The 143,261-nt window shown below is 39.3% G+C and overlaps 10 protein-coding genes and 1 pseudogene across 12 annotated transcripts; 3 read left to right on the top strand and 8 right to left on the bottom strand.

Annotated features, from left to right (window-relative positions):
- Positions 1-52,111: 52,111 nt before the first annotated feature.
- enc1 (ectodermal-neural cortex 1) lies at positions 52,112-64,452 on the bottom strand. The gene is made up of 3 exons (XM_026355411.1): positions 64,140-64,452; positions 57,172-58,992; positions 52,112-54,667 (listed from the first exon to the last, which is right to left on the bottom strand). The coding sequence occupies exon 2, from the start codon at positions 58,984-58,986 to the stop codon at positions 57,211-57,213; it is 1,776 nt and encodes a 591-aa protein (XP_026211196.1). The 5' UTR covers positions 58,987-58,992; positions 64,140-64,452; the 3' UTR covers positions 52,112-54,667; positions 57,172-57,210.
- Positions 64,453-67,264: 2,812 nt separating this feature from the next.
- On the top strand, positions 67,265-73,624 carry hexb (hexosaminidase B (beta polypeptide)). Of its 2 annotated transcripts, none has more exons than XM_026355191.1 (14): positions 67,265-67,585; positions 67,722-67,870; positions 69,001-69,066; positions 69,458-69,504; positions 69,600-69,710; positions 69,803-69,904; positions 70,027-70,159; positions 70,265-70,445; positions 70,678-70,764; positions 70,959-71,031; positions 71,390-71,564; positions 72,962-73,052; positions 73,146-73,250; positions 73,342-73,624. In XM_026355191.1, the coding sequence occupies exons 1-14, from the start codon at positions 67,332-67,334 to the stop codon at positions 73,403-73,405; spliced, it is 1,638 nt and encodes a 545-aa protein (XP_026210976.1). In that variant the 5' UTR covers positions 67,265-67,331; the 3' UTR covers positions 73,406-73,624. The 2 variants fall into 2 exon arrangements, with proteins under 2 accessions (XP_026210976.1, XP_026210975.1); XM_026355190.1 differs by lacking the exon at positions 71,390-71,564 and adding an exon at positions 72,389-72,569.
- Positions 73,465-80,428, bottom strand: gfm2 (GTP dependent ribosome recycling factor mitochondrial 2). Its single transcript, XM_026355189.1, has 20 exons — positions 80,105-80,428; positions 79,936-80,020; positions 78,355-78,400; positions 78,181-78,278; positions 77,968-78,093; positions 77,785-77,873; positions 77,580-77,668; positions 77,418-77,478; positions 77,048-77,233; positions 76,876-76,956; positions 76,641-76,789; positions 76,363-76,503; positions 76,169-76,268; positions 75,903-76,089; positions 75,739-75,815; positions 75,512-75,650; positions 75,230-75,415; positions 74,693-74,808; positions 74,410-74,592; positions 73,465-73,910 (listed from the first exon to the last, which is right to left on the bottom strand). Exons 1-20 carry the CDS (start codon positions 80,144-80,146, stop codon positions 73,782-73,784), a joined length of 2,310 nt encoding a protein of 769 aa, XP_026210974.1. The 5' UTR covers positions 80,147-80,428; the 3' UTR covers positions 73,465-73,781.
- Positions 80,429-80,710: 282 nt separating this feature from the next.
- On the top strand, positions 80,711-83,682 carry nsa2 (NSA2 ribosome biogenesis homolog (S. cerevisiae)). Its single transcript, XM_026354139.1, has 6 exons — positions 80,711-80,866; positions 81,729-81,916; positions 82,038-82,188; positions 82,361-82,540; positions 82,676-82,868; positions 83,372-83,682. Exons 1-6 carry the CDS (start codon positions 80,864-80,866, stop codon positions 83,437-83,439), a joined length of 783 nt encoding a protein of 260 aa, XP_026209924.1. The 5' UTR covers positions 80,711-80,863; the 3' UTR covers positions 83,440-83,682.
- Positions 83,683-84,897: 1,215 nt separating this feature from the next.
- tor1 (torsin family 1) lies at positions 84,898-87,849 on the bottom strand. Of its 2 annotated transcripts, none has more exons than XM_026354134.1 (5): positions 87,651-87,849; positions 86,279-86,544; positions 85,997-86,172; positions 85,493-85,620; positions 84,898-85,386 (listed from the first exon to the last, which is right to left on the bottom strand). In XM_026354134.1, the coding sequence occupies exons 1-5, from the start codon at positions 87,847-87,849 to the stop codon at positions 85,142-85,144; spliced, it is 1,014 nt and encodes a 337-aa protein (XP_026209919.1). In that variant the 3' UTR covers positions 84,898-85,141. The 2 variants fall into 2 exon arrangements, with proteins under 2 accessions (XP_026209919.1, XP_026209920.1); XM_026354135.1 differs by lacking the exon at positions 87,651-87,849 and adding an exon at positions 87,058-87,383.
- A 481-nt stretch (positions 87,850-88,330) lies between these two features.
- LOC113158498 lies at positions 88,331-90,895 on the top strand (annotated as a pseudogene).
- Positions 90,896-91,716: 821 nt separating this feature from the next.
- LOC113158319 (torsin-1A-like) lies at positions 91,717-94,780 on the bottom strand. The gene is made up of 5 exons (XM_026354138.1): positions 94,484-94,780; positions 93,519-93,784; positions 93,237-93,412; positions 92,727-92,854; positions 91,717-92,619 (listed from the first exon to the last, which is right to left on the bottom strand). Exons 1-5 carry the CDS (start codon positions 94,614-94,616, stop codon positions 92,366-92,368), a joined length of 957 nt encoding a protein of 318 aa, XP_026209923.1. The 5' UTR covers positions 94,617-94,780; the 3' UTR covers positions 91,717-92,365.
- Positions 94,781-98,120: 3,340 nt separating this feature from the next.
- On the bottom strand, positions 98,121-100,766 carry LOC113158316 (torsin-1A-like). Its single transcript, XM_026354136.1, has 5 exons — positions 100,472-100,766; positions 99,651-99,916; positions 99,369-99,544; positions 98,865-98,992; positions 98,121-98,437 (listed from the first exon to the last, which is right to left on the bottom strand). The coding sequence occupies exons 1-5, from the start codon at positions 100,650-100,652 to the stop codon at positions 98,193-98,195; spliced, it is 996 nt and encodes a 331-aa protein (XP_026209921.1). The 5' UTR covers positions 100,653-100,766; the 3' UTR covers positions 98,121-98,192.
- A 386-nt stretch (positions 100,767-101,152) lies between these two features.
- On the bottom strand, positions 101,153-102,836 carry LOC113158499 (torsin-1A-like). The gene is made up of 5 exons (XM_026354426.1): positions 102,728-102,836; positions 102,350-102,615; positions 102,088-102,263; positions 101,743-101,861; positions 101,153-101,658 (listed from the first exon to the last, which is right to left on the bottom strand). Exons 1-5 carry the CDS (start codon positions 102,834-102,836, stop codon positions 101,450-101,452), a joined length of 879 nt encoding a protein of 292 aa, XP_026210211.1. The 3' UTR covers positions 101,153-101,449.
- A 465-nt stretch (positions 102,837-103,301) lies between these two features.
- On the bottom strand, positions 103,302-105,522 carry LOC113158317 (torsin-1A-like). The gene is made up of 5 exons (XM_026354137.1): positions 105,287-105,522; positions 104,891-105,156; positions 104,629-104,804; positions 104,312-104,439; positions 103,302-104,219 (listed from the first exon to the last, which is right to left on the bottom strand). The coding sequence occupies exons 1-5, from the start codon at positions 105,435-105,437 to the stop codon at positions 103,975-103,977; spliced, it is 966 nt and encodes a 321-aa protein (XP_026209922.1). The 5' UTR covers positions 105,438-105,522; the 3' UTR covers positions 103,302-103,974.
- Positions 105,523-106,046: 524 nt separating this feature from the next.
- Positions 106,047-114,407, bottom strand: ppp1r26 (protein phosphatase 1, regulatory subunit 26). The gene is made up of 5 exons (XM_026355886.1): positions 114,163-114,407; positions 108,899-112,226; positions 106,836-106,950; positions 106,615-106,700; positions 106,047-106,527 (listed from the first exon to the last, which is right to left on the bottom strand). Exons 2-5 carry the CDS (start codon positions 112,153-112,155, stop codon positions 106,488-106,490), a joined length of 3,498 nt encoding a protein of 1,165 aa, XP_026211671.1. The 5' UTR covers positions 112,156-112,226; positions 114,163-114,407; the 3' UTR covers positions 106,047-106,487.
- Between the last annotated feature and the right edge of the window lie 28,854 nt (positions 114,408-143,261).

The following is a 143,261-nucleotide window of genomic DNA, read 5'->3' on the forward strand; positions in this document are numbered from 1 at the left end:
CCGACTGTGCTCTGTGTAAAGAGGACAGACTGATGGTGCCTTTCATGTTGAGGTAATTACATTTTCCCACAAACACGCTATCATCTCATTTAATAATAAGTGATAGATGAAGTCACTGATGTCTGTTGACTGGGTTCAAATTAGTCTTTCATGAAGCCTCTAGCTGTGTTTGGGTTCACTGCATGTCTGTGTACAAAATTGTGTGCTTCAGAGATTTGAGCACACCTAATAAATTAATCTTCTGTATGAAAATTAAATGTTGATGTGAGATCCTATTGTAAAAATAACCTTGGCCCCCCTCTATGTATATGTTGTGTAATTTCTAATATCCTTAAAGAATCGTTTAATGTTTTTGAAAAATGCTTCTTTACTTTCTAATAGAATTACATGAGTTAGATTGATAACTGCTTTCTATTTGTCAAATATAAAGGTATGACCAGAGGTTTCTTAACTAAGCACAAATATACTTTCTCTGTCTGATGGTAACAAAAGCTGCCCATCAGCGCATTTGAAGAATTTGGAAACAACTGGACATAATGCTGGGCTTTGGAGTATCAAGTTAATGTTACCATATGCTATTGCATGTGCATATTTGTATTTTCCTGTAAACTGCATAACTATAACAGCTTATCTTTACTTTGTGGTCTCTTGGCACAACTTGAATAAGTGCTTCATTATGGAAGCCAGCAGCAGCAGTAGGTCCCTCAGTGTTACATACACTGTCCACCCAAGAGTCTAAATTACCTTGGCACATAGGGGAAAGCATTTAGGCAGTCTTTAATAGTGATTAATACACCTCCACCACAACACAAAATAGACCCCCATACACCATCATCCGTCACAAATATGAAACCCAATCCTCTGTAACACTTAAATTACATTTATTAGTGAAGCTCATAGGCACAGCAGCTACTGGGGAGGTAGTTAGACAATAAAACAAAATGAATTAGGGCTGGCGTTGGTTTTACCACAAATCTGCCACACAGTTTTAGAAAGCAGGAGATACGACACCATTACCCTTTCTGTACCAAAGACCCATGTGTAACGTATTTACTCTGAATCTAAAGATCTTTGAAGTTGCAAATGCATTAACATGTCATTGACCTCAAGCTTCTGTAATTAAGCAGCTTACAGCTTGGTGTAAGACGCTTTCTCTTGCAAATATTCTTGTGGCTGTATTTCAAAAAGTAAACTTGATGAACTTCTAGCACTGTTTCTGGCAGCATGGGTTAGGAGAGGAATGCAACCTGATTATAGGTGCATGTGTGCATGCACACGCAGTCCTGGAAAGAACGCTAAAAGCACAGTTTCACCCATCCATTTGTGTGTGTGTGTGTGTGTGTATGTGTGTGTGATAATAGCTGAGGTTGAGTCAGGAACCTATGTGTTGTGCTAACTATGCAGTGGAACTGGTACAAACCAAACCAAAGCAAAGATGTGTAGAAAAATGTGGTGAAAATACACGAGTGAAAACTAAAAAAATGTAAATTTAAAATCAAAAACAAAAATTATCAATTTCTTTTTCGATGGTACAAGTAAGGACAAGGGTGGAACCAAGAAAGGTATTTGTTAGAAAGTTCTTGGATTACTTCTAATCTTGGTTATCTCCAAATGAAATGCATTTTATTACACAAAATTTCCAGTAATGCCACCAGCTCCGTTTGAAGTCACCTTCTCATACGGTAGCTGTTACGGGAATCACTTTGTGCTGGTTTAACATAGCTTATCCAAATACCACACACAGGTTCTGAATTCCCTAAATTCACGCTAAAACAAGTTGGAGGCACTTGATAATGATGCAGTTCATGGCACCAACAGAACATACAAACTTGCACTTTTTACAGACTTGCTGAAGAAGCTATGAAGATCTCTGCCTTTGTTTTCTTCCTTCATCCTTTCTTGAGAATTCCCGGGAGTTGTATTGTTCGTTTGGCACATCAGCGTCACCATTATTAACCCTGGGTGGTTTGACACCTTCATCAAACACTGGCTACAATCCTCCACGTTTACTCTCTTCCTCTCTGTCTTCCCACGAGACTCACAAGCAAACGCACAAACACAGCTGAGATTTCTACAACGCCCGGGTAAACTCACCAGAAGAGATTCACTCAGTTAAAGGCACTTGTAAGAACGCGTATAAACATGTCTACACACTCTCTCACAGTTTGGTCCTCAGGAATGTCTCAGACCTGTGGGGTTGACACCTCTTCTCTACTTTTGCTTCAGTTTGTTCATGTCCAGTTGGTCAGCTCAGTCTGTCCTCCTTTACAGACAGAGTTATTAAGAGATGTTTTACCTTTTTAAAATCCCTACAACCATCTGTTTTGGATTGTTTTCAGGTAGCGCCAGTTCATTTTAAAAACGGAGCAGGCATACGCAAAATTGACTTTGGTCTGTTTGTTCTTTTTTTTTTTTTGTAACTCATTCAAGCTGTGGTGTGGTCAGTCCAACTAGTCAGGCATTTTTGCTTTGTGCCAGGAAACCATAAAGTATTTTCATGTATCATTTAATGCAGCTTTCTGTTACAGGCCTGTTGCAGTGGCCCATAAAGAGAGCAAACTGGCTTCCCTGTCATTACTGCAGACGTGTTATGTGTTGTTTCCCTGATGTAAACATGGGCGTATCTGTGTTGGAGTGATGAAAACTCTCATCATCTGACCACCAAGAAGGGCTGATGTTGCCATGGCAGCAAACATTTGTTTTGGGTAGCAGCCACAGAGCTTTGTCTTCCTCATTACTGTGGAAAATGCTAATCTAATGTAAATGTTATTAGTCAATAGACATAACAGTAAAAACAATTGAGCTAATGGGAGGGACGCATCTCTACACACAAGCAGAGATATACATCTGTCATGATATTTATCATCATTTGATGCTGTGGCACAGCATCTAGTTCAGCTGAATGTCCTGACCAGTCAGCAAAAATCCTGCACACAGTAAATATTGATTAAGAAACAAAATGGGGGAAGCATTACTGTGTTTGAATTGCAAATACCAAGCAAGATTTTATGACTCAATATGCAACATATAAACAAGAATCTCAATCGATCTGCTCTCTGTCGGTGTGCAAGTTACGCCCTACTACTTAAAGAGGGAAGTAGCTTGAAGGTGAATGTAGCTTTTAATAAGAGAATAAATTACAGGGTGCTGGGGCCAAGAAATAAACTTGATCCATAGTGTAAATAAGGTTGAGTACAAATTAAATTACAACAGTAGCTAGTCGGATGGCTTGGAGTATGTTGACGTAAATGCATAATCCTCTAAGTATTCCCGACAATAACGTCTGTATCAAGTTTTGTGATTACAAGAGATGCTGTTTGAAACCTGACTTTCTCAGTCACACAGTGGATCAAACCATAATAACTGTTTTTATTTAAAGTTGCAAGAAAAAGTATTGACACTGTTTAAAAAGTCACAGTTTTCTGCATAAATTGGTCGTGAAATGTGATCTTCATAACCAACTTATGCAGAAAACCAGTGCCATTACGTTTTTTTCCCCCTGTGACTGTATGTGTACCATTTCTATATTTGAACAGATATAACATGTTGTCTTTCTATTTTGATCTTTCAAGCCCACAAAGCTAGGGTCTTGCAAAAAGCTGGCACTGATTTATGATGGCCAATCCTCACAGGCACTATTTAAAATATCCCAATAGCTGCAACATTAAAAAGCCAGTTTTCTATCATATCTTTATGTTCACGCTGTCAGACTATCTCACATTTATCTACCGAGGGTCTCAGCGCAGTTGCACAGGAATTATTTTCTGCCTCGGTTGGCAGGAAGCATTTACAACCCTCAATAAAATCATAATTTAATGGTTGTGGAGGCCTGGAAAGATATGTCATTGGCAACATCTGTATTATGTTTTCAGCTATATAAAAACACAGAATAAGTGATCGGGAAGGGGCCAAAGACACGTCTGGCTGTGTCTGTCAAAACAGATTCAATTCCTGCCATGGGATTGATATTGTTGTGAATATGTCTTTTGGCATTTTACTTTGGGTGTTGAGCTTTAAAGATAAATCAGAAAGTCATGAAATGTAAGCAGATCCTTGTTCCATATTCATCCGCATTAGTGTGGACACGGCCTATGGGTTGATGCTCCTCTATCACAGGGAAAACAACATCCACAGGCTGAGGTAATCCCTCACAATAAACACAAAGCTGTGGTTAGTTTTTTCTATTTTTGCTCTCTTATTATTTCTTATTGTACCTGAACTGTTTTCATGTCACTGCACGCTAAAATGTTACGCTCTGCTTACTGTCAATCATCAGACGCCTAAAGGAAGAAATGGGGAAAATAATCCCTCATAACACCTGACAAACCAGCGAAAATATAGATAAAATAAATACAGATAACTAAAATTAGCTCATTATGAATGTCAGCTTAAGTAGTCACTCATTTTATTTTTTACATTTTCCTCACCGTAGTAGTTGTGGGAGGTACAGATAAGCTAAATCTTCACACCCACGTAAATATGTTCCTCTTCACTGAGTGGGAACTGGAAGTGGGAAAGATAACAAAATCATGGATCCTTTTCTGACCTCCCAAGTAGTGCAGGTCAGTGCTAGCAGCTGTTTATTGATGTGAGATTAGTGGTGGTGAAATCTGAGCCCATTTTTCCTCAATATAAATTAGAAGCATCATGGACATCCCATGTGGAACCAGTAGATGCTATGAGAAACATACATAGGTTTTGTCCTTATCCCACAGTACACATGAATTCTGTCCAAACGTAAAAGTGTCTGCGTATGTCTCTATTAGCTGGTGTTACACTGTTGATTGACATTTTTCGTATTACTTTTGGAAAAGCTGTCTGCGCGCTCTTCAGTTGAGTGCTGTGCCAGTTAAGTCTCTGCAAGTGTTTTCAAGGGATCAGTCAGGAAATCTGTCCCCGTCCATAATCTTTCTCAAAGCACCATGGAAATGAGCTCAGGTCCTGTCATTCCCTACTTTTATGTTTTTTTTTAAATGTGGTGTGACAGAAGACAAATAAATGACCTCACTACACATACAGTCTGTCCAAGTACCTCTCCGTGATGTTTCTCAGATGTTTTCTTTACTTCATCTTGATTCACAGGGAAAGTGTTTGAAACATCTGGGGTGTCTTGTAAGGGAAATACCGACGAGATTTGAAGACTGAAACGAAAACACTTACCCGCTGTTACAAAAACGTAAACTTTTCTGATATGAAATGTCCAGCAGCCCAACAAGTAGACGTTTTATGTTTAGAGCTAGTGAGGTGTTTATGTGAATAGCAAAAGCAATTATTTTGTAGATCGTACCTTTATGTATAGTATATTCCATAAATAAAATCCTATTATTTAGCAGCTGCAGTGGGTCAGCCTTGCTTGGTGATGCCTAAAAGGTAATTTAAATAAAAGTATGGATAAATCAGGGCAAACCTGATATTGAGGGACAACAAGATGCCAGGTTTGATATGTAAAGTATGTTTGAAGTGTATGCAGATAACGTGTATGTGTATATTATGTATATGAACATAATAGGACTGCGTTTCATCTGATCTGTACATCACTGAAACCTACTGTGTGGGATTGATCTCTAGAGAGTTTTCTCTAAATCAAAATACACAGAGCCTAAAAACACACACACACATTGTGTAGCAGTGAAACATCCTTTTACTGATCGTTCATTTTTCCTTTTTTATTAGGCATTTGGAAGCTGCTTACGGTTCATGCTGTTCCATCTGTCTGATCTGTCTTCTGAAGTCAACAGTTTTCAAACAACCACTCATCTTACATTGGCTTTCTTGTCTTTCTGATTGAAAGTTTTTTTATAACCTTCTAGTATCACTCTTTAGATAACATCTTTATAGAGTATATTTATCTGCAGGAATATAAAGAAGCATTGTCTCCTTAGACAAGTGCTGTACTTGATGCTCTGCACTGATTCACAAGGCTATAAATCTTGTCTTACAGTCTATATACAGGTGTGAACTAATACTGATATAATGTGCTCGCCACAGATTTGAATAATATGAGTTTTTGCAGCAGCATCGCACTTAAAATTTTTAAAACCAATGTTATGTTATTGTATTTTGACAGTAGTTAAACTCTGACAGTATATATGAGAATTAGACTGTAAATGGCCACATAAAATAATCTAATACAGTAAATGAAATGGCAAAGCTATAAAATATAACACTTTTTTAAAGCGCTTAAGTCCAACAATCAGGAACACTAGTGTGTAGTTGTTTGTATTTATTTGTTCAAATATGTTTGACCAACAAGTAGAAGATATTTTTTCTTGTGCTGAATACAGTATATTAAAAAAAAAGAAAGTAAAGATTAGACTCCAGGGTTTACTGGGTTCACACGGCTGGTCTTTTAAAAACACTTTGGGCCAGATCGGACTGTTGTTTATACCTTGTTGACCCTGGTTCAGATTTGTGCCGGATGTACCAAATAAAACTGCAGGTCAAGACGCTCCACTGCTGCATGCAAGTACAATTGGACAATTTCATCCTAATTAAAATGAAATCTTTAGAGCAGAACAGCGCACAACATCAGAGCAAATGAGAAAAAGGAAAGATCCTTCTCCCAACTGTAATAAATACTGCACCCCACAAAATACCATTTGGTATTATAAAGGGAACTGCTCAGGGATATGACTGCTTAATTATTAATTTATGTGAAATTTACATAGTAACTTTATATTAGATTTTAAAATCAGCCTAACATTTAAGATGCTGTTTTCTCTTTCTTTTTTTTGTCTCTCAACCTTTTGACAATTTCATGGTTTCACAGTTCTATATTTGTGTGTGCAAATTTAGAAACTCAGTACAACGCTTCTCTCTGCACACAGAGAGCTGCAGTTAATGGTGAGAGAGAAGTATTACTACTATTTCTTTTTCACAGGCGGTCTAAGAAAGACACTAATAACCACAGCATGCAGTCTCTCAGCTCCCACCACCATTTTATTTACTACAACAATTTCTGCTCCTTGTGAAAGCAGGTTTACTAAGCGTTGCACAGCATTATTTCATTTTTAATGGCTACCTTTGGGGTCAGGATTGAGTAGACTTCACATAATCATTCACGGGCATGTTTGTATTTATAGATTGTGTTGTTTTTTGTGTGTGTGTGTTTGTGTATGTCTGTTGTGACTCTGAGTTAATCTTACAGTAGCTGGGAGCCCACTGAGATCATCTCTGTATATATTGCATCTATTTAATACCTTTCTGAGAACTATTGATTGGCAAGAGCGCAATGGTTGCATCACTGGATCAATGCTGTCTTTGAACTGAGGCTCAGTACAAATGAGGCACTGAGATAGCTTAAGAAAAACTAATAAAACATGAAAACACATAAACCATTAAACAGTCACTGGAAAATTGAGTATACTATTAGTTTTTATAAAGTGGTCTTTCATTTTCAAGGTAGGAAGTGTACTCCAAATTCAATAAAAATCTAATTTGTTGTTTGCAAAAGCGCACAAAAAAGTGAGTTTGCAAATAAAGAGGCACAAATGTACCCTGCTTTAAAGTACATTGTCAATAGTGCATGGCAGATAATGGAAAGTATGGTTGCAGCAAACAGATTTGCAGCTTCATTCTAAACACCAACGTCCGTAGCACAACTTATTTCTTGTTTTGAGGATGTAAAAAGTTTCTCCTGCTGATACCATGGGCAGAGGTTTTTCATGATGTATGCTCACCATTACTGCACAAACCTGATGTGACAAAGACTATGCTGGTTTGTGCTCATAGAACCTTATACAGCACATTTACAGTATCCTACCAGACTTATTCCTGCTGTACAGTATCCTGCTCTTGCAGGAGCCTGGTGAGAACATTCCTGTGGGAACTAAATTAATTAAAAATATTAAAACCATAAATCCAAGCAACAAAAATGCATCTTTGAACAAAAGATGAAATAACTCTTCAAACAATGTTTTACCATAAACAGCTCCAGCAGAAATGTGTGGTCAGAGAGTTCAGTTATGCAGCAAAGTAGCTATCGTGCTCCTGTGTTTGCATTTCTCTGTCGGGCTTTGAAGTGGGTAATGTGATTTTGGTTGAAGCCCAAAGTCTTGATGGTAATTACCTTGCTCTCTCTGCCTCTCATAATTTCATGCCTCTGGGGGGGCATTACAGAAGCCTCTACATCTAATTCTGCTGAATTAAAGAAAGAAAAAAGAGAGAAATATGCTGGAAGCACTGCAGCTTATATTTAATGTCAGAAGAAGAAGTAAATGAAAGATTTGTTTTTGATTGCTCCAGAGGAAGATGCATTATGTGCATACGTTTCAAATGTATTTGCTAATTTATACTGTACAGTATATGAGTCTTATCCCAGTGGAGAAATGTATTTAAATATTAATGGAGCAATATTAATAGCATTTTAGCAACTTGTTGATTATTAAACAGAAGGTTAGGGTTAGATAAGATTTTGGGAAATATCTTATTTACAGGCGACACAGAGCAATCAGTATCCAATGGACAGTTAGCATAAAATGATACCTGGAAACTGAGTTTGTCTAAAATTCACAGATCTGCTCAGCAAAATATCAAAAGTGTTTTATTTAATGCATTATATCTTGTTTTTACACTAAAGTTTTGACTAACTAGTGTTTATGCTAAGCTAACCTTCTTAGCTTTTTCTATGTAGACTTTTATTTAATCATTTACTTTTATGAGAGTGAATAAGAATATTGACCAAAATACAGAATTGTTCCTACTTATTATCTTCATTACTACTTGTGTAGATGTTGATGAGCTGTGTCTTTAGGTAGATTTGAGATTTCCTGGAAAATAATTTTTGTGTCAGACTGATATTATAGTTGCTACAGTTCAATAATCAAATACTATATTAAAATAATTTTATAATCAGTCATCATCATCCAAATAGTCTGTTTATACTAATGCAAAATAAAGATTATCTAATGCACAACAAAGTACTTACATAGCAGTAATGCATCATTATTTAACAGTAAAATATGTTTTGATATCCTTAAATTTTCCACCTTCGGCACTTTAAAGTCACTGTTGCTTCCAGAAAAATGTTTTCCCAAGCAGACAGTTTATCAAGATGAGTGACAAGAGTTCATGTAGGAACTTGATCAATCAGCCAGGTGAGGAGGGCGTTAACGACATACCTCACTCAGTCAAGGCCAATTGCAAATTGCTAGTTTCCTTTGAAGTTGCTAAGTCAGACCACAGTGACAGAAGTGTTCACTGCAAGAGGAAATATTTATCATCTCACATGAGAGAAATGAGAAGATGCAGACGCTGCTTGTATGATTCAGTACATGCTGTTGTCAAACTCAAACAACTTGAAATGTGCTTTAAAATGAATTAAAGATATGAGACTGTTAAGTGTGAAGTTGTGAAATCACAGTGGTAAGGCAGTAAACAAAGAGATAGTTTAGTCTGTGGGGGAGAAAGAAAAGAAATGGATGAGGATGCTCACTCTCCGTTTCAGCAGTACTGACAGTCAGCAGGAAATTTTGTTTTCTAAATGCGGAGCCATTTGATACATCTACATAGATCATTCATCACTCTGGACAGAGTTTATTATCCATGGTATAACAGAAGGCAGAGAATGAATGCAAATACATAAATTATTTTACAGAAGAGTAGGGACTTCTTCACAACTCCCAAACTTTACCTCTCTGACCTCCTGCAGCATGACTCATAGTGAGTCATTAGTAGGACAGCTCATTGGTCAGACTGAGGATATATTGAGTCTGCTGAATATTATATCAGTCTGATAATATAATCTCTGATTACTCTCAGGTCTGCCCGACTTGGGCAGAACTGTGGCACAACTTTGATTGTGTCTATAATATCCTGCTCCCGTCAGAGAGTTTCATGTTGTGACTTGACATGTCTGTGACATTCTTTCCTCATGACGGAAGGGGAAATTTTGATACAGTCATATTTATAAGACTGAATGCCATGATAGTTGTTTGCGCTAACATTCGCATATCCTCCTATTAAATCAGACACCAGCAATTACTTAGCTAGGTGTTGATGTGCGTACCTGCGTGCACGCGTGTTTTTATATCAGTAAAGTGTTCTGACAGAAGGTCCGTGTCTGGATAGTACATTATCTTGAAATGTCAAGGCTGGCTTTATGTCTTCTAATACTTACTGTAATACACGATGCATATTCATAACCCCAGTAGTGACACGCACAAGAAATTTCATCCTATGAACCATGTTGTTCCTAAATGTTAATTTCCAGTCCTGTGCATGAAACTGCTCTTCATGATTGGATTACTGGTCTAAAACATATCCTGCAGCCCAGCTAACCAAACCAAGGAGGGCAGATTCTTGTGCACCAGTGTAGGCACCAGTGCAAAAGTACTCCTTATTGACTTCTATAGCATGGACAAGCTGCAGTATTCAATAAAAAAGCATTTAAGTATTCAATTGCAATATATTTTTTTTTGTCCAAGACCTATAAAAAAGCTAGCCTCCATCAAAGTATGTTTACATAAATGTTGTTTGTCCAAATAGTACATACTTCCTGTGTATAGATAAAACATTTTAACTTTAGATTTTTTAACTTCAGCTTTGTTTCAGTTTTAATTCTACCAAGTAATTTGCCAAATTGCGGTTAACTCTTTGTTGGTGGTGGTGTGATGTTTCATAGTGATAAGTTCTAAACTTTTTACATTTTGGTTATAAAAGAAATTCAGATTTAAACACTGTATACAGTACTATCTTTATAGATATTTTACAATGGTTAGAATCAGACACAGATTAACTGAGCCCAGTATGACAACATGCACAGTTTTTAATTAAATTCTAATTATGCTAAAAAAGTAATTTTGTATTTTAAGATGAATTTGTTGTTCATGAACAATATGGCACAGAGATGCTCAGTCATGAGGGAACTTTCACGCCAATAATAAATATGAACGGACAGAGTTTGGAGCATTCTGTCTGTATACATGGGAATAGCAACAGGGGCTCATTTAGTCTAAAATGAACAACCCTTGTCTGGTGAACATCAATTGAGGATCTAATGGTCTCCCTGGGTTTCTTTCTAGTGACAACTCTCTGATTGGTCTGACAACAGTATTCTCTAAAGACCTAATTAGCCTGACCATTAGGCCCAAACGATGATTGAAGGAGTTGAACAAACTGTGATGCAAATAATAGACATTTTGTGCAGTAGCTAGGGAGAAGATACTGTTCTGTTCATCTGTCAAAATAAATGAAGACGTGTTGTCTTTCTGATCCTCCATATGCACAGTGTATTCAGTTTGATTGGATCTTTACCGTGCTTTATTATGTTGCCTGTCCTAATAACCCCTCAGAATCCTCACCATAGGCCTGAAGTGCATTCAGAAAAGGAAATGTGCATGTGTGCCACGAGGTAGGGGTGAGTCGCTGCCGAATTCCATTGAGGCGAACAAGCAGGGGAATTCAGGAAAGGAAAAGAAAAGATGTAATCCCTGAAACACGCGAGTGCTTGACATAAACAAACATGCTGGGAGGATTTCAAAGGGATGGCTGCTCTTTGGGAACCCTCTCATGTGCAGATGGGAGATAAGGAACCAAATGTGGTGCAGAGGGGTATAAGCTCATACTGTCTGCCCACACACACAGTACCAGCGCAAGAACCTTCTCTTTCATGTGTTATCATACCATGGCTCAACTGTTTGTTTACTGTCAATTTCTTCTGTCACCGGCACACAAACTACATCCATATGGATGCCAAGGAATGCAACCATGTAACAGGGGAATTTCCCCAAGCTTTGCTGATAAACTCAAAGCTTGCTTCATCTTGCATTTGGAAAACATCTGTTGAATCCCTGAATCAGAACACAAGCATTGTTTACTTCAGTCATGGCAGGCTAACTGGCCTGCAGGTATCTGCAGATAGCTGTGTACACATCATCACCATAATACATAGGATGGACAAGATCACATGGGCACCTGACGCAATGCTTTACGTAATTCAACACAACTTTTGGTGTGGCCATAGCAGAGTGAATGAACGGCAAATTGTAAAGTGCTGTGTCCATTTAGGTAGAAAGATTTCTCCTAGTGCAGTCTATTCACTGTTGCCATTAACTTTTTATTGAGTTTTAAAGAGCACCTGTACATTATAATGCAATGCTATATTGACCACTGATTTGAGTGTAATTTGTTTCCCTGAACAATGCTACAAATTTCAATCTCATTACGAGTGTTTGTTGTTTGTTTGTTTTTGTTGTAGGGCTAACTTTTTAAATTGTGCTTCCTTACATTACAGGCATTAAACTCAACCACATGTTTGGCCACAGGAAAAAAAAAACACCATATTAACAACCATAAAGGGACAATCCCATAGAGAGACTAAAACTAACAATACATTGGATCTATTCACCACATATTGAAACACTGGTCAATCCAGGAGTCACTTCAGCTTATTCTTTTGTGCCATAGTGCACCGCATGAAAGTTTTCCAGATGCACACCAGTAGCAAACAATGAAAATACTCACCACATTTAAATTACCCAAAAGAATTGCTTGTTGAATTTCTAAACACTCAGCACTATCTGAGAGGCCAAGAAGAAGTAGAAATTGGACCATTTTACCCTGTCATGCAGTGACAATGATTTGGCTTACAGCTTGTTGTAGACCAGTGAAGCTAGCTGTCAAATGTTGATGTTATAGTTGATGTTATGGAAAAATCTCTTTCCTCTGTGATTTTGCAGTTGACTAAGAGGAAGTAGTACAGTATTTCTTTTATTTTGCAGAATTAACTTTGGGCATGTTTGAGTGATTCAGTGGAGTTGGTAGATAGTTTGTGGAAGAACTTTGATTGCATCACTGTTGTCAGGCCTTTTCTGTATCTTATGGACACCTTTTGGCTGACTGGAAGCATTTTCTGACAACCACAAAGCAACATACTGGTGCTGGTGTATACAGTGCTCTCTCAGTTAGGCCTCCTGTAAGCCTGAGACCTCCTGATGTTGGAATTCAGCCTTGGGCACACAGTGTTGACTGTTCCAGTTGTCCATTATTTACCACATCAGTGTGCACTGGAGAGGATGTGGAGGTAAATGCATACTCCAAAGAACTTTAATTCCCTGAAAAACACTGACAAAGTTGGCTGTTGAATGTCAAAGGCTTTGGAAACTTTTGTGGTTTTGAAACACCACAAAAATAATTCTCCTTTTGCCTCTGGCAATTCTTCTGCAGCTGACTTGGAAAAGTGGTTACTCTACAGTTCTTCTCACTATCTTGACAACACACATATGCCTATGGTTTGGACTCGGTTTATAACCACATTCTACCGACAGGTATTTGAACACATTCTTTTTGTAGAAGACTGACAAACCTTACTTGCATGACCATAAAGCTATTCCCTGAGAGCAGTGTGTGTAGGTGTGGTGCATGCTAGAGTAAACAGCTGCAAGTCAATCATGCAGCAAAATAGGAACTCTGCAGGGATTTAAAGCAATAAACTTAGAAGATAAGCTCTCTCCAAAAGTTCCAAATATAAAATAAATTGGGCACTTGGGCAATTCTTATAAAAAATAATAGCTATGACTATTAATCATGATAAATGTCTTCAAAGAAACGTTTAGGATCAAATAAACTGAACTTAGAGGGATTCAATTGTGTTCAGTTCAATTCAAATAAAGGAAGAGAAAAAGAAAATGATCAGTTGAGAACAAGAGACTGACAGATTAACAGCCATCAGGTCTGCACCTCTGTACCCAAATATGTTTCATACCTTCTGGCCCTATAGTCCACTTGATGCTCATATCAGGTGGGGGAAAATGTGATGTCTTGAATTGAAGAAAGTCTGGCTGCTTCTCTCTGTGAACTTTTGTACTCTGTAGGCACAGATGTTATGCTCCACATCATGGCTTGTTTCCAGCTTGCCTGGTATTTCAGATGTTAAGGAGATTTCCATTCTTTCTTCCCCAACCACAGTCATTTATCTTTCTCTTCCTGCCAGCTGATTTCTTCCTTCCATGGTCTCCCAACCTCTGCTTTTCCTTTGTGCTGTACAGTACATTTCACTGACGGTGCCTTCCTGAAAGCTGTAAATTGGCACCTATACCACAGGAATCTAATCATCTAAATTAAAATATTTCACATGCTAGACATGATCCTCTCATGAGTTTGGATCATCTGGGGTCTTGTACTTCATCTTTTAGCTACTTATACTCTTTACACGGTTCCTCAGTAAAAAAAACAAAACAAATGACTCTTAATCATTTACAAAAGCACCTTAAATATTGTTTAAACAAATCAAGTTAACTCTGCAAAGATACACGTATCAAATGCATTTGTGCATGAAACATCACATCATGGTTACCCAAGGCTATCCAGTCAGGCGATAACCAGAATGAGACAATAGCAGATGCAGATAATAATGGTATCTGAAAAATCAATTCCACAATTATCATTCGACCATTCATCTTCATTAAAGTAATTTTGTTGGTGGACTGATAATGTCATTTACGTTATTGGGAAGTAGACGCTAACGAATTGCCCCTGAATCATCCTCTTGAAACAGATAGATAAAGATGGAATTAACATGTCACTGTAATTGAAATAGAAGACAAATGTGGCAAATGGATACGGTAGCAAAACATCCATCATCAGTTGAATAGCAATTAACCAAAGGGCTGGAAGAATGTAAGAGCATGTGGCCAAATGTAAACCGGAGTGGTTTCACGCTGGAGTTGAGTCTCATATAGCATTTGCCTTTATGAGAGTTGGGATTCATTTCAGATAGGTGGTTGGTAGTTTAAGATAACTGAATATATGTTTGCCCTATAGCTTTGCCTTTATTTCTTCTTTCTATTTAAGCAGTGTATGGCGTCTGTCGTCCTGAAACAGAGCCACAGTGCTGATGTACAGTAGATGCATTACAAGAGGTGGGTGCAGTGTTCCAAGATGGCACCTTAATGTAAATGAAACAACACCCTATTACCAATTTAACGTATGGATGAGAATCTACTGTGATGCAGTTAAACTACAAATACACTTTCTGATGACTTCATATTCAGTAATCATAAACGACAGTATGTTGAGGTTTCTCGGTGTCATTAATCCTTGACATTTTAGTAAAGGAATGTTCCCCTTGCACTTGCTGACAAAGTGTCATACACAGTATTAACACGATGTGTAGGAAAAGTTGACTAATCCATAATCCAGGATTGCAGCCCTGAGGGAATGTAGAGCCCTGGAGAGATCAGTTCATCAGAGGGAGATATTTGTCCAAATCATGAGGAGACGAAAAACGTTTGCTTTCTTAATTACAACACTGTGTTACTGTTATTAAAGGGTTGGTTGAAATTTCCACTATTACATTTTTATTTAGCAAACAATCCACTTTACAAACACCCATACTGATAATCATTTAATGCAATTCATGCAATAACATTTTAATTTACATTTGAACCTTCTGACATACAAAAAGTACTTTTACATATCTCCCCTAAGCACATGCCCTGAACCGATTCATATCACATTCACTCCAATAAACGATGCTCCTGGAGGAAATTTCAATATACTACTACAAATTGTTTTTATCAGATTATATCTAAGATTTTTGATCCTCACATCCTTCTGTTTCTGTCTGTTACTGCTTTTCCCAAACTAACTCCTCAAATGAATGCACCCTCTGCAGAGGTCATTTTGATTGTCTCCTGCTGTGCTTTTTTGATCTGCCATTACTTTATATATCTTTTCTGATTATTGCTGTGCTTATCATACTTAACTCTACGCTTTGCCTCTTAAACTCCACTTGACGCGCCCGTCATTCTTCCCTAGTCAACATCTCCAGCTGGGTGTCTGCCCTCCACCTCTAGCTCAAGCTTGACTAGACTGCAGCAGTTCTTCTGTAGACAAGCATGCCCTCTGCTCTCCATCACTATTCACCACAATTGCCTCCTGTCAAGGCTAACAAGTGTCTGGAGAGAAATTAAGTTTGAAGAGGGTCTGGGGGGATGAAAAAAACAACAACAACAAAAAAACAGAGCCAGCAGTCTTTATTTGATCTGGGGCTGTGATGTTACCTTCACTCCTTTTTACTGAACAGGTAGATGTTCCTTTATTTTTACAAAAGGACTACAAATGTATTTGTGGTTTAAGGAAACATTGGAAAAATATAAATTAGCATAAAACTACAAACCAAGAGACAAGTAGTTATGTGTACTCAGTAATTTCATATGCAAGTTATTTTATAGTTCTGAGGTTAACAGTCTAAATGTGTTATTGGCTCAATGTGGTGTAGATTTGTAGTATTTTTGTTGAAAATTAACCAGTCTGCAGTAAAATTAGATAATTTTTCTTATTTTCTTAAGTATGAAGAGTTAAGAAATGATGAGACATTCTCAGTTGGGTTATGAAACATGTTCCTGCCACACATAGTTTGTTTCGTTTTAAGGATAACTGTTAATGTGGTAATTGTCTCAGGTGATGGAAATTACCCTCAGGTGTTGTGATTAGTTGTTAAGACACGCAGCTTTGGTAAAAAGATGTGTTGTTGCACAATGGGAATTTGCTGTTGGACAATTGTGGGCCATCATCCAAACATGGTGTCTTTAGTAAAGTCAGGGCGGAACTTGTACATTTGTTGTGTTTAAAATCCAATCAGGTGTCAGGTTTGCAGTTGGATGATTACACTGCTGTGCTACAGGGCTTTTGTGTAAATCATCTTTCAGCGCTTGATGCAAAAAAGGAAAGAGAGAAAGATTTTCATTCTTTTATGGCTCTTTTATATCTGCACAGCATACAGCTTATAATTCAGTTTACAAATGAAATAATCATATCTATTTTGTAGTTTGTAGTAGTGCTTCCTATGCATGCATATACTCTTGCACATAAATGTGCTTCTGTGTGTGTCGCCTCAATGTATGTAGAAGAACACACACCTTCCTGTATATGCGGTGGCGTGTTTTGATGTCCCATCAGACCTTGAACACTGACCCAATGTCCTGTATGTGAATTGGCCATTTCTCCAGGCTCTGACAGCTGGGGGCAAACGTATCGCTGCCTGCCTCGGCAGACAGCTGCTCCTTTCCCGCGTCCTGTCCTCTAACAGTGGAGCCTTGTGTGGTGTCCACCTCTCCTCAATATCAGCACTCATGTAACTACCTCACGCTCTCATCGCAGACTGTGTGCGTTTCTCTTCACCCCTGTCTCTCTGCCTGCTCTCCTTCTCCCAGAAGACCGGTCTGTTTATCCGCGGCACATTTGCACCTCTGCTTTGTTTATGTTTCCCATCATCTCTACTTTCTGCAAAAGTGCTGATAGGTTAGAAACTTCAGCAATGCAGAGTGAAAACTTTGCTATAGAGTAAACATCTTGCCACATATCCAGAGACATGAGTCATAATTCAACACCTATATCACTGTATACTTAAGTATCCCTCTCAGAAACCAACCACTGCATATAAATCATAACTAGCTCTTGTGGTGTTGGGTGGGTGTGATATTCTACCTCATATTTAGGAATGCAGCCTGTGTGTATTTTTGTTATGAAGGAAAATTATCTTGTGGGCGAAAATAAGCACCTTGGACATGGTTGAACTTGTGCTCAGAAGCATGACACCATGTCAAGTCCAGTCAAGGAATGCTGAGGAATGCTAATGCAGGAACCTCTTCAAGTAAGTTATGCTCCCAGATCAAGACGTGAAGGATGGGCTGATCGTGTCAGCTCATCTTCAGTGGAGGAGAATACCAGAGGATTAGTCACACTCTGCTTGCAACATGACTGATCTAAGAGGTCAGAGGGCAGGCAGCACTGTAAGGGAATAAAGCTGCATCAATGCAGCAGTGCTTACAAATGTAGTGATTTATTTTCAGCATATATATTAAACAGAAGCACAGTGAGAGAAAATGAAAATATCAATCAGACATAATAGAAACAAATGAATCCTGTCACACTCAAGGTATTTTTTCAATTATGGCAAATGATCAATTAACCTATAGCAAAGTCATTAAAAAATTCACAGCTTCAGAATCTTTGTAAATGATGTAAATAAGGTAGTATTTGAAAAGTCGAATCCAGTTTCAGGCACTGTTCTTCCTTTGAACAATACATACTAAAACCCAGACCTGTAATCTAAATTCCTTACACTCTCTGTTTCTCAACCAGTAAAACACATGCAGCATCATTTGCATTGCCCCTGCCTACACATACAGCAGAGTGTGAAAGAAATTATTAGAGAAGAATGGCCGCTCAGAATCTCAGAAATGCTTGTGTGTCAGGCTGTGTCTTTAACCCTTGTTGTCTTTGAAATGCAAATCCTCCCCAGAGGTCGTGTCTTTCACTCATGCGAGCGGCTGTTTCCGCAATTTAAGCTGCTTCGATTGCTTTGTGTAGCAGGTGTGTGTGAGTACGTGCGCTTAAATATGTGACTGCGACATATTATTTTGTGTGTGAATGTTTGATGATCTGTTTAGTGCCAATACCAACTGGTTGGTCCGGCTTTTTCAGATGTCCAGGAAGTGTCTTTATGTGAACGGTGGTTTCAGCATCTCCCACACTTCATTTATAGTCATGTTTTCTTTGGTAAGCAGCGCAGGTACTTTCTTTTCAAAGGCAGACAATGGTGCTTTAATCCTTTCAGTTCATTAAACTCTTCATGTGTATTTCTCTGCATTGGGGTGGGGAAAAAAGCACATAGGTCATAATTGTATGATTCGGATCATGACAGTGATTAATTGTGGCAACAATGTGCAGCACTGCCAGACTCTTTAATTTTGATTCTTGGCCTGTTTCTGTCTCTTACCCTGCATGACCTTTCCTCTCACATGTGGATTTGGATTGTAAACGATCACCCAGAGGGTCAAACGGAAAAGGTCACCCATTTTCATGCAATGCTCGATATGCAAATTTCAAAGCAAATACCACGATCTTGCAGCCAGCATGCATGCAAGTCAGTAACCTAGATTCCTCAGAGGCAGTGGTGGTGGAAAAAGATAATTAGACTTAATTTTTGAGAATAGAGCTTCTCACATACCAGAGCTAAGAGTTAATGAAGCACATGATGTGCATGCAACTGTAAAAACAGTTTTTGTCTCATAAGATCTGATTTCACCTATTTTATGGTACTGTAGCTGAAGGAGGAAATGGATTGTTTGCTTAGTATTTTCTGTCGTTTCTTCACGTGTTCCCTTGCTCAGTGTAAATCTGAGATACTGGTAGGTATGTGGTTGTGTGTGTGTTTATGGAGCTTCCTGCAGAGTAGATTGGGGTAATTACACATCTAAAGCCCCTCGTATAACAACACTCTCTTTGTCCGCCCGACAAGGTGCCAAGCAGGAAGATGGGATCAGGGAGTACACTCAGACAAGACAGTCCAATGACCCGACTGAAGTGTCTGTCAGTTCAATTCAAGGCACACAAACAGAAATACACAGGTGGAGGTGGACTTGCAGAAATGCCAGCACATTGTATTCTTTGTTCAGTTAGTAAAGAGAGAGATCTTCCACGAGGCAATACAGTTCTGACTTAAAAGGTGGCTGAATTCATTGCCGTCAATACACTGTAAACTTTTCAATAATGCATAAATCTTGTTGGTATTTTGCCCTGGAGGCATCAGTGGGTGGCATTCATAAGAGCAAATGTCAGAGATGGGGGTGTAATCAAAACAGAAAAGAGAAAACATTCAGAAACTCACTGCAGTCAATGATTGAAGTTAGCATAACCTGAAGACATTTTTAAATGGTCAGGCTAATACCGTACAGGACAGTTTTGACTTGGAGCATATGAATTTCTCCAGCTTTATAAAATGGTGGAAAAATAAACAATCCAACATTTTGACTTCTGCTAGCACGCACCACCTCCAAAGCAGAATCACGAATCCTTGGGAAATCACGACTCCCATGATAATTAGCCGTTGTAGAAATTCCTGAAAGCACAATAAATCTGTATTGTTCTACTAAAACCATTTAAATTAGGAGAGAAAACTCTATTCTCAGCTTGATATTACAAAGACAAAGAAACGTTTACTTTAAAACGCATCCAGGTTCCAGGCTATTTAAACAGGGCTTGCAGAATCACTTATCTGAACACACTGCTACAATCAGATGTACAAAACAGTTGCTCCATTAGCTCCAGTTGTTGTTGTAAGTTAGTTTCTTGCCTGTGTCTTTTCATTCTTTAGCTTTTAATTCATCCATAGCTTTATTTACAGAAGGCCATCTCTTAAAAGAGGCATAGGTTTAGCCAAGCAGTGATGCAAACTATTCTCTAAGGCAGAAATATCCAGTTTGCAGAGGGAGTGCCTGCATAAATGTGACTCCAGTTTTGGTGATTTTTTTTGTATTTTCACTTCAATCACACAACGTCATGCTTTTCTGTGGCTTGAGAAACCTCTACCACATCTGGTCTTATGAAATCGTTTGAAATCCCACTGGAAAAAATATGCTCGGTGGTCATGCTCATAACAAGAAATCTTTTCTACCTCCTTAAAAGTTGCAAATTTGTGATACGCACTATTCCAAGCTATTTGAATTCAGATCAAGGACATGTATGTATAGTAAAAGTGCACGTCTGATAGCTGCTGCTAGAACATATTTAGAGACAGAGAAGTTAAATATGAATTTATTATCATCAGTGAAAGGCTTATAGATACAGATATTAAAACAGTTGAGGATAGTTTGTTTAATTTTTGCATACATCCTGTTTCACCATGCTACCAGCTGGCCAAGACACACAGGTGGTTAAGACAAGAACAAGAGTCATTCCAGCTCTATATCGTCAAACTGCCTCTAATGGAAGCACAACATTGGTACTAGTCACCTAGTGCCATAAAAAGACTTATGACGAGTTAAGGGTAATTGGGTGACAATGATCAAGACTGTTTTACAAGAGAGTCTTATAAAAATCAGGAAAAATGAAAATTAAGAGCAGAGCAAAAGATATGAAAAAAGTAAATAGGGCAGTAGTGGTTGCTGATGTGGAAGGAGCGATCTTCATCCTCATTACCCCCCCCCACCCACACACACTTCTGGGCAGGTGGCTCTCACAATAAGACCTGCTGAGTGAAGTACTTGTGTGAGATTAATAGTTGCGATAAGGCTGTAATGAGAGACACTGGGGTCGGGGTGGGGGTATAGAGATGGGGGCAGAGAGAATATGGGAGAAAGAAGAGACATTGCAACAGAGAGGAGAGAAAATGGGCAGACATAGGGGAAAAAAATCCACCTGGCCGCCTGCCAGCGGGATGTCAGCGGTCCCTAGATTAGTGGCTATACATTACCCTGGCCTATTAAAATATTATGCACACTGATTGATGCTGACAGTCTGACCAGAGGGTGGTGAATGTGTGGGCAAATGTGTCTGTCTTCATTTAGACCCCGCTGCCTACAATCCTATTTCTATTGCCAAAGTCCTGCGAATGACATGACTGCGGATTTCTTGAGGGTTTCCGAAGCAGATGTTTACGAGGAGAACTCTTAAACTCAACAAAAGGAAAACAAATTGTTGTTGTGCTTCTATGCTTTACAAGTTTCCTTGTGCAAGTCAAACTATAAGCACAGGACCACTGCAGTGCAATGAACTGAAATACTGTAATGATACATAACTGCACTGGCTTGTAATGAATTAACCCTGTCTGCCAGATCATAAATAATTACAGGCAGGTAGTGTTGTAACTGGATGTATGGTGAATTGGGTTATGGTGATAGACATGTTCCCATTAACAAAATCCACTTATTGCAATTCTCCCAAGGGCATGCTATGTTCAAACAGAGTCTAATCCACCTAGAGAGCAGTTTGACACCCACACTGACAAAGTAAACCAAGAGATTTACAGTATCATTCAGTGTTTACAGCTGGAGCAGGCTGCGGCGTGTACGGCCATGCCTTGTTCTTGCTGTTTTATACTTTATACTACACATCGTCCACCGGGCAGCTGTCACCTGCTCCAGGAGCTTGTCGTGTGAAGTCATTTGTACATTCATACTAAGAGAGATTCCAGGCCAAGGGTGGCACTCCCTTGAAAACGGACAGCATCTTCAGGGCAGCCTTCCACTCAAAACACTCGGATGTGCGGCTGCGTGATGAGATGCGCTTGTTCAAACTTCTGACCTTGTCCTGGCATAACCGTTCCAGCTGAGTGACCCTGCCTGAGGCGGAATGATTCAAGGGAACCAGTTCAACACATACAGTAGATGGTCCTGTCACATCTGCTGTGAAGGGCGTCTCATTTGCTGCTTCGCTGTAGATTAAATTCTGGAGCCTGTCATGTACAATGGCTGTATTATAAGCTTGACAGAAAATTGATTAAACTCATGTGACCAGTGGAGAAGAAAGTCAGGCTTCATTAAAGGTCTAGAGAAAGTAGACAAAATCATGTTAATGCTTTGTGAAATGCTTTAAGTTATAAAATGGCTGCCTAATTGTAAAGTTTTAAAGTTGAACAAACAAGAGTGGTGGGTGTTACAGGTGTTTAAAGCACCAACTATAAGTCTCACTATCCCATTTGTTGCATGTCAGTTTTTTAGTTTTTCCTCTATTGTTCTTCTCAAATAAAGACTTATGAAGAATGATTAAAACAAAAATGTGTTCAGATGTTAAGTTAAGTTTCTTTCATGTATCCGATTATTGCTTTCAAGACCTCGTGCTGCTAATTGACATAAACTTAGTTTATTACAGTGTAATTATGTCACCACAGAATCAGTTTTCATTATACAGTACATCATTCAGTCAACACTGTATATTATCAGTAGTCAAACTTGGTTGACAGGTAGGTCTATATTGTACTGTATATACAACTGTAGTTGTTTATATGTATGTATATACTGTATATACACTATATATAGATACATGGATGGATGGATAGATAGTGTCTGTGTGCAGACTTCAATTCAAAACTGCCTGTGGCATCTGTCTGATACTGTATTCCAGCATGTGACAATGGTAACGTGAGTCTTTTGTCTCTGTGGAATCCATTACATGTGACAGCTTTAAACTCTTAAGCAGACAAAACAGTACATTAACATAACAAAAATAAAGAAATACAGTAATTAGATCAGATTATTTTTCACATTTTATTCACTCATGTTCACAGTAACAGTTACTCTAGTCAGTTTATATTACAGTTAGAAATTGGTGGACGGGGAAGGTTTCTGTACCTGATAATTTTTGCTTATCTTTGTATTTGTAGCTCTGCATGAAGTGTGTGTGTGTGTGTTTGTGTTTGTGTGTGTGTGTGTGTATAAGCCTGTTGAACAGATGCTGTTCTTTCAGACTGCCTTACGTGTCCTGTGGGAGTCCTTCATGTTTATTTCATCACTTCTAGTATTGCTGAAGTATAACCTCACTCAGTTCTTAGGACACCATGCAAGACTGTGCTTTTACAACGTTAAGCCCAGCAGTGAATGTTCTGTGTATACAGAGACACTTATGTATGTCAGTGAAATCTCAGCATGTAATTTAAGGGTCCTTTTACAGAAATTTCAAAAACCCTCTCTCAGCTTATGCTATGGTTTGATTTATGAGCATAGATTTTATGTCCGTCTCCTTCAGGCTCAAAGTCGTACAAACAACTTAGGAACAATGTCCACTCTCTGTACTTGTGTGTGCTGCTAGTGTAAGATATTATTCTTGGCATAAGTGATGGGAAAAATGCCTGCAGTATTTTTTAATGAGTGTCCTTGCTGAGATGCTTTTTCTATAGTCATTCAAGCTGTGAACCAGGTGGATCAGGAGGAAAAAAAGGCTCTAAACAAATACACAAATGAAACCTAAATTCCAAGCATAGATTCGTCATGTGAGCATGAGTCACGACAATGGGTGCGCAGACATGAAAGACTACAGCTGAATCCCTGCACACTATTCTAAGTATCCAAGCTTCCTGCACGACTTACAGAGAAAGAAGACAATTTGGAAACTCCAGCCTTTAAAGTAATCAGAGGAATTGTTTAATTCAGAAAAACATATTTTTTGTTGGCTTGAATTCTAACCTAACGACATTGTTGACATTTGAGCACAAATTAAATTCTATTATCAGGAAATCTGTTTTAAGCTGCACAACTGATGATTAAATCAACGCACAATACTGTTTAATTATCTATAAATACTGAATAAATGTGAAATTCCAGTGGAAATATAAACATCTTTTATTTATTTATTTATTTATTTTTTATATAATAGGCAGCACAGATTAAGCAAATATTCACACCAGACATACTGTTCGGTCACTATATGAAAGCCTGCCGAGCCACTGGCTGCTCTCTTACATGTGTCAAGTTGATATTAATGATCAAACTCTTAAAACTCAAAAATGCAGCCATGCACTGGAACTCTGAACATTATCCATTTAAGCTGCATGTGAAAATGCAAATGTCTGAGTCTGACGGCTCAGAGAATACCTAGAGTTTATCCTGCATGCCCCCAAACATATGGGGAAACAGCTAGCAATAGCTAACAACATTGTTCCTCTAAAGGTTGTTAAAGACGTCATATTATGCATTTTGTGGTTTGATGTGATGTAGGCCTGTTATCGTGAAGCTGGGAGTTTCACAAAAGTAGAATCAGAGGCCCAAAGCTTATGGTGAACAGGTTTTTGCATAGTGGCTGTTAGCAAAACGCCCAGATTCAATCCGGCCAATACGCTTCAATTTCGAGAGTTTATCAAAATATACACTTTGACGTCAGGCTGTGTCTGTTTTGGGGTCCTACACCTACAGCGTCCCTCCCACCTTCTCAGGTTTGCTGCCATGACCAGACTGATACAAGTCATTTCACTCTCATGGCCAGAGAAGCTGTTGCTTAAAGAGACATTTTAACATGTGTTTTTTTTATCTTGTATCAGTGAAGCCTCGGATTACAATATAAACCCTAAATTAAACCTTTTTGACCACTTCCAATATTAGGAAGATTTTCTGGTAACTGCTTACACAGATGTTGCAGCAATCAAATTTGATTCATAACCAAATTTCCAGTTTGACATCAAGATAACCTAATCCGTATCAGTTTCTCAGCATCTTTACATCAGCATGCTGATTTGTTTTCTGGGTTCTTGAGAACATTGTTCATGCATGCACAGTTTTTCTGCAGCTTGCTTTTCAAATCTCAGTTGTCAAAGTGTCCTTGTACACACCAACAAGGAAGGATTTTTAAAAGCCAAGCTTGGAACTGCACTAAGAAATAGGACAACAAAGTGACTGTGATGGATTACCTCAAGTAGAGCTCAAGGAACTGCAGTTAGATTTTCTGAAAATGCTCTGCAATTTCTACCGTGTATGCTCACTGTTTATTTAGTTACCTGTGATGTGATGTGATGTGATGTAGCACGATTACCTTGTGCAGTTTTCTTGAGAAACCTTTCCTTTATTCAGTCTTAGATTGTGAGATTATATTGCTTCAGCCTGGATTTACTTCAGTTATATTTCATGTTTGCGGTGCTTCTGTGAGGCCACTGTGCATCTGCTCTGTCTGTGTTTACCCACATAGAAAAGAGAAGTACTGTACAGTCAATCATCTGAGACATCTGCTCTATTTCCAGCTAACACAATCAGTGCAGAAAGAGTCTGTATGCCTTACCTCAGATAGCAAATCAACCTCTATTCTGCACTGTATCATACCTGGATAAAGATGAATCCAGTCTCTAATTGTTGGTTTTATCGCTGTGTGGCATGTGGTTGAACTAACTAGTAAGTGTGTTGCTACGTATGCTTTGTGTGACCAGAAAAGAGCATGAGTGGAGAGTTATAGAGAGAGACAGAGACAAGAAGAGCTGGATATAAGGAAGGAACAAAATTTGACAAAGATGGATGTGGGAAGCCTCCATTTACCTTTGATCCTTTAATCTACACATCAGCTTGAATACAAAACTGTAGAGAGATAAGAAGACACGATTTGCCTGTGTTTGAGAGAGGTAAACAAAAAACTACATTTAAACTTTTCTTTTTCTTGTCAGCATCTTATTTTTGCTTTGGTCATAAGTATTTTTTGCTGAATTGTCTCTGTGCCACATGACTATATGACTGTGTCACGTCACCAGAAACTAACTTTAAAAAACAAAAGTATTTCAGGTCTGTTTAAGCTCTTAAATTCACCAGGCAGTCTACAAACCCTCTGACTTTAATACTGCATCCTTCTCCCCCTAAATAGCTTATATCATCATTAGTTTAATCTTTAAAAATAAAGTCAAATAAAGCATGTGATAGCTGTAAAGTAGCAGTGTTAGTATTTGACAGCACAGGTGGATTGATTTGTAGTAACACAGTAATTAAGAACACATCACCGACATATGATCACTTGCTATTTCTGTCCATCCTCTTTAAATCTGTTTTGGTCTGAGGGAAATGTCTGACTCGACTAATCTACTAAGCTGCTAATATCTATTGGTGTCTGCTGTGTTCCAGTGCTGAACAGGCTGTGTACAGTGGGTTTATCTAGGCTTTTCTGTTCTAAATAACAACCTGCTGCCACCAGAGGCATTGGCAGTGGAGTTTAAGATGGTCAGGTTGTGGGCTGAAAAGCTGAACAGCTGAGGGTAGCTGCAGATTTCGGTGATAATTGTCTGTAGGCTTGTGACTATAAGCAGTCTTTGTATAATATAATATGCAATACACATTACATATGTCTGAAAGGGCATAGAAATAATTTATTGAACTAGTTGCTGAAATTCTAAATAACAGGCAGAAAACGTCAGCTCTGCTAAAATGTTTTCCTAAAGGTGAAGACTGTGGGACGCTGTTGCATAAATCTTTTTCTATACAGAGAACATTATTGTTTCTCCTTCCAGCTACCTTTGTTCTTTATTAGTATTCAGCCAACACCTGATGCTGGGAAGACCAAAGTGAGAGGATTATGTTAGAGCTTATTAGATTGAATCAGACTTAAAAGGTTGTGTTTTGCCACTGGCTTTGAAGACACAAAGCTTCCTCAAGCATTCCCCTGCACTGATAAGACAGATTTGCTATTTCAAATTTCAATAACCTTTCATATCCTTTTATATCTTATCTTCCAAAACTCATGTAGGTTTTTTTTTTTTTCAACAACAGATACTCTGCCTTTGACCTCACTCCACATTTCACACACCTTTCCCCACCTACTGCTTAGAGCCAAACAGACTCCCCATCAATAAGAAAGTATTTCTGTTGTTTCTTTTTTCTCTGCACTTCTGTGGGTGTATGAATATCTAGTGGTAATGGTATAGGACTGCTCTCCTCCCCATAAATGATATGAGGACTGCCTTCTACAGGAGGGGCAGATAAGAGCTTAATGCATTACCCTGCAGAGCAACGTCCAGCACTGGCCTCATAAATCACATCATGGTTGTACTCAAGTGTTGAGGTTGTGCTTGTGTGTTCCAGTGGTTGCAGTGGTGTGTGCATGTATGTGTGTGTTGGGAGATGGAGGATAACACACATGCACAACATATCGCAATCACATATAAGAGCGTCAAGAAGGAGCTCAAGCATTAATAGACGAAATAATCTTGTATATTAATGATGAAAGTCAGTCTATGACTGCTGATTTCTACTAAGAGAAACATTTATGCGGCCAACTGGCCACAGTTTCTATAAAAGACAGAGGCAAACATTGTGAATGGGACGTAGAGCATGGCCTGAATGGAGATGAGCTGTCTGACGCCAGGCGAGATGACAAGCATGGTATTTCTTTGTCTAAATATCTGTGAGGAAAAATGTCACTTTGACATGACATCTATTTATAATAAGGTGACACTCAATTTTAGCTTTGCATGAAAAACTCAACCCACGTATTTATTTGTATGACGCCAGTCAAGCGGTGCAGTGTAGGTGCCAACACAGAGGAACACCATTTTTCTGAATCTAATGTGAAAAGATGCTTTAGCTTATTAACTACATACAGTGTACGTGCACATCCCTGGTAGATACTTTGCACACTGTATTTACTGTTTATAACAAAAAATCAAACATGATTTTTAAGAATGATCATAGTCATATGTGATAAACAGTACAGGTATAAATTGCTGTACAGCTTTGTCTTGAATTTGAAGAAGAATGTTCCCATGAATGCAACAACTTCCATCTTAAATCTTTTAGTAAAGATCTAGTGATGAGTCCACGTGCGAACAGATCTCGATTTCCATTCCAATTCTACATGCTAAACCACTTTATGCTATCCGTGCGTGGTAAATTTTGCTTTGGTTCATGTGCATGTGCCAGTCAAATAGACCGGGTGTTTAATTTTGACACCGTTGGCTTCGTTGTTGTTGCACGTGATGTTTGACTTTGCCATCACAAGGTAGTTGTGACAGCAGTTATACCAGATCTATAACTCTGTAGTTGCTTACTATCCTCCTAGGTTGCTTTGCTTTCCTATTTCTTTAATGTACTATAACTGTTTTATTCCTTTGTGTTCATTCTCCTCAAATATTTTCCTGTTCCTGTTTATTACAACAATGAAATGAGTCTTGTCAAATCTGATCCAAAGTTATTGTAATTAATTTAAATTAAATATTCTCTCCACATTTTCATCTTCTCTATAAAAGCACACAAAGCCTACAGAGCAGTAGCCCCTGCAGATTCTGTGTAAATGCATGAATATGAAGAAGAACATCAAGGAAGGGAAAGAGTGACTCAGTCTACTTTCTCTAACTTTTGTTTTCTCTGGTTGTTGCTCTCAGGGAGTTGTGGACATGTCGTCCTACCTCTGTCCTGTCACATAAGAGGCCATGACACCCAATGATCCACTGAGGCAGACATCACTGTGCATGATTGTTTTAGTTCTGCCGTCTGTCGAACCACCCTGTGTTGCCGTCCAGTATGACTGGATGGCCTCACCACTTCATCATGTTGGATTAAGTCAAGTGTCTCCGCCCTGGCTACATGCCAACAGAGGTCAGCCTTGGCGGCCTGCCTATAAAAACACAACTGTCTCCACTCCTCTCTCAGTTACTCTAACAAGGGAGAGCACTACGGGGAGAGGAGAGTGTGTTTAAATAGAGAGTGCAGTTTTCACAGATAAGTATCTCTGAAAAAGACCCTACTCAACTCAAGTAGTATTGGCTTACCACTTCCATTCGTGTGTGTGAGCAGGACTGCATGCAGGCTTGCATGTGCTCATATGTGCGTGCATGTGTGTGAATTATTACCTACCAGAGACTTTCCACATTGTTCTAACCACATCAGTCTGGGTTAAATCCATTTACAATCCCTATCGCCAGCTCCACCCTGTCTTAAAGGAGTGATCTCACCTTCCAGACAGTTCATTGTTCTCACAGTTCCTGAGAGGGCCTCAGCCAACGGCCCACACACTTATATAAAGTTTGCACATAGTGTAGTTTGTATATTTACACTAATAATTTGACTTTTAATATTAGAATAAATCTGTAATCTAATTGTTTTATCTGTGTTAAAATAATGGAAGCATAACATAAATAGTTATTAGTCATTGTATTGATCTACATGTACAGTAAATAAATAGTCATCAACATTAATATGTGCATTAATCAAGTGGTTAGTGCAAAAACAATATTTCTATCCTGAAACTGAGCAAACATGAATTGATAAAAATTGCATAGTCTCACTTCCTCTAATTAAAGAAACACGATAAACATAAACATCTGGTTTCTTATGTCTCGTCTTTGCTAATAATGTTTTAAAATGTTTACACATTGCAGTTCTATGTTTTCTATCACTTTATTTAAGGAATTTTATCTGTTTATATTCTTTTTTTTTTTTTTTTTTTGAAAACAGGAAGTGGCACAAACTTTATCTCAAATCATCTTGACATTGTTCAAGTGAAGAGATATTCATCTTGAGCTTTTTATAGCAAAAAGAGATGTAAATCAAGGCGTGAACATCAGTTATCCGATTGTGATCGGCTTTCTTTGCTTTCCTCATACCTCTTATTCAGTCATAACCTTTCTCACGTTCCTTTGTTTCCTGTTTTAATTATGTTTTCATGCTGCCTCTTTAATTCCAATCACTGCATGAGCAGGAGTTCCCTTCATACAACAACTGTTCCATTCAAAGTATAATGTAAACACAACTTGCAATCTGCACTCAAAGATCTGTTTCCACAGTTGGAAACATGATGAGCACACAGTTGCCTGGCAGCCTTGTGATAAGGTGAATGTTTGTCTGGGTGGGAGAAGAAGTTCTTATCTGTCCATATTTCCTGTACAGGCAGGTGTTTGTGGAGAAAGTCAACAACAAAGTGATGTGTGTTAATGAAGAAGTCAGAAGAACTCATCAGTGATGCACAGGAGAGTCGACACATGTGCAGACACTCCCAACCGTCTCACATACTTAAACACACAAACAGCAATGTCTATTATCTGCCACATTCATTAAGTGGTTTTAGCTCTGCACACTTGTCACGCAGTCAATTTCTAATGAATTCTCCCTGTGAGGAATGGAGGCAATAAAGGGGAAGTAGATGAGAAGAGGACATTGTGCTGTGTGAAGTCAGAGGCATAATGAAAGCAGAGTTTTATATAATGTATATTCCCCTGGCTGTGGCCAAAGTCTCCACTCTGTATCATTTTTATGGCATGATCTTTCTTGGATGCCACTGCACAGCCAAAGGAGAATTTAACTCAGCAACACCCAGGCTGAGGGATTATGCGGGTTCACTTTCTCTTTCTCTCTCACCTCAAATTTCCATTTCTGCTCTCTCTGTCACCCTGCACCATGTTCACCCCCTCTTTTCACACAATCCCTCCTCTCTCACCTTGTCATCTCTCTTTTCCTCTCTCTGATTTAGCACATGTAATCCGTTCATTCATTTCTGTTGCAGCATTTCACAGCTTGAACAGGGGGAGTACAGGCAATGTGGGAAGAACATGCAAACATATTCTATTCAATATCCCTGTTTAGGAATATGCAACCTGAAGGCGAACTTTGAAGTTCACATAACAATTTCAGACTCATGCTTCTACAGTTTTTATTTTTCCTCTTCTGACAAACTAACAGGAGCATGAGAGGGGTTTTACTGAGCATTGCATCCCCTTTAGTAATGTGTGTAATGTGTCCAAGCCTTTCAAGATTTACACTTTCCCATCCACATCCATTTGCATCGTGGCAGATACACCACTTCAAATTCTTACTTATTGGCTCCCTGATTCAGACTGAAGTAACAGATTAAAAATTTCTTAGCATATGGAGCAGTCACAAGGTTTGACGTACTTGCTGTGCTTTGTTCATGTTGCAAATGTTATGATGGAGTATAGTAAAGAGTGATCATTTGATCTAATGCATACTATACAATTATCCTTACATCAAACAATATGATGAAAAATAATTAGTTCAATTAAAATAATTTCCGTAGGGATTTTTCCTTTTTTTGTTTGTTTGATGATGAAATTAACATTTCCTGGCCTGCTCATTATCTTTCCTTTGTTGTCTTGCCTCCTGACATTGTTCTCTCTACACATTTCATTTTACCGTTGCATTCAATGATGTGTTTTATTCATGTGCATCGTGACAGAAATGTTAATGTACTCCCGTGTGGTTTGTGAACTACGTGTTCTTCTTCTTTCTTCTCCCCATTCACAGTCTTCAGATGTGTTAACACAGTCTATATGAGCTGAGAGTTCGTCTGTAACTAATAAACAGGATCTGACTGATAATATCTTTGTAAAACCTGACCCACAGTGATACATTGAAAATAGGAAGCTCATATCTTATTAAATCTTACATTTGCTTTGTTGTATTAATGCATTTTATTAAATTTAGATAAGGAAAATGTCTGACACATAGGACGACTTAAAAACCTAAACTTAAAAACACATTATATAATGAAATTGCAACTGATAATATACCATTTCCTTTGGGTTCATACTGTGGAGAGCATTGTAAGTAGGGTAATAAAATGTTGACTGTCCTTTAAGATCTGTCTAGAGAAGAGTCTAAGCCTGAACCTATGTGATTTTCTGTCACAAGGATGTGGTTGATATATGAAGTGTCACCAGTAGGCCTCAGCCCCTCCAATCAATTTCCCAAAGCCCCAAGCACTGAGGAGACCTACTAAATCACCTGCGTGCCCTGACCTCAAACAAAAGAGTAGAAACAGCAGCAGTTTACCCAAAGAAATACAGGTAGTAGGTCTGTACATGTATGATGTAGAAAGATAGACTGACTTTTCCAAACTCATGAGGATGAGGATGTTGCTGCAGCAGATACAGAGTAGAGCCTCCAGGTTCCTGCAAAAAACAACTTAAAGTTTTGTCTTTAAAATATCCTAATTCAGATGTACTACATTATTATACATATTCTTATCTAAAGCCTTAGTTCTAAAAATCTTTTTAGTTCTTTGATATCACACAATGAAATCACATCTACTATGATTAGGTTTAGGCAACAAAGCCACTGCAGTTAACCTTAACCAAGCACTGTGAGAGTCTAAACATACCTATAAATACACTGCTCATGCTTGGATTCATTTATTTTTCACTTTTTTTTCATGCATGATATTGTGGGCAAAACAGAATACGTCAGTAACTCTTCTGCAGATGCATTCAGTTTTGCAACCTGCTACATACTTTCACTAAAATGTTTCCGAATCATATAAATAACAAGAAGAATTCAGGTGGTGTTTTTGTAAATATAAATTCAAGGAGACAGTGTTTAGATATACATAGTGTGTATGAACACAGTGGCCTGAATAAAGAGGAAACAACAACCAGCTTGAGTTAACATAACAACTATTTATTAGGAGCTTAAAACAAATACAATCCTACCAAGGGACAGTCGTACCATAGCCACCTAGTATAACTCAATCCCACCCAAAAACAACCTGAAAACTGAACCAATATTTACATTAACCTACATATAAATGTCAGTCAGTGCTTTGCCTGCACACAAATAAAACACCGGTAACACTGGGGTGCAAGCATAAATGTTATGTATTTCAGTGAAAACATGCCTTGTACCAGGTAATAAACCTGTTCAGCTGCCTAACCTATAAAGATTATTGTAGAACCACAAATGTAAACACAAATTTAAATTAGTATCTTTTGTATTGTATCTTTACCTTTATTAAAATACAAGTATTATTATTATTTATTACTATTACCCCTTGGTACACAGAGTCCTTATTTGCAATACACAACCTTGTACCTATTGAATTTTAGACACTGCATGATGTTTGATATGTGCTTGTGTGAATATACACAATTAAGTTATAACTTTTCTATCAGGGACAAAGACCCGGCACAGTTTCATCAACGTCTGAGGCAACAAACCACAGGAAACAGTTTCAAGCAGCATAACTTCCAAGTCTTTAACACTGTAATGTTTGAGAATGAAACCAAGCTGTTTGTGCTGGGGGAGTTTTGGCTTAAATGATGAATTAGCAATGCTTAATTGGAGTGTGTTATCTCAGAAAGGGCTTCATGAAATGAGAGTAAGCACAAGTTAAAACTTAATGGAGTGCCAAGAACTAAAAGCACCTTCTTTCTCTCTCCTCTATAAACAATAGAGACACACTTCCAAACATGCTCATTTGAATTGTGAAGTGCTGTGCTGGAGTTTTGTTTAGGTTTGTCATTTTCTTTCAATGCAACACTAACTCAGAGTTTTCCTCAGTTTGGCTTGAGGTGAATGTGTATTTGCATGTTGGCTGGTAGTTAAACACCCATTCTTCAGTCTGAGAGTTTTCTAAATGCTGCATCAAGCAGGGTCAAAGTCTATGACTAAAAAATGGACCTAACAGAAATATCTTAGTTTGAGCATCTTCTCCACCGTTACATTTCAGATCAGATTTCAGCTCAAACATATGATTGGATTTCAGAAGCTGCCTTTTCAAATGGCAACCACTATATTTCTGCACTAAAATCTACAGCTGGCTAAAGACGGGAGGTGTCAACAACCTCTGTTTCAGTCCACAGGAGGACTTGGTGTGGAAGTGGTCAAAGTTCGCAGCTCAGAAAAGCCTTTTTAGTCTCAAAGTCAGAGGTGCTGTTGCATAAAGAGGCATTTAAAGACGAATTTTCACTTTTTAAACTTGAAAATTGCATCATTTTGTATCAGTGGAGCCAGAGAATGATTTATAAACCATAAACTAAACTTAATATGAGCACTTTAAAACCTAACAAATGTTCCATAAAATATTTTATTGTAATAGTGTTTGAGTTTTGTTAGTTTAATAGGCTTAACCACAAAGGTTTTCCCTCCAAGGTTTCAGTTCATCAGGTGCAAATGATCACACACATTCCTGCTAATCCTGAGGAAAACACACTAACACAAAGCAAACACAAGTAAATCTGGGATTTACAAGAGGATATGATAAAAGTGTAGTTTTGCTCTACCAAAATCCAGGTAATGTGCTCATCACAGACAGAGGCCCCCATAGTGAAGAGCTGCAAATGTGCCTCACCTGCTGGAAGAAAAAATCTTCATCCATGATCCATCAGCTTCATTAAAACAAAATCAATGTTTGATTTATATAAATTTTCACATTTAATGGAATTATTTTCACTCTATCTATCACTAGGTGTTATAAATTCTGGTAGCAGCAAGTAGGCAAAACTGACTTGGAGACGCAGTAGAAGGTAAGATGTAGCTGGAGACGCTTAATAATATTCTCTGTTGTGCAGGAGCTGATGTCGACAGTATTGCATCTGCAGTGACTGTGGCATCATAATGTTGTGTTTGGAAAACATTACCATAATGGTCTCATTTGAAATGATGGATAGCATTTACCAAAGCCGCAGAAACTCTCAGCAAGTTGTACTGAGGTAGTTTGTAAACAAAAATGAGTCTTAAACTTCCAGCAGGTAACCTGCAGTGGTGAGGTTTTGACTTTTTATATAAGAAAATATTGTGTTCATTTGTTTTTTGAGGTTCTTGGATATTGTGGATACTCTTGCATATTGTAGCAGTATAAAACAATATGACATAAGGATACCTCTGGTACCTATTGCTGCTTAGAGATGAGTTTCAGGAGTTTCAGACCTGCTGCAGCTCACAGTATCTTTCCAGGTCATTTAGTGCACCAGTTGATTTAGCAATAGCGTACACTATAGTATAGTACATGGCTGAATCTGCCTCATAACATTTCTCCAGTCACGTATTTGTCAACTGGGGAGTGGACGGGCCGTTTTGAGCTCCAGGTGGGAGGATTTTCTCATCATCACACATCAAAACAAGACATCAGAGCAGAAATCAAGCAGAGTTTGTGTAATACTCTTATAGTTATTAGGTCATTGCTGCTCATCTACTCAAACATTTTGAGGCTGTGTTTGTGTTCTCTCTTTTTTACAAATGCACATCCATCGTGTGTCCTAACTTTGTGCTTGTGGCACTTTCATTTAGAGAGGTATGCAGCCTCATTCCTGAGCTGCCCTGATTAGCAATTTTAAGCCGAATGGGAAAACATTTGGGAAAAAAAACATCTGAACGAACATATATTTGTTGAAAACAGCCATCTACAGTTTTCGGCCTCATGCCCTGAGGTTACAGAAAAGGGCTTGTGAGAACTACTTTCCTCTGTGTGAGTGTGTTTTGTGCCTCCAATATGGAACAGTACGTGTTACAGTCTTGTAACACTCAGCGGTGTTACAAGACAAGTGGATCACAAGCCAACGTGTGAAGATGTCTGTGTGGAGGTAATGTGAAAAAATGGTTTTACACCTTTTGTGGTGGGAATTTTAATGATGCCATAAAAATCTGAGGATTTCAGGAAAGCTATACCACAATACATGAAAAGGGTAGTATCTCTTGTTGCGCACGATCTTATACAACTCTGTAAGTTGCATTAATGTTAACAAGGATAAAAGGAGAAAGAAGTTCACCCCTGTTTGGACTGATACTCTGAAGAAACCTAAACTGGGTTAGCAGACGAGAGCGGCCCTGGGTCACAACAGAGCACAATGGGAGTCGAGACGAAACACAACCCTCATATCATCTGATACTGCAAACTTTACAGCCTGGATCGTAGGACTTAGACCTAATAGAAAAAAAGAATGGCCTTTACAAGTGTTGGACCAACAGAAGATCATCTTAATATGTCAACATAGCACAAACACAGTACTGTGTCCAAATTGAACCTGAACTTACAGCTTCTGCATTTGCTGAGCTCAGTTTCAATATGGAAACATGTATGTAATCTTATGTATTATTTGTTGTTTTGTTCTCATTGTTTCCACTTACAAGCTGATATCTTGACCTGAGTGACAGATAAACCCTTACAGGTGAAAGGAGACGTTTCAAATAAATAATTCATGATTTATCTGTGGGATGGGTCCATTAAGAATTGATTACTTTGCGGACCACTAAAGTGAAAGAAAACGCTGAGAAAAGTTGAGCTGAGACAGTCTGGATGAGCCTCTGTCTCATTCTTTCCCTCTCCCACATTAGTTTGATGAATAACACTGACACATACAAACATCAGAGGCCATCCATCAGCTTCATACCAGTTCACAGATAGAAAGGAGGGCATTAAATATTAACGCCTACAACTCCTCCCTGAGCACAACAGATCTCTGAAGCCAAGCAGACACTGTGTGACTTTTTTCAATCATGTGCGATGTGTTAACCCGCACTAAATGTTTTAATCGACCTCGGTGCTTGGCCAGAACCTGTGACTGTATATACAGTGGCAAGAAAAAGTATGTGAACCTTTTGGACTTCATGATTTTTTGCGTAATTAATTTGTCACAAAATGTGATCTGATCTTTATCTAAGTCAAGACTATTAACAAATATAATGTGCCAAAAATAATATTCCAAAAGGTTCACATACTTTTTCTTGCCACCGTATATACAGTACAGTATATACAGAATACATAAGATCACTGTGCATCTGTTCTCCAGTCATTTCTCCAGTAAAACACTAGTTCTACAACGTTTTTATTCAGGCGTGACTGAATTGGGTTTAAAATCAGGTACGATCTGTACAATGTCTGCCTGGGTTGACGCATACCATGCAGCACAGTTGCAGTTACACTGAAACACTTGGCAACTACATATTTAAAACCACTGACACACACTCACAATGACGCATGCCTGTGGATGGGCAGGTTAGGTACTCTGTCAAGTAGAAGTGAGCACACTCTGTGAAGTACAGTATATTAGTGGAAATACTGAGCAGAAGTTATATTACAGTATCAATAGTAGTTTGCCAGTAAAAATGAAAGAGTGTGCACCTAAAATGTTGGTAAGAATTACACACACAACTTCAGTTCAGAAAAGACTTTTCTACTGCAACTTCAAGAAGAAGTGACTGAGGCTGGAGCTGGTTGTTTAATAGGTTAACCAGAATTATTTCAAAAAGAAAACAAAAGGTGGACAAGGTAATTGTTACCAAACTATATATTTTAAACATCCATCACAGTTAATGGTACAGATGTTTACGTATGCCTCCCGTGTATGAAAATCTGAGCCCAGTGAATCCATCCAATCCAGATGGTGACATTTATTCAGTGTATCTGAATCATTTTAGTGAGTAATTAGATCACATTATAGCCAAAATAATTTAGGTCAGACCCAAGTTGTATAAATTGCAAATGTTGTCTCAACACTGATCAAATTCTTGTCAACCTCAGCTGTGGTTTCACTTGGTTTGACTGGTTCGAAGCAGTTAGTATTTTTTGTTAAAGTCAGATATGTTAGCGTTTAGGTTTTAGTGCATTACACAGGAATAGTGGACAACTACATCTCAGTTATTTTTGTAAGATAAGCATAGTTTATCCATACAGCAGATTCTGTCACTTTCCTTTAAAACCTTCATAGGAGAAGCTACAAACAAAAATAAGTATGTATGGTACAACAATACTCATCTACTACTCTCTAGGGTTTTCTAAATTGCAAAAGCTACTCCAGCGCTCACCATCCCCCTGTGTTGATCCTGCCAGTCCCACAAATGGGCACCCAGCAGGAAACTAACAAGTAAATGACAGTCTGTCCCAGCAGGTGATACCAGCAGCAACTAGAGAATGAGGTGAAGAAGTTGGGAGGGGTCTATCAGTAGGAGAAAGAGGTGAGACAGCACTGTAAACATAACACTTAGCCTCTTCCAATTAAGAGGCAGCAGGTGCCCTGAAGCTGGTTGTCTCATAAAAACATGAGGTCAGTGATTTTGTTAGTTCCCCGTCCTTCAGTGCATCACGTACGGAGCTTCATATCAGAACACACAGAACCCATACGGGAGATTAACACATCTATGTGTCTGCATGATTACACTGCATTCATTTTTACGAATGAGCCATAAGGTTGGTGATGCGTGGGGGTCGTGTTTCCATAGTCTAGGCCAATCACAAGTATCATGGCAAAGATGTGTGTGTGTTGAGCATCTTCTGTGACGATTAATCAGGAGAGGCTGGATATGTTTTGGTGCCTTCAGAGGACGACACTAGGCCCTTTCCCAAAACATATGTGAGTGATCCTGACAGATGGGGCCCTTGACTGTAGCTGGAGGAGGGTGACGTGGGGCTTTAATGTCAACTTTTAGATGCTTGTTTCAAACGTGACTCTCCAGGTTTTGTAACTGATGTATTGCTGTGACTAATTCAGCTCCGGGACTGTTTTTCTGACAATACATCAGCTCTTACATTTCTCTCCAGCTGCCCACATGCAGTCCTTTTCTTTCTGACTCATTATGGTATTATACATCTGGGAATGTATGCAAGAGCCTAAGCTCAGTGATTTCCAATGATATTACTACAGGCAACCATAATGTAATTTAAATATAGACTGTATTTAACCATCCCAGTCTTGTCTGATCATTGTTCAGCAACCAGTGGGTTCATTATATCCACAAACTACTTTTACAAGGACATTTTGACATTTACTTTTTTACTTTGTTCCCAAACTCACATGTGTAAATCAATAGCGCTTCGTAGAGTAAATGTGAAGGGTGAAACTGATTCAAATACAAAAACTAAATTGAAGAAATAACATATTTAAGTTAGGGTAACATCTGCTGATTCTCTTTAACATTGCTACCACAACATGAGTTTTGTAGGTTTAACAATTGTTGCTGTTGTGATGTTACACTACAACTTGTAACACTTTATTTTATTTTAATTAAACTTTAATTTATCCAACACACCAGGTTAGAAAAATATACAAATGCTGCCATGAGATGACAATTATTTCCTAATCTGGTCATCGGAAATTAGGATTCGGATCATTTGATTTGTGCTTTTGCAACTCTGCTTTACAGTATAATAAAACAGTCCTAATAAAACTTATTAGGTTTACCTGCACAGCTTTTATGAATGGAAAAATGCTCTGCTATAGTGTTGTGGTGATGTTATCTGCAAGTATATTTGCAACCTTTTGACAATAATGATTTAATTGGTGCTGTAAGAGACCCCTCTGCTGCCGAGGTACTGCCGTCTCTAATGAGTGATGATTGATTTGTTACTTGTATTTATTATTTATGTAATGTTTTTACAGTGAGGAGAAATTACTAATGCTTTTAAGGCCAAACAAGGCATAAAACAACAAATGACAATACTCTGCTCTGCCCACACTACTGCAGTGTGAGTCATTTTATCTCATTATTTCTCCTTAGCAGACGACTATCTGTAATGAATAAACAAGACAGCATGTTACTGAATGTTTTTCTCAAAGGCTTGAGGCCCAGGCACAGCAGAGTGATGCAAAACCAACAGACAATGAACAGTACTTATTGTTATTCGCCATAAAGTTTTATTTCTGGGGAATTGCAGGAGTTTCTTTCTATTCAAATGTGGTGAGAATGGTTTCAAAGCTCTGGAGAAATGCACTGGAAATCTCATTACAGTGTACACATGCTGGAAAAAATGTTGGCTCCAGGGCAAATTAAACGCCTTCTCCTGAATTGCAATAGACTTGTTAGGATTTTAGTGTGGAAATGCAGCACAGAGGGGGAGAAATAGGCTGGCCAACAGTTGTGCCACTACCTGACTGCTTTAACAAGTGAGGTTAAACTGTAACCTGTGGTCTGCAGCACCCCTCTCAACAGCACAGCTACTCAAGTTGATTTGCATGTGATGTGACTGCTGGAATTTTCATCACTGGATGAGGCCTGAAGCACATAGCTGTGTGTGTGTGTGTGTGTGTGTGTGTGTGTGTGTGTGTCTAAACGTACTTCTTAACAGATAAACAGCCATCTGTACTTGGGTCATTTCACATTCCAATGTCATGTAGCATCATTCCTTTGATTCGCCCATCATGTTCAGACAAATAAGGTGAATGTGATTTTCGAATGCTTGACCAGCTTCATGAGATGTTATTGGGTGTAAGTGAAGTGACTGCATTGCAATTGGGGTTTCGTCTAACACCTTGGGCTATAGTGTGCTTCTAAACACAAGTTTTTTTTATGCACATTTTAAATTTGTGACTGGAAAAAAATGGAAAATTAAAATTCTTGACACACTCTCAGCATTGAAAATATTGGGGGTGGATTATTTCCTGTATTTTCTGTATGTACAGTATAGAGCAAAAGTAAAATAGCACCAGAAACTAAGAGTGATGCATAACTGGGAATAGGAGCTGTGGTTATTATTAATAATAGTGTCAATATTTAATTCAACAGTGCTTTTTTAGATAAAACTGGAATTATCTGTCCTGGCAAAATGCTGTTGCATGTTCAATAGAGTGATAATGTTCTCTTCCATGAAGAGTAGGGTTTAATCTTAATCATTGTTGATGCCATGTTAAGTGTATGGGTATTGCATATATTGTATTTCTGGTTGCATATCTCTGTGGCTATCCGAACAGATAGGTCCATTAACATTCCAGTGTTGTTTCGCAGAGAGTGACAGAGAGCCCCAGGGGCATTCTGGGATAACAGATGCTCACAACACAGAGTCATACCGTATCAAACTGGGAACACAACCTGAAGATAAAACCCCACAATAATGTCAGCCTTTGGGCTCTGGCTGTCGGACATTTAATGACACTGAGAAAGAAAAAGAGGAAAAGTTTCTCAGCTGTGAGATGCAGAGAATAAAAAGAAACTCTGGCAATAAAACCTGCATCAGAAAACAGGAACGTCAGAGCTGAACGGTGACCTTGAGCAGTTTGCGGAGCCAATGGCTGATGCAGTCTCATTTGGACTGGATTGGCACCAAATTGGTGACTTAGTCAGCAAGTTAGAAGATATGGCTAATAAACACGACGGCAGAGGAGACAAGTCATGGCAGATGTGACACTGGAGTTTGGGTCTAATAATAATAATATAACTCAAGGGCTACTTCCACCACAGGCTTTTCTAGAGCTTTTACTCACAACTTGACTGTGCGATGTGGTTGAAACCAGAAAATGATTAAATTGTCTGATAATAGTGAAACTTTTCTGCTACAATTTCACTTGTGCTTGTTTTATTAATGATTGGGAGAATTTGTGAGCTGTAGAAGGGGTCTGCCAGTAAATCTGAAAGCAGAAGCAGTTGAATAACAAGACGACAAGAAACCTTTCGGTCACTGAGTTCCGGATAGTTTGAGGCGAAGTCAAGAGTTCACCGTCTGTGGGAGAGGATGCAACTTTTTGGGACTAGAGAGTGCTCCAGCTGATTAGTCATAAGGGAGGAGTGGGCGTGGATGTACTCTCTGCATGTGATCTGATAGATGGAGAATTCCTGTGGCTGCTCTCGCACAAAAGCCAACAAGAGTTGAAAGTTGAAAAGTGGGTCAGTGTCTCCTGGGATCTAAATGCAGAAAGAAATGGAGGCAGAGGGGCAATTTTAAGTTTGAGATGGAGAGTGTATAGTGAAATAAAGGCGCTTGCTCATTAAGCTTAATCCATATTTTGTTTCTGTGAAACTGAATTTCTGTGACGGCAGGGAGAAGAGATGCGAGGCAAGATAAAATGTAAAACAAACTGTCGTTGAGATGATTTGCAAATGAGCTAACTTGTTTCATAGCTACTAAGGAGATTCTTCACTTAGAAATTCTGCTGCCTCTTAGCTCTTCAGCATTTGATATAAGATCCTCCAGTTTCTCACTGCAGAGGAATAATGAGTGTGAAGCTTTTGGGTAGGATAAGAACTGCAGGATAAGGTGTTATACAGGGGATTTCTTCAGGCTGCAGCCAAAGAAATACTCGAATTCTCCTTTCTGCTGCTGCACAGAACATGAGGCTATGAAGACCTCTCTTACAGCTTTGTCATGTAAAGAGCATCGTAGAGTGGATGACATTTAAAAAAAATAACAGACATTTGAGAAAATAGGCTTATACACATTTTTGCTGAGAATTAGGTGGGAAGATCAATAGGCTTTCATATCTGTAAGGTAAATATAAAGCTACAGCCAGAGGCTGATTATTTTAGCTTAGCTTAAATAGTGCTGCTGGTGAAGAAGCGGTCCAGCACATAATCCATCCCAAAACAACAATTAGTCATGTTCACAATTCACGTTTTTGTATCAAGTAAACAAACGAGATGTAACATGTTACATGGTGAACCTTGAGAGTGCTTCTAAGTGGATTAAACCAAGATCATGAGTGGCCTGTAGCGTTTAGTAAATACGAGTGATACCAATCTCTCTCTCTCTTTTTCAGTGTTTGAAATCCATCCTACACTTTTGAACAAAGGGGCCTTGCACTTATTCCATGGCCGTACTGCAACGCTTCAACGGGCTTAAACACATCAAACATCAGGAAAATAGCAGAGTTGAGAAAAAGAAAGTTGGGAGGACAGTGAGAAATGAGAAGCAGGGAGTTCTGGAAAAGAGAAGACAACAAATTACATTGGTATAGAGGAGCACATTAACCCGTTGAGCTACAGTAGATCATACCAAATCCGACCCTGCTCTGCTGCATATTAGCCATTAGCACTAAGGGCTGAGTGTGTTATCACACTCCAACATATTCTGGCCAAGGTTACATCCTTACATGTTTATAGCTGTGGGCCTTTCAGCAATTTAAACACTTTTCACCTTGGAATCATATGACAGTAGTCACAAGGTAACACCCGAAGGTGTGTTTATGAGATAACAGGAAAAAAAACCTCTTATCTGCTGCTGTTTCGGGGTCTGTGCTTGGTTTCAGATATGCAGCGCTATTGACTGTTCACTTTAATCATCATCCTTGGTTTGCTGGCTAGAATATATGATTAGGAAATTAATGTAGGTGCTATTTCATTTGTTTGCAAACCTCCACGTGTAGAAGTCATGATATAGCAACAGTTTTGAATGTAATGAGATTTAATAACAGTCTCATGTCTGTGCACTAAATATGAAGCTGCAGCCAACAGCAGGTTATCACAGCTAAGCATAAAGACTGAAAAGAGGGTGAACAGCTGTCCAACACAAACACAATCTGCCTAGCAGCACCTCTTAAGCTCACTAATTAAAATGTTTGATCTCATTAGTTTAATCCACACAAAAGCCCGAGTGTAAAAACAACACGTTGTTGTTTTACCGGAGGTTATGTGCCAGAATATTTCTTGGCTGGGCACAGTTATACAAGTAAACCGTGTGCTGCGTTCAGATCATGTAAATGCTTGATGTATTGCTGCCTCTCTTTGCAAATGTTTCTCACCTCTCTCTGCTGACCATTTTTCATTCAGCATTATTTTTCTGTTCATGATCTGACCCATTTTCGTCACCGCCTCAGGAATCCACTGGAAGAATATTTCCTATGACTTTATCAAAGGGCAAACTCATTCTGCACCATAATTGAAATTGTCATTTCTTTCTAACTCATCTTTTTTTCACACACTGAATGTAAAAAATCTCAGCTACTCAAGTAGACTCTCGTCTTATTTTTTTTCTCTACGTCGAGCATAAACAGATTTTCAGGCTTATGTTGAGTACACAAAGTCATGCCCACAGAGTGTGCTCCCAGCACCCGCTGCTGTCGGCCTCCCTGCAGACTCTGCAGCTAAATCCTCCCACTAATCTCCAATTAAAATGGCGATAATAGGTGTTTGCCCAACTCAGTGCCCACCACTGCTCTCTTGCTCTGTCCTCCCTTCTTGCAACTTCCCATCAAATGTGTCACGGGGGGACTCACACATAGCACACACTCACACAAACCCCATCAGACACTTTGCAAAGTGCCCGAAGGATTGACCTAGATTGGGCCCACTTCACAAACTAATTTCTGAAAACACAAAGGAGGATTAGCAGAGATTAAGATGACAAGGTCTGAGGATTGAGAAGTAGCTGGCATAGGCCAATTATAATTACTGCCCTAACAAAAAGTGGACTGTGGCTAATCCAGTCACTAGAGGGCTTGTGTTTGGATCTGCTCTGCTGCAAAACTGCTATTTAGATATTATTTTTACCACTGACTGTACTGTAAAGGCTCTACAAGACATAGTACTGCTCTGTTCTGTTCTGCCTTTGGTTCTGAAATCATGCAGCAAAAGCATACACACACCAAACATCAGCATCTGAAATCCCATGCAATTTTAAGGTCCTGAATGGCTTGAGATTTCTCTTTTTTATATTATTATACTGCCTAGATTTTCTTTTTTTGAGAAGCTTGTTAGCACATTTCACTTTCATTATTGAGGTTGTGTTTGCTCCCTGGCAGTGCACAAATTGCTTGCAAAGAGTAGTTTACAGCATATTTTCCTCTAGTGTACCCTATTCCATATGTGAATGTGCGTTGACGAAATGCACATCTGCTCTACTAGTCTGATTCGTTTTAAAAATTCATGCAAGAATTGTAGGATATTCCCAGTATTCATGTTGAAAAGATGAAAAAATTCTACGGAAAATAGAAAATTCAAACCTCTCAGGATAACTTGAATGGCTTTCATTTCTGCTACATGTCGAACATCTAAGACAGACTTGGCAGCTCCACACTGCTGCTGCTCTACTCTGAAAATACACGTATTTCACGATCTCTTTTTCTTCACCAGTGATCAGAGCACACATGTAAGCCCGAGCACCACGTCTTTACTCGGTTCAAATGGAGAAAATTGTTAGTGGGGGAAACATCTGTAAGGAGCAGACGAGACGTGGTTGATGTGGCCACTAAAGCCATCATCAAATCAGGCTGATAAAGCTCTTCTAAAATGTTGGCCACTTCTCATAATTTCTGACACAGAGCTTGGGGTGTTTTGAAAAGTTTTCACAGCACATTGGGGACTGGGTGTCTGAGTGATTGCGGCTAAGTGAGTGTGTCTGTGTGAGTTTGGAAGTGTGTTCAAGCGCATGTGTGGTTTGCAGTGTTTATGAATGTCTGTGTGAGTGAGTGTGTGTGTGTGTGTGTGTGTGTGTGTGTGTGTGTGTGTGTGTGTGGTCTGGTGCAGAACAAAAGCGGACACTCATCAGCAGAGTTGGCGTGTGCACAGCACATTGGGAGCAGGAAAAGGGAGGTAGGCTTTCATCTTCGCTCATGCTTGCTGAGACTCCAACGAGGACCACATGCCTGAGTCGGGCAAGGAATCCTTTTGTGTGATTAATACTAAAAGTTTAGGGGGTCCCCCGCTGGTGGGGCCTGAGATATAGTTTCGAAGCCCTCATTAGGGGGTCGGTGGAACCCAATGAAGTCTCTCTGAGGTACAGATAACAACCTGCCGCTGGCGAAGGCAGGCAAAGGATAAAAACAGTCAAAATCCCAAACAGCTGTCGGACGTCCTGCATTACTCTGCTAATTACAAACTCGGTGGGCTTCCAGACCACGCTCTCCTTGCACACTGCTGTCCCAGCATCACCTCTCCTCCATCTGTAACCCATCCTTAATTAGGGAGACTCACCTAATTGACGAGAAATGCGACTTCAAACCACAGTCTGACACACTCTTCAAGTGCTTATAAAAATGCCTGAGAAATTGGAGTTCTGCACAGTGCTCACACTCATTCATTAGCTGTGGCTGAGCTTCCTTACATCAGCACACATCAGCCTCATTGTGACTGCTTCAGTAAACACAGGTTTTCTTTTCCTTCAGCTATATATTTTTATTGTTTACTGGGGTCTTGTTTTGATTTGCAGATTAAGGTCTTAGGCTGGAATTGTTTTTACAGACATGTTTGTCAGAGTGAAAGCTGAACTGACCTTTATCTGACAGGTAGTTTCAGGGGATCAGGAAGGGTTGGTCTGCTGAGCATGATTGGTAATAAAGAGTCTGGATCATGTCTGTTTCCTGAGAGACAGCTGTTCTGTTCATTAAGGAGGACGGAGACAACATGGGTTATTTCCAGTTTTGAAAATAAAAGTATTCTGAACTGTACTTTTTACTTTTCAGAAGAAAATCTTTGATCTCTATAATAATTGTTTGACCTAACCACTTGTAAAACAGTGGTCTCTATACTATAAGATATAGTATAGTAATACATTTTCAGTATTGCACAAAAGGATTGCCAAAACCTTAGCTTTGAACCACACTGTATCTGAAGTAAGTAGCAGTAGTGTGTCATATATGACTAGCTCATCAGTATAAACAGCACAAATAAATCTAATGGCATGAAACTTCTCCCATGCTTTCATCCTGGTTCCCTCTGTTGTCTGTTTTAAACCAGCTGAAGAGGAATAGAAGAAGACAACAGTGCAAGCTTCCACCCGCTTCTCCTCTTGTAAAGTCTTTTCCTTAATTAGAAGGCTGCAGTTAATTGATTGTTTTGGCTTCCCATTCACGTCAAGAGAGAATAATGTTCACCCAAGTCATGCTACTTTAAAGCGAAGCGAGTTTACTTCATCAACCCACCTAAACCGCCGAGACCTCCTCCACCTCCCCCTTTCCTTACCCAACCTCAAACCACACCCGAGTGAAAATCCATATAACAGTAGAAATTGCAGGGCAAATGCCTTTGAGCCACCCTGATTAAAAGACCCAACAACCTCATTTCAAAGAGAACGTAAACAATATTATGAGCATACTGCCTGCAGTGACTCACCCCAAACTGTTATTACATCTACCTTATGATGCTGTGCAGTGTTTCATCTCACTGCGGTTTTCAGCAATGAGATAAGCCCCAGATCACTGAAGCAAGCTAAGTGGCCTTAAAAGCATCTCTAAGCAGTTAATAAGTATGTACTAATGACCTCCAAACACACCTTATCAACATGAAAAAGCCTGATAGAGCCGAGGCATATCCAAAAGGTGAAATGGTGTTTTGATTTACTGCCTCATAAATCGGCACCTGTCAGAAAAATTGGAGCTAGGTTTTCAGGACAGTTTCAAGATGTAGGCACTGAGCCAAAACACATACATCTCCTACCCACGCACAACTTCTCTAAAATCATTAAACTCCACTGTAAGGGGCTTCTGTTTTTTTCTCTTTTGTCATCTAAATTGCTTTTGTCTTACAAATAGTCATAAGCAGCATGACATGTCTGGATCCCAGCAGTGGAGGATTAAGCAGGATCCTGATGCTTCTTTCTAGAGATAAGATGTTTTAGCTGTGACAGGCTCCGTCCAGTATTCACCGTCTTCCTGTTGTACCCCAGCTCCTCACAAACCAACTGAATAAACAAGTAACTTGAGTGTTTTCTATGTGATACTCCGATTGTTTAGAGGAAAACGTTCTTGTCAACTCTTCGGTTGAAATTCTGTTGTTTTTACCCAGTTTTGTTATGGTGCAAAACTTAATTACTGTTGTGAGGGTTGGGCTAGACTTTGAGGTTTGCATCCTGAGTAAGAAATGTGGTCAGGTTTAGGCAACACAAGCACTTTGGTTAATGTTAGGGCAAGGTTTGGTTAATGCAGTATGCATGCTGGATGTTTTTTAAGGACACTAGCCACATGTTGACCTGTCGGTCGGTTAGTTTGCCACTTTCTTAGGCACTGATAAATCTTATTAGTTACTGGATGGTCATGGTCCCCAGAGGTTGATGCCTGTTTGCTTTGCTTTTCCCCTAGTGCCAGTAGCAGTGTAAACTTTCATGCCCCCCTAGGTTGAACTGTAATTTGTTTTGTGATTCCCTAAAGTGAGTTTTAATCTAGTGCCGTCATCAGGTCAGAATTTCAATTAACCAAGTCTGTTTGTCTGTTTGAGCAGACTCATTAGCCTCTGTTGTGTTTTTAGTGCAAATTAGCAAATGTTAATATACAAACTTAATTAAGTTTGTAAGTATCACCTTGTGTTAACCAAAAGACAACTTCAGTGTGTTAGCACAGCCATTGTGAGTATGTTAGTATACCAACATTAGTGTTTTCTCAAAGCACTGTTGTCTATAAAGAAACAGTCTCACAGACCAACTAGCATGCAAACTCTTAGTCCAGGGATTTATTTGGTGTTTACCAATGTGTAAGTTGGCATCATGTGCTTGACTAGGGCCTAACATCCATGACTGACTACAAAATGTCTTTGTGCCTTTACACTGCATAAACAGGAGCCATGGCAACAGTGATCAATGTTGAAATCATGGTAGAGAAAATAGAAACTGCAACAGAAATGTAGATACCTGTGGAAATGCTTTTTTGTAGTGAGGTTTGTTTCATACTTCCCCACCAATTATACAGGATGTCGGACTGTGTCTTGCGTACATGTAGCATTCACTTTGGACGACATACATAACCAATGCTCCAAAGTGACACAGGCTATGTGAGGGCATCGTTCTGCACAAGTACTACTACTTAGCCAACAGCAACAGCAAGTATAACCCCGGGCTTAGCCTTGGTCAAACTAGATGGCTGTGCAGGACCCATTGGCTCAGTAGAGCGCCCCCACAATACCGTTGATTGTCTTTACATGCTCATGTGGCTGCCACTGTTTTTGTGATGAACGTTTTTTTTCTGGTTGTTACAGAGATAAGCTACTTGATGGGTGAATCAGGTACTTGACTGACAACCAGTGTTAGGAAGCAAAAATAAAGAAAAACAAATCCAACAGCCAACTGTGAGATGCTGCCAACATGTCTTCTTCAATTTCCAAATGAACATATCCATCAGGAAGAAAAAGGAAGAAAGAAAAGGGCCAGAAGACTCCAGAGCACATTAAACATATACATAGTATTGTAGTAGGCCTATTTAATATATGTTAAATATATTATATATTGACATTTTGTAATATTCCCAATTACTGTATGTTGATTAAAACACATTTGCAGTTGAATTGTTCAATGTCTTATCCTTCCTGAAACTTGTTTCTTTTAAAAGTATGCCGAGTTCTTCCAAAAGGGGTCAAGAAGCAGCTACTCAAGGTCAGTCACGTATTTGTTGCTCCCTAGTGCTCCATTAATTACAGCGCTTTTCTAAATGTCCTCCTCTGATGGGAAATCGCTTCAGGTGATGTTCAAGCAGTAAATTAGCCTGTGGCCCCAAGGCAACCCAATCAGCAGGGTATCTTTCCTGGTATAGTTACAAACTTTAAAGATAGGGACAGTGGGATTATCCAGAAAAAAGGCTTAAGTAATGACACAAGTGAGGGACAAAGGCATGGCCACAAAATGAAAGGGAAGGAAGAGAGGAGCCATTGTGCTATTGAGCAGACCTCCTCAGACTTAATTACCGCTCATTCATTGCTATTCAGCCTTCTCATAATAATGCAGGGGGGAAGGGATTTAAAAGGAGGTGTATAAAATCAGCAAAATAAATAAATAAATACAGTCATTTAAAATATTAAGAGATACTGGAGCATGCCTTCAAAAACCAGGAAACAGATCCAGACAAGCAGGAACAGCTGTGTGGGGCTTTTAAAAGACTTGTTTATAATATGTAAAAACATTTTTGCATTAAGATGTTAAGGTAAGTTTTCTCTAGTGTTAGGAGTTTTTGAGAAGTGACAGGTAATTTATGTCCTGGAATATAAAGTTGGACCAAGTTAACTTGGCCATAATATGTTTTTTTTTTCTGTACAATAAAATCCATTTCAGGACATCTGAGAGCAACACGCTGGCCTCTGACACACTCCCGTTCCCCGAGGCAGATTGGGCTTCACTTCCTTGCTTGAATGCTGATGTAACTCAGAGGTCAGAGCAGGCAGAGCCCAGTGGACAGCACTCTTATTTTGAAAACATCCCTGACATGATCACAGTGTCTGGAACAGAACCAGCTCCACCCTGCTCGGTATGAATATTTGTGTGTGTGTGTGTGTGTGTGTGTCTGAACTGAAGAGCTCCCCAGGCCTCTTCAGTTCTGAATCCACCTACCAGCACCTCCACCCAGCTGATGAAATCCTCTGAAATCCTCAGGGAATGCATTGGATCTTGTATCTGTATGATCTTATTTGTTTTTAATCTTATGACAAAAATATTCAAGTCCTATTTTTAAGCTCCGTACAGTCGTGCAATGCAAGTTGCATAATAGCTTTAGGATGTAGTGCTTGAGTAAGTTATATCTTCTAAATTAAGACAAACTGACATTATTCTTAAAACAAGCAGTCTCTAAGAAAAGACTAAAGTGCAAGTCACTACTAGTAAAGCTCATTTTATAAAAATGAATTAGCTTGCCTCATGACTAAACTGTACCTTAAGACTCAGGATAGATTGGACCATGTTTTAACATTCATTGTTGAACAGTTGGTATTTTTCCTGCAGATGATGTGTGTTAGTGTGTCCTGTTAGTTTCCATTACTAGTATTCAAGTGATCTGTGTCTGCAGGCTGACCTCTCTACATCCTTCTTTACCTGGTAGTATGCTCTACACTAACACAGTATAGGACTGTCAACCTTCTTCCCAAATATTACAACCTTATTATTCTCAAAATGTGAATGTATTTTTCAGAGCAGTCGAAAGATCCTGATATAGCTTGGTCGTCTGTGCCACATTGCTCCATTGATTAGACTATTAAAAAGACATCAATGAGCCACATCATTACACAGGGTGACCTTCATTACCATGAACACCAACGTTGTAGTTTATTTTATCTCAATCACATAGAGCCTTCTTTCTTCTACATTTTCTGTATGAACCGATGTGTTGACAGTATGAATAACACAGGATAATGTGTCCTCTTCATGTGATGGAAAACTTTATTCGTAGCTTGGACAGCTTTTTTAAGAATCTTTCCTAGGTATTTTTATTTCCTCTATATGTAAACATCATAATTATCTGTGGCTAGACATCAGCTGACACTGACATGTTAGTGTAGTGTAAGGACACAACTAACACAGTCAGTTCATCAGAAAACATCTCTCTCCGTGTGTGTGTGTGTGTGTGTGTGAGTGTGTGTGCACACTTGCATGACTGAGTAGCAACTAATGCCTGCGTTGCCAGGCGACAGTGACATGTAGGTACATTGTTTTTATCACACTCGACCACACATACAGACTGCCCACACAAAATGCTAGACTTTAGTCTGTTCAGCCAAGCTCTGCATAAGCTAACAGCACCCAAAGGATTCTCAGTGTTGAAGGGTTGAGCCATCAGTGGTATGTTCTGGGAAGGGGGTTGGAGGGCTTACTTCCTGGCGGACAGGAAATTCGACTTCCTGTCTTGATTAATGGGGAGACTGTTGGATCACACGGGGCACTGAGGGGCCTCCCACACACAGAGCCCCCACAATTCACCTTAAATGTCAACCTTTTTATGATTCTGGTTCTCAGGCACAGAGGGCTTGAGAAACATTGTGCCTGCATTATCTTGAAATAGTATAGAGGAAATCATTTCAACATCCCAGCACATACTGTAACACTTGCCTGTTGAATGCCTGTTTATTTCTCAGGCCCTTCCCCCAGTGAATATTTTTTGTTTGTGAATGCATGAGGGTCAGGATCCAGTAAAACGGGTGTTTCTCAACCTCATGTCACCGGTCAGGAGTCATGTTAGGGCGAAGAATGTCAACAGTGAACAGAACTGGACTCCTCAGAGCTGAAGGAATGCAGCGAGCGGCAGCGTGCTCTGCAGCCACTCACTAATGGGATGTTAGACTTGTTGCAAACAAGGGAACGTCAAACACAGGAGGGCTTCACCACTGGTGAGCCGCTTTGCAATGCATTTCAGTGATGAAAAGTGAGAGAGGGGGCATAGGAAGTGAGAGGGGAGGCAAGCCAGAGAGACAGGGAGAGGGGGGGGGGAAGGGAGCGAGAGGTGCTTTTTAAGATTTCATGTTCTTCCCCAGCCCCCACAGTTTGCAGATAAAGGTTGCCGTTGCCAAGGTGACTCGACAGAGAAAGGGAAAGTATCTGGCTGTGTTGTGCCTGTTCTTGTGCAGGGAGCTTAGAAGCCAAAGGCATAGATAAGATGATTTCAGTCCCTCCTCCACACAACAAAAGCTGTACGCATGATATACTGCCTTAAATACCTCAGGACACTTTGGCTGCTGCATTCACTCCAAAGCTGCCTAAATATGTGAAACATGCAGCAATAAGAAGGCACCCTATGCTGTGCTGAAACAGCTTTTCCCTCCTAAATCTGCACTAATACATGTATGCAGACAAATTATCTCTGTGCAAAAAAACAAGGCAAAGGTTTACAGTCAAGAGGAAAAAACTCTTATGTTTATTAGCCATGAATTTCACATTGTGAAAAAAATCACATGTACAAAATAATGCCATAAAAATAGAAAATAAACTCTTACATGACAATAAATGAAACAGATGCACACTGACAGTGTTTTCTGTCTAATTTACATCATTATGTGATGCAGGATACTGTGTTCCAATCTGAGTCGGCTGAATTATCCAGATAAAACACAGAATAAGAGGAGGCCAAGAGTAGAAATGGGAAATGCCACTCAGCAATTAGGTGCAAATTGAAGGGGCATTCATTACTCGCTGTTGCCAGGGAAACTTGTGTACTTTGGGAAAGAAATGCTCTTATCTGATTGGTGAGGCCAGAGTCTCTGTGTTCAGCGGTTGGAGAAGATCAAATTATGGAGGCACAAGGGTCTCCACAGAAGTCATGGACCTGCATATAAAAGGATGAACTTTTGGATGGCCTAAGGAGGTGAGCCAGTAATTGTAGGGCTGTTGATCTCCACAGATTGAATTTGATTCATGAATGCACATGGAGGGACATACAATACAACAACAACAAAAAAACATATTCCACCAAAACATTACGTCTTACATTAAAATTCAATGACTGCATTAGTATTCTATTGTAAAATGTCAATGTTCAGGTGACCCGAGACAGACACAGACAAAAACAATGATTAGCATTACCAAGTATTTCACATGCAAGCGTTTAAGACATTCTCTCTTTTTGGTCTTTTTTTTAAATGTGCATTATTGACACTATGGTGAAAAGCACTGCGGTGTCTGCCCTTATCAATGCACAGCTTACTGTATTCAACTCTGTCTCAACCCAATGGTGAAGTTGACTGTGGGTTAACACCCTAAGGAGCCAAGTTAGCGCATTTGAAAGTCTTCCAGCTGTCCCAAGGACAGCTGCAAAGACCACTGCATTCTTAACCATGTCAGGGTTACTCTGCGATGTCCCTGATACTTAGTGTGACTGGGTCACACACTGCACCATTCCAGCATACTTATCATTCTGTTTTATGGTTCGTACCGTTTTTGTTGTATAGTTTGAACCACACCAGGCAGGTTAGAACCCAAGTTACAGCTTAAAGAGAAACTGTTAGCAGTAAGATTGATATTTCTTTCCACCTCATTCAGTTTTCGTGCTTGGGCAGCAATCTTTAGGCCTAAACTGCTTCATCTGAGCCATCTTCCATCTATGCTATCCAAACCCTAGAGGTGAACCTCTGTCTCCTCCTGGGAAAGACTGAAGTGTGCAAAATGCAGCCCAACTGAGATCAGATAAAACACAACACCTGGCCTGACATGCATGACATAACCCAAACATACATTCACATATGAATGCAGGCAGAGAAGAAATAAATAAGATTTAACATATTAATAGAACAGAGTAATCATTGCCATATAAATTAAGACTACACTGCAGCAAGTTTAAAAAGAAACTGATTAATTCTCAGTTTAGGTTAAGGTGACAAGATTTCTGTGACCACAGAGAAGAGTTCATGCCATTTTAATGAATCACTATGAGTGGACATGCTCTAAAAAGGCTTTAGCTATGACTCAGCAAGCGAGATGCTGCTTTTATCAGAAGAACAGAAGCACAGCCGGTCTTTTACAGCATTTAGTGTACAGCTGAACGTGACAGTGTTCTTTCGGAAGCGTTGAATCCACGGAAAACACTGAATACTGCCGCTGTGTACACTGCGTTAGTTAACTGGCACTCAGCGGACATTAATGCGTAGCTGCGAAACAGCAAACATGTAAGGTCGTGACCCAGAGGCACCTCGACCCCCTGACCACGCACAGATGCCCTCCATCCTCCTCAACCTCAGCTGGTGTTGGTCATCAACACCTCGTGGCTTGCAGTGACAGCAAACTGCCAAAGCCGTCATAAGAGGAACACTCAAAGGTTATTTCTGTGTCAAAGCTGTTAGATGCATGTCTTTAAAAGAAGAATAAAAAAGATACAAGAGGTCAAATAAAAGAGCTTATTAGAGGATAGGAAGGCGGGAGTTGCTCCTTCATTGTGCCTTTTATAAATCAGCCGTGCTCAGTCTGATTTTCGTTCTGTTCTACAGCACTCCAATCATTACACTCTCCCTCCTTCAATCTAAATAGGACATCCATCATGCTATACATTGCAGTCTCTGTAAAAAGAGCATTTTTTCCTTTTTTATTATAGAGAAAAATAAAAACGGCAATACAGATCCTCACAAGCCTGTCATGAGTAAATGGGGAAAAATACAGATTGTGTGATATGTTTGCAGTCCATAAACGGCAGCACAAAAGCCTGATATGCCAACAAGGTTGGGGTTTGTGCCTCATATTAACAAGCAGCAGTTTGTTTGGTTTGTTTGCGTTAGCTACTGTACTGTATTTCTGAGCTTTCCAGTGAAGTGGCCAGCTGCGTGCGTCTTCGGCATCTTTGCAACATCAAAATGAATGCGGTCGCCTGTACATCACTGCTCAGTGTCTCTTTTAGAGAAATGAATGTGTGCTTCTTCACAGTTGGACTCCAGTAGATGATGCAAAACAGGGAAATCTGTGGAAAAGAGGATAACAACTTGTTAAACACGCTAATAAGATGTATAAAGATGCCCTGAAACAAACTCTGATTAACAGCTGAAATGTGTGTTTTGGACTTTTCCATGTATATAAGACGCTTAAAACCAAAAATGAACTCACAAAATAACCTAACAATCCTTTTGTATTTGTTTCTTTGGGATGGACAGAGAACCTGTTTGACGCCCATATCTGAAATGATTTTGTATTCAGTTAAATTATATTCACTTGCTGTGATATAACACAACTCCAGCAGTAACTGCAGCATAAGTGACAACGGGAATTCAATTACACCTCTGTTACAGTCTGAACAAGACAAAAACAAAAAACTATAAGAATCTAAATGACTTCCTGTATTACATTACAATTGACAGGCACAGTATTGCTTATTTGTTCACACACTATCTCTGCATCTATCTACTATGTTTCCTCAGTAAAGTCTGGCTTTCGTCCAGCTTCTTATCTCCCCCACAGCCTGCTACACTTTTCACATCTGAGAGCATGTTACGCTCAGAATTTCATTCTGACCTTTCCAGTTTTTGAAGCTTTTACTTAATATGTACTTATCTGTATTGCACAGATGGTCACAGGCCTATCAGCCTTGTACGTGTCTAATGTGGATGTAATATCATTAGCAATCTCTGTCTCTTGGAGGTGGATCTTCCCCTTACTGTTCTGTGCTGGAGGACATAGATGTGATGAGCAAACAAATAAACCTTGAAGAGCACTTTCTACCCCGTTGAAATCTGATTAGGAAATTGCAGATTAAAATTCAGAAAATGACCAAAGTACTGGATCCTAAACTAGTTTGTTGGTAAAATTCAGTTGCATAAGATTATAGTTAAATATTTAACATTGTTATAGAGCTTTCATACAGCAAAACTACTGTGTGACTTGTTTGTGCTGTTTTTAAAGGGGAACACTCTTGAATTATTCCCCTGGGAGGAAAAACTAAGTGAGAACCTTGTTTTTCTCACACAGCTACAATATCCTTCTGTGAGGTCTAACGCACTTCCTTCTCCTTTCATTCCTAAACAGTCAGCCTGTCTTTTCCATTCCTCCACATTTTTTCTTTTCTCTGCTTTCAGTGAGAACACTGTCAGTAGCCATGACAGGCGGGCACACTAAAACAAAATCTGTATTAAATCAGTGGCAGACTTACATCCTTTACTGAGCAATGTGTTTCTCAGAGCTTAGAGATGTTCAAACCTTCAATGTAGTGTAACGTTTTCGAGATGAGTCAGAGAAGAGAAAGGGAATAATAAGTCTTTAAAAATATTTCATGTGGTAGAGAGGAAGAACATCACAGTATCACAGCAGTGAAGCTACTCTGTGCTGCTTCCTGGCATTATCAAACAGGAGTCGGTGCTGGACAGCTGGGGAGTCAAACTACGTCTTCGCTTTCTGAGGATCTGAAGGCTGCCTGCTAATACAGCAAAATGAAAAGGACTTCCTGCATGGCTATGCGTGGCCACATCGGTGTAGGGTTTGTGCAATGTGATGTGACTGTGACCCCGCAGCTTCCAGAATTCAGCAAGATCAGGTTTGCCAGCTGAGTAGCCATGCTCCACATATGTCTTGCTTGTTTATCATCAGAGTGGGAGAGCAGGGTTAAACCGAGGCCAAGAAGACAGAGATGGGGCCAGAAGAGGCTAAGAGGCTATGTTTGACAGCAAATTTTCAGAGCAAGACTACACTATTAGGGATGGTTTCACTTCCCCTGCTGCCACTATCAGTCACCTTTATTTGTAACTGATGATGAATGCCTTTCGACACCAAGTAAGTCGCCGGCTACCTCCATCTCACCCAGCGTAAAGACCATAACCTCATCAAAGGAAGGCGACTCAGAGTGGATTATGCTCGCCAGGGTGTTGTTGCCTGCTGGCGTGTGACTTGTCTAATTGGCAGACCCGCTTTCCCTCTTAGAGTGATTTCTCCCACAGGAGCAATAAAAGTATCCTATTCTCTTTCAATTACCCTTTCTGTCCTTCGGCCCATCCCCACAGCTACATAACTCACTTAACTAATGCACACAAGTCCCTATCTACCCCCCCCCCACTGGTTCACCCTCCCACCACTAAATCTTCCTCCTCTCCTCGGCTGAGATGACGACCTAGCCTGTCACAGTTTCCTTTTTCTGAAAATCTAAAAGCCGCAGTTAGCTAATATTGCATGTAACAGACTTTCGACCCAACTCGTTGGCAGATGTAGTTATTTACATTTTCATAGTTCATACTTTCTACTATTAATTAATGTTTAACTTTGCAATGTATGTTTGCCAGAGCTGATGGAACACTTCCAAACATGTTGTGTTGTGTTTATGTGAAAAAGACATATCAGCAAGTGCTGTATATTGTTAGATATTATTAAATTAAAGATAGGACAGATGCCTATATTACCTACAATGCCTAACCCAATGATTTTCAACTTTAAGCAAAGATGACAAGCACCTTAAGGCAAAGAGACATGAAAAGTCAAACTTACCTCATGGAAAAGATCTATGTAGTTTAGAAGATTTGGGGCTCAAGCAGGCAGGTGTTTCCAGGTGCTGACGAAAGCAGTGGGAATGAGTGAGTATGGCACAGTGGTGATGCTGTTCCAAGCATCCAGTGTAGGGTCGTAGCAGTCCAGAGTTTTACACCGCTGTGTGCCAAAGTACCCACCCACCACATACAGTTTGTTACCAGATGCCACAGCTTGGCAGCTCATTCGCTTGGCCGTCACATCGCCCACTTTAGTCCACTGGTAGCTCTCGCTGCTGAACTTATAAGCTGAGCATGCTGAGAACTCCGTATCCCCACCCATGACAAAGATCTGGTTTCCCAGCACAGCAGCAGCTGTGTAGCGCCATGGTTGCGGGCAGGATGCGGGCACAGTCCATCGATTCTCCTGTGGATCATAGCATTGCACCTTGGGCAGCTTGTCATGGGTGACGCTGGTTCCTCCAAAGGCAAAGAGTTTGAGTTTGACGCTGACAACTGCTGCATTGCTCACGCCTTCTCTCAAAGGAGCCACCATGGTCCACTTGTTTGCCGCTGGATCAAACTGCTCCACCTGTTTCAGAGACACTGACGGAGAAGCTGGGAGGCAGCCTGTTGCTGCGGTGTGACCTCCTACTACATATAGGCAGTGTTTCAACTCTGCTGAACCATGGCCAAATCTGGCAATGAGCATGGGAGCAGCTTTGGACCACTCCTCATGGACGGTGTCGTAGACCCATACATCTTTGGACACACCATTTTCAGAACCTCTCCCACCAGTGATGTATACCTTACAGCCAATGGCACAGGCACTGAACTCTTTCCTGGGGCTGGGGATGTCAGCCTTGGGGATGATTTCTTTGGCCTTCTGGTCCACCAGGTACAACTTGTCACACATGAAAGTCTGCCCTCCCAGAAGAAAGAGGGCATGGCTAGTTTTTCTTGGTCGAGCACATGGGCTGTTAACAACTCCATCATTCTGCAGGATCTTCAGCTTGCAGCGGATAGCTTCATCCACCAGCTCCTTGCTCTTGGGCTGGGCGTTGATCAACTCTTCTGTTGAGACATTCTCCATTAGGAAGATGGCGGGCAGCAGAGCGAGGCGAACTGTCCTCAGGAGCTCTGGAAGGTGGCAGTGTCTCCTCTCCAGGTCATAATTGATCCAGTTAAGGGCAGCTTCATAAACCAGTCTCTCATCTTCTGTCTCTAGCTCCTCGTGTGACAAAAGCTGCACCACCATATCTTTGGGCAGTTGGAGGAAGTCCTCTGTCTTGCAAATAGCAGGGAAGTTGCTCAGGCACATGCCCCAGGAGAGCTCTGACAGCTTGGTACACTGGTGGGCGTCAGACAGCAACAACATGCCAAGGCAGTTAGATGGATGAAGATTTCTCTCTAAGAATTCAGCACAGGCATCCCGTATGTCTTGAAACTCCAACATGTCCCCAGCCTCCAGTAGTGATTCTGCGTTCTCCTCATTGATGACCACTCGCGATGAGTATGCATAATCCAGCAGGAGCTCTAAAACCTCCGGATGGATGGAGTCACGAAAGTCTACCTCACTGGCCTGGCTCTCCCTCAACCCACCGCTGAACATGGCCTCGAAGTAGCGGCTGCAGGCAGCCAGCACAGCACGGTGGCAGGGGAAGGAGCGGCTACCGGCATGAAGCAGGACATCTGTGAAAAGCCTCTGTTGCCTTAGTGAGTTGAGGTGCATGAGGACACTGTCAGCATAGGAAGACTTGTGGAACAGGTAGATGTTCATCGAGCCAGTGCTGGCTCGTGATTTTCGGTTCTCATGGACGCACACGGACATTTTCATTGAATCCTGCAAGAGAAAAGACAAGACAAATCTCTCTTGAATACAATGCTTTACTAAAAGTTTACATTTGAGCGGAGACAGGTTCTCTTTGACTGAATGTGAAACCTAATTTCCTTGCTACATCAAATAAAGATGGAAATAATTTTCGATATTCAATAAAGGAATGTCTTTGATGTGCCAGCGAGACAACAAAAATAAGTCTGCTGTTAAAAAGATGAGTCATATCAATTATGTCTGCTAGCTCTTTATAACAATTGTGAGCAGACCTGAGAGTTTAGCATCATAATAACAAGTTTCCCACAAAGAGGAGGACAGCTTTCAGTAATAATATGTCTGTTGCTGTCAAGAGAAAAAAAATAATTTGAGTGTTGAGTGAATATATCTATTATTCAATCTCTATTTATTTCAATCCTCCAGTCTGCCCTTGAACCATGGCTTTTTTAGATATTATTTCTACCACTTTTTTCAGAAGCTCCTCATTGCACATAATTCAGTACAATACACATTGTGATATTATTTAAAAAATACTACAGTACTGTAGATTTAGCAGTTTTCTGTCAAGTAGTAAATTGGCCCATTTTGCCCCACTAAATTGCATCCTCTGCAGTCACTGCTATGTATATTCCCACTGCAAAGTCAGTGCAGAAATATTACAAAGGTCAGGCCTAATATTAGTGATTTGATCATTTAGATGATTTTTTAAAAAGAATATTGTAATCCTTTCCAAGAGATAAAACACATTTAACACGTTTAACAAGTTATGAATGTCAAGTGGAAGACAATGTCTTCCCTGCAGACATCAGAAAGATTTTCCCATTTCAAGCAGTGCTAATCCCCTTCTTTTTGAGATATGATCATTTACAAGTAATTGTCCCTTTGTGGTGATCTTTAAAAAAGAGGAAAATAAAAAGACAGCAGGACAGTTTGAGGCCTCAAAGAAATTTACTCCACTACCCTTTGAGAACATCACAGCTCACATCTTAACTGTCCTTGCCCTGTCCTTGCTTGGAGCTCACTTTCATTCCACCCAATCTCTACAAGCCAAGTACCTTCTGCACTATTTCCTGAGGTACTCAGTCCCTATCTGACCTAGTAAATTCACATCTGACAGATTCTTCGACCAGATATTTTCAGCTCTGAGTCTGCTCTTGGGTCTGTGGGTCTCAGTGAATAATTTAACGAGTTACAGAAGACTGCTTAATCTTAAGAGTAAACTTTAAGGCCAGCTGCACTGCACACAGCCTTTTAGGAATCTAAATAGGCTTTAGGTGCTTGTAGCATGTCTGTAGATTCAGCATTGACAGCAAACGGCTACAGCTGTGAGACTGAATTTTGTCTGTTGCTATGAATTCCAATGATGTTTTTAAGGCTAAAGATGAAAACATCCATAAAAAATTTTCAAAACACTCCTCCAGAATAACCTATTCCTCCACAAGCCATTTATATGTCCAGTCAGAAACACAGTGATATAGCTGACTTCCTTTATAGCACAACACAGACACTGAATTTATGTCTATTTTGAATGAACTTTGAGTGTTTTGATCAAATGTGTTGTTTATTATATATGTATTTGAATGACTGATGTCCTGCTGACCACTGCTGCCCTTTATTCTCTGGCAGTGTGAAAATGTTTTTCAACCTCCAGGTGGTGAATGTTTGATACTGAGGAAAAAAAAAAAAAGATTTTCACTTCAAGATTTAGAGAGTTCAGAAGTTCCCATGTGTTAAAAATGATTCTACTACGACACAGCGGTGGAAAGGAAAGGACATTTTCCATTTTCTTTAAGTTGCATCACCTGCTCTAAAATCCTCAGAAGGGAGTCTCATGAATAGACAATCAAGCTTGAAACCTGCAGGTACATATGACAGTCCCCTGGAGCTCCCTGGTGAGCAATGTCATTCACACCTTTGACGTTAACTGAAATCTATTGTTCTTCGTCACAAACTCCATAATTAAATTCCAGTTAAACTAACTCCCCAAACCAACTGCAACTGTTTTTCTTTGAAAAATGGCATTAGCCAATTTAAATATGTTGTCAGTGCTACTGACACTGGGGCTAATACTCCCTGCAGCCCATTTTACATAATGTACTTGCATTCCAGCCTTAGGTTTTAAAACTGGAGGCTGAATGAGTAAGAAGGCAAGAATGAAAAATAATCCATTATGTTATGTGAAGAGCAGAGATAAGAAATTACCTGTGTGACTGCTTCATAAAAGACCTGCATCCATTTGTTTTCCAGTGATACATGCCTGCCAGCTAAATACACTGTCTTAAAGTCACAGTTTGACAGTTTGAGAAATGTGTTTATTCATTTTCTTGCCAGGAGTTAGATGAAAAGATCAATAGCACTCTCATTCTTGCACGCTAAATATGAAGCAACAGCAAGCAGCTTTACGCAAAGACTGGAAATGCAGAAATTAGCTAGCCTGGCTGTGTTTAAAGATAAAACCTCTAGTGAACACATTTTACCTCTAAACAGAGCCAGGCTACCTAATTCACTTATTTCTAGTCTTTATGCTACTTGAGCTGCAGTTTTCCCTACGGGCAGTGGTATATTCTGTATCTATTCTCTGTGACACCTTATTACAAGTTAGTACAATTACTCATAAATGCTTGAATGGACCAAGAGAATAAACAGTCTCAGAAATGTTATTAAAAGTAAATAAAATATATACTGTACAAATGTCTCACTGACAAAATGCAACAACTGTTAACTGTTAAAGGAAGGTAGACCTGTGAAAAAATGCAAGAGAGTGACATTTGTACAGCCTTCCAAGTCATATTTTGCAATACTAACCAGGGGAAGAATATTATTTATCACAGCTTGATGAAATGCAAAACCAAATGCATCTTTGGTTTAACTGGATTTATTGCATTCCAGCACAGAAGAAGAAACTGGCAACCTGTCCTCTTTTAGCCTGTGGCTATAATGAGAATATTCTAGCCTGCTCTCACCTCACCACACACAGAGTACACAGCACTTGCACTGCAGTTCATGTCTTCTAATTGGAAGCTGTAAGCAGCTTGACTATTTGAATACGTGGCCTTTGCATATGTTATTATTTAGCATGTTAATGATTATAACTTTCAGTATAGTCCAGGTCTGAGGCTCAGGAGCTGACGGGGAGATAAACACTCGGATTAGTCATACAGTCCCTCAGTTGAACACAATAGAGAAAGATGATAAAGAGACCAGTAGTTATTATTTCAAATGACGGTATGCTCATATCAAGGATATTAATGATAAAATCATTCAAGAAGTATCAAAACAAATCTGCATTACAAACAAACGTAGCTGAAACAATGATAAGAGCCATATGTCACAGGTGCAGCTCTTTTTCTGTTTCTGTTATTTCACTTCTGGAGGATAATTTAATATCTCCCTTGGTCAGTTATTACTCATAATACTATAATCGTCTACTACATTATTTAACATTGTAATGTTTTCCATGCATGAGCGCACTCACACACACATACAGGGAGTGCAAGTAAAGCTGAACAAAAGACCAGCAGCCAACCAGATACCTATTCTATTTGCATTTTAAAGGATATAGCCAGAATTGCCAATCAGGCCTGCAGGGACTGAAAACCCCTGTGTTCATACATTTGTAATTTAAATAAGAATTTGTCCTTTGTTATACATTAACTCAGTTCAATGAGGATCTACTAAGAGAGAATAGTTTAAAATATTTTCAGGGATTCTTATTAATATTCCAATTTACAAGCAGCAGCTCAGGTTGTGTGTGATGTTAAGATGATTTTTGTAAACAACCACATATCTGTTTGTTTATCAACACATGTAGCGTAGGCTATTGAGAAAATCAGATTACAGTACTACATGACTAAAAGTTGGTTTGTACAGTAAACAGGTTACAGCGAGATGATAAACTCTGAGTGCAACAAATCGTTCCTCCTGATAATTATCCGATGAAAGAAAAACAAAAACAAAAAACAAAGTCACCTTTTCTACAAGTAAATTTGGTGAACTCCCAATGCTTACAAATATTTTTTTAATTACCTTAAATATATATATACACACTTCATTATTACTACAACTCGAACAAAACGAGGCACGTGTGAAGATGTGCTGATTTCCTTTGTCACATCTCGGTTTTTAGTGGAAGCAACTAAATCAATTAAAAACATTTGTTATCAGATGAATCATTAATGAAAATAAGTGATTGTATAAATGATCAGTGCTCATGATATTATAACTTGCTCCTGGTGTCTGATTGATTTCACAGCCTACTTTCTGTTACAGTAACAGACTTTCACACCAACGTACCCAGAGAGGAAGCAGTTTGAGAGTGTGTGTGTGGTTGTTTGGACGGCTGTGAGAGTTGTTAGCCTCATCCCCTCACAGAAAACAGATCGGCAGACATCAAACCGGAAAACATACACTACATGCCACACTCAGAAAGCACACAGGAAAAAAAAAGGCATGCACATGCAGCGTCTGGACTCTATCTAAGGGCCTGGCTGGCTGCAGTCTGTTTCAAATCATTGCCAGGTGTTCATGGTCGACCATGGAGTGAGGAAGAGGGATGGGAGGGAGTGATTCAAAAGTAAACACCAGGCTTATGTAGGCCAACTATATACATCTCCACTTGGAGAAAAAAAAGCAACAAGATGCAAAACAAGGGGGCAGACCAGCAGCTATTGATCTGCATGTCTGCATCAATCTTCATCTGTATATATTCAAACCAGCTGTCCACAGATACAGACTCACATCTGAGCGAGGTTAATGCTGTTTAAACTAATGCCCTGTTACTATAAAAGGAAATTAAAACAGCAAGGAGAGCATGTCGTTGAGGATGTCGCTTCTAAAACACGTAAAGCATCTTGAGCGTGCAGCAACAGCGTGGTGAACACCGAAAGACACAAAGGACTGAGGGGAGGTTAGAAACACATTTCATGACAATTTAAAACATACAGTGCAAATAGTGACCTGTGCAAATTAGAGCAATATCATAATACTGATAAAATCAATTAAAGCAACAGCAGTCTTTTGTCTGATAACCTGTTTCTGTTGCGCTTTCTTTCTGCTCCAACGCGGAGTTTTCCAGCATCAGGTGATCAGCATGGGATGCAGCACTTGTTAGAATAAAACTATACTAGCCTGTAGGAAGGGGATTTGTTTTTTAAATGTACCTCTTTGGGTGAAAGCAGGAGTTCAATTGTGCCCGCAGTATCCCTCGAACATGCCACTTCTGAAAGAGCCACGATGCAAGCTTTGCGCTCGGGGAGTGTAAGAACTCCTTGGTTATTTCCAAAATACTGGAGGACACTGGCTCAGGCCGATTTCCTCCACCACACCGGGTTGTCTGCAAATCTCCGAAGTGATAGCTGTGTGTATATTAAGGCTCCGAACACAACACACTGACTTTAACGCAAAGGATGAGCGGAGATGTGCGGACGCGTCTCTTCAGAGGACGCAGCTCTGCTCCTGTGTGACGCTCCTGCTCCTGCGCTCCCACTGAAAATCAATGGGTGTGTTTACAATGAGAGGGGGAGGACCGACACTTCGTGCAGGAAATGGAGAGAGAGAGAGGGAGGAGGTGGAGTGTGCAAGAAGGAGAGTTGGTTTCCCAACACACACACACACACACACACACACACACACACACACACACACACACGTATCTACACTTCAGATTTATGTACTGTAGACTTAGGAAAGAAAAACAAACAAACAACTTTCAGTTCTGTTCACTTTTATTTGCAAATATAAATCTTCCAGTCGTGGAAAATATAGAACTCCCATCATATTTGTGTATAATATAAATTTATTATAAGTTGAAACTGTTAAAATTATCTTTACCATGACCAGTGACAACATCTAATGAGGTTCACGATTTACTGCATATACCCTACCCACCTGTAATGTTACTGTAATAGCTGATGATTCACACTAGAATCATCTAAAATCATCTAAACTCACCACATCTCTGTCATACTCCACTTTACTGTCAATATATATATATACTGGTATTTCTGGTTTAAAGCTACACATGGGATGCACCCACTGCTGGTACACAGGAGCTGCTGGCAAAAGAAAACCCACTCCTGTGATCAGGGCCCAAAGAAAAGTTTTGTTTTTGTGGAGTTGCACTTAAAAAACTACTTATATTTAAAAACAATACCATATAGGAAATGCGAGTCCGAGCTGCCCGACACTGAACACCACAGACAGAATGTACAGCGAGTCCTATAGGATTATAAACACATTGTGGGTTTTGGTTGGGGTCGCTGGGAACGGGAAGTCCAATTTTATCCCTGGACATGACTCCCTTGTGTGAGTCACATCTGTGGTGCTTGTTGACGGTACTTTTGGCTGTGACTAAACTCTTCATTGGACCCTTGAGGCTATAACATTATTACTTTGTTTGGTTTTATGTGCAGTGAACTTGTGTTGTGGTGATTACAGAGCAGTAATCTGGTTTCTTTTTCCCATCAGCTGTTTTTTTCATGAAAACAGAATAACACTATTACTACAGCATTATATTAAGGGTAATAGAGTACACTGCACCCGAGAGAAGTGTTTTTAGTTGGGAATGAAAACTCATTTTAGTAGACAAGGTTTTATTTATGTATGACAGGAGAGACATCTAGTGGACAGAATATGTGCAAAAGTTTGAAAAGGGGGAACTGAGGGAGTTTTACAGACTTTGGTTCTATAACATGTTGTGTAATTTATTCATTTTAATATATGCATAGCTAATTCATGAATGACAAAAGTGCCTTTGTAACTGTGAAGAAAAAATCTTTAAGGCAGTAAGAGCTTCATATGTGACATGAGAGACACCTGGTGGACAAAAAGTTGCTGGGTCTAAAACTGTTTATTGATCCTTTCAGTAACTTCAATCACTACATGAAATAACACAGTTACACCTGCCTTAGAATAAAAATATTTTAAACTCACAAATTACTTATTAAACTCTCAACATTTGTCAACTGTGTTGTTTTTATTTATGGGAAACATAAACTGTATTCATCCTGTTTCGGTTTATTCTATCTCATGGAAAAAGTAGAGAATGAGGAAAAGGTTATGATCCGATCCAGAAGCAGTGAAATAAAAGTAAATACAGGGTAAGCAACCTCATTCTTGAAGAAAGGAAAAGTTAAAGCTATAACAAGCTGCACAAATTAAAAAAGTGCAGATATCTACTTCCACCTCGTGATGAATCAGTCATGAGAGAAGACAGATGCTGGAAGTCACAAGATGAAAATTGTTTGGCTTGTTCAATGTGACATTTTCAAGAAGTGAGGTTTGCAAACATCTCTTACATCACGTTGTTTCTAACTTCTCACTGTGGTTTGGATTTGAAAGATGATGGACATAAATGATTAGATTATCAATATCAGGCTGGTTGCAACAATATGCAACAGGTTGAGAAACAGTGTGTGTATGTAATGTTTGTTATATTAAAGCCAGGGCTGAAAATAAAGAACATTTTCCTAATTCATTGCTAAGGAATGTGACATCTTCACATTTTACGAGCTGAAATAGGGAATGTTTGGCATTTTGACATGGAAATTACCACACACATACATATTTAATGACCTTTCCCAGCAGCGTTTTACATCAGACTCGTCATGTAACAAACGTCCCTTTGAGAAACAGGTTGAGTGGAGCTGTACTTTTTGAATCACTGAGTCATGCTGCTGGAGCAGTAGCATTTTTTTTACCTGGTCTTTGTTGCTGTTAATAAACCCTTTTGGCCTAAGGTGACAAACAACATGCCATCAGAATGAGACGAACACATAAGCATCTCCTCTAAGAGCTGAATTCATAGCTCATACACAACAGTAACTATATGGTGACTAATGTGTAGTTAACAGAACTGAATCAGTTTTTATATGATAACTCGCCTCAGGTTGTGCTACTGAAGATCTGACGAGAGACATTTTAACACAGCAGTAAAGCTGATAAAAAGAAATGTCTTTATCAACCTATTTCGCATCAAACACTTATTTAAACCTTTATGATTATGTGTTGTATTTAGAATCTCCTGTTGCATTTAAATAACTGCTAAATAACTTTTATTTAAGTTTTTGCTTCATTCAATACTTGTCAGGCGGCAGCAATAAACATTGCATAAGTAGTGCATGAACTAAATGGCTAAATAGCATGTTTTAAAGAAAGATACTGTTGATTGTTGAGGAGTTAAATTAATTTTACTGAACTAACTTTACTTTTTAATACTCTCTTATGTTTTATGTGGGACGCGGCCCCTTTAAATCTGGGTACTTCCGCATGCGAAGCCCCGCCCCCCGCTTCCTGCTCATAATGCTGCTGACTGAGCACCGGGTCTTCAGACTTCTTCACTTTCTTCCCTCAAAATGAGAACTGCTCTGAATTTTGCAGTGCTCCTTCTGGCCCTGGGCCTTTGTGAGAGTTTGCAGAGGGGTTACGTCGGCGAAGAACCCGAACCCGTCGCCGAGCCTTCAAAATACGGCTCTCTGTGGCCTCTGCCGCAGAAAGTGCAGATTTCTGATGTTTCCTACAAATTATCCTCGTCCAACTTCAGAATAGTTGACGGCAAACTGTCCTACGCTGACCCGAGCTGCAGCCTCCTGCAGGATGCCTACAGAAGGTGACAAACTTTAGGTCATTTGATTTGTTTGGATGTTTTTTAGCTTGGTGTTAGATTCACTTTCTCTTTTCTCTGTTTGGACAAAACAATACCCTCGTGGTGCGTTCAAGGACCATTTGTCGCTCTTTCTCGACAGATATTTCGACTACATATTTGGTTTAACTCGAAAACACGGGCCGAAAAGCGGGAGGACAGGTCCATCTGAGCTGACGGAGCTGCAGGTGTGGATCACATCACCTGACACTGAATGTGACGGATATCCCAGTTTAGCATCTGACGAGTCATGTGAGTCTCTTTCCTTCTTTGTGATAACAGATTTATCATCATACCCATTGTCTTTAGTCTGGTGCTTCTGGGAAGTTGAGTGCCCTAACTAAGCAGGGTATGGTTAAGGATGGTTGAAGAGCAGTATAGTAGCCATAATGTTAAATATATAGATAATAATAATAATAATAATAATAAACTCAGACTATGACTACTCATATTAGGAGAATAGATGGATAGAAATAGGAAATTTCATATTTATGTCCAGTCTCTCCAAGTTGTCTTGTGCAGAATGAGTTTAACAGCTGTTGCACACTTCTGTTTGGAGGAATTAGACACTTTTCCACTGTTCTCTGTTGCAACCGCCCCCACTTTACAATACATGCACTTAAACACAGTCATTAGATTCAAGGTTGTTCATATCTCACGACCGATCCGAGTGAAATTATACTTTATGTTATAGTTCAAGTTACTCTACAGCATTTTTTTCAAAACACACTTTTAATATATATATTTTTTTATTACTCAACGCTTTCTTTTATTACTCAATACATTGCATTAAAGTGCAAAGCAACAGAAAACACTACATCTTAAGTTGGTATTCATAGAATGCATTTTCCTTTTAATGTACAGGCCACTTTTAAAATAGGTACACAAATTATTTAAATTCCTTTCCACAGTCTGTGGAACGGGGAACTCTTCTGCAAATTCCTATGCAGCAAACTCTCCCTGACTCAGGTTTTTTTTTTTTTTTTTTTTGCATGCTTTGTTCCTCACTTGATATTTCACAATCTAGTCATTTGATATTGTGAAAAATCAAATGACTATTAAATTATGAAATGTCATATGGCAATCATATCAAAAAATGAAAATAAACATTACACAGAGTAATCTGCAGGCCTCTGCTGATTAATTTTGATATTCATCTGCTGCTATTTCAGGTTTAGATACGTCTGTTTTATTACTTCATACTAATATTCACTGCCAGAAAAGCGGCTGACCTCATGACTTGCTAGTGGATTTAGTGATGATCTAGACTAAATGTGTAAAGCCCCCTGTTAAGACCCCACACTACGGACCACAATGACCATCTGTCAAACTCTGACAACACTGAACACGCTCATGAAATGCACAACTGTTTGTGTCCACAGATGAACTGTCAGTGCAGCTGCCATATGCTGTCCTGAAAGCACCCAAGGTCTGGGGAGTCCTGCATGGTAGGATTTGTTTGCATGTTAATTCTCAAAACATGAACCATGAAGAAATGTCTTATCTTAGCTTAGCTAAGATAAGATAAGTCATAATCACTTGAGATGCTCTGAAATGATAATTAGAATCACAGGAAGAAAAAAGGATGTAAAGTAATCTCTGCATCTATTTGCATGTGTAGCATGTATTTAAAAGCTGCCAATAAAATGCTTAGTCCAATGTGACATTGCACTTTGCATTGCAAACGTGGCTGTCAGCTCTCCGCAATATAAAATCACAATCTGGCTCACATATCTAGGTAATCAAATAACCATATTTTCATTTTATGGTTTTATAAGAACATCCAATTACTTGATTTGATTTATTATATTGTGTTTATTTTGTTTCCACTGTTTCTAGGTCTGGAAACCTTCAGCCAGTTGGTCTATGAAGATGAATATGGAGTTGTAAGTCAACACAACTGTTTCTAACTTTTATTTTGTTGTGAGTTATGTCCAAGCTTATTTTAACTCGCATCATTTTATCTCCTGTGTTTTTATAGAAAAACGTCAATTCATCAGAAATCAATGACTTCCCCAGATTTGCACATAGAGGCATCTTACTGGACAGCTCTCGGCATTTCCTGCCCGTTCAAGTCATCTTGGATAATTTGGTATGTCACTAAGACATATTCTTATCTCAGTTTTTTATTGTTATATCCTATTTACTATTTAAATATAAATGTTCATTTGTTTATTCACCCAGGAAACGATGGCCATGAACAAATTTAATGTCTTTCACTGGCACATCGTCGACGATCCTTCTTTTCCTTTCATGAGCAAAACGTTCCCACAGCTGAGTCAGAAGGTCAGTGAGACGGGTTACTGGTGTTAAACCTTGGCAAAGACAAGTAGAGTTTTTATATTAAGACATTATATTTGTCAATCTATAATTCACCAGAAGTGTTTTTTTCATTAAACGGTTCACAGGGAGCTTACCACCCATACACACATGTGTACACACCTGCTGATGTGAAGAAAGTAATTGAATTTGCCCGTGTGAGAGGAATTCGTGTCATCCCAGAGTTCGACACTCCAGGACACACACAGTCTTGGGGCAAAGGTGAGTGTGAACAGTTCCCTTTATTATGTTTTATTCTCAATACAATGAGTTTTCCTTGTGAAAGCACTAAAATGTCCCTCTACCCTCTCTCTCTCTCTCTGTTAGGTCAAACAGATCTGCTCACACCCTGTTACTCCGGCTCCAAGCCCTCTGGCACCTTCGGACCAGTGAACCCCATCCTGAACTCCACCTATGATTTCATGAAGCAGTTTTTCAAGGAGATCAGCACTGTGTTCCCTGACGCTTACATACATCTGGGAGGTGATGAGGTGAACTTCAGTTGCTGGTGAGACATGTACACAATGTCCATATGTCTTATCTTAACAGGAAGTAGTAGATATTAGCTGGAAGTTTTTGATCAGCAACCCTTCTATCTAGTGCATTTACCATTTGCAAACAGTTGTAGATTGTCCACTTTAATTACGACTCCACCTTGCCAGGATTAGATTAATCCATTAAAAACCAGTGTTAGTTGCAACCTTGCAGTTATTATTGGCTGTTCTTGCTCTGTCTTGCAGGAAGTCCAACCCAGACATTCAGAAATTCATGACTGACCACGGCTTCGGACAAGACTTCAGTAAATTGGAATCCTTCTATATCCAAAAGTGTGTTTCTCTAATCTCACAGTCTCCAAGATATTCCATGTTTTCCATGTCTTAAAAACGAAAACATTTCTTGTTGTAGCACTTCACTTTTAATGTCTTATGTTTTGTAAATAATTTGTAAAGTAACAACAATTAGCAAAATGTGTGTGTGTGTGTGTGAATTAACGCTTTTCAAAAACATGTTTGTGTGATAGTCTTTTGGATATTGTCACCACTACAAACAAGGGCTACATGATCTGGCAGGAGGTCTTCGACAATGGTGTTAAGGTAAGTAAAGAGTGATTTCTATACTAGATAAAATGTCAATGCGTAGTTTATCAAAACTTTTTTTGGTGTTATGCATTTTAGTTTTTCACCGTTTTACAAAAGTAATAGTTTGACGTTTTGGGAAATAAATGACTTGCTGAATGAGCAAAAGATTGAGCAGCTCAGTACAAAGAGCTGACCTGTTACAGAGAACACAGACCCTGTTCTTCGTTAGAGACCTTTAGATGTACTGGAGAGCACCCCTCTTCATAATGATAGGAAAATATTTCCCAAAATGTTGAACTGTTCCTTTAACCATGATTAATAACTCATTTAGTAGCTAACCTAAGCACAGCAGCTTGGCTTGTAACAATTCCAGCTACACCCAGACACAGTAGTGCATGTGTGGATCGGCGGCAAGTCTAATGAGGAGATGCACAACGTGACGGCAGCAGGATACACCACCATCCTCTCCGCCCCATGGTACCTAGATTATGTTAGCTACGGACAGGATTGGAGGAGGTACTACCAGGTTGAACCACTCGGTTTCAACGGTCAGTTTTCATAAATAAACGTGTGTCATGTGAAATCAGTTAGTGTGGTTGAGGGAAAACTAAATTTAGGGTCTGAGACAACAAATCAGAATCTTGTTCAACAGGCTTACACTTGAAAAGTGCACAACTGTGACAAGGAAAAGGTCAGAAAATGACATTAGAGGAACATCTCACCTCAAAAAAATCCCCGGCTAGGCTCCTCAGCTTAGTGGTTCCACAATGGTGGAACGACCTACCAATGTCTGCACGCTCAGCTGCCTCATATGCACTTAAATTTTGCACCTCGTGAAATGGAAACAAGTCTTCCTCTATCACTTTGCTTTTTCTCCTTGGCTTAGATATTTTGCTTGCCTTGTACCTCAGTGTAAGTTGCTTTGGATAAAAGTGTTGACTAAGTGTAACATGGGGCAGTGTGGTTGGTGGTTTTAGAGGTTGTTTTTTCATGGATTTATGTAGTTTGACACTATGGATGACCAGTTCTGGTGGATTTGAAACGATGAACTAATCTAAATCAAATGCAGCTCAGTACTGCATGATACTGTTCTTGTCCTGGATGCGTTGGGTTCAGATCCACCAGACAGGCCAAAACAATTCAGGCTTGGTACTCCACTGACGAAGATGAAAACTGGATGAACCTTTTTGATTCCCAGACACTAAAAATGTTGCCATGCAGATTATGCCACTTCATGTTTGGCAAATAAATAAGGACCATAACCATCATCAACCATGGAAACAACAAAAGGCTCTATCATTTTTCGTTTGTTCCAAACCCCATTTTAACCTTTTCCACTCGTACTGACCTTGTATGTATGTGTGCTGTGTAGCTGACACCAGACACACTTATCCACGTTTGGAAAGGAAACCAGCAGCAGTACCAGAAGGAGATGGCAAATGTTACATCGTCAGGGTACCAGACCCTGCTGTCCACTCCCTGGTACCTGAACCGTATCTCCTATGGCCAGGACTGGCAGGAGTTTTACAAGGCTGATCCGCAAGAATTCAATGGTTTGTGCCTCCATGATTGTATTCAGTGAGATTGTTCCCCTGCCCTTTTTCACAGGTCATTTGCTGTTTGTACAGCTTTCCGTTTTACAAAAGGGTGTTGGAAGTTTGGCCTAGTAATATTATTGTTTTATTGTTCTGTTGTTGACCTGACTCAGACTTTATGAGCTGTGTTCTTGGACTCTTGACACAGATCTGAAATGTCATCGGGTTGTTTGTCACTCCTGTGCAAATGTGTGTGTAAGCCTGTTGAATGAACACAAACCTTAGTATTATTTAACCATACAGTTGACTAAAATTAAACATTTAATTTCGCATTCAAGTCTAGTGGAGTTTCTGGAGATCTAATGACGTGTTTTTTTTTTTTTTTTTAATATTGTTTTTATTTTAAACAGGAACTGAAACACAGAAGAAGCTTGTGATTGGTGGAGAAGCGTGTTTGTGGGGAGAGTATGTGGACGCCACCAACCTGTCACCTAGACTCTGGTATGGCTTGTAGTTCCTTAATAATGCTTATCTGAAATAGATAACACGTGACAATTTATATACATATATTTTTTATACTTCTGTTCCTCACAGGCCTCGGGCCAGTGCTGTGGCGGAGCGGCTGTGGAGCGCTATGGATGTGACGGATCTCGGCGATGCCTGGAACAGATTATCCCCGCATCGCTGTCGTATGGTTGAGTAAGTTACTTTATAATATTAGATTGTGTCTCAGTACCACATCACACATTATATCATCATGTATATATGAATCTATGTTTTCCTTTGTTAGGCGTGGAGTCCCAGCTGAGCCATTGTTTGTCAGCTACTGTCCCCGTGAGTACAATGGTGTCTGAAAACAACTGAACGTGCACGTGGGGATGGGGGAAGAAAAAAGAAAGGGAATCACATCATGTTATCATCTCCACTCTTCTATTTTTAAACCAAGAAATCAAATGCTCTTATACTGTATTCTGTAACAAGAAGCTGTTGATTGCACAATGTAAAATTTATCCTGAATTACAAATGCACTGCTTTTTTAAAAACTGTATCGATTGTGAATAAAAAAAATCAGATTTTAGGTGTTCGTCTGGTGTTTCAGAAGGTATGAAGTAACGGGCTGCACATTTATTTTTTATTCTATATAATAAGATAATTATTTTACAGTACTTGTCAATAGTCCAGCTCTGGTCTCTTTTTTTGAACAGTTCACTGTTTTCAGTGAACCAAGGATCAAGACAGACCAGCCATTCTTTTAATGAGGGTATTCTGGTCCTGTGGGTTCATGGCCTCGTAAGTGTCCAGCTCAAGGGAGAAGGTTGCGTTGCCAGATGTCAGCGTTCGCAAGATGGTGGAATAGCCCTTTAGTTAAAAACAAAACAGGTTTAGTGAGTAGTGTTCTGTGACAGGCATCTCAAAGGTCAGTGGTAACTGTACTTCTTTAAAGGTCTTGAAAACGTATTATCTCTCATCCAAATGCCTTGATTATTTATATTGACATTTGTGAAGCACTTGCTTTGTTTCCTCCATAAAACCGCTTCACAACGTCATGCCCCACAGCAGGAGAACCACTTTCTACTGAAGCAGTATGTCTTCAAGAACCTAAAGCAAGTCTAGTTGCCACTGAATAGCACCTTTTTAGAATAACCATAACCAGCATGACTGAAAATCTCCAGGACACACCCAATTGAACAAAAAACCTACAACAAAAATTCAAAGTCTACTCAGATCACTGTCTTCTATGGGGTTCTGGGGTATGAACCCCAGCTATGGCCTACCTCAAGTAAGCAAGACCTCCTTACACTTACTCTGTCTTCCCCTCATACCTCACCCTAATGACTATATGTAAACATAAACTCACCATCATCTCAGCCAAGGGCATGGTTGCTAGCAGCACTTTGTTGTTGTGACGGCTCTGGATGTCTCTAATGGTTCCTCGTCTCTGAGCTAAGTCACCCAGGACAGAACTAAGGTGTTCCTCCCCAACTGTGACCTCTAGTGACATCACTGGCTCCAATATCTGACCTCCGGCTTGCTTCAGGGCCTGTATCCACAGAAAGAGAATTGTTGTTTATCTACTGATGTTGATTTTATATAGATTACAGTTGTGTCATAGGTTACAACTGGAAGCCCCAATGTCTGACCTTCAGCATGCAGCGGGACACACATGCAGAAACCATGGCAGGCGATGTTCCTGGCTCCATGTTGACACTTTGGATCAGTGTAGATACACCTTGTAAAGGGTAACCTAACACTGGACCTGAAAATGAAAGAAGGTAGTGAAAACAGTATGAACAAACATGTGAAAAAGGTCAGAGTAGGTTTACACCTACTGACTTCACAGTCCTCCTTTAAATGCTGCTGAAAAACACTTAACTGACACAGTCCTGCATGAACACACATTTAGATAAATACCTATATCTTGTTCTATCCAGGGGATAGAGTCTAAAATCAAAATTGCTTGCTCCATCTACAAGAAGAGTAGGGATTGGTAAGGTATAACACAAGTGCTATGACAAGGGGGAGCCAGGACAGGTCGGGGGGGGGGGATATCATCCCTGTGTTCCAAGAGCCTTATAGGTTTTCTCTAGGCAGCAAGACAGACAGTGCTTTGTAGGTGGTGAAATAGGAGGCTGGAACTTGTGTGTTGTAAAACAATACAAACACAAGTGTTATATTACCTTGGAGATATGAGCTGTACACTCCATTCTCCACTGCATCTTTCATTTCTTTTGATAGCTGCATCCCTAATTCTTCTGTGAATGCTAATTCACATGAGGCACCTGGAGAGGAAGGATCTACAGGGCTGACGGACAGCTCAACTGCCACAACGTGTCTTCTTTCCCCAACTGTCCGGTCCAGCATATCTACATGGAAAGACAAGAAGGGAAATCCATGCAGGAACACAATTTTGAATAAGTATTTTACTCCAACTAATGCACACTTATTTTGGTTCATCATACCTGTTGTGGAGCTGTTGTGGAGAATAGTCTCCCTGTAAGCCACCTGTAGTGGTCCAAGGTGAGTCTCAATACCATACTCTCTTCTGATTCGATCGTGTATGATTTCAATATGAAGCTCTCCCATGCCACATAAAATAGTCTGAGGATGGAGTGTTAGAGATGTTTACTTGACTTATTGATGCTGATGCTATACCTAAACAAATTTGTCAATCCAATAATGGCATTACCTGTCCAGAATCAGGGTCAACCCTGACTTTGAGACTAGGGTCTTCTCTCTGGAGGCAGTTAAGTGCATTTTCAAGATCTGTCCGGGACAAAAAATAGAAAAATATGAGTGACTATAAGGTTGCAGGAGCATGTGTAGCAAGTACACTACTATATTTTTACTGACCAGCCTGTTTAGCCATGGTGGGTGGTTCTATGGTGCAGAAGAAGACAGGATCAGGGACTTCTACTCCAGAAAGCACCACACCTGCATTTTCCCCACCCTTCTTCTCTGTTCCCCTGTCATTTTGGGCTCGACGGGCTGCGGCTGCTGCTGAAGCCTTGGATGAAACAATGGTGTCCCCTGTGACTGTCTTAAATGAAAACAGAAAAACTTTTCAGGTGGGAACTCTTCAATGCAACAAATAAGGGTTATGGTGTAAGATGCTGTACCTGCTTTAGTCCCACAGTTAGTGCAATGTTTCCTGCTGTCATTGAGGGGATTTCTACGTGCTGGTCAGCAAATGGCACCAGCAACCTGCTCATCCTCTCACTACGAACAACACAACACATATAAAGGTTTGGTACATAAGACTAATGACAGGTAAGAGGTTGATCACTGCGTCACTGTAAAAGAAGCTACATACGTGCTGTTTCTATTGATGTTGTGGACAGCTGTCTGTGGTTTCAGGGTACCAGAATAGATCCTAAGAAATACCAGAGGGCCACGCTGCTTGTCATGGAGAACTTTAAAAGCCAGCGCACATAAGTCGTCCTTGTACCACCGCCTATGGGGCGACAGAGTAATTACACTCAAAGTTGTATTGGAGGTTTCTAACATGGTCTATAAACTTTTAGAGGCTTTATTTAAATATACCTGGACAAATATTCTAATCAAGCCTCAATTGTTCTTTAAATCACTCACACAACGTCGTGGTGCCGTTCATTGGGGGCAGGCAGGTAAGCAGTGATGGCATCTAAAAGAGGCTGAACACCTTTGTTCCTCAAAGAGCTCCCGCAGAGTACTGGGACGCCTTTACGAGCCAGAGTCACCCGCCGCACAGCGTCTTGTAGCTGAGGAAACATTAGCACAGATTAGTCTGTATTCTCAAGGTACTGTTCTACTTTATACATACACATTCAGATTATACTCTACTCACTTTAGTTGAAGGAACTGCATCAAAATTGTCAATAAAATCTGTGAGTAATATTTCAGCAAACTCATCATCCAGTTCAGCAACCTGTGATTAAATACGGAAACACAACCTGAATAAACAACTTGGAAAAAAAAAAACTCTTTTTATTATTTAAAATAGTAAATATTAAATCTACCTGTTCAATTAAAGCTGTCCTGGCCTCATGGGCCTCCTGCAGGAGTTCAGGCTCATCTGACTGGTCGAGAGGTTTGCTTTCAAACACACGTCCATCATCTCCCATTGAGCTTTGCTTCCATATCAGCCTCTGGTTGGTTAGTAAGTCGACCACACCTGTGAAGCCTTTTCCACTGCCAACTGGAATCTGTGGAACAGGATTCACAAGTCTTTTAATAATACATGATGACATCTATTATCTCTGTATTGTTTTGAATACAGTCAGCAAAAATAATACAGTCATAAAAATACATCTTGACTTATTCTGCATTTTAATATTATTTAGCCTGCTTACTCTAGCAAGAACTAACAATTACACTATTTTGACCTACCTGCAGGAGGACTGGATTGACTTTCAGTTTCTGTCTTATGCTCTCAATGGAAAAACTCAAACTGGCAGAAAAAAAAAACAATATGAATACGACGATATGAACGATATGAAAAGAAAAATGTACAAAAAAACTTGAAGATGGTAAGAGAATTTAGTTCCTTACTTGGCTGCAGGTTTGTCCATCTTATTCAGGAAACAAACACAGGGAACATGGTGTTTCTCTGCTTGCCGCCACACTGTCAGAGTCTGTGCCTGTTGGTGTTTTCAGGGCAACGGGAAAAGGGACTGTGTTCACAGTGCAAACCAGTATATAACTCTATCGACTGTTTTAAATAAACAAAAAAGCAGTTTAAAAGCAGTCGGCTCACCTCAACACCGGCAGAGGCATCAAACACTGCAACAGCCCCATCAAGAACGCGAAGTGCCCGCTCCACCTCCAGAGTGAAATCGACATGTCCTGTAACACCAACAGATAGTTGAGTGTCTGCTGCATCTCATTACCTTTAGAACTGTTTATTCTCAAAAGAAATGTATTTACAGAATGTTTCTACCTGGAGTGTCTATGAGGTTTATCCTATGACTTTTCCAATCAAATGTGACTGCTGCCGACTGTATGGTGATGCCACGCTCCCTCTCTTGAGCCATAAAATCTGTGACTGTATCCCCGTCATCTACGTCTAAAAGCAGCGGTGACAGTAAAGTGAATAAACACAAACAAACAGGCAATCCATGGTGAATAAATAACATGTTGTTTTCCTACTCACCTCCTAGTGCTCTCGTATAGCCAGAGTAATAAAGCATCCTCTCCGTGGTTGTTGTCTTTCCTGCATCAATATGGGCCATAATGCCAATGTTTCGGATCCTGAATGTAAAAAACATGTTAATATGGAACTGAATCTAAAGAGCCTCTTAAAGATCTGACCACAGAAAACACTTACTTCGATATATCAGGGTTCACCAGAGCCCGCAGTGATTTCACATCATCTAAGACAGGGAGCAAAATTTGCATTAAACTGAATCAGTAATGTTATGTATGTGTTTCTACTTTTGATTATAAAATCCATTATCTTATTGATGGGAAGATTAATAAATCAATCAATACAATCTTTAAGACAATGACCTATTCATACAACTGTGTGTGTTGTTCTAACATCATTGCAAAAAAGAATATCAGTCTCAAAGGTCAGCCAGTCATCAAGCTTTCGATCATGTTATATGATTAATTTTTGGATTTTCTTCTAATAAAAAGATGGACTTCACAGATGGAGTTCTAAAAAGAAAATTCAAATTTAAAACTTTATATTTATTCATAGTCATTTGGTAGATGTTTTTATCCAAAAATAACTCAAAATCCATCTATAACAAGAGTAGACCATTTCTTGAACACTGTAAATCACCAGATCCACCGAACTGGTTTAGCCTTCAAGGTACCTTGGCAGGGGTGATCATCCAGTTCTCAATGCCTCTATTACAAATATTCTGCCAGGATCTGTTCTCAGCCCTATTCTTCATTCATACCATGTCCCTGGTTCTTATCATTGCTACGGTAATGACACATAGCCCTTACTGTGATTCTCTTGCAAGTCCTTTTATACACTACAACTGTAATGAGGCAAAACAACTTCCCTCTGGGATTAATAAAGTTTTTTAATCTTGAATCCACAATGTCAGTATCAACATGAGATCCTCAGTGATTCAGATGTAAGTCTGCTAAGAATCTGGGGACATCACTGATAACCAACTAAACTTTGCTGACAACATCTCCTCAATATCTCAGGCATGCAGATTTGCCCTCTACAACATCAAAGATCAGAGCCCACCTTTCTGAACATGTGACCCAACTCCTCATGCAGGCACTCGTTTTCTCTCATCATCTCTCGTCTCAACCACTGCAATGCCGACCAAACCCACCCAAATCCAGGTCTACAGTCACTATCATCCATGCATTCTGCCAACAAACAGAATCTGGTGTACACGACACCACACAGCCAGATCATCCCAGATCCCAGAGATCTGTAGATGGTGGAACAAATGACCTGCCTCAACACGCTCATCAGTCTCACTTCCAATAGTTAAAAAACTCTGCAAACGCACACACACACACAAATCCTCCCTTGTCTTGCGCCTATGTTGGACACCTTATCCTTTAACATTTATTCTCATGGCACTTTGCTTTGAATGCTTAACTTTTTTCTTCCTTTATGCTCCACTGAAGTGTAGCTTTGGATAAAAGCATCTACCAAATAACTTCTAAATGTAAAAGTAAATTTAAATGAAAAAGAAATCAGGTCAAAATCATATGTGGATGAACATCATGTGATTTGGACACCGAGGTACTTTGGTTATTTTGTCAACAAAACATAACTTTTTGTATAATACTGAAAAACAATCTACCAACACATTTGATAATTAAAACACTCAACCAACATTTATACACCACGTTTCTGTTTCCTGACTAATCCATCTATCAAGTAATTAAAACAGGCCAATCAACAGAATTACTTCTTACAGCAACGTACCTGGAAGAAGGCTGTAATGTCTCTTTACATGACAAGTCCGACTACATCTGCAGCACTGAAGCCCAGCAGGTAATAAATACCTCCCCTGTAAATGACAACTGCTGCGTTATAAAGTCAACATGATATTAACATTACGGAGGCAGCACATACTTAGACAGATATATCTTACCAAAATCATTCTGCTTAATGCCCGAGATAGTGTGACAGGCATCTTAAATATCTGGTTATTTGCCAAACGTCTTCCTCTGCATAAGAAAAAGCTTCAGATGAGCCATAACGTCATTGAAGGAGCATCGGATGAAAGACGGAGGAACAGTTCATCAGTTCATCTCTTAATGCTTCAATATACCAACGAAAAAGCGGAAGAAAGGTAGATTATTAATGGTCGACAGATTAGAACCGACTGTGTCCAAGAATTAATACATTGCACGTATTAATATGTCCTACAAATGTTTGCAACTATCAAAAGTCACGCTTCTACGAGGCACGCCTCCAAAATACATCCCCGGGAACAGGGATGTAATTACGTTAGTTCCGGGCATAAAAACAAAAGTGGTTACTTAAACAGTAGCAGCTGAAATTGTTATATATTGTTATAATGAAATTATGATATACGTACATATCAATGTATCAACAACATCAACAATGATGTGATTACAATTACAAAGTCTCTTCAAAGTTTCTTCTTTTTATTGACACTATTCAGCACTTATTGACACTTGTAAGATTTTTTTGTAGCCGACGTTCACATTTACCCGACGGACAAACTCCCACTTCCGGCTGACGTATTTCCTCTAAGTTTCGGCTCCGGGGAAAACAACATCTACAAGACCCCAGCCTGAAGGAAAAACACCAAATATCGTGCGTCTTTTCCAACTGTTACCACCTGCGACGCAATCACTGTAACGTTTAATTCCTTAAACACAAAATGGTAAGGAGGCAAACCTGTTTATTTCTATTATTTAACGTTTATCGGATAGTTTAACGTGTTAGCATATTATGCTAGCATTAGCTTTGGTTCACATGTGCTAGGGTGACGTACTGCTCGGATCAGTGTTTAAAGTCTTACTATGAAAACTAGTTGACCTCCTCTGAGGTGCTGCTGTTTAAAGAATGGGTGAATGTTATTTGTGATTTTGTTTTGTGTAATACTTATTTACCACCCATAATATCATAATATCGTGTGGATTAACTTAGAATGTATGGTGCGCAGGTCTTTTACTGACACTTGAGGGGTTGTTTATTGTGCTTTGTCCGGAGTATATATCATATTATACATTTGTAAAATTTAAATAATTTGTAAAGTTTAAATCTAGCTGAACTGTTTCAAAACGTTATTTTATTTGTGTTTTCTGTTTAATGGAGAGTTCCAGTTTAAATTATAAAAGCATCTGAAGAAAAAAAAAACATTTTAGGGACACTGGGAGGAGTGTTTGATAAATTAGTTTAAACTGCTAACATAATTTATGTAATATTAATTTCTCAAACTTAAAACACTATCCACTATTATTTTTCCTTGACTAATATTACCTTACTATAGGTTAGTTTTTAAACACTAACACAATAGTTTTTCAGTTGTAAAGTGTCCTGCTAAAAACATATCTTGTTATTTTTTTAATTTCTTTAATAAAAAAGAGTAAAAGAACCCTTATCTCAAAGTATGATTGTTCTTTCCATTTCAAATGATAACAAAATTTACCTCAGTGTGTTTAATTTAGTGACCAAATCTATATATATTATCCATCAGAATCTGATTGAATTGGGGATTACATGTGGTTTTTTTTTTTTTGCAGCCTCAGAACGAGCACATTGAGTTACACCGCAAGCGGCATGGCTACCGCCTGGATCACCATGAAAGGAAAAGGAAGAAGGAGAGTCGTGAGGCCCATGAGCGCTCCCAAAAAGCCAGGAAGCTGATCGGTTTGAAGGCTAAACTGTACCACAAACAGAGACATGCAGAGAAGATTCAGATGAAGAAAACGTGAGTATAAAGAGAGAAGAATTGCCTACCTTTAATAATGCTTGTTTGTTAAGCTTGTTTTGAAAAACATTACAATTGTGTCCAACAAACAGTCAAACAACTCTGGCTTGTATTTTTGCAGCATCAAAATGCATGAACAAAGAAAGACCAAGCAGAAGAATGATGATAAGACCCCAGAGGGAGCAGTGCCAGCGTACCTGCTGGACAGAGAGGGCCAATCTCGGGCTAAGGTTCTATCCAACATGATCAAACAGAAGAGGAAAGAGAAAGCAGTAAGTGTCCACTGCTGATTACCAGCCCTGTTTTTGGTGGTGACTAGTAACATATTGAAGATTTCCTGCTTTTTACGCAAAACATATTTAGAAAATTGTTCATTTTGTAATATTGACATATATATGTGTGAATAACATCTTCTTAAAAACAAATTTGTAACCTTTTCTTTAGGGCAAATGGGAAGTGCCGCTGCCAAAGGTGCGTGCCCAGGGAGAGACAGAAGTGCTTAAAGTCATCAAAACTGGAAAGAGGCAAAAGAAAGCCTGGAAGAGAATGGTCACCAAAGTTTGTTTTGTTGGCGACGGCTTCACACGTAAACCTCCAAAATACGAGCGTTTCATCAGACCCATGGTAAGATTTCCCTTTCCCTACCCTTGAACTACACTGCAACACTGTTTTTTAACATGCATGTTGAAGATGAATTGCATTTCTCTTTCAAGTTAAGAGCCTCACTCTTAAATGTAATTTCTCCTTGTTTTTCTTTAGGGTTTGCGTTTTAAGAAAGCTCATGTCACACATCCAGAGTTGAAGGCCACCTTCTGCCTTCCCATCCTTGGAGTGAAGAAAAACCCCTCCTCACCTCTCTACACCACTCTAGGAGTCATCACAAAAGGAACAGTAATAGAGATCAATGTCAGCGAGCTGGGCCTGGTCACACAAGGAGGAAAGGTTGTCTGGGGTGAGTGCTTGAATCTGTGTGTGAAACCATAAACACTGGTTAGTAAATTTGCATGCACTGCAAATATCAGTTCATTCCCACTTTTTGGGAATGATCTAAAAATACAAGTGTAAACAGTTAATCCACTTTTCCTTTTTTTTTTATTAAAAGGATAAGCAGTGTAGGAAATGTATCAGTTAACACAAAGTGTAATTTAGGTAGGATCAGATGCTTCTCTGATAATATAGTGTGATAAGAATCTAAACATCCAAAATGTTCATGCTACAACTTTTGCAGTGTATTTGTGGATGAATTGGGCAAAATTTATATCTGGATTTCAAATTATTCATGTTTGTTAAGGAACTCATGGGGTGGAAATAGCTCGGAAGTCAGTGTCTTCTCCAAACTGATAATAAAGGCAACTTTAAAAACAACTCTTTCAAAATGTGACAGTAAAATTATTACATGTATTAGTGTATTGTGATCCTATTGTAATAAAAAAAATGTTTTGTCTTAATTCGCAGGTAAATATGCCCAGGTGACAAATAACCCAGAGAACGATGGTTGCATCAATGCCGTTCTGCTGGTATAAGACTCTACACCTTTCTACAGACTGTGCCTGGTTAACTCTTACTTTACTTGAGGAGTGTTGATTACAACTTGAAATCAAAGTTGCTTTAGGCAGTGAGCTTCAGATCACAGCACTGCCAGGAAGATCCCTGATGCTGCATTTGGCAACACAACCGCTTTTGAAACACAAGGACGCTCAAAGGAAATCCAAATGGGGTGATTACTGTGTTAAATTTCATATAAATAAACTTAATATGACACCAGACCTTTTTGATCTTTGTCCTTTTTTTGTTTAGGTGTCAAATATGCCACATAAAAAGTCCAATGAAAAGCAGTGCCTATCAAAGTCAGGCATAGTTTGAACCACCAGGGTTCAGCTTTACTATAAACACAAGGTTATTTTTATTTCAGATTATTGCTTTACATGAAGCCTCTGTGGGTGGGGAGTGAGACCAGCCTCCTAATGTCACTGTTTGTTTTCTTTACTTTAGCTTTGGACTTTATCTTACACTTTGAAGGTTATTTGATTATTACATAATCCTTAGTCCAAATATTCATTTGCCACCTAAAGGCTTGTATACATGTACCGAGAAAAGCTTTAACCGACATGTTTGACTTAAAAGGAAGAGAATAGTTTGTGGAAGTTAAAAATATTTGTACTTTACAAGAACATTTATTCTCAGATTTGTTTTTTTATTATTCATTGTGTTTGTTCAGATTGGATATGTGTGTACACCACACTCATCCATTCAGCACAATCTATATGGATTTGACAAATACGAGTATATCCATTTAGTGTCACAATTTCTTTTTCTTGTAGCTACATTATATCCTTAGCTGGGTGGAAGCAAAAATGAACCGGACAATCAACCAAATATGGTTTTAAATTGTATGTATTTTTAAGAATCTTTAAAACAAAACAAAAAAACAAAAACAAAATTAAGCACATTTGTGTTGTGGGAATACTATCCTGAGTCTAAGCACAGTGTCCAAATGCAGCTCCAGTCATCATATCCCATAAGGCAAATTTACATCTGGAGATTTTAACATTTAAGTGTAGAAACTAATATATCAACAATATATTACTCATATATAACTTTTGATTTGTAATATATCATTAACTCAGTTCGATAAGAAATGCATCTGGCTGCACAGTACAGTAAACACATGAATATTTTAAAATGAAACTTCATTGTGTCATTTTGCATTTGAATACAGTCCTTGCCCCCTGGCCAAGGTCTGATTGTTAGAGACCTCATATGCACAGTGGACATGTGTAAAGTAAGAGAACAAAAACGCAGCAGATCTTAAATCAGTGGTGACAAATCAATAAGGCAGGTGTTCAGTAATCCATATGTACTGGATATGCCACAGTTTCTCCGACTAGATGCCTCAGAGAGTAAAAGGCTCTTAGGAAATCAACGTCTGAGACTCTTATTGTAGTGGGACAAAAAGGGACATTAGCACCTTATTTTTTTTCCCCCATTCAACTTGCTGCATGTGTACTTCTATCAGCCCATTCATTCAGTGTAAGCTAGATACAACATTGGAAAAGGACCTGCTCGTATCCTCTTCACAGTCACAACATCTGACAGGAAATATCCAAAGAGTCCAGTCAGTTTGAATTCCTTTCCTTTTTAAAAGGCATTTTTCTTTTCTTTAGCATTTTCCTTTAATAAAAAGTGCACACAGTGATCGATCACAGCGTCTGTCAGATGCTGACATTATGTATAGTAGTCCAACTTGCTCACTATGGTCTTGCAGCCTTTGACGGAGAACACTCCTTCCGTTTTGGGGAAATACACTAAATCTTTGGCCACCTTGTCTGCCACGCCCCAGTCTGGCTTTCGTCCTCTGGCCCTCATCTCAGCCAGAGCACACTGGACAACGTGACTGTACTCCAGCGGCAGGAACGGGACAAAGAAGTCCACCAGGTTCTTGTCTATCAAACTTGCATGAAAAAAGCCACCTGTAGGATCAGATTACGAAAGTAGTTAAAAAAATTTAAAAAATATGTTTCTGATCAAAGGCTGTCAAGAAATAGCTCAATAAAATGTTATGTAGTTTATACTCACTTTGGTTGTTGTTGAACACTGCCAGAGTTAGCATTGTTTCAAGGTCTTTGAGCTCCATCTCTTCTCGTTTTCGTCCATCTTTCCAGAAATTTAAAGCTGTCTGGATGATGCTGTCACCTCCAGCATTGCTAAGAGGATGATTAGAAACATGAAACTTGTTAGAACGTTCCTGGGATTTTATTGGTCTTCTGTTTAACAAAAAAACACAAACACATACAAATACACAGTACAAGTCAACATGTTTTTGGACAAATCTGTGGTGAAGAGGAAGAGTGGCAAAAGCAATGATTGCAGTTGTGTCCTCACCAAAATGTCTCAACCAAAGAAAATCATACCACGCCCATTGTGAGGATTGAATAGTTACACTTACTTCTTGGCACTGGAACCAAGGTTTCAACTTCTCTCTAGCTTTTGACACAACTGTCACTTTTCATGTAAACAACCAGCTCTGACAATGTTCACTTGATTGGACAAGTTTCAACCAACATTAGACCAGATTTTCACCTGAGGAAGATGAAGATGGCTTTGCGATATGAAACTCCATCCAACTTGTCATAGTAGTCCAGGTACGGCTTAATACTGTCGATCAAGCCGGGATGCATCTTGTCCATCTCGTCAAAGATGAACATGGAGCGTTCACAGTTGCTGACGTTGCCTTTGATCCACTGTTGTAACTGAGACTGAGGAGAGAGGAGGATATATTTTATTCCTACAGAAGGCTGGACATAACAGTGTGACTGTGTTTCTAGTTGAAGTAAAATGAAGGCTCTTCTCTGTACTTCGTACCTTGTAGGTAAGATACTGACTTGGATGAGGGAAGTGTAGAGTAGATGTGAAAACATGAACAAAGCTGCTGTCCATTCCCTCCTTGTAAATGTTTTCAGCAATCAGCTTACTAACAAAGTTCTTCCCTGTTCCGGTCCAACCGTGCAGAGAGAGCACCAGGGGCTTCTTTGGGTTTTCATTTTTCATGAATCCGTTCACAGCTTTTAAGATGATGCGTGACGCAATGTGCTGTCCGAACAGTTTGCTTTCCAGATCAGCCTCCAAAGCTAGAAGAGCGCAGCAGAATATTTACAGGATTAGTGACTGCAAGCACCTAACTTATGACACAAAAATACAATATTTTACCCTTAAGTGGCACATTTACCACTGTCTACCAGCAGGTACAGTGTAAAACTTGTAGACTACCATCTACACACATGACTGAGAACAGAGAAAACAGCAGAGTGGAGTTATGCCACAGAACAAAGCCCACTCACACAATATGGACCCCTGAAGTCTAAATAAATCCGTTTCCACCTCATATTTGTTAAATTCAGAAACTCTACAGAATGTGTCTCTTCTTGATCTTTGCATCACTAACAGTTACCTGCAGGAATTCACCCGAGTTTAATGTTGAAGGAAGAAAACAACCTATTTAACTTTACGCTCCCAGGTCGGTTTCGATTTGAGGTGTAAAACACTCCACCTTCATTCCCCTTCAGACTGCACGCGAAAACACTTAACTAAGCTTACATGTGTCTGTACCTTTATCCCAGTTCAAACATCCTACACATGCTCACCTGTTGCATTGAAATATATCCATTTCGAATCGCAACTTTCATGTAAATAATTGTAGATCGTCCGGCCTAAAGTTGCACCGATTCCGATAACAACGGCTGTCGTGACGGGCTCAAACGTGTCCACAAGCAAAGCGATTGTCGAAAAAATGGTTAAGAACAAATATAAACGTGTTGTTTTCATCGTCGACAGCGTTTAATCCTACACATTAATCGTATTTATGCGCTAAACAACCTTATCTGTAGCAGAATTTAGCTAGCATACAGTGAACAGTTAGCTTCTTTACAACGCGGTACTTCCTCATACGTCATGAACACGTGACACACAGCAAGTTCTGTTCAACGCAACCCATGAAATGTTTAGCGAGTTAAAAATGATGCTAAAGTGATACAGAGGATGTATAACATGGATTCTAATGAGAGTTTATACAGTTTAGCTACTTATATCGTGAGTTTAGGATGTAGCACACACATCGTATCAGCTAACGTTCAACCAACGGCTGACACTAGCTAGTTTAAAGCTGTAACATGTGAAGAAAGTCCTAGAAAGACTCAAATGTGGTGGCTAACGGATTAGCCCCAAAGCTCTGAGATACCTGTCCTGTTGAAGGAAATCCACTCGGGTCGACAGCACTCGTGAAAATAGTAGAAAATGTTCTGGTAGCTCGCTAAGAAAGCGGTCAGAGTCGCAGCCATCCCGACCGCTATGGTCGTGCTAATGGGCTCGATAGCCTCCGTCATCCCGGAGCAGACTAACATCCACAGCAGCAGGACGTGTCGCTTCCTCGGTTTCATTTCGAACAAATGCCACCACTTTATCGAGCTCAGGGAATAAAAAGAACAATAAATAAAATAAAAATAAAGAAGAAGTCAGGCAGCCTGTGAACGCTGTGGTCCCCGCTCTGTGAAGTGAACTGTCCGAGTCAACACAGGAACGCTGAGATGGTCATGACGTCAGAGTTCAAAGGTTATTTACAAATAGCGATAATCAGAATATTTAAATAGACTTTAAATCTATTTTTATTTTATTTCTTATAAAACCTTTTTCCAAAAACATAAATTGTTCTTAACAATCAGCAGGGTGTATTAGATAAAAGTGAAAAAGAAAAAAAAGTAGTCATGACTAAATCAATAGAGGATCATCAAACATTCAGGTCTGACACAACTTGTTTGCCCTTTCCCCTATTTATGTAGGGACACAAAGTTAGTCAGAGTTATTAACCTAACAATAAAGTAGCATTTATTTGTTAATTTTCTCTTATTTCTTTTAATTCCAATGTTAAGAGTGACTGATTGTTTGCGTTTTAAGAAAGCTCATGTCACACATCCAGAGTTGAAGGCCACCTTCTGCCTTCCCATCCCTGGAGTGAAGAAAAACCCCTCCTCACCTCTCTACACCACTCTAGGAGTCATCACAAAAGGAAGTAATAGAGATCAATGTCAGCGAGCTGGGCCTGGTCACACAAGGAGGAAAGGTCGTCTGGGGTGAGTGCTTGAGTCTGTGTGTGAAACCATAAAACCACTGGTTAGTAAATTTGCACGCACTGCAAAAATCCGTTCATTCCCACTTTTGGGAACGATCTAAAAATACTAGTGTAAACAATAAATCCACTTTTCCTTTTTTTAAATTCAAATCAATTTCAATTCTGTTTTTTTGTATAGTGCCAATTCACAACAGAAGTTATCTCAAAGCACTTTACAGTGCAAGGTTTAAGACCTTACAGAGAATAATTATACAAAAAATGATAGAGACAAATCCCATTTGAGCAAGCTTTAGGCAACAGTGGAGAGGAAAAACTCCCCTTTAGAGAAAGAAACCTCCAGCAGAACCAGGCTCATAGTGGGCGGCCATCTGCCTCAACCGGTTGAGTGAGTGGAAAGAGAAGAGAGAAAAGAACAGCAGGCAATAAAGACAACAACAAGCAGCAACAACATTGGGCAGGTCAACTGGATTCTGGAGATGTACAGCTCCAGGCCGAGGATACCTGCAGAAAAGCACAGAGAGAGAGGGAGACAGAGAGGAGGAAACACAACTACAGGAGAGAGAAGACACAAAGTTAATGATGTGCAATAGTGGACTTGCATTGATACAGGAGAAAGGAGAGAGGAGAGGAGCTCAGTTTATCAGTAGAGGTCCCCCAGCAGAATAACCTATATCAGCATAACTAAGAGATGGTTCAGAGTCACCTGATCCATCTCTAACTATAAGCTTTATAAAAAAGGAAAGTTTTAAGTCTAGTCTTAAATGTAGAGACGGTGTCTGCCTCCAGAACCTGAACTGGGAGCTGGTTCCACAGGAGAGGGGCTTGGTAGCTAAAGGCTCTGCCTCCCATTCTACATCTGGAAACTCTAGGAGAGTTCTGCTTGGAAAATATGGAACTATGAGGTCTTTAAGATAAGATGGAGCCTGATTATTAAGGGATTTATAAGTTAGGAGAAGAATTTTAAATTAAATTCTGGATTTTACAGGGAGCCAATGGAGAGAAGCTAACGTTGGAGAAATATGATCTCTCTTGCTAAGTCCAGTCAGAACTCTGGCTGCAGGATTCTGCATTAACTGGAGGCTTTTTAATGAGTTATTGGGACAAACTATTAATAAGGAATTACAATAGTCCAGTCTGGAGGTAACAAATGCATGGACTAGTTTTTCAGCATCACTTTGGGACAGGATGCTCTTAATTTTACCAATGTTTCTCAGGTGAAAAAAGGCAGTTTTAGAGATATCTTTGATGTATGAAGTGAAGGAGATATCCTGGTCAAAGATAACTCCAAGATTTCTTACAGTATTACTTGAGGCCAATACTAAGTCATCAAGAGTGAGAACGTGATTAGACATAGTGTCTCTGAGATTTTTAGGTCCAAATAAAAAAACCTCTGTCTTGTCTGGATTTAGGAGAAGGAAATTGGAGGAAATCCAGGCCTTTAAATCTTTTAAGCACGCTTGAAGTTTAACTAATTAATTAGTTTCTCCTGGTTTCATAGATAAGTATAGCTGGATATCATCTGTATGCAGGGAGGATCTTATTCGTTTTTTCTCTAATAGTTATGATTTTATTTGTAAAGAAATTCATGAAATCATTGCTGCTTAGAGTTAAGAGAATAGGCTCAACAGAGCTATGACTCTTTGTCAGCCTGGCTACAGTGCTGAAAAGAAACCTGGGGTTGTTCTTATTTGCCTCTATTAATGAGGAGTAATATGAAGTTCTAGCTTTACGGAGGGCTTTTTTTATATATTAAACTATCTTTCCAGGCTAGGAAAAAAGGCTATTGAAAGGATAAGCAGTGTAGGAAATGTATCAGTTAACTCACAAATTGTAATTTAGGAAGGATCAGATGCTTCTCTGATGATATAGTGTGATAAGAATCTAAACATCCAAAATGTTCATGCTACAACTTTTGCAGTGTATTTGTGGATAAATTGGGCAAAATTTATATCTGGATTTCAAATTATTCATGTTTGTTAAGGAACTCATGGGGTGGAAATAGCTCGGAAGTCAGTGTCTTCTCCAAACTGATAATAAAGGCAACTTTAAAAACAACTCTTTCCAGATGTGACAGTAAACATATTACATGTATTAGTGTATTGTGATATTAATGTAATTAAAAAATGTTTGTCTTAATTCGCAGGTAAATATGCCCAGGTGACAAATAACCCAGAGAACGATAGTTGCATCAATGCCGTTCTGCTGGTATAAGACTCTACACCTTTCTACAGACTGTGCCTGGTTAACTCTTACTTTACTTGAGGAGTGGTGATTACAACTTGAAATCAAAGTTGCTTTAGGCAGTTAGCTTCAGATCACAGCACTGCCAGGAAGATCCCTGATGCTGCACTTGGCAACACAACTGCTATTACTATAAACACAAGGTTATTTTTATTTCAGATTATTGCTTTACATGAAGCCTCTGTGGGTGGGGAGTGAGACCAACATCCTAATGTCACTGTTTGTGTTCTTTACTTTAGCTTTGGACTTTATGTTGCACTTTGCACACTTTGCAGGTTATTTGATTATTACATAATCCTTAGTACAAATATTTTATTTGCCACCTAAAGGCTTATGTTCACGTACCCAGAAAAGCTTTAACCGACATGTTTGACTTAAAAGGAAGAGAATAGTTTGTGGAAGTTAAAAATATTTGTACTTTACAAGAACATTTATTCTCAGATTTTTGTTTTAATTATTCATCGTGTGTGTTCAGATTGGATATGTGTGTACACCACACTCATCCACTCAGCACAATCTATATTGATTTGACAAATATCCATTTAGTGTCACAATTTATTTTTCTTGTAGCTACTACATACATTATATTCTTTTGGCATAGCCCAAGATCCATGATAAACTTTTCTATACTAGATATCATGCCAACTATACACACATCAACTTGAGATTAACTGAGAAGTTGAAATGTTGTCCATACCTTCAAATACATATGAAAAATAAAAGCAGGTCAGTGTAAAGCAAACAAGTAAGGTCTCTCTGGTTTCTGGTGGTAAGAAGCACCAAAACATGTTCAGGTCAGCTGTTTCTTTAAATAGTCACCCTGCTCTTCAGACAGCACGCTGCACATTCACTGGTTTGATTTGAAGCGACAGTGTCTCAGAACCAGCAACAGCCAGAACATTTATCAAAAGTTCATCAAATGATGTAGTAAGAAATGTTACAGGACATTTTTTATTGTGGCTTCTCACTTCCTTCTCTTAAAGGACAAAATTTAACAGTATTGTGCTTTGAAAGAAATTTTTCAGCTGGGTGGAAGCAAAAATGAACCGGACAATCAACCAAATATGGTTTTAAATTGTATGTATTTTTAAGAAACTTTAAGAAGAAGTAAAAACAAAATTAAGCACATTTGTGTTGTGGGAATACTATCCTGAGTTTATGCACAGTGTCCAAATGCAGCTCAATTCGATAAGAAATGCATCTGGCTGCAAAGTACAGTAAACACATCTTGTGAATATTTTAAAATGAAACTTCATTGTGTCATTTTGCATTTGAATACAGTCCTTCCCCCCTGGCCAAGGTCTGATTGTTAGAGACCTCATATGCACAGTGGACATGTGTAGAATAAGAGAACAAAAACGCAGCAGATCTTAAAACAATTGTGACAAATCATTAATAAGGCAGGTGTTCAGTAATCCATATGTACTGGATATGCCACAGTTTCTCCGACTAGATGCCTCAGAGAGTAAAAGGCTCTTAGGAGACTCTCATTGTAGTGGGACAAAAAGGGACATTAGCCCCTTAGCATTTTCCTTCAATAAAAAGTGCACACAGTGATCAAGCACAGCGTCCGTCAGATGCAGACATTATGTATAGTAGTCCAACTTGCTCACTATGGTCTTGCAGCCTTTGACGGAGAACACTCTTTCCGTTTTGGGGAAATACACTAAATCTTTGACCACCTTGACCAACTTAACTGCCACGTCCCAGTCTGGCTTTCGTCTTCTAGCCTTCATCTCTGCCAGAGCACACTGGACAACGTGACTGTACTCCAGCGGCAGGAACGGGACGAAGAAGTCCACCAGGTTCTTGTCTATCAAACTTGCATGAAAAAAGCCACCTACAGGATCAGATTAGGAAAGCAGTTAAAAAATAAAAAAAATATAGGTTTCTGATCAAAGCCTGTCAAGAAATACCTCAATAAAATGTTATGTAGTTTATACTCACTTTGGTTGTTGTTGAACACTGCCAGAGTTAGCATTGTTTCCAGGTCTTTGAGCTCCATTTCTTCTCGTTTTCGTCCATCTTCCCAGAAATTTAAAGCTGTCCGGGTGATGCTGTCACCTCCAGCATTGCTAAGAGGATGATTAGAAACATCAAACTTGTTAGAATGTTCCTGGGATTTTATTGGTCTTCTGTTTAACAAAAAAACACAAACTCATACAAATACACAGTACAAGTCAACATGTTTTTGGACAAATCTGTGGTGAAGAGGAAGAGCGGCAAAAGCAATGATTACTGTTGTGTCCTCATCAAAATGTCTCAACCAAAGAAAATCATACCACGCCCATTGTGAAGATTGAATAGTCACACTTACTTCTTGGCACTGGAACCAAGGTTTTACCTTCTCTCTAGCTTTTGACACAACCATTTCTGTCCCTTCTCATGTAAACAACCAGCTCTGACAATGTTCACTTGATTGGATAAGTTTCAACCAACATTAGACCAGATTTTCACCTGAGGAAGATGAAGATGGCTTTGCGATATGAAACTCCATCCAACTTGTCATAGTATTCCAGGTGTGGCTTAATACTGTCGATCAAGTCGGGATGCATCTTGTCCATCTCGTCAAAGATGAACATGGAGCGTTCACATTTGCTGACGTTGCCTTTGATCCACTGTTGTAACTGAGACTGAGGAGAGGGGAGGATATATTTTATTCCTACAGAAGGCTGGACATAACAGTGTGACTGTGTTTCTAGTTAAAGTAAAATGAAGGCTCTTCTCTGTACTTCGTACCTTGTAGGTAAGATACTGACTTGGATGAGGGAAGTGTAGAGTAGATGTGAAAACATGAACAAACCTGCTTTCCATTCCCTCCTTGTAAATGTTTTCAGCAATCAGCTTACTAACAAAGTTCTTCCCTGTTCCGGTCGAACCGTGCAGAGAGAGCACCAGGGGCTTCTTTGGGTATTTATTTTTCATGAATCCGTTCACAGCTTTTAAGATGATGCTTGACGCAATGTGCTGTCCGAACAGTTTGCTTTCCAGATCAGCCTCCAGAGCTAGAAGAGCGCAGCAGAAAATGAACAGGATTAGTGACTGCAAGCACCTAACTTATGACACAAAAATACAATTTCAACCTTAAGTGGCTTAAGTCGATTCTATTTGCATCTTGCCGCTGTGTGCCACACAAAATCAGCGTGTCATAGTTGTTCAACCGGTACATTTACCACTGTCTACCAGCAGGTACAGTGTAAAACTTGTAGACTACCATCTACACACATGACTGAGAACAGAGAAAACAGCAGAGTGGAGTTATGCCACAGAACAAAGCCCACTCACACAACATGGACCCCTGAAGTCTAAATAAATCCGTTTCCACCTCATATTGTTAAATTCATAAACTCTGAAGAATGTGTCTCTTCTTGATCTTTGCATCACTAACAGTTACCTGCAGGAATTCACCCGAGTTTAATGTTGAAGGAAGAAAACGACCTATTTAACTTTACGCTCCCACACATGAAATGTTTAGCGAGTTAAAATGATGCTAAAGTGATACAGAGGATGTATAACATGGATCTAATGAGAGTTTATACAGTTTAGCTACTTATATCGTGAGTTTAGGATGTAGCACACACATCGTATCAGCTAACGTTCAACCAACGGCTGACACTAGCTAGTTTAAAGCTGTAACATGTGAAGAAATCCTAGAAAGACTCAAATGTGGTGGCTAACGGATTAGCCCCAAAGCTCTGAGATACCTGTCCTGTTGAAGGAAATCCACTCGGGTCGACAGCACTCGTGAAAATGGTAGAAAACGTCCAGGTAGCTCGCTAAGAAAGCGGTCATCCCAAACATCTGCAACAGCAGGACGTGTCGCTTCCTCGGTTTCATTTCGAACAAATGCCACCACTTTATCGAGCTCAGGGAATAAAAAGAACAATAAATAAAATAAAATAAAGAAGAAGTCAGGCAGCCTGTGAACGCTGTGGTCCCCGCTCTGTGAAGTGAACTGTCCGAGTCAACACAGGAACGCTGAGATGGTCATGACGTCAGAGTTCAAAGGTTATTTACATATAGCGATAATCAGAATATTTAAATGGATTTTAAATCTATTTTTATTTTATTTGTTATAAAACATTTGTCCCAAAACATACATTGTTGTTAACAATCAGCGTGTATTAGTAGCGTCTAAAGTAGCATTTATTTGTTAATTTTCTCTTATTTATTTTAATTCCAATGTTAAGAGTGACTGACTGTTTTAAGAAAGCTCATGTCACACATCCAGAGTTGAAGGCCACCTTCTGCCTTCCCATCCTTGGAGTGAAGAAGAACCCCTCCTCACCTCTATATTAGTATTCAACTAAAATTTAAAGAGGTCCGATTACACAAGTTTTTTTGGAAGCAAAGGTCCAGAAGATTATAATGTCTAACTATTTACTGCGATATATTATTAAGTAGCCTGCATGTAATCAATACTTGACTGTCAGATCAAATTAATTCAGTACAATTGAAAAACCTTTTGACTAATTTATTGTTATGTAACATCGAACTGAGCTTTTGGCTCAAGATCCTGGTGGACTGGTCATACTGGGCTGTGACCCTAGTAACTTTCTATGATCGCACTTCAGATTTGAGTGGGTATGTGTGTTTAAAACCTTTGTGTTTTGTCTCATAATGCTGTTTGACATTGGCACTTTTAATAAGACCCACAGTCTGATCTATCAGACACTGGTTTAGTTCAGTGGTAATATGAACAGAAAGGAGTCTGTTCATTCTGGATTAAAAACTCTTTGATGTCCACTTTTCTATTTTTGGACATTTTTATATTTAACTCTTGCTTTTTCAGTCTCACCGTCCCGTTATCAACTTTGCCTCTCTGTCGTCTGTATCTCTCTCCTCTCTGTCGTCTGTATCTCTCCTCTCTGTCGTCTGTATCTCTCTTCTCTGTCGTCTGTATCTCTCCTCTCTGTCGTCTGTATCTCTCCTCTCTGTCGTCTGTATCTCTCCTCTCTGTCTCTGTATCTCTCTCCTCTCTGTCGTCTGTCTCTCTCCTCTCTGTCGTCTGTATCTCTCCTCCCTGTCGTCTGTCTCTCTCCTCTCTGTCGTCTGTCTCTCTCCTCTCTGTCGTCTGTCTCTCTCCTCTCTGTCGTCTGTATCTCTCCTCTCTGTCGTCTGTCTCTCTCCTCTCTGTCGTCTGTATCTCTCCTCTCTGTCGTCTGTATCTCTCCTCTCTGTCGTCTGTATTTCTCCTCTCTGTCGTCTGTATCTCTCCTCTCTGTCGTCTGTATCTCTCTCCTCTCTGTCGTCTGTATCTCTCCTCTCTGTCGTCTGTATCTCTCCTCTCTGTCGTCTGTATCTCTCTCCTCTCTGTCGTCTGTATCTCTCCTCTCTGTCGTCTGTATCTCTCCTCTCTGTCGTCTGTATCTCTCCTCTCTGTCGTCTGTATCTCTCCTCTCTGTTTCTGTTATCACCATCTTTATTTATTAATTTCTTTCCAACCTCAAACTTTCTCTCATCTACTGTTGAGTCTCTAATTTTACCGCCTGTGATCCACAGAATTCATTGGCTAAGTGAAGTCACGTGGGATGGCTTAAACTGCATTCAATTGGCCAATGAGTTCTCGTGACCGCTAAATAAATACCATAAAGATCGAAATAGCTACGCCGGTTATAATTAAGGTGTCCCGCTAGATTTGGAATCAAAACATTCGGTTTGGTCTGTAGCTCCGGGTCCGTATGGGACAGCTTCTGGGTCCGGATCCGGACCGCGGTCCGCCTGTTAGTGACCCCTGCTCTACACCTTTCTACAGACTGGGCCTCTGTTAACACTTAGTTTACTTGAGGAGTGTTGATTACAACTTGAAATCAAAGTTGCTTCAGATCACAGCACTGCCAGGAAGATCCCTGATGCTGCATTTGGCAACACAACCGCTTTTGAAACACAAGGCTCAAAGGAAATCCAAACGGGGTGATTACTGTGTTAAATTTCATATAAATAAACTTAATATGACACCAGACCTTTTTGATCGTTGTCCTTTTTTTGTTTAGGTGTCAAATACATCAGATAAAAAGTCCAATGAAAAGCAGTGCCTATCAAAGTCAGACATAGTTTGAACCACCAGGGTTCAGCTTTACTATAAACACAAGGTTATTTTTATTTCAGATTATTGCTTTACATGAAGCCTCTGTGGGTGGGGAGTGAGACCAGCCTCCTAATGTCACTGTTTGTTTTCTTTACTTTAGCTTTGGACTTATGTTGCACTTTGAAGGTTATTTGATTATTACATAATCCTTAGTCCAAATATTTTATTTGCCACCTAAAGGCTTGTATACATGTACCGAGAAAAGCTTTAACCGACATGTTTGACTTAAAAGGAAAAGAATAGTTTGTGGAAGTTAAAAATATTTGTACTTTACAAGAACATTTATTCTCAAATTTGTGTTTTAATTATTCATCGTGTGTGTTCACATTGGATGTATGTGTGTATACCACACTCATCCATTCAGCACAATCTATATGGATTTGACAAATACGAGTATATCCATTTAGTGTCACAATTTCTTTTTCTTGTAGCTACTACATACATTATATTCTTTTGGCCTATCCTAAGATCCATGATAAACTTTTCTATACTAGATATCATGCCAACTATACACGCATCAACATGAGAGTCATTGAAATGTTGTCCATACCTTCAAATACATTTAAAAGAAATAAAAGCAGGTCAGTGTAAAGCAAACAAGTAAGGCCTCTCTGGTTTCTGGTGGTAAGAAGATCTGCACCAACACATGTTCAGGTCAGCTGTTTCTTTAAATAGTCACCCTGCTCTTCAGACACCACGTTGCACATTTAACGGTTTGATGTGAAGTGACAGTGTCTCAGAACCAGCAACAGCCAGAACATTTATCAACATCAAATGATGTAGTAAGAAATATTACATGACATTTTTTATTGTGGCTTCTCACTTCCTTCTCTTCAAGGACAACATTTAACAGTATTGTGCTTTGAAAGAAGTCTTTTAGCTGGGTGGAAGCAAAAATGAACCGGACAATCAACCAAATATGGTTTTGAATTGTATGTATTTTTAAGAATCTTTAAGAAAAAGTAAAAACAAAATTAAGCCCATTTGTGTTGTGGGAATACTATCCTGAGTCTAAGCACAGTGTCCAAATGCAGTTCCAGCCATCATATCCCATAAGGCAAATTTACATCTGGAGATTTTAACATTTAACTATAGAAACTAATATATCAACAATATATTACTCATATATAACAGGTGATTTGTAATATATCATTAACTCAGTTCGATAAGAAATGCATCTGGCTGCACACTAGAGTAAACCTGCTCGTATCCTCTTCACAGTCACAACATCGGAGAGGAAACTCTCTGAATTCCTTTTCTTTAGCCTTTTCCTTTAATAAAAAGTGCACACAGTGATCGAGCACAGCGTCTGTCAGATGCAGACATTATGTATAGTAGTCCAGCTTGCTCACTATCGTCTTGCAGCCTTTGACGGAGAACACTCTTTCCGTTTCAGGGAAATACACTAAATCTTTGGCCACCTTGTCTGCCACGTCCATGTCTGGCTTTCGTCTTCTGGCCCTCATCTCAGCCAGAGCACACTGGACAACGTGACTGAACTCCAGCGGCAGGAACGGGACGAAGAAGTCCACCAGGTTCTTGTCAATCAAACTTGCACGAAAAAAGCCACCTACAGGATCAGATTAGGAAAGTAGTTAAAGTTTCTGATCAAAGGCTATCAAGACATAACTCAATAAAATAAGATAAGATAGATAAGATAGTTTATTTGTCATATGCACAAATGTACATAGTACAGTGTACAATGAAATGCATTGATGTACCTGCTTCCTTTTACATAGTGAGACAGTACAAGTAGATATGAAGAACAGAAGTCAGAAGTCACAGATAAAAATATACAGGATAAATGTGCAAACCTGTGTTAACATCTGCACATACTCCATGTGTATGCCTATACATACTTACTTACACGTATACAATCATAACTATATAAACATATAAATATATACCCTCAGATGTTCAAATATATATATATATATGTTTCTGATGAAAGCCTGTCAAGAAATAACTCAATAAAATGTTATGTAGTTTATACTCACCTTGATTGTCATTGAACACTATCAGAGTTAGCATTGTTTCCAGGTCTTTGAGCTCTATCTCTTCTCGTTTTCGTCCATCTTTCCAGAAATTTAAAGCTGTCCGGGTGATGTTTTCCCCTCCAGAATTGCTAAGAGGATGATTAGAAACATGAAACTTGTTAGAATGTTCCTGGGATTTTATTGGTTTTCTGTTTAACAAAAAAACACAAACACATACAAATACACAGTACAAGTCAATATGTTTTTGGACAAACCTGTGGTGAATAGGAAGAGTGGCAAAGGCAATGATTGCAGTTGTGTCCTCATCAAAATGTCTCAACCAAAGAAAATCATACCACACCCATTGTGAGGATTGAATAGTTACACTTACTTCTTGGCACTGGAACCAAGGTTTCAACTTCTCTCTAGCTTTTGACATAACTGTCACTTTTCATGTAAACAACAAACTCTGACAATGTTCACTTGATTGGATAAGTTTCAACCAACATTAGACCAGATTTTCACCTGAGGAAGATGAAGATGGCTTTGCGATATGAAACTCCATCCAACTTGTCATAGTATTCCAGGTACGGCCTAATACTGTCGATTAAGTCGGGATGCATCTTGTCCATCTCGTCAAAGATGAACATGGAGCGTTCACAGTTGCTGACGTTGCCTTTGATCCACTGTTGTAACTGAGACTGAGGAGAGAGGAGGATATATTTTATTCCTACAGAAGGCTGGACATAACAGTGTGACTGTGTTTCTAGTTGAAGTAAAATGAAGGCTCTTCTCTGTACTTCGTACCTTGTAGGTAAGATACTGACTTGGATGAGGGAAGTGTAGAGTAGATGTGAAAACATGAACAAACCTGCTGTCCATTCCCTCCTTGTAAATGTTTTCAGCAATCAGCTTACTAACAAAGTTCTTTCCTGTTCCGGTCGAACCGTGCAGAGAGAGCACCAGGGGCTTCTGTGGGTTTTCATTTTTCATGAATCCGTTCACAGCTTTTAAGATGATGCTTGATGCAATGTGCTGTCCGAACAGTTTGCTTTCCAGATCAGCCTCCAAAGCTAGAAGAGCGCAGCAGAAAATGAACAGGATTAGTGACTGCAAGCACCTAACTTATGACACAAAAATACAATAAGTCGATTCTATTTGCATCTTGCCGCTGTGTGCCACACAAAATCACAGTTGTTCAACCGGTACATTTACCACTGTCTACCAGCAGGTACAGTGTAAAACTTGTAGACTACCATCTACACACATGACTGAGAACAGAGAAAACAGCAGAGTGGAGTTATGCCACAGAACAAAGCCCACTCACAACATGGACCCCTGAAGTCTAAATAAATCCGTTTCCACCTCATATTTGTTAAATTCAGAAACTCTACAGAATGTGTCTCTTCTTGATCTTTGCATCACTAACAGTTACCTGCAGGAATTCACCCGAGTTTAATGTTGAAGGAAGAAAACAACCTATTTAACTTTACGCTCCCAGGTCGGTTTCGATTTGAGGTGTAAAACACTCCACCTTCATTCCCCTTCAGACTGCACGCGAAAACACTTAACTAAGCTTACATGTGTCTGTACCTTTAGCCCAGTTCAAACATCCTACACATGCTCACCTGTTGCATTGAAATATATCCAACTCGAATCGCAACTTTCATGAGAATATTTGTACATCGTCCAGCCTAAAGTTGCACCGATTCCGATAACAACGGCTGCTGTGACGGACTCATCCGTGTCCACAAGCAAAGCGATTGTCGAAAAAATGGTTAAGAACAAATATAAACGTGTTGTTTTCATCGTCGTATTTATGCGCTAAACAACCTTAACTGTAGCAGACATTAGCATACACAGCTAGCTTCTTTACAACGCGGTACTTCCTCATACGTCATGAACACGTGACACACAGCAAGTTCTGTTTAACGCAACCCATGAAATGTTTAGCGAGTTAAAGATGATGCTAAAGTGATACAGAGGATGTATAACATGGATCTAATGAGAGTTTATACAGTTTAGCTACTTATATCGTGAGTTTAGGATGTAGCACACACATCAATAAAAATAAAAAATAAAAAGAAGAAGTCAGGCAGCCTGTGACCGCTGTGGTCCCCGCTCTGTGAAGTGAACTGTCCGAGTCAACACAGGAACGCTGAGATGGTCATGACGTCAGAGTTCAAAGGTTATTTACAAATAGCGATAATCAGAATATTTAAATAGACTTTAAATCTATTTTTATGTTATTTGTTATAAAACATTTATCCCAAAACATACATTGTTGTGAACAATCAGGGTGTATTAGATAAAAGAAAAAAAAGTAGTCATGACTAAATCAATAGAAGATCATCAAACATTCAGGTCTGACACAACTTGTTTTTATGTATGGACACAAAGTTAGTCAGAGTTATTAACCTAACAATAAAGTAGCATTTATTTGTTAATTTTCTCTTGACTGTTAAAATCTTTATGAAACCACCTTTAGTTGGTTTTAATAGGACGTTTCTTATTAAAATAAATCCTGCAGTCAGCAGTGAACATAGTAACTGAACATATAGTTGCTGATATCATGTGTAGAATTTCAACTTTGTCTTTATTGTCTTTCAGCCTCTGACAGAGAATGCTTTCTCAAATTTAGGGAAATAGTCCAAATCACTGGCCATTTTGTCGACTTCATCCCAGTCTAGCTGCAGTCCTCTGTTTTTCATCGCAGCCTCTGCACACTGGACGACATGTTGATATTGCAAAGGCAGAAATGGAACGAAGATGCCACCCAGGTTCTTTTTAATCAAACTGGAATACCAAAAGACATCTATGGGAAGAGATTGAGAGTTTTTTTATTTGATGAAATCTAAATTTGTGTGATGATCTAGACAAACAAACCTAATCTACTCACCATTGTTTAGCACTGCTTCAGAGATCTCTATTTCTAAGTTTTTGCGCTCAAACTCTTGATGTCGCCCTTCTTTCCAGAAATTTAAAGCTGTCTTGGTGATGATGCCCCATCCAGCATTGCTAGGAAAAAGATTAGAGAAATGTTAGCCTGTGGTTGTACTTGTACTCTAGTACTCTCTATTGTAAGACTAGAGTGTGTTTTAAAGTTGCAGCATGGATTGGTATTGGATGGCAACATCAACAATGTCCATGTCTTTGTCAAGTGAATCAAGGAAAACACATGTATAAAGGTTGGAATGAATTAAAGTTTGATTGGTGAGAGCATCTCTGGTGTTCATCTTTTAACCTGAGGAAGATGAAGATGGCTTTCTTATAAGACACTTCAACCAGCTTGTTGTAATCCTTCAGGTACGGTACAATACCGTCAATCAAGCGAGGACGCATCTGGTCCATCCCATCAAAGATCAACATGGAGCGCTCACAGCTGGTGCCATTGCCCTTGATCCACTGCTGCAAATGAAGCTAAAGAGAAACAGTAGTGAATTTAATTAATTCATACAAGACCAACAAATCAATGTCAGTGTTTAAATTTTATGTTAGTATCGTACCTTGTAGGAATCAACCTGACTTAGGTGAGGAAAGTGAAGTTGTGATGCGAAAACATGAACAAAGCTGCTGCCACTTCCCTTCTTATAAATGTTGTCAGCAATCAGCTTACTGACAAAGTTCTTCCCTGTGCCTGTTGGTCCGTGCAGAGAGAGCACCAGGGGCTTCTCCGGTTTGTCGTCATTCATAAATCCAGTCACAGCTTTCAGTATGATGGGTGAAGCTATGTGTTGTCCAAAAAGTTTACTTTCCAGGTCAGCTCTGAGACCTACAGAGTACACAGCAGAATTATCTAAAGATCATCACACACTTTCAGCCAAATAAGATAAGATAAGAAAAGTGAACAACTGTCTTCCCGTTTATATGCCTCACATCCTCACCCTGTGCATTGAAGGAGATCCATTTTGAGTTGCAGCTTTTATCGGACTTGAAGGTCTTCTGCCACAGACGGCCAAAGACACCAGCAGTCTCTGTGATTGAACTGGACATGTCCACCAGGACACTAACTGTCAAAATAAGGTGTAAAATTAAACTCACGTGTGCTGCAGTCATCCTTTAAACCATTTAATTCTCGAGCAGCACCTAAAACTGTTGTACCACCGTAAGACCTTGATGGTTCTGTCGGCTTACGGTTTCTTTTTGCCAGTAAGGTTTAGCAGCTTTTTTAGCATTATTAACTTAAATAATGCAAGAAATAAAGTGAGAGTGAATCAGATGTCAACACCTGATGAGCACCCATAATTTTGAAAAGTTTCATACTTAAAATAATACTTAACCTCTTAAGGGCATATTTTTAAATTAAATTAAATTTGGATCACAGTAAGGGGGGAGTACGAGAGTAAACAGGGGACCTTCAGTTCATCTTTGCCTCAGGCTTTCATGCAGATCAATTTAGCCATAAATGAACGCCACTCTTCAAGGAAACGAATGTCAACGCTTGCAGGCTTAGCTTGTCAAGTCAAATTTATTTGTAGAACACATTTTAAAAAAACAGACACTGGCAAAAGTGCTTTAAAAGGGACCAGGAAAAGTTTTAATATAGTGTTTTAGCCATAACAGGCACATTAAAGCAATATGTCCATGATTACAGGACTCAAAAACAATTACACAGAGAGAAATCTTTGGCTTTAAAGCTGCTGGAAACATAGCTGGGTATCATCTGTGTAGTGATGGAAAGGGATGTTATGTTTTCTAAAAACAGACCCCGGTGGTGACACAGTGAGAACAGTGACTACAGAATAAGAATCAAGATCAAGCCGCAGAGGACAATAGCCAAGGATGATGAGGCATTTCCTATTTTAACTGATAATGAACTGTGTTTCAAATGTGATGTAAACTCATCAAATCGAACATCCTGACAGCCTCACAGTGTGGTCCCACTGTGCACATGCTGGTTTTCCAGTGCGATGATTGACATTTTACTGGAAAGAGTTTCTTTAGAGGTTGTATTAATATGACTGAATCGGCTTATCACAGGGGGAACAACAGGGAATACTATAGGAACTGGAGCACTTTTAATCCATTAACTATATTAGCTCGACTTGCTCTCCTCACTCTTTAGACAGAGAGTATTGTTCTTAGTTAAAAATGTATGTAGAGACTGAACATGTCAATCACGCTGCTGAGTTCAGATGTAGAATTTCATCCTATTCTCCACTGACTTGCAGCCTTTTACAGAGAACACTCTTTCAAATGTGGGGAAATATATGAATTCATTGGCTGTACTGTGTGCTACATCCTGGTTTAGTTCAAGTCCTTTTGCTTTCATCTCAGCCATAACACACTTGATAATGTGTCCATACTCCAGAGGCAGGAACGGGACAAAGAAGTCCACCATGCTCTTTTCAATAAGGCGTGAATGCCAAAAGCCACCTGCAGAAAGACAGAGAGAAGCTTTCAATAATAATCAAAAATTTGATTCTAATTAATGTAATTTAGTGTGATTAAAAAAGTAATCTGCTTACTAAGGTTGTTGTTTAACACTGATTCAGTGATGTCCTTTTCAACGTCTTTGAGTTCAATCGCCTCTCGTTCTCGACCTTCTTTCCAGAATTTTAAAGCTGTCTCTATGATGACCTTAGATCCAGCATTGCTATGAGGAAAATTTAAGCAGCCAGCAATTAGACTGCTGATCGCTTGCATTTGGGAAATACAAAACCACACGGAGCAACAACAACAGCAGCAGCAACAAAATCTTAGAGAACACATAATGTTTAATAGTGATAAATGTTCAGTTGAATGCAAACTCAGCAGCATGCTTAGAGAATGATGGCCTTTTCACCTGAGGAAGAGGAAGATGACTTTTCGGTAAGAAACTCCATCTAGCTTGTGGTAGTAGCCCAGATACACCATAATACTGTCAATCAGGCCAGGATGCATCTGGTCCATCTCATCAAAGATGAACATTGAGCGTTCACATTTGGTGACGTTGCCTTTGATCCATTCCTGTAACTGAGACTGAGGAGAAACAGTAGTAAATATCATTTATATAGTTAGGAAACAGGACAGTGTCACTGTGTTTGAGCTTTATGTTGATGTCGTACCTTGTAGATATCAATCTGACTCGGATGGGGGAAGTGATACGTAGACACAAAAACATGAACACGGTTGCTGTCCATGCCCTTTTTATAAATGTTGTCAGCAATCAGCTTACTGACAAAGTTCTTCCCTGTGCCTGTCGGTCCGTGCAGAGAGAGCACCAGGGGCTTCTTGGGGTTGTCGTCATTCATAAATCCAGTCACAGCTTTCTGGATGATGGGTGAAGCTATGTGTTGTCCAAACAGTTTACTTTCCAGGTCAGCTCTGAGACCTACAGAGTACACAGCAGAAAATGAACAAGAACTGAATTCAATTATCTTCTGGGTTAAATATACAGGTAAATAGTTACACGTTTGTTCCTTCACTTTGTTCCTTCCCATTCACATGCCTCACGTCCTCACCTTCTGCGTTGAACTTCAATGAATCACAGCTTCCTTGAAAACTGAGCCTCTTCCACAGATTAGACATGAAACCAGTCACACTTAATGTATCCACCAAGACGCTGGTTGTCAAAATCAGGTGTAACAACAAATAAATTTGTGTTACTTTCATTGTCAAAACTATTTCAATCCCGACACCAGCAGATCAAACGCACTGATTCTTCAAAGTAATAGTTTCTTTTTGTCAGGAACCAGTCAAACAACTTTTGATGAAAGTCGAGTCTTACCCGTCATGTACACGTGATCCTCCACTAAATTCACTGTCAGTGTTATAAAAATATTCCACCAGACATAAAGCGACACAAACAAACACAAGATAATAATAACATCATTCAGTGACTGATTAAAGGTTCTAAAGATTAAGTTGTGTTTTTTAAAGGTGCAGCCCTTGTTTTAAAGTAACTCAGCAGGTGAAGTAAACTTCATTAATTAGACTGTACATACTTTAAGTAGTAAGCAGACAAGTGTGTGCAGTGCTGTTAAGTTTGCATTTTAACTGTTATACCCGTTAACACCAACAGGAGGAGCTCCCTGGTGTTGCAGTGCAAATTAATAGCTCTACCATAAACACATTAAAGAATCACAGTGACTTCAAACTGTCATCACTGTGGTGACAAAAACTTTCTAATGGACTACACTACCCATGACACTAGTTATCGTACCTCTTAGCTTTATTAACAATAGCACCACTGACAGCACCACCCTCATACTATACAGTCATGAAAGAATATAAACCAGTGTTAATGTAAGAACGGAAATACAAGGCTGTCAATAAAGGCACTTAACAAAAACAGCTGTAGTATGAAGATGAACTTCCTGTCCAGGAGAAAAACTAACTGTAACCTGAAATCAGAAACTTCATAAGAAACATGAAACATCAGTATGAAAATGTAATAATGGCAAAACGCAGATTACTCAGGCAATATGTGCTCTAGAATTTACTTATAAACCTTGGAAATGTACTTAATATATGCATTTATGAATTTACATTACAAACAGGGCATGAAACGTTCTTAAACAAAACCTAATAACAACTAAAAGTACAGTATAAATGGAAAAAAGCCACTAACATGAAATATAACAGTGCAAATGAAATATTCATCAACCCTCATGCTGTAATATTAAACACCGCCCGTTTGTCTTTCAAATACAGAATAAAGTTTTATTGCATTATGCTGTTCTGGCTGGGTGCTTCATTCCTCCTGCAAAAAGATGGAAAACTGTCTGAGATAAACAGGTTTTTACTTCATCGTGACAAACAGACACATTATCAGGGTCCAACCACAAACCTGCTGACTGTAACAAACTGAAGCTTTCTTTTGACATGTCGCACAGCCTTGTTCCGGACGGGAACACTACTGTGATGAGCCTTTTCCTGCAAGCAACATATAACACATAACTAAGACTACGTAGATCTCTTTAGTGAAGAAAAGAGGTTTTCTGTAATAGGATACACACAGAGAAGAGATATAAACTCTACACCAACTTTAATGCTTCTAGTTAATTCTACCTTCTTGCACACTTCAGCCAGGTACCTCCTGTTGAACATCCTGCTTCTCTCCTCTGTGGTAAGAGCTATGCAAGGTCTGAAAGTGATGCCAGGGTCAATGGCACTGGACAAAGACCTGAACAAAGCAGAGCAGGACACACATGAGCAACGAGTGCTGCAATGGTGTAAATTATTATAGCTTATTAATGAGGAACACCCATTGTTGCTCCAATTCCACTCTTTATTACACAGATGCACTTAAGACACAGCAACGATGCTTTTTAATCAGAAAGAGTAAAAGAAAACAACACTTCTTACAAAATATTTACAAAACCTGGCAATGCACAGCATGTTCAGTCTTTTTTTTTTTTGATAAACAAAAATAAATAGCCTTTTTCCCCCACATACGAAATTCAAGAAAACTTTGACATGACAGAGAAAGGAACACAGTAAATATCAAGTTTAGCAAGACAGAGAGGAGAAATGATGTGGCTTCTGTGGAATCTGGAACAACATTTGAGCTGCGGAGCTAAAAAGACTAATATAGTGGCTTTCATCAAAAACTGAGCTTTAAATTCACTCATAATTAGTTGTGTACTTTTGCTTTATGTGCAAAAGTTAGAAAGGTTGTCCTGAATGCGTGGGTGGGGTGATGATTATTTCAGAAAGGAATTTTCTGAATAATCATCATGCAAGTACCCAGATTTAGAGCTATAGCAGCTTGAGGTCACAATATTGAGAGAGTGGGGATGAAATAAAGAGACATTTTCAAGTTGGAGCAGACTCGAAGAGTCAAAGCAGTCAGTTAAGGTCACAAAAAACTGTAGTAGTACTTCTGGGACACAGTCTGGATGGAGTTTCAATATTCATTGGTTTATGAATTTGTCCAATTAGTTAAAATTGTCTGATGACATGGACTGTTTTTATTATTATTATAAATAAAACAGTTTTATAGATTTTGATCAATTTACAGGAAAGTTGTTTGGCCATTCTGAGCACTTCTTTATGAACAATAGCAGAGTTTAGAGACGGTACATACAATATTTTCATTAGTGATTTTTTTTTTTGATAAACAGATACTTGTTAAATGTAAAATAAAGAAATAAATAAAGAAATGTTAAAGGTGACGTGTTCTTTTGTGTGACCAAACTACAAGCCAAAAACAAACATAATTCAAAACACTACTATGTTACATTTCTTACTGCATATGTCAAACAAACGCAGTGAATCTTTACACTGTCAGCTGAAAGCAGTAGATAGTAGTTTGGCATTTTTTGCTTGAAAAATAATGCAAACACTTAACAAAATAGCTGCATATTCATTTTCCAACTGATCAATCATTTCAGGGTTGACAGTGTTTTTGCATGTGCAAGTCTCTCCTCTGCTTTTCTTTAAATGTGTCCATACAATTATATGTTTTGTCTTCTGGCTTTTATTGAGACACTCAGTAATGAGGACAGAGATGGAAACATATTACAATAACATGAACAATAATTACTTTTTAAACTTTTGCACATAAAATATATTTCTATCTCTTAACATAAACCTGTCCCACGTAAATAGAGTGAGATTATGTAATTACAGCATTTGTTTTTCTGATTAACATTGCTAGCTTGTATTGTCCTACTAATATAACAAAAACATTGCATCCTTCAATCATTTAACCCCTTATTTTTATTATACTGAGAGATCATTTTTCTTGGTCTTTTCCTTTCACACAAAATGTCAAACATATTTAAGATAATGTCATTTTTGTGTAGAAAATACTCTGCATGTGGATGGTAGCTCTACTCATGCAGTCTGCTGCTTGTACAAAATATCACCGTATTGCTTTTCAAAAGTTCAATGATATGGATCAACATCAGAGCACAAAAGGTTTTTTATAATGGTGCCATTGTGTTACACAGTTGTATAAATGTACAAACATTAAAAAAATGCCTGTTTTTTTTCTTTTTATCATATTAACAAAAATTCCCTTAGAGTCTAAAAAAGAATTTTTATTAGCAGGTCACAATTAAGAAATGAGCTCCTATGAAAGTTGGATTATGTTGCTATGGGATATGGTGACCAAAGGAAATACTTACAATGTGGAAAAGCCCTGCTTCGTCTCTGGATTTCTCCTGTTGCCTGACTCACATTCTGCCTCATCTACAAATTCTTCTTCCGTTCTTTCTAGATGTACTTCTTTATTGTTTATCTTCAAGCTCTCTACTTCTTTTTTCTCACTTAGCAACTCTACTCTCTCCTTTCCCTCGCTCCTGTCCCTGCTTCGAACCTGGACATGGTTGGTCCTATTAGATTCCAACTCGACAAACACACTCTTGTCTTTAGATATATGCACCATGCTCTCGGCCTCTCCTTCTACAGGACATTGTGAACTCTGGCCAGGCAGCAGGCTCCGTGCAAAGGCCATCCTTGGATGCCTGACAGTAGACAGATTCAAAACAGAGGTTCTGAATGGTGTATATACAGCAGCTGTCTCTGTAGAGCAGGAGAAAGGTGATCTGCTCGTCCTTGCAGATGACCAAACAGTGACTGGAGTCTGTGATTTGAGGTTCATCCCCCTACTTTGACAGAGCGGATTTGCTGATGCATTCTCGTTTATTTTGGATGAGGTGATATGGAATGGGGTTCGACTGAGAGTCCTTGGGTCAGTAGTGGGGAGTCCCAGGCTCTGGCGCCACTTGATTGACTCCGAGCGAGAATGAGCACTATTAGAATTAAAAACAGTTTGCACTCTTTCCGTCTGTGGCATGGCATCCTGGACATCACCTCTCCCAATGCTAGACCTCCTCTGATCAGTCCTAGCAGCCCCTGCTCCGTCCGCTGGCTCCAGAAGGATGGGGCTGCAGGACTGGACTGAAGATGGATGTGATTGTGCACCAACGTTAGAGATGTCTGGAAGCAAACTCTGTGTTGGACGTAGAGGCTTATCTTGAGGTGGACTAATCAGAGGAGATTTGCCAGACAGGGGAGAGGTGCTACTTTTTCTTGGAATTTCAGCCAGCTGATTTTCCTGCTTATGGTCTTCATCTTGGAGTAAGGTACAAACCTTAACTGTGTCATTCCTTAATGCATCTTCATCTTTATTTTTCTCTGCAGTGGAAACTTTGGCCTTTTCGGCCAGAAACCTTCGGATCTCTTGCTCAATACTATCATCGCTGTCTACCGAACTGCTCTCATCCTTTATCTGCAGAACAGCCTGATTATTGTGCAGCAACAAGGCTTCTTTATCCTCAGCCTCTTTCACTGTCTCCGTTTCATCATCATCATCGTTATCATGCACTTTATTTTTATTAGTTTGTTTAAGTTGGGAAATAGTTTTTTTGTTCATTCCAGACTTGTCTTTTATGTCATCCTTACTCTTGTGTATTTTTATCAAAGCACTGCTCTTGGACAAAGGATCCGGTTTCAACTTTTTGGTCTGTAAAACACTTTTTAGCAGTGGGTCTTCTTCTCTGAGGCACTTTTTCGATTTCCGCTTTAAGTCTCTTGTCTTTTTCTTTGACTTCCTTTTTGTTTTGAGTAGGTCTCTTATAGCAGTGTCTAGGTCCTCATCACTGTCAAGCGAGCTGCTTTTGTCTCCACTTTGTTCTGTCTTGTGTAGTCCAGCTGTTGGATGTGTTGGGCTCCTCTGGGAAAATACAGAGGGACTACAATCTTTTCTATACTCAGGTAAAGGCTTAGGGGCCATTTCTTTATCCACCCCTGACACGTTTGAAATGCTACTGTTTTCCTCTTTGTGTTTTCTTTTCTGTGTCAAAGACAGTCTTTGAGGTTTCTTTTGGGTTGCAACTTGTTTTGCTTTCATTTTTTCTGGTTCATTTGTACTTTGAATTTCTTGAGTCACAGCAGATGTGGGTGACTGTTTGTGCATTTGAGCCTTCTGCTCCAGAAATTTCCTGATTTCCTGCTCAATCCCGTCTTCACTATCAATGGAGCTGTCATCATTTTCTCTCCCGGCACAGTTGTAAAGAGGTGAAGATTGCAAAGAAGATTCAGTGGGGACACAACTGCTAAGGCCAACATTTTGGAAGGCCCCAGGCATAACGGTTTTCGAAATGTCCAGTATTGCCTCAGCACACATGAGCTCTGCAGTTGTATTGATCTTTGGTGGGGTAGGGGTAGGTTGCGGCGTAAAACTATCTAATTTAAATGAAAGTAGTCCATTTCCTTTACCTTCCTGGTTGTCCGAAAATGTATTATTGGGTATGCAAATAGATGGAGAAACAGATTTGACCTCTTTCTCTGTTCTGGTCTTTTTCTTTCTCAGCTTGTGTTTCTTCATGCTTTCCGTGCTTGTAGATCCAACAGCGTGTATTAATGACGTACTGAAGGGGTTTTGTCTGTGTAAGAACGGTTTCAGGACATTCTTTTCCTTCAGTTGCTCAAGCTGGTAGCAGCGAATAGCTTCTTCAATCCCATCATCGCTAGTGGAGTCCGAATCATCTTTGAATGCATGTGAATTGAAATCTTCCCTTCTGTTCTGCTGCTCCTGTTTCTCCAGCTGGTATCTTTGAATAGCCTCCTCGATGCCATCATCACTACTAGAATCACTTGAGTCTTCCTCCACTTTAATTGGGACCGAGCACTTTACTTTGTTGAAGAGGCTGATTGTTTTAGACGGACTCTTCATCTGCTCTTTCTGCAAACCTTTGTTTGTTGGACTTTTACTAGAATCCATTGTCATAACCATGTTGTCACTAAGGGAGGCCTTGTTTTTGATGTACTTTTTAATGGGTATAACAGCTGGAGTTGTGAGGTTCTCAACTTTGACACTTTTGGGAATCTGGTTGTTTGAAATTAGAGTATTACTATCAGAGTTCTGTTTAGAAACCTCAGGAATATGCATGTTTTTTCTGGGAATTTTAGAGGCCTGGAGAAAAGGGGAACATGGCTCTGCCTTGCGTTTGTGATCATCTTTTTCCTTCAGGTATTCCCGTATTGCCTCCTCAATTCCTCTGTCCACAGAATCATCACTGTCCGAGTCACTGCTCCCATGGTTTACTGGGGAGGAAACATCCGCCCGTTGGTTTTCAGTGGAACCTTTAGTTTTGGACTTGGCTCCTACATAAGAACCCATTGTAACCCTGCAGGCTTGGGGATGACCATCCTGTCCTGAAAGCACATTTCCCTCAATCTCGTCGCCCATCTCGAGTGAGGACTGGGTGCTCCTTAGGCTCTCTATGATCATCTGGACCTTATTTGAGATAGGTGTGCCTACAGTGGACAACTCAGTGTCAGAGTCATTGAAGCATTGAAGGCTATAGCCTCCAGGTGGACCACATGTTCTCCATTCTGTTTGCGTCGCTGCGACAGGAGGTACATTCATCAAGTACATTCTAGTGAAATAGGATGAAGTCCTTGATCATTGGAGTGGACCTGGGCCCCACCACAATCACATTGTTCAAACTGAGAAGAAAACAGAAACAAAGAGCAGTGACAATAAAGTCAAACAACACTGAACATTTAAAATTCCCAGCTGTAGAAATTCTATGTGAATTAGCAATCATTATTATATATTTGGACATCCTTCTTTAAGACTTCAGGTGTTAGATATTTTTTACTTTTTATTAAATATGACAATCACTCAACAAGCCCGCTACTAGTAGTGAAATAACAATAAAGTAACTGTCACACAGTGAAACTGAGACCTTCAGGGTCCCTGTGGGTCTGGGGCCTCAGGGTGTTGTCAAGTTCACCCAATTAGTAATTAAGCCTTAAGGGGTCCCCTCAAGCAGTTATTGGAGTATTATAAATAATAAAATAATATAGATGTATCTCTGAACAATATTTCACTACACCATAAAATATGACAACTTTACTATGTTTATTTATTCTTATATTGTATAACCAACCTACTCCTACTTTATTTGAGTAGTTCTACTTTACTGTTGTGCTTCACTGCATTTCAGAAGAAAACTTTAACTTTTTAATTAAGCTTCATCTACATTAATCATCTATTTTGCTTGCTTTGTACTTCACTTTTAAGTTGCTTTGAATAAAAGCATCTGTCACATAACTAAATGTAAATCTGGCAGCTGTAGTTACCATTTAGTTCATAGTTTAAGTACATGATAACACTTAATATTGTATATTATGTATTTAAAGTGAATCCTTCTATTACCTTATGTTGAATTTTAAATGTGGTATTATTTGTATGTAGGCTACAGCTCAGGTTTTTGTATCAATTAAAACTGGATTATGAGACTGCAAATGTTGGTGCTGCTAAGCGGTGCAAACATTATTTATGAGAGAAGACGGGTTATTAATCCTTGCATAACATGAAATGCTGCTTCTGATGCTTCATTTGCTTAGTACCGGATGGCAGCATCTGTCTCTGTGGGACTTTTCATCCAGTGAACTGATGGGTGTCGACTTGAAGCACAAGGAAACGTGTCAGTGATGTGGGTGTGCAACAGCGCTGTTTAGTAGTCTCTATGATGTTAGTACAAATGTAACCCCTGCAACAGGCAGTACTGGGCTTCAATGCTGTCTGACATTAACCCTGTCGAGAGGTCGCTGCGCAGGAGCCTCCGTTAGCCCCCAGATCCCCCCAGCGCAGTGTGCAGCCTGCAGGGTGAATGAGCAACTGCACTACAGCTTCACCCCAACAGACGATATCCTCAAGTCGTAATCATATCCTGCAATAATTATAACCCCACGAATCTGGGAGAAAAGTACGCACAAGTACGCGGCAGCAGGATGGATCACCGAGGACGCGTCGTGCAAGACACAATGAAACGCGCACGGACCGAGCTGCAAACGTAGCAGAACGCAGTCGGACGCGGTCCAACTTTACAGATGACATATCAAGTGTACAAAGAAAGTTTCGTCCAACACGCCGACGTTACCGAGTAGCATTTTTAGTCTTATATAACCACAATGTGCTGCGTGCATTTCCCCTTCCGGACGTTTTCCTGGTTGAAACAGAGGAACCCCGACTGTCCCCGTAACCCTCTAGCGGCGCGGATTGCACCGATGCCCGGCGTGCAGCGTTAGGAGACTCCGCAGAGCAACCATGTTTGCTTGGTACCGGCCACGGTTGTCAAAACCCCACGTTAGTCGACCAATAACCACGCTAAACGTAAATATAACGATAGTTAACGCTCTGGATGAAACGGCGAGGAGGCATTTTTGGAGAAATGAACGCGGTGGAGTGAAACACAGGCGGGATACGCGCTGCTCGTCGGTGACTTGAAAGACACAGGCGGGCCTCCCGGCTGCTGCAGCCCCGGCATTTTCTCCGGCAGAGAAAGGCTTTGTAGTGAGCACGGCTCCCCCTCCAGTCCGCGGCTATTTCCACACAAATGGAGCCACGAACACTCAGTGCACCCGCCTCACTTACCTGAAAAGGACACGAAACGACCGCTACGGTAAAGGTGCGCCCATAGCTGCGTTGATTTTAAGCCGTCGTGGCGATATTTCGGTGTCCGTCACCAGCGCGCACACCGCCTGAAGCTCTCTGCGTCGAGTCCCCCCTCCGCTCCGCGCCGCGCCGCTCCGACTGCCGGGCGGACGAGCTTCCTCAAACGCAGTCCGGCCAAGCATGGACCCTTTCAATATGGCATCGGTGCTTTTCCCGGAAAATAGGCACTCTTACTTTTTAAAAAAAAACACTGTGTTTGCACGGTTGCATCACAAAACAGGAGATTTGTCTAATTTAGAGCTGCTTTAATGAATGAAATGCGTTATTATTTTAAATAGTATTTATAAAGAGTGCAGTAGGAGGCCTCAGAGAAAAGCAACAGTCACCATCACATGTCGACTTGTTAGAAAGTTTTATCTGCCCAGACAACTCCCAGCTAGACTGGGAGTATGCTGGAAGCTGATAACTGCCATGTATTACTTACTAATACTTTATTTTATTAGGTTTATGTTCATTCCCTGGATGGAAGGAGTGCTATTTGTACCTAAATGTAAAAAAAAAACAAACATATTATTTATAATGTATCTGAAGGGTTTTCTTCTGTGAATTTATAGGATGCATAAAACTATTTTATGAAGGCTCGTCTATGGGGGTGTAGAAATAACTGATATTTTATCAAATTGTGTACTTGGTGTGACGGCATATGTGGGTATATAACTTAATCTGTGATGCATCTGCCAAGAATGATTCACTGTGATCACTGCAATGTGTTCCAAAAAACCTCTTTATAGAGATGCAATATCTGCATGACATAAAATATGTGACTAAATACTGTACAAAGAGGCTTCTGAGCAAAAAGATGACACCTTTACTTGTCTACATGTGTAATATAACAACACAGTGCACAGTAACATTTAGGATTCTGTCATGGAAGAAACAGGCTCCGAGTCACAACTGAAGACTGAAGGGTTAAAAAAAAGAAAAGGGTTAAATAAAGCTCGTCTTAAAAGTTTATTTTTAATGTAGTGAATTTTGTTTAATTACAAACATGAGCGATCTGCAGTCTCAGGGTTATTGTCCATCTTGAGCTAAAATCCTTCTAAAGGCCTGACCACTCAATTATAAATGACCAAATTGGTCCAATTGCAAACAGTTTGAAGACAACAAATAGGTAAAACATGTGCTATTTAATACATTTAATAATGATTTTGTGATTTTGTAAACATTAGATTACTAACATATTGAAAGCTCAAAAGGCTTCATCTACATATATGGGGGCGGGGGGGGGAGAGGCGTGTCACAGGTCCATCTTTCCAGTCTGTAATACATTTGTATGTCGGTTTCGGTTTCAGAACCGTTCCACACCTACTCTCAGTGCTGCACTATTACCAGTACCACTCCTCTTGTCTCATTTAGGTTCACCATTGTCTCACAGGAACTCATGTTTCAGGAATATTCATGAATATTATTTAATTTTTAGATTCTATGCATGGTTGTTTTTTTCCTGATCCCAAATGCAGAACTGTAAATCAAGGGTCACTTAATGGATCAGCGTCTGGCCTTATGCCTCCTGTAAGGAGGCAGCTTGTTCTGTTTGGCCATAAGTTCTACATAGACTACATAGAGTAACTCTACATAGAGTAAGATGGTAATTAGATTATCAGAGCTAAATCTGTCTCTATTCACCTTTCTTATTATCTTTCATCTTCACTTCCTCTCTACATTCCTCCTTAACATCTAACTTGAAATAATAAAATTCATTTTTCAATAAGCTCAGATTAATTTTCCTAAAGGATGGAGGAAGTCCTGCTAGATTTGAAGTTGTCAGTGCACAAGTACAGGATTAGTATAAACACTAAAAATACCGATACATGAGTTGTTGACGATTCTTTGATTCTTCAGAAATGATGTGTCCAGTGTACACAAAGAGCTTTTGACAGTAGCGTTATTTTGTACTGTGTTTGAAATCTGTGGTCAAGATTTCCCCGTGCTGGGAACTTAAGTACCAAGTCGCACAGAAAATATAGTAAACACACCATGTGATTATCTCTTAGGCTAAATAGATGTGCAGCGATCTATTATTTAAGCCAAAAGCTTAAACTCTCCTAAGAACGGGCAGTTTATCCTAATGTTTTTAGCTCATTCTCTCTCTCTCTCTCTGTCAGCTTGGATTGCACATGTCTGTGACTTGCTATCTTCAGGTCTTGATACAAATGTTTTATAGGTTTAGCACCACTCCAGCATTGTCTTGGCTTTGGGTCATTCTTTGCACTGAAAGATGAACCATGGGCCTGCGTTCCCTCACTTTTGACTTGTTAACCTGCTACTTGTGCTGCAGGTTGTTCATCGACTTACAGTGCAGTTCTTTTTAATCACTCTCCACTCAGAAAACATGTTTTAATATAAAAGAATGTTTAATATATGTAGAATGACGGGAAAAATTACAGTTGTGTCTAATTGAAATCAAATCTAAAAAGCAATGTGTACACAAAGTGAAGGGGTCTTAGTCTTTTCTGTAGTCACTGTATAAACACATTTGAAAGGCAGTGACACACAAGACTATATACTGTAACTACACCACTCTGACTGCATACTGTGCAGGATCGTGTATCCTATGGGAACAGGGTCACATTAAAATGCTGATTCTTTTTATGTGACTTAAGACGTAATGTCACCGAAACATTTGGCCCAGATTTCATGGCGGTGCAAATATTGCCACAAGCACTACGAGCACTACAACCTATTGCCATTTTTCTGACCTTGAAACACACTTTGCCTGGTCACTGGGTGTTTTTCATTTGCATGCAAATGAGGAAGTGGGAGATAGTTCTAGGTACTTGGTGATAATTGAATCTGACGCTGCACAGTGAACGGATGTCAGAGAATAAAACAAAGTTGCATGGCGGTTCAATTCACTCTCTCCCTGTTTGTCCGACTGCTCCTTTAAAAACACCATCAACCGTGGAAGCTCAGCCATTGAAAGACGAGTTACTAAAGTGAAAATAAAAAAAGAGATTCAGCACCATGGACAGCAGCCTTGCTTACTTCACCCTTGGAAAGGAAACGTGTGGGAACATTCAAAATAAATTCAACTCCTACCTCCAGGAAGCTCAATATGAGTCCTTCAAATCTTTCTGCTTTCTGATTGGCATACACCTAAACGCAAGCTGCTACTGCTTCAACACATTTGCAGTGTGTATCATTCAACAATGTTCAATCATTCATTTATCTCACTACATACATTTTTAAATGAGTCCTTCCCCCAAACTGAAGTTTTTCTACTATGCAAACAAGCTATAAATGGTCTAAAATCAAACCACTGTCAACCTTCAATGTACAGTACTTAAAAGTGCTTTAACACTTTTACAGTGTTAAAGCACTTTTTCCGGAGTTACCCTTTGATTAGTTACATGTTGAGTAAGGAATCTTAGTAAACTTTTAACTACATTCACTGCTGCCACCTCTATGTGTGCTCTCATTAGCTAGTAAGCCTAAGAGAGGAAGTGGAAAAGAGTCTTTACTCTGGTGGAACTGAAGCAATACTGTTAATGCAATCAGGTAAAATAACACCGCCTAAAAACTGAAAAACGTTTGAGCAGACCACCTCGTTCCTGGTGCTAAAGAATTCAAATAAATTAGTAATAGAAAATTGCAGATTGAGAAACTATGTGTACCATATTCATGATTAACTGGATTAACCCTGAGAAACAGAAAAACTAGTTAAAGTAATAGAAGTCTGAATGAAGCTTGACACAACGCTGCAGAAATATAGTGGTTGTGACTGCAGGGTTGTTACTAAACTACTTTGTGGTCTGCCTGGAGGCAGCTTGTAGGTGACAGAGTCAAATCCCCTAGGCCAAAAACAGGACAGTACAGCACTGCTTCTAGGCACGGATAGTATAATTTATAGCCAACACAGTGGCAGCTGTTACAGTAATCCACACTGACTTGTGACACAACAGTGCCAAAAAACAGTACATGTGGATAATTTTCAGATATTCAAATGCTGCCAATTACAGTGTTTCATAAGTTGTACACTTCCAATTTCAATAAAAAGCATTTTCAATGTAAACTAGACTTACATTAAAATTACTATCGTATGTTGCTTTTTCTAAAAGGTACCACCAGGTGGCAGTGTAGACCTGTATAAAAGCACACAATGGCCTTCCTTGATCGTTTGAGGAACAGATGGAGAAAACACTAACACACAATATAAAATGGTAAAAAATATTTAATCTGCAATCAGTTTTTCTACAATCAGTCAGCAGGAAAAACAATAAGATTCCACATCTTATGGCATGTTTTATTTACAACTGGGTCTGCACCAGCCATGGCACTGCTAAGGAGGTGATGCAAAATGAGAGCAGGCAACTTAAGATTGAACTTTTCACTGTAACTGTACTTTCTCCCATCTGAATACTGTGAATACTGGAAAGGAAAATAGGAAGTGCCATAGTTGGTCACTGCTTCCCCCTGTAAGAGCGTGTATTGGGTTTAAATACATCATGCTACAGGGCCATAAAACCAGACAGTCCAAAAACCAGAATACGCTTCATGCTCTACAGTATTGAGACCTATCAGCATCTGCAGTCATTTATAAACTTGTCATAAGATACAAATGCCATTTTTCAGCACATTTGTTTGAGTAAAACCCCCACTATGAACGTGGATTTCACTTTGGAAGCATTTTGCGTTATACAGTATTAGTCATAACCAGTGGCCAGTGGGAAGCAGTGGCCAACTATGGCAGTTCCTATTTTCCTTCCTCAGTATTCAGATGGGAGAAAGGTAGTGCAGTGATATCCTCACAAAGTTCAATCTTAATTTGCCCGCTCTCATTTTGCATCACCTCCTTAGCAGAGCTTGACAGCCTGATATGATGGCTGATGTTTATTAAACAAAATGAAACTGATCCATAGCTCGAAATGCCACTTGGCAGCACCATTATTTTTCTTAATGTGCCTGTCAAATATCAAAAGTGTGTGTCTTGCTGCAAAAGTGCATTAATGCTGAACAGGTGATGTAGAAAAGGAAGACTCAGGCAAGACCAGCTCTTTGCCTGCTTACCTGTACAGATGCAGGAGTTGCCTGCCAGTTTGTGCTAGCAGGGGTAGAGCTGAGCAAATACCACAGGCAACAATCAAAAAGCAGGCACTGGGAGATGCACAATTTATGCATACTGTATGAGATGAACAACAAACAGCAGACAGGGAAGAAGAAAGAAATGTATTCAAGCTCAACAAAGCTATACAGTTGAAGAAAGGAGAAGTTAAGAGTTGGTAAGTGGAGGCTTTACAAGGAGATGCAAAAAGGCTTGAAGATGCTGTTCAGAGAGAAAGCCAAGACCCCAGCGGTGCCCCTGCTCCCACTCAGCCCACATGTATACACCCCCACAGTAACACAGTGGGCTAGTGTTGATTTGTGTTGTGAAAAAGCTGCATATTTAAACCCACCAGATATACCAGTGATAATTCTTACATTCTTTGTGTGTAACGATTAAACTCACCATCTCACTAAAGCAACATTTGAACAAATTTGCATTGCAAGCCCAGAATTGAGAAAAACATATCAATTGAGAAAGTTAACATAACAACTGTTAAATATACAAGCCAAGTCAAGCAAAATAATTGTATTTTAATACCCATCCCACTGCCCATTTATGTAAAATAATGAATAATGAATGCACAGCTGGCAGAATATGGAATTTACATAGGCAAACGAATACTCTGCAAAGCACCACAGGCTGTGTCTTTGCTGTTTCCAAAGGGTACGCTCCATGCATAATATTGTTTTTTGATTGATTTATATCCTGTCCAGCTTATTTCTCCCACATCTATTTACTGTTAGAGTAAATATAAGCTTCTCAGAATGATAATATCTCTGCCATGTTTAGCTTTTATGATTCAGTGATTCACTGATCTCTGACAACCTACTCATGTAAAAGCTTCCAAACAAGCACAATACAACGGAAGCCTGATGGTAGAGCTGGGGCATCACCTTTGGGATGAAAGGGCAAAGTTTCACTGCAAGAAATGTATTTTTATTCTTTATTTTGGAACTTCTCCACAGCAGCTGCAGATACATTTGTAAAAGATCCAATATAATCAGGGAGATAAATCTGTTTAATTCAGCTCTGAGTTTGTGCAGTGTTTAATTTGTTCTTGTATCCCACTCGGGGGAAAATATTATTTGTCAGCATGTTTGCTATTGACCAACAAGTGAACACGAGCAGTTATCCTATTGCATTTGGCTCACCTGCTGTTGCAGCTTTCCGAGGCTTTTGCTGTCGTACACATGTTTATGTCCTTGTGTTTTCACAGACAGGACATTGAGATGCTGTGCAAAGTCGCACACAGGCTGTGTTGCATAATCATTTTTCATTCCTAGCCTCAGAGACAACCTCTGACTGTGCGTTAGCCACAGATTTTGTGAAACTTTTACATATTTACAAGACAAAGGAGAATGTAATAATAAGGCATATCACGAGAGAACTTGTGCGAGAGAAGATGAAAGCTGCTACTATCTACTGTACCATAGTATCTCCCCTGTGTAGGCAATTAAATTATCCACTCTAATCTGACATTTCATATATATAGACTGGATGAAAAAGAGCACAGAATGAAAAATGGTGAAAACACTACAGGAAGAATAACACCTTTTGATTCATTGCTGTATAGTTATTTAATATATAAGTTATCAGGAACAACGTTAACGCATGAAAAATCTCTTATGAATACACTTTTTGTAAGTCACCCAGAGACATAGGAGGATTTAGTGACCCTATAATGCTTTCTAAAGCATGCAGATGCACATTGTGTGATGACCCCGCAGAGCTCTGAGGACAATGTCATGTCAGATAAACACTCTATTTCTAACCTCAACAAACCTCTATAATCTGCACACAGCGGGGTATTGATTGGTGAAGAAAGTACATTTAATTTCTCTCTCAGCATGTTGGCTGAGCCCAGCTGTCCTTTAGCCCCCTTTTTCCCTGCTTAATGGAATATTCCAGAGACACACACATCACACAGAGGAGGAAAGAGTGAGTAGACGTGTGCCTCCACACCTCCACTCTCCAGCAATTGATGAGATCCTGTCATGAAAATCACACAACAGTTATGCACTTGGGGCTTTTTCCACTCCTGTCATTTGAATATGATTAATCTTTTGTGTAGGATGCTGCTAGTAGTAGATCATCTGCATTTGTGCATGTTGCAAGGCGTATTTCTCCCCTGCACAATCTAAATTATATTAAGAAACTCAACAGAACATGGCTTTAAAGAAAAGCATATTGCAATAGTGGTTTACCTTTCCACACTATGTAGATTAATCGCACAATTTCTTTTCTGGATAATAGCAGATCTGTGGTGGTGGAAGCTTGTTTCCAGATCTTTGAATCACCATCCCTATCTTAGATATGTGATCAGCATATTAAATCAGCATCAGGCCAGTTGTTGTGTGGCCATAGATGTCTGTGGATGTCTTAGGTATAGAAACAATTGACCAATAAGAGTTTAGCTGTTAGGACTTAAAATGGAGACATCTCTTCCTTAGCATTCAGTACTTTTCAGCTAGATATCTGCCCAGATTTTTGGAAAACAGCAACAAAAATGGAAAAAAGTGAGACTGACGCAGTTTGCAGAGCTGCTATTTGTCGACTTACAGAAACAACAACTCTTAATTTAAAGCGTGTGATGAATGTGAACTGCATCTAGCAACCCCTCACACATTAGCTGAAGATAATGCCAATGGGAAAGGTTTGTCAGCATTAATTGGTTAGAGCAAACGATAAGCATATCTGTTAATTTGTCCACCCACTATCTATCAATGAGGGTAAGCTATTTAGCAACACCTCTCTGTATAATACAATACAGTTAAACAACACCAGAGACTCTATTCTTCACAATGATCACACAGTTAAATCAATGTCTCCTTGACAATAACGGAAAGTGAGAAATCATCTTAATGAAGAAGGATTTATTACAGGGCTGTGATATTAGGCTGCATTAGTTTTAGCTGACGGTATCAATTGCATGTGTATTTAATCACATCAATAGTCGTAGTAATTTTATTGCCATCGGTAGCTAAAAAGATTTAACTATTGCTTATCATATTTGGCCCTGAAAATATTTCATTCTAATCCACTGTACAGTCTCATTGAGCTCTGATTTAGTTCTATTCAAACTCATGGGAAACATGACAAACATCTGGTTCTCTGGCTGCTCCACTGGGTTAGTCGCCAACTTTGTCCGAGCTTTTCCTCTGAAAACAGTTGCGGCTACAATTGTTTTTTGGAGAGTGATGGAAAGTTCCAGGTTTTCAGTTAAAAAAGATGAACTACTCTTCTAAGCATATAATTTCAAAATGATCTTTTAGTACAAACCCCTCTAGGATCCACCACCTCTGTAAAAATGGCGTTTGCGTGTTTTGCTGTAAACATCCTCTGAGTTGTGCATTATGAGGACTTATGGTCTTGTTTTTGTTTTTGCTCTGGAAACAAAGAGCATTTGTTTTCCTTAATGTAAGTGGAACTACATATATCAGGCAAGAGACACTATGATTTGTTGAAAAGAGCTATTAGTAGTTGACATAAGTGCCTTTGGAAGCGTTTGTGAATTTCAAAGTACAACCATATGTCTCCTACAGGGACGCTATTCCCATGTGTCCTTTATATTTTCCCAGTAACCCTTTCTCTTTTTCTCTTTTTACAATTACATCTAATCTCATTAGAAGCACAGATGACATCATGTGCAGTCCTTTCTCTCTCCCTGAAGACCCAGGGAGCAACTGTAGAACACTGTTGCTAACATAGCCCGTAAACACAGGAGAGTTGACTATTTAAACACATCTGTACATCTGTTTTGTTGAAAAGTAAGTTAGAGCTGACCAGTTAATTTGAACTATCGTATTCACAATATAAAATAACTTACAGCATATTGAAGAAACGTACAGCCCTTTATGCAACAATCTGTGTTTTATTATGCACATTTATCTGCAACAATATCAAACCAACAGTACATAAGATAAAAGCTTTTTAGCTGACACACTTCCCATATATCCCATAAGATCCAACAACATGATTTACACAGATGGACATTATCACACCTCCTGTCTGAGTTCTTGGCAGCCAGAAAGAAAATGTTTGCCTAGTTGATGTGACTTTTAACCAGAGTTCCCCCTCAGGTTCAGGACTGGGATTGGAGTGAAAGGTTGGTTATAAAATATACATGTCACTCAAGGGACTAGTGGTGGTGTGAGAGTGTGTGTTTGTGTTTTTATCTGAGTGCCTTGTGATGGGTGTGGTGTTAAGGGATTACTCGAGAGTGTGGAGGTTTAGCTCCAAATACATTCTCATTCTGTGAGTAGACCTATGCCATAGTAATAGAGCCATAATGCAAATGAAAATTCAAACACACAGCACTGTGTTTTCATTATGTGTGCAAAAAAGATTAGGTAGAAACAAATATGCAAAAAGCATTTTTGTTTCCATGTAAAATGTCAAATGCGCATTGTTTGTCCATACTGAAGTGTAGATCACTGACACACCACTGTCATAATTTATAAGGGAGACATGCACAGAATAACAGAATAAAAAAGCAGCCTTCTTACATTCTTCTAACCACACACAGAAATAAATGGAGTGTATACAGAAACAGGTAAGCTAAGCTGCATTAGCACAGAATTTACTGTTACAGTTCAGTTCCCATGGAACAAGTCTCCTTCAAGAATCTTCATGGCTGCTTTCAAATGATCGCTCAATGCAATTAAGCAACATTAGCAATCATCTGGCATTTATTTCTAGTGACCTGATAAATATAAAGTCCAATGTGCAGTCCACTATGTTAGTTGCTATCTTGGCCTGTCTGTCAGTTGTTTTCTGATAGTGGTGAGACTGAACCAGAACAGTAGAGTTCCAGGTTTCAAGTTCCATGTTTCAGGTCCAATCAATAAAGTAAGGGATGTTATTTCAGTAGAGCTGAGGAGAGTAATGTTGAATGGTGAGTTGAATGATGATCCTCTGACAGCTTTTCACTTTGAATGACACATTGCACATTGTCATTTAAAGCTTTGTTTATATGGAAAAAATAATCAGTGCAGCTTTAATGTCAAATGGATTTGGCAAGAGTGTTTGTTATTAGTGGATGATGTGCATGATCCCTAAGTTAATCACTACAATGCTGTTGAGGGGACCGCAAGACCTTGAAAGCAATGTAATCAAGGGCAGCGGCTCCTGGGAGTGCGTCTCTGAAGAGAAGGCTCCTGAGGCCTCCACAATCTACTTCAACAGCCTGTATTCAGAGGGCTACATCAGGCTCAGCCGACTGAAACAGCATGAAGCTACATCCACATGAGCTCCAGATCTGCAATGAGTCTAGTGTGCTATATGACAGGAGAAGTCTGGGGCCTTGGTGGATTGATCCCTGGATTAGAAACTGACAGATGGGACACAGAATATCCTGTCGGAGGCAGTGCAGGATGCAGAGTGATATGCATTTGAGCTTATCTCTACAAAGAACTCTGGAACCAAACTTCCAGATAAGACTGGGCTCTACTTTTCAGTTGTTGCCCAGGATTAGAGGCACTAGAGGCAGCTGGCAGGCATAGGGATAGTCAACCCCCCCCCCCCAGCTGGGCCACACTGCTCTGCTTTGTTTCCACATTTATCCAACCGCAAAACAGTATCAAGCCAGCTCATCCTTTCTACAAGGCAATAAAAGAAATATAGCTGTACCGTACTGTGCTTGCCAGTCCAGGTGAAATATAAAATATCCACAGTAAAGATTTGTTGCAGCTCTACAGTAATGCAACTGCCATGAGTAAAAATTCAGCTACTGGAGCAGGTAAAAATATTCCTTCCTGTGTGCTATATTCTGCTCCACTGTCAGGTTATGTACAGTGTTTATCCAGTGTGGCTTCAGGGTGAGAGTGTATCTGTCTTTGAGTGTCTAGATATTCAATAGCTTGGATAGACAATAGCTTATCACATAAGATGCAATGCTCCATCTGATTCTTGTTTAATCTAATCTAGTTATTTATCAACTTTGTTTACAGTTGAGGAAAAAACCTCTGCAGCCTCTTGGTAATATGTTCCATTATTGAATATTTTTTTTCCTTTTGTAAGGCAGAGCCTGTGGCAGTTATACCAAACCATAAACAGAAAAACAGCTCCCCTGTCGTCTTAGACCACATATTCCTTTCAATAAAACATGGACATGAAAGTACTCCACTATACAGATGGAAAGACTGGATGGTGGTTTGGGATAATGTCACCTCTTCCTGCACTGCCAACCCTTTTTGTTGGTTGCTAGGAGACAACACTGTAGTGCCTAAAGGTTTTCTGAGACGGTGCAATCTTCTTGAGCCCTACTTTTTCAGCTTAAGTGTGAGAAACGTGTTTATAAAGATGGAGAATTTCTTAGAGCATCCTAAGGGCACCTGCCAACCTGTGCAAATGTTAATTGCAGGTATCCGCTAACCAAAGCATGCAGCAATATATTGCAGAGATGTTTTGAACTTTCTGTGATGTGGCAATATTGTAGATAGGAAATTACACTAGAGAGAATAACAACATTACTTAAACTGCCCAATGTCCAGGAATTTAAAAAGGCTTGGAAATATTGTCTTTATTTCTCTGTTTGATTGGAAATGATTTTTGATGCCTGCACCAGTGGGGGGCAGTAATGGTCTACATCAATTTGACATTCTTTTCTTGACAGCTTCGATGTTCCTTTTCCTCTTGCTTTTCTGCTATGTTCGAGTTTTCTGGATGTTCACTCAAACTAATTTCGACCAGTCTCTTGGAAAAGACCCAATGCAGGAGGCATTTCTGTAGCATCCTCCTGTAGCCCTCCAAAAACATTTACATGCAAAATTACTGTTGATTCAAATAATGTTGAATTTAATACAACTTTACACACCATCAAAATCTTTATACAGTGGTTCCTACGTTTTCCACACACTTATTCACAAGCAAGCAATTAGGCTTAATTTGGGCTCAAACCCCAGAAACCAACACTGTCACTTCTCCAAACATCTGTGGTGTGATAGCACAAGCTTTGGCTAGGATGAATGTATGGATCCCAGAAGAGCAATAGGCAGGACAACGTGATTAGCAATTTAGGGTTAGAAAAGATTTGCAGTAGCTGTGTTTTCATCACAGATGGTTGTGTAGTCAAGATTCTGGGCAGCAACATCTCCATTATGACCTTTTACGAGAAACTGAAATGTGAGATTTTCTCGATTATGTAATTGCAAAGTAAAATCCTTGATCTTAACCTTGATCCCACAAGATCCCCTTAGCTTCATTCATCCCACTTTCCAGCTAGATAGCTGTGATTCACAAAACCTTTTTGACATGTTTAGTCATATAATGACTAAAAACTGAAACAATTTAAGTCACATTAACTAATTTGACTAGTTGTGTTCATGTAGAATAGTAATCAGTTAACATACATGCAATTAATATCTATTCAAGAGCCCTCAGCCATGCTAGCTACTCTATGAGAATGTCCTTAGGCACAGTGGTTATCTGATGGCATGAGCTCAATACTCATGTCAGTATGCCAATAGTGGGTATAGAGGGCATAATGTTTACCATCTCCACCATTTTGACTGAAACAGCAGAATGAAAAATCTGCAGACATTTGAATACAAGTATGGGACACATTAATGAAATATAAAAGAATTACCAAGTATTTCAATTGATCCTGAGGGAGACATGAGTATCTGCACCATTTTTATGGCAAGTTATCCAATAGCTCTCAAGACCTCTCAGTAAATGACAACTGTCAGTGCTGAATAATAAGTCAGGCAATGACCAATGTCAAGGGTTCACTGCCTGGGAACAAAATTCAGAGATGTACATTGCAAGTGTAAACTTTGAACGTGTGGACCAAAGGGACGGACAGTCTGACAGACCAACATTGCAATCGGAGGAGCCACGGAGCTAACTTCAAAAAACGGAAAAACAGGGTCTCAATGTGTTCATCCAGATTTCATTCATAAAGGAGGAGAAAAACGAGTTTGCACACTCAACTCCTCAATGATTGTTTTTGCTGTTATTGATTTACAAGTCAGGACTGAGAAAAAAGAAGAAATGTTTGAGATTTACTTTCTTTCCGTTTCATGACAGAATCCCTTTAGCTCTTCACCAACAATAATGTCAGTCTGCTCATCACCAGCAGGTGTGTCAAATGGAGTCCTACAGCCAGAGGAGCTCACAGAGCTGCGTTTTAAAAAAAATAAAAAATAAAATCCACAAGGTACCTTACAAAAACTCAATCCCACAATCATAAAATAACAAAAAGTGAAAAACACATTTTCAGAATTATGTACCAAGACAAATTTCTTAAGTTCTTCTATCATCCCTCATGTGTAACTACTTCCAGTTTACAAGCTGCCATAATCTGACTGTTCACTGCGCAATGTGAGTTCAAGTAAAGGATTGGTGGGCAAAGACGACCACTACCATGCCAGGATAAACCTTTTTTTATGAGTGGTTGAGTGTAAACTGACTTTGCAGCATCCCCCAAGATGCCACATTGCTCTATTATTATTGAATGTATGTGTAACCTTAGAGATGTGTTTGATCATGTAGCAGCCATAAAAACTCAATAAGTTGGCATATCAAGAATGTTTGTTTTGAAATCTATTTCTCCTCCTCTGCAGACAAAAAAAAATAGTTTGATACAGGTTTAAATAAATCATTAAGAGATACACAAGTGGATAACTTAATTTGCATTTTACTATTGTCTGGTGTATAATAACAGTTCCACATTAAGAGTGTCAAAGCTGTCTCCATCACAAATAAAATGCATTTCAAAATAAGTCTTAGAAACAGATCAAACATAACCATAAAACCAATTATACCCCTATCTGCTGGGATTTGATTTGTTTGTGTATACCTTTTTTTCTTCCAGGATTTGGTATCTGTCTTGAATTTGTATTAGCAGTTGACAGAGACAGACTATTAATGATACTGATTTATATTTATGGTTTATCCTATACATAAAAATCACACTTTAGAGTCAGACTGAAAATTATTTTGGAAAAGGTAACTGACAGGTACACTTGACCTGATATGGGATATTTGACAAATAGAAACAGGTTTTAGCAGCTGGATAGTGTAGTGGTAAGTTTGCAGCTGCTCCATGTGCGAGACTGGGGTTTGAAGCTCAGTCCTCTGGTAGGAAAGACCTACTTACTCTTAATCCTTGGCCTTGTACCTTGTAAGTTGGTGTCTGCCAAATGACCCCCCCCCCCAAAAAAAAAAAAAAAAAAAGTTTTTCTTATTGGTACTCTTGAATTTTATGTGAATACTGGGTATCTTTTTTCCCCTGCTGTGCAACCCCGCTGTGCTCCCTCTCATAAGCTCTTCATCTTTAGGGACTAGAAGTAGAGTACTACCTTCACCGGAGAAAGCTTTTGAGTTTCTTGGCATGCCTGCAGGCCCACGTACCTGAAGTGATTTGGGATTTGTAGCAATAGACTTTGCTGTCGCGGCAGCATATGGGAGGTGAAGGAGCTGCACTAAGCTAAGGACCCATTCATTTCTGTTGACAGGATGCTGGTGGATCTGGTCTTTGGCCATGTGCTGGGGTTTTGTGTGGTCGTCTGCAGCCACACTTCCTGGAAGCACAGTTTAATCCTCAGTGGATCAACGGCTGAAGATTTATTTGTTGAAAAAGACAAATTTCTTTAGAGGTACACTGGCTCTCCTGAGGAAACACATCAATGGAAAAAGTGTAATGGAGGTTTACAGTGTGAATAATAGCGGGAGCAGGTGCATTAAAGGCTGCAGGTGTCAGGATTTTTAATATGGGAGCATACCCAAAAGACTGTTGCTAACTAAAGTCAAATAATCTAAAATTTCTCCAGTACAAACCAGGATTCTAAACATTTAAATATAATTGAATTACTTATTGTAGTGATCTGTAGCTTGCACAACATCAACAAAAGAAACTAAGATATTCCCTTTGCTTTCTCGAAGATACTGCAAAATAGGTTTGATGGGGGACATGAAGATATTTTGTTCTAACATTGGTGCTTTTTATATGCACAGTAACTGAACCTGCAGGAGAGTGAGTGCACATCCAACCACTTTCATATTATGTGTGGTGGAAACGCTAGAAATTAAAAAAGGAAAAAGTCAGGGTGGACCAAGGTAGAAAAGTTAACTCTTCGCATAAAAACTGAATGGAACTGCACTTAATGATGCCTCAATCTATATGAAAACGTGACTTCCATTTTCCTGAAGAGAGGAAGAAGGGTGCACGTGTCAAGATGAGAAGATTATAATGTTCATTAAATTAATACATGAAAATTATTTCAATCATGTTTTCCATTTTTTGAGGTGGTCTAATTATAACACCTGATTGTGCACCTGAATGAAGAATTAGTGGCACCAGCTGTTTATATCAATAAACATAACGGTGGATGGAAACATGTAGTAATTGTCACTTTGTTTTACAAATTTCCTGCAAATTTGGTTGAAATTGAAGCTTCATTTGAATGAGCAACTTGTTCTGAAAACTGTCAACCTGGTCTTTTCACTTCTGTCTTTATTTAGGCTCTGTTAATTAATTTAGTTGCATCTGTTGGGTTTTGTAGGAACAGCTGAACAATTGAGTTGAATTTTTAATTTGGGGAACATTTAAAAGCCTTAATTTGAATTGATGAACAAAACAATTCAAATCCACGCTTGCACTAGCATAAGTTTGGTTTTTCAGTGTTTTTGTTATGAGTGTTCAAGTTACAGTAATCCTTGTGGCTGTCATTTTGATTCTCCAGAGTTAGGTTAGGAAAAGAAATGGCTTGCAGGATTGTGTGTAGGAGAAAAGATATCCGATGTTGGCAGCAACCAGATGTACTGTACAGTGTGCTACTGAACAAAAGTGCAGCTGAATAATTAATGTATTTGTAAGCTTGGACAGACAGTGTTGTTTCCTGTGATTACTGTAGACTTAACAAGTCATATTTAATCTCATAGTGCAATAGTTATGCCTTCCTGAATTGTTTGACTTAGTGTATATGTGCTCATGGTATATGTCTACTGTTACTTTTATACTGTATATTTGTCTACTAGGTGTAAAGGGTCTACGCAAGTCGAGACTGGTCTTCATGGTGGAGTGCTGATGAAGGTGGTCAGGTGGGGGCCAAGCTGTCAAACACAGAAACACTTTACCAGGCTGTATCCGTCATGGTTGTGTCAGAGCACTCAATGCACAGCAGGCAAGAGGGAAATAAGGTTGAGAAGCCATTTTACTGCACAATGCCTGGCTGTTTACACACCATTCAGAGGCCGTTCAACTGGAATGACACTCTGTATTTTGACAAAGATATTGAGCAAAGTTCACAGCTCGGAGAATTTATTATAACCTTCGCTCCCACTGATGGCAGCAGCCACTGAGCTGAAGAGAAGAACAAGAAATCCAAGGCCTGAGACCTGGTTAGCCAAGTGAACCTGTCCCACATGTCAGTTGTTATCATACTAGTGAGTAGTGGAGATGTTAAAGTACTACCACAGAGAGATGCACATACCTGCTACTACCATAACACTCACGTTTATTGAACTGTTGAGTTGCATCATGGGTAATGTAGGTTTTACAGAATGAAGACTTTATCAAATAAGAAGATATCTATTGAGTAAAGCACCAAATATGTAGTGATTTGCAGATAAAAATACACAATGTAATTGGGGAGGTTTGGTTTTAGTCCTTTCATGAAATACATCACTCGCCTTATTCATTAATTCCTTTAAATAAAAAGTAAATATGATTTAAAACAGTTTGACTTAATTATGGACACATGTTGTACACCAGACTCTAGGCTCAGTGACCAACTTTTTTTTTTTAATCTTTCTATTTATTCTTTGTTTTTAACAAATCTTTTTGTGATTTTCTTATTCTAGGTTCACTTGATGCACTGTTTAAATCTAAAGTCTGATTATATTTTAATTCCTCTTACCCTAGATTCATATAAAACTTTAATGATCTCTGTATAGAAACTGGGTCAATGCAGCATTTTTGAATATGATATAGAACAAGTGCGAGCACTGAAAGTACAGTTAGAAACAGCACTTAAATATATTGAAAATAATACAGTGTATATCATGGACACATTGCATAACATGTCGGATACATGCTGTATATGTAAATTACATTTCTTTGTATAAACTGAAGCAGATGCATCACTGTGCATTGAGCATATTTCTAATTTCTGGACCTATTTCCTAGTATTTAACATTGCAGTAGATTATTTTACAGTCAGATGCTGAGATATATTGGACTATATTGAAAAATAATGGTACAAAAGGCCAAGACTGAGGTGTAGGTCTAATCAAGTATGCCATTCGTAATTTTGCAGTCTCTCTCAAATCTAAAAATCTTTTACACTGCCGCTGTCAGATCTGCATCTCCACTCAGTCCTCCCACATGTTCGGCTTTATTCTCTTTCCACCCCTCATTTTTGCTTTGTTACTTCTCTTATTCTCATTCTGCTCATTTCCTTCCCTCAGGGTACTTCGTTCTAAAGGCCTTTGGGTTTTGCAGATGGGCTCAGCTGAGCCCTAGGGATAAGAAATAGAGAGGTTTCTCTTCTGGGAGTCAAAGAATAATGACGTGGTGGATGGGTTGTGCCCTGCGGCCTGATTGTGACGTCCAAATCTATAGTGGGACAGTGGAAATGGAGTGGGAACTGCCTGAGTGGGTTTCCCTATTGTGTTCCTGTTTGCGAAGCTCTATAGGTCATTTATACTAAGGTCTTTCCAGAGAAGTATGCTTTTCTCTAATCGGTGACATGTTATAGAAGGGAAGCTGATAACAATACTTGATTTCATCTTTCTGTCTCTAGGCAGCTTTATCTGGAATCTAAATCCCAAAGTTAAATGCTTTGTCTTTTCCCCAGCCTCAGACTGGGTCACATATGTCCTGTCATTTCTACAGCACGTCCAGCTGCTGCTGTTGTACAGTAGTAATGGAAACATACTGGTATAGCTGCTCCAGTCAGTCCCCACTGGCTGCAGGCCTCATTAAAGTCATGTAGGGCTCAGTGGCCTGTCACACCACATCTCTCTGCCCATTTATCTGGCGGTGACCATTGTTGCATGGTTGTACGCGCGTGCTACTGTGTCAGCGTGTAAGAAGGCCAGGATGTGTGCTAGGATATCAGTAGGTCACTGTGTTTGAGATGTTCATTGTCTATGTACTGCTTTCAGTTCACCTCAGGAAGCTTGTATGAGATACACACACACACACAGCTCAGACGGATAGCACTAACAATGAAGTATTGTTTATTCTGTCATGTATACACCAACCACATACACAAAGGCAGCTCATGCTTGCCACAGCTAGTAATTTATTCTACCTACCTGTATATAAATTGTTGGCTTCTTATTTTTGTGGGTTTCCTTTGCAGGCTGTCTAAAAGTCCTTGTACTTATGACATTTTTTTTTATCTTATTAGAATTCCCTGCGGCATAATTCAAGGACACCACTGTTCTCCAGGTGGATCATTTCAGCTGTCAGGCCATGTTTTTGCAGGAAACTGTGTAAATAACTCATGAAGAACTTCTTTTAATTATACTCAAGAGAAGATTTAAGTGATTTGTTCAACTGCACTAAATTAGCAAACAGAGAATATGACTGGATAGATGTTGCATGTTTTATGTGTCTTTGGCACCACATTGAAGTGGTGCCAGCCTACCTATCTAAGTGTGCACCTGGACAATAAGTTTGACTAGTCACCTACACAGATGTGCAATATAAAAAAGGGCGATGGGGAGATGGGAGATGTATTTGGCTTAGGTCAGAAGATGCTACAAATGTTTTATTAAACTACAGTAGCAAGTGTGCTGTTTGATTTTTGTTTGTTGGTAAGGCAGCAGAAAGCAGATAGATGCAAGGCAGCTGGACAAACTGGTGCAAAAAGCCTGCACAGTGACTGGAATAAGATTGGATTAACTAGAGATCATCCCTAACTACTTTTACTATCTTTCTATCAACAACACTACCTAAATTATCCTTCTACGCCTTGTGCTCTTACCATTTTAACAAGAATGTCTTGAAAGAAGATGTTACAGTGAGTATAACTCCTCTAGTTCACCTATACTTGTGCATCTGAATGGAACATGCAACCTATTTTCAACTGCAATTGACAAATTTGAAGCAGCAGGAGTCGAGGTTCCCTGACTTTCAGTCCCAACTATGAACTAGTTCCAAAAGTACATCCCACATTTCCCATAATAGAAACAACAGTATCATTGTTCAATACCCACACTCCTAGTTTGCAGCCTGACTGTAATGATGATGCTGATAAAACCAGAACTACAGAAAACACTAAAGAGTTTTCACAGGATGAGTAGAAATAAATTGACTCTTGTGGAAAATAGGTCATTTTATCCTATAACAACTGCAGTCTGGTTTTGAGTGGCACTACAGCCACAAATTCAAAGTGTTCCATTTATTTATAAAGAGAAAACATGTTTAAATTCTTATGATCTTGCCACTGGATAAATAATAAAGCAAATCTAACTGTCACATTATGTTCTTCTGCAACCAATCGTCTGGTATATACAAAACACAAAGGACATAAGGTGACCCTGGTAAGGAAATTAGGCATGTACTGATTGGAAACTATTTCCTATTTTCTGATACTGCAAATTTTAACCTAGCATACATTTTTAGGTCATTTCACTTAAGAACAAAAGTAAAAAGTACTCCTAACAACAAGAAAACATACACTGTAACCCAAAAAACTGTCTGTAGAGTGAGAGAATTACTTAATACATTGAAACAGTGGAACGATCTGCACTAAAATACCTTTAATACGCCACATCTGGTGCCCTAAAGATAATTGCACACTGAATGATGTGGCCAATATAAAAGCATTGAAGCTGATAGAATACATAATACATTCTCTGACCGTGTTATTAAAATTACTGGCTTTGATTTTCTTGGCAGACCGTTAACATGGTGTTGTCACATCATAAAATGCATTTATATTTCAACAGTGGTTTTTAATGGTTTTAGAAGACATAGAGAAATCATGTCATCCTGCTGATTTACATTCAGATTAGAAAAAAATGTCCTATCGCTCTGACAGTATGAGCAAACATGTTTCATTTAATTTGTCAAACTTGCTGGTGTTGTGTAGCATTTGTGTTTTAAAACATCCACTATTAAAATGTCCTGCTAAATACAATCTTGACATGAAAAATGCATTAACTCCTGCAAGTCTCTTTGCTAGAAACATTTGGGGGTCAAACTGTAGCACTTAAAGCAGAAATGTTCTGATTTTACACAGCGAAGTCTGTTGGCAGGTCTTGGAGAGCACTACTGCTGAAGTGAAAAAAGTTGCATGACGGATAAATTGCCTCAAGTCGAGAATGAAGACTACAATGAAAAAAAAAGATATCTGGTAGTACAGAGCATACCAAATGTCAGTGTCACTGCTTGAGTCCAGCAGCTCAAGGCTACATTAGCCACTGTTAGCATAGGACAATTAACTGCTAACTGTTGTGTTGCATTTTAGATCATGTGAGTGCTGGAAGACTTTAACATTTAGTTCATACAAGAACATCAAAATCTTCCAAATGGCCCTGAGATTGTTAGAGCAGCTCCTTCTGCTAAGTATCAATGACAAGGCAGATGTGTTCTGTATGTAGGTCAGCAGGAGAACACAGTGCACACAATAAACCACAACATGGCTTTTCTCCTACCCGTCAACTGTTAAAACTCTTCAGTCTCGATTTATTATTTTGGCTCTAAAAACCTGCCTATTATATAATTTCTGTGTCACACAGTGTTCACTCTTTTTGGTTTGACTGTGACTCACCAGTCTGGTGGTGATGGCACAAATGGAAGTGAGGAATACAATTGCTAAATGCTTAATCTTATGATCACAGGAATTTATACTCCCACGTGTCATTTCTAGACAAGGCACACGTTTGCTCAATATAATACCTTACCTAACCCACTATTTACAACAGTTATTTCTATGATTGTGTTGAGTATTTAATATGTATTACTGTGTGAAGATACTGAATGCGCATTGATAAAATCTGTTTTTACCCTTTTCACAACTATTCATGACTGTTTCTGCTCGCTCTGTGTCTTTTTTGTCAGAGCCGGACTGTCTCGAATGCCATCAATTAGTAATAGCAGATCTCTGTGTGGTAGAGAGAAAAGTGCTTGCTAAAAGGGAAGCATGGCCATTTGCAATTTCACCCACTGCTCAAAATACCATAGCCATATCTCTGCAGGAAATAAACAGGATAAATTAAACTACATTAGATTTTTTAACAAAAACCATTATGCCTCGGACCATTTGATCCAAGACATTATGACAACCACGCTGGGCATAACACAGAGTGAGAAGCATATTCATAAAGGACTTTTATTACAATATTTCTATGCTATTCTTTTTCTTTTATACATTTCAGAGGCAAATAGTCATTTAGTTGCCAGTTACTATGTATGTTTTAGATTTAAAGTACAAATACTTGGTTAATTTCATGCCAGCAAGGTGCACTGGAGAGAAGATGGGAGTGTCCGAGTGTCCTCTTCTTAATGTATACCACCTTTATGGGACTAGTCATCTGCTACATCTAGGACTACCCTATCCAAGATATAAGTTCTGGTCTTCCTAGCCAGACATCCATCTCTCGAGCATGCAGATTGTTCCAATTATCCTACATCAGAAAGAACACACCTATCATGGAGACGGACAAACATTCATGCATGTTGTGGGATTGTGGGAATACCCAGAAGAAAGTAACACAGGCACAGAGAGAACATGCAAACTCTACACAGAAAGGCACCAGAACCTTGTTGCAGTTAAATAACAGTGCTAACCACTGTGCTACGCCTACGCAAGACAGATCAACATGTTATTGCATCATGTGTAGTACACCGTAATATTACAGTAATGCATGAAGCTAGGAGAAAATGGCCTCAGTCATACCAAAGAATCCGTTCTCAGTGTCCCTATGTGACATGCCCACAATTTAACTTATTTCCTGAATTTTGTATTAAAGTTTCACACTCTGCTGTTAATAATGAATACAAGAAAAACTTTTATTGAATGTGTGGGTGGTGGTACTGTAAAAAGTCTACTTTAGGTTACCTTAGGGCTTTGTAAACACTAATCAATCAAAGTCTGCACCTCTGTGCTGAAATGCCCTTTTGCTTAACTAATTGTCCAAGAAACATTCATCCAGAAAGTGTGTATTTCAGGAAAACAAATTACACTCTAAAAACAAAAATGATACCAATGACATAATAGAGTTACACCATCTTACTCTCCTCCGAACTCATACAGTAATGCCTCTGGATATCAGAGATGCCCATTAGTTTTTAATGAGCATCTTCCAATCCATGGTGGACCATTACTAGCCTGAAAATAATAACAACATGGTCTAAAGAGTCCACATAGCCAGAGCTAAAGAGAAAGACAGAGGAGAGAAGGGAATGTGACTACCTTGAACAACAGCCGAAATTTAGCAAGTGGCTGAGCAGCACAGATAAACACAGAAGGAAAACAGTGCAGGGTTTGTGAAAATGGAATGAAGAAACGATTATAACAGTATGTCAGGGATAGAGCAAGGGGCAGATATCCAACACGTTCTTCCCTGCCTCCCGCAGGTTGAGTGCATCAAGCAGTGAAGCATGGATTTGAATCTAGTTAACCTGAACAGAGACCTCCTGTCAGAGAGGCCACTGTGGTGGAGATGGCAATGGCACTGCTGCGCCTGTTCGAACAATCGCCCAGACACCTCCTGGCTGTGTGACCCCTGAGCTGTGAAAGGCCCTTACTGCTCACTGATCAGCTTTTCTATATATAGTGTTCCAGCTTAAGGGTGAACACCAGTCCAGCCCGTCTCACTGCCTAATGATAGATACATTTTTCATGAGAAGCTCCACAAAAAGATAAAACCTGAAGGTCTTATGTTGTATTAAGCTCCTCTGACAGTACCATGTAATACATTCCCTCAAAGCTTAGCTGTCATTTTGACTGTGACAATTCTGCTGATGGAAATGGAAATGCTTCTTTTTCTGCAAAGCAGTTTAAATAACAAATTGCCTAGCTCTACTCATGGTGATAAACGTGTTTCCTGTGCCTCCTTCACAATAAAAGTCACATTGCTTTGCCAGTCAATTCCTTTTAATGTGAAGGAGCAACAGTAGTTTCAAGCATTGACAGTAACTTAATTCAGCGCTAATACAATTTGAAAGAGTGAACAATGAGGCTGTTACCAGTGAGATCAAATGACAGTGCTCTGGATGACATGCATGAATTGTTTTTCCAATGTCTCTCTAAGGCTTTGGTAGGCAAGCTGCATCCACTGAGGGAATGGCAAATTGCACCACCACCGATAACACCCTTCGCTAATGTAGAAAAGTGCCAACTATAATTACTATCAGAAATAGACTGTGTGGATGGACACCTCTCTCATGTTTGTACAGTAAGCTACAGATAAAAGAAAAGTAGCTTAGAGTCAGTCTAGCTACTTCCCCATTTCCACGGCATACAGACTGGTAATCTTTTTATTTAACTCTCGACAAAGAATTGAAAAAGCTCCTTTAAAAAAAAGTCAAATGATCCTTTTAATGAGCTTTCTGTAAACCCCTTGTTGTGATGTTTTGTGCCTTAATTCATGCAATCTCTATCGTCTCTCCTTTAGTGTTTACTAAGAATCTCCCTATGTTCCTTCTCTTTCTCTGCCTATGACTTTTTATAACCTCCCTTTTCTCTCTTTGTTTCTCTTAGCTCATCCCTCTGCCTTTTCTATTCTGGATTGGAGGCTAAATTAGTGTGTAATTATAGTCGCCAGCTCTTGGCTGTGTAGCTGTAATGGAACAGAGCCTCTCCATATACCTCAGTAATAGTCTGACAGAATCTAAATGAGAAGGGCTCACACTCTCAACTGCTAACTTGATTCTCTCCACACGCTTTTTGCAGATAGCTCACAACACCCAAGGCTGGCACTTGTACAAATAAGATTGAAGATGACCTGGCCAATATCTGGATATTGTCATTTTTGTTGCAGCAGTTGTTGTTGTTGTTGTTGGATTCATTTCTGCTCTGATGTTTGGATTCAAATGCAACATGCACCATATGTCTCATGGCAATACTTTGAATAATGCACTAGATAGGAAAGTTTATGATTAATTTTTGTTGTCGGTGAAGAGAAATTCTGTTTTGGGTCATTAGAAGTACAGTAAATTTAATAAATAATGCCAGTCATGCACACGCACACACCCACACCCAGAGTGAGAGAGAGACAGTGATGCTCATTAGCTCCTCTGAGCTGTCCCCGTTTTCATTCCTCCAGCAGCAGAGTACCGAGTTTGTGAAATCTCTTCTGGAAAAGCTCGGCACGACAGAGGCCAATCCTGACCCAGATTCATTTCCTCGTTGTGTAAAAGTAAGATTTGGCACTGCAGGTGCGCTGTAGGTATGAAAAATAACTCTTAAATATGCGCTGACATCTATCTTTTTCACACATTTTCTCAGCTGGAACAAAGGCATTGCAAATTCATAAGCCGCTTAAGAAAGTGGCATCATCACAAACGGGGGAAAATTATATTTAACCTAAGTAAGGCAACAGTAATAAATGTAACAGAAGAAGGCAGCTGTGATAGTTGATTAAGGTTCAGAGTAGAAGGCGAGAAACAGGAGTGATAAATTAAGAAGACATTTGTGGTTGGTAAGTGTATGGGGCATGAATGAATATCTGAAGCAGAGGGAAAGCTTCTTGAAATGTCACTTATTTTACACTAAGATGTTCTAACAAACCATCCCACTGTCATCCCCAAACAGCCAAATCCCACGAGTCACTTCAGTGGCCCAAAAAAAAAAAAAAAAGAAAAAGAAGGCTGTAGCAGTATAATTGGCCTTCTACTACAGCTTTTTACAATCAAAGAGAAGAAGAGAGAGAAAGAATCAACAAGGATGTTGGTGCAGACAAAAAATAGAAAAGATACAAAACATAACTATTAAAAAAGAAAACAAACAAGCAGCACAATGGCCAAACACAGAAATTACCGCCAATTTTTATCAATACCATAAACAAATTCTCCTACCAAGTAAACAGTGAAACCTTAACGCAGAGAGCAGGGAGTAAACCATAATAATTTTTCATTCGCTGATAATTAGAATTTTAATTCACCATATGGCTCTTTGTATCTCCTAAGAGCTGTCCACAATGGGCCTGTAAACCCACTGTGTTTCAGCCGAAGTGTTACTGTGGCTGTTCCCAGCAGTACGGCAATTAGATTAGCTTCTGATGGAATATTTAATGTGAGAGACACTAAGAATGGATTCTTGCAATATTTCTCACATCGCAAATCCTCACTACACATGCTTTCTACTTCTCAGGCTCTGCCCTTCCTATCTCTGCACACACTGACATAAGACCCACGCACAACAGATGCAAACGTTTTTATGTTTTTTTTCTAAAGAAAACAGCATTTGTATGTCTGTGCTCATTTATACACAAGTGCATCATGAAAACGTGCAGACGCACTGAGGTGTGTAAATACATGTAAACGTACACTGAGACAGAAGGAATATGGTTTAAAATTAAATGCACAGGCAAGAGAACCAGAGAAGATATGTCTTACAGGTGCATGAGCCAGGTCATAATGAATAATGCACCGCTTCCATCGCAACTCCCATTGTTCTCTGCAAAGACCTACAGCTCTCAGCAGGAGACAGCCTCTCACTCTCCATCAGCCAATGAAAGATGCAAATGCAATGAGAAAAGAGGGAAGGATGGAGGAATTTGGAAAGGCAGATGGAGGGCAATTAGACCGGGAGATAAGGTAGCTATGAGCCACAGTGACGTGTTAATAGGTAAAATATATATTGTAATCAGTATCTACATAGCAGATACATGGCAGGGAGGAGGAGAATGGCATGTTGAAGCCCATAGAAAGCGGAATAAGGGTGGATGACAGCTAAAGAAACAGAGAAATATGAAAAAGGCTGAGAGGTTTTACTGGAAGCATGTTTCAAGATGGAGGACTGGGGAAAGAGAGATTGATGGTAATAGAACTCCATTAGATTATAGCAACCTCCCTCCTATGGGAGCCCTATTTTAGCACCGAATACATTGACTGACCACCTACCTCTCTTTCCCATACACACAAATTACTAAGAGAGAAAAAATGAACTTCATGTGGGAATTTTTGTATTTGTTTAACTTCCAATATGACCATGTAGCAACAATACATTTTTCTATATTTTATGAGAGAAATTTAATGTCAATGATGTTAAAAATATGTTTTTCAATTAACATAATGACAAACATTTGAAATTAACGTATGTCCAGTTGCAGATTGTCACACAAAACATATCAGCCAAATGTCGCATATTTCATTTGTTTTCCCGACAATCTGCTCTTGCAAAACAGTATATACACCAGTATCCACGCAGTAAGTTACAAAACCATAATTAAACATTTTTCCAGCTATGACTGGCCTACTCTGTTTCTGGAGTTGAGCCTATGAAAGGTGAATAAGTTATATAATAATAGTGAACAAATTACAGATTCAACTTTTGCTGGATGTTTGGTGGATAAAGTTTTATAATAAGACAAGTAATAAATGATATTTAAGGTTATATTAGAAAAAGTAAATTAGAAAAAGTAAAAAGTTTTAACAACTCTAAAGTTTTGAGTTATGTGATTTAATTTGCTCACCAGGACTTATGGGTGTTCAGCATCATGCAGTGAAACACCAGGCAATGAATTCTTCTAGATGGTTTCCTCACTGTTGAGGGATCTCTATCTGTGCAGAAAATGATGATAGTGAAGCTCCTGCATATCTCATGTACCAGCTACAGTACATGTAACAAACAGTATGATCATGAGGTGTGTTAGTATGAGATTTGGTGATTTGCATAATAATAGCTTATTTCAATTGGTTTCGTCTGTGTGCTGCATATAATGTGTATGTGGTGGTTTCATCAAACTGACCTGAATGAAGAATCAGTGCATTGTTGTCATTTCCTGCCATTTGATGTCTTTCCTTTCACTGATGGTCAGTTTTAAATGATCATTTCTGGTCCACATTTGATGCAACCATCCTTCAATGACAAAAAAAAGTTTTTTTCTTTATAATTTTTAATCTTACAACCATAGAAAGGGGCTGCATTTCATGCTGTGGCCATACATAAACAGCCCACATAGTCTGGGCACACATACATACATTTGAGCATATCCATGCAATTGGATTTTTCCTCCATCTCAGACTTATTTTAGAAGGATGGCATTTCATATAATAAACTGTATGCATAGTTTTTTTTAAAAACATAAATAATAAAAAACTCGCTAAAATCCTCCTCCTTTCAGGAGGACTTTATGGTTGAGAAGTAAATAAGGAAGAACATGTACTGTCAATATAATAAGTGTTGTACTTTCAAAACACAAACCAGTAAAGCATTTTCTGAAAAAAAGGTAACCTGACTAACCAGCAACATCATCCATAAGTTGAACTCTGTAGCTGCATATTGTTCCACTGTACACTCAAAATAAAGGAAAATCAGCACTGAGTGTGCACATTTTGATTTATACAAGTGTGTTTAAAAGTGATTTCTTAAATTGTTCAAATGTTTATGGTTGAGACATTTTTCCTCACATTGTGAATTCAATGCCTACAGCTACTGAACTGGGCCAGATACAGGACTACAAAGTAATATACGACTTTCATTTTGTTTGGAAAACACAGGCATTTGATGCCGGGGAAGCTGATGGTGGCAATAAGCCAAAAGTAAAAACATATCTTTTCCATTCCTCTTACAGGCAAAGCAGATACAAAAGTATATTTTTATTTTCTTGGGGGCTTAGTCATAAATCATATGGCTATAAAGAGATGCGGTGCAGTGGTTTTAAAGCGGTTCCACTAAAAGACGATTTTGTGAACTGAAAACATCTCTTAGGGCAATTCGGAGCACATCTGAAAATACCACCTCCCAGAATTCAGCAGTACATGAACATAGAAAATGCATTACCTTCAGGCACTGCTATGTGGAGAGCGGTATTCATCTGGCACACTGCCACTCTATAACTCAAACATGTTGTGTTATCTACAACAGTAATCTTTGGCAGATGAATTCAAAACAGATTCCTATTCACTGTGATGAACTGGAAAAAGAGCAGGACAACAGATGTGAATTTACATAAATCTAATACACTGAAAAATGAGAGCGAGATAGATGATATTGTTGCAGCTTGATTTTTTTTTTTGTTCTGCTCCTACATTATTAAGATGTTTTGTCTAATGTTGGTTTGTTATAATCTATGGTAATTGTCCTGGTTGTGAAGACAATAAATTAATATCTACGAAGGAGCTATTTCCAAAGGCTGACAACACACAATTTGTTACAGCACACACATTTGTCAGCAAGGAAAGAGAAAAACACTATATTTTAAAAGCTTTAAATTGCAACAAGCCACAGAGCTACAAACTCTGTTATTGAGCTGTGGGGTGTGTATATAGACTAGCTATAGAATATGCCTACAGAATAGCTATTAACTATGTCAGTCTGAGCCAGACTTAGGCGGTGAGGAAAAGCTGGGCACCTACAGTGATTATTACCTTTGGTCCAAGTTGTAAATAATTTTAAAAATGAAATTAATCTTGCAAGCAATTATGTAAAAAAGGTTCTAAAATGATTTCATGTTCAATGACATGCTTGCTCTTGAATAATTTATTTATTTTAATAAAAAAGGACAATTTATTAAGCCCTATGTGACAGGTACATATTTACCCAGCTTTAGGTTATGTTATAAATATCTACAAACAATAAATGTTTGTTTATATTTCCTGCCACATAGAAAGATCAGATCATTTATTTTTCTTGCATTACGTACTGTCCTTAGTTCACAAATAGCATGTCTAAAATTAACTGCCAGCATTTATGGTATTGCTTCCAGTAATTTACTGCACCCACAGCTGGGCCAACAAACAAAAGTGACCAGTGGTTGTTTAGCCTCACACCAGCCTCTCTGGGGTAGGGGAAATGATGTGCTGTTTGCACTCATCCCAGATCTGATGTGCCTTATTGTGAGTGACATG

This window comes from Anabas testudineus, chromosome 12 (assembly GCF_900324465.2).
Source record: "Anabas testudineus chromosome 12, fAnaTes1.2, whole genome shotgun sequence".
Classification (NCBI taxonomy): Eukaryota; Metazoa; Chordata; class Actinopteri; order Anabantiformes; family Anabantidae; genus Anabas; species Anabas testudineus.

Coding starts and splice junctions, on each gene's coding strand:
- enc1 (XM_026355411.1), bottom strand. CDS start 58,986: ATGAAAATGTCCGTGTGCGTCCATGAGAACCGAAAATCACGAGCCAGC.
- hexb (XM_026355190.1), top strand. CDS start 67,332: ATGAGAACTGCTCTGAATTTTGCAGTGCTCCTTCTGGCCCTGGGCCTT. Junction 67,586..67,721: donor CTGCAGGATGCCTACAGAAG/GTGACAAACTTT, acceptor CTTTCTCGACAG/ATATTTCGACTACATATTTG. Junction 72,570..72,961: donor TGATCCGCAAGAATTCAATG/GTTTGTGCCTCC, acceptor TATTTTAAACAG/GAACTGAAACACAGAAGAAG.
- gfm2 (XM_026355189.1), bottom strand. CDS start 80,146: ATGCCTGTCACACTATCTCGGGCATTAAGCAGAATGATTTTG. Junction 76,504..76,640: donor GAACGGCACCACGACGTTGT/GTGAGTGATTTA, acceptor GTCGCCCCATAG/GCGGTGGTACAAGGACGACT. Junction 75,651..75,738: donor TTGACCCTGATTCTGGACAG/GTAATGCCATTA, acceptor CTCCATCCTCAG/ACTATTTTATGTGGCATGGG.
- nsa2 (XM_026354139.1), top strand. Junction 82,541..82,675: donor AGCGTTTCATCAGACCCATG/GTAAGATTTCCC, acceptor GTTTTTCTTTAG/GGTTTGCGTTTTAAGAAAGC. Junction 82,869..83,371: donor AGGAGGAAAGGTTGTCTGGG/GTGAGTGCTTGA, acceptor CTTAATTCGCAG/GTAAATATGCCCAGGTGACA.
- tor1 (XM_026354134.1), bottom strand. CDS start 87,849: ATGAAACCGAGGAAGCGACACGTCCTGCTGCTGTGGATGTTAGTCTGC. Junction 86,545..87,650: donor GATTTCCTTCAACAGGACAG/GTATCTCAGAGC, acceptor GCGCTCTTCTAG/CTTTGGAGGCTGATCTGGAA. Junction 85,621..85,996: donor GCCATCTTCATCTTCCTCAG/GTGAAAATCTGG, acceptor TCATCCTCTTAG/CAATGCTGGAGGTGACAGCA.
- LOC113158319 (XM_026354138.1), bottom strand. CDS start 94,616: ATGAAACCGAGGAAGCGACACGTCCTGCTGTTGCAGATGTTTGGGATG. Junction 92,855..93,236: donor GCCATCTTCATCTTCCTCAG/GTGAAAATCTGG, acceptor TCATCCTCTTAG/CAATGCTGGAGGTGACAGCA. Junction 92,620..92,726: donor AGTGTTCAACAACAACCAAA/GTGAGTATAAAC, acceptor CTGATCCTGTAG/GTGGCTTTTTTCATGCAAGT.
- LOC113158316 (XM_026354136.1), bottom strand. CDS start 100,652: ATGAAAACAACACGTTTATATTTGTTCTTAACCATTTTTTCGACAATC. Junction 98,993..99,368: donor GCCATCTTCATCTTCCTCAG/GTGAAAATCTGG, acceptor TCATCCTCTTAG/CAATTCTGGAGGGGAAAACA. Junction 98,438..98,864: donor AGTGTTCAATGACAATCAAG/GTGAGTATAAAC, acceptor CTGATCCTGTAG/GTGGCTTTTTTCGTGCAAGT.
- LOC113158499 (XM_026354426.1), bottom strand. CDS start 102,836: ATGTCCAGTTCAATCACAGAGACTGCTGGTGTCTTTGGCCGTCTGTGG. Junction 102,616..102,727: donor GATCTCCTTCAATGCACAGG/GTGAGGATGTGA, acceptor TGTACTCTGTAG/GTCTCAGAGCTGACCTGGAA. Junction 101,659..101,742: donor TGAAGCAGTGCTAAACAATG/GTGAGTAGATTA, acceptor CTCTTCCCATAG/ATGTCTTTTGGTATTCCAGT.
- LOC113158317 (XM_026354137.1), bottom strand. CDS start 105,437: ATGAAAGTAACACAAATTTATTTGTTGTTACACCTGATTTTGACAACC. Junction 105,157..105,286: donor ATTGAAGTTCAACGCAGAAG/GTGAGGACGTGA, acceptor TGTACTCTGTAG/GTCTCAGAGCTGACCTGGAA. Junction 104,805..104,890: donor GTCAGATTGATATCTACAAG/GTACGACATCAA, acceptor GTTTCTCCTCAG/TCTCAGTTACAGGAATGGAT.
- ppp1r26 (XM_026355886.1), bottom strand. CDS start 112,155: ATGTACTTGATGAATGTACCTCCTGTCGCAGCGACGCAAACAGAATGG. Junction 106,701..106,835: donor TGGCTGAAGTGTGCAAGAAG/GTAGAATTAACT, acceptor TGTTGCTTGCAG/GAAAAGGCTCATCACAGTAG. Junction 106,528..106,614: donor CAGTTTGTTACAGTCAGCAG/GTTTGTGGTTGG, acceptor ATCTTTTTGCAG/GAGGAATGAAGCACCCAGCC.